Source organism: Myodes glareolus, chromosome 12 (assembly GCF_982192425.1).
Source record: "Myodes glareolus chromosome 12, mMyoGla1.1, whole genome shotgun sequence".
Taxonomy (NCBI): domain Eukaryota; kingdom Metazoa; phylum Chordata; class Mammalia; order Rodentia; family Cricetidae; genus Myodes; species Myodes glareolus.
The window spans coordinates 22759031-22903209 of record NC_142037.1 but is presented as its reverse complement, the minus strand read 5'-3'; the positions used below and the strand labels follow the sequence as shown (position 1 = coordinate 22903209).

Here is a 144179-nt window from a genome sequence, read left to right as displayed (position 1 = left end):
AAACTTTTATAATTTAATAAACTTTGAAAAAAAATAAAAATAAAAAACATAAAAAAAAGATAGAAGAATATTCTGTTGTCAGAAAGAATAGTGGAATAGGAAGGCATATTGCCAAAAATATAAAATAAAAAAAAATGAGCTCAAGACTAGTGAATGAGAAGAAAAATCTCTACACAAACATGGAAGTAAGGAAAACAAATGATCAGCTTTAGCAGCAGTGCAGATGGAGAATATCTGTTACATGTCATAAAGAGCAAATCAGAGCTGACCAGATCAATTCTGGCAGAAAGCACGGAATGAGAAGGTAGGAAAGGCAGACTGGGAAGGGGACGTTAACAGGATGCTACAACAAGAAGCAACAATCTACACTTCCCTAACTAGAAGTGGGAAGCGTTAGCAAACTCCTGTGGAGTCCTTAGGAAACACTGGAAATGGGGCCATGAATGGAAAATGGGAAGATACAAAAAGTAAAATTTCAAGGCCAAGGAAAGTCTTCTAAAGGGTCATATGGGGAAAAGAAGAGAGAGAAAAGATATAAAAACAGCAGAATGAAGCAAATAAACAATGCAGAATATTTTGTTTAAATTATGTACATTTTCTCACAGCCACCTAATTTTTACAGATGGGATGCCTGAGGCTCAAAAGTCAGTTGGATTCTGGTCAACGCCAAGTCTAGATTTAGACCAGGGTCCATATGACTCTGACGTCTAACATGCCTTTCACACTGTAACACAGCTTTCCATGAGAACCATAAAGTCATTATCTAAAAGCACTGACAATTTTCTATTTATGACTTGGGAGATGGCTCTGAAATTATTAAGTTGTTTATATTTTGTCCTATTTTTTGTTTGTTTCCTAGACACACTCACACAAACCTATGCCAAAGGCTGTGCAAACAGACAGGAATGGAAGGACCAGAGCCAGGAACCACGAACAAAAAGGAGCCTTGCTGGTAGATGTAAGATGAAATTTAATCTTTTAAACAGCTGGAATAAAAGTTAGCTTTACTCTCTGCTATGGAAAATATACGGCAGTTTTTATTTTAAGGTGGTAAGTATAGTGACACATCTTCATCAAAGTATCTCTTAATCCCAAAGAGACTGAGACTTTTCAGACCTCACAGCTCAACTGATAATCTCCCCTGAGATCACTTAAGACGGTGTACTTAGCCAGCTAGCCTTCTAGGAGTTCAGGGTCTTTAAATTTAATTTGCCTTTAAGAGAACAATGTAACCAGCCTTACTAGGCGTTGAATTGTTCATGCAATCAGCAACTTTTACAACTTAAGCTAATGCACAGGTTTTAATCTTAGTACTCCTTGATGCTCCTAACCCAGAATTGTGTGTGTGTGTGGTATCACTTGCTGAAAACACCAAAGAGATTTAGAAGCAACCTTATATGACAAATATCCACCATAAATGTTGGAAACAATTTGTGGATATAGCTTGATCATGTGTTTGCAGTTATTGTTTGCCTGAGTCAGTTGAATTCCCCATCCCTTTCTCAATGCCATGTTTTCTGTGCTGACCAATACAGAGAAAAAGTCATTTGTTTGGGACAGACACAAGGACAGGGGCATATTCAGACACATAAAGATCAGACAGGCAACAAGGACAAATCAGACCCATACAACAGGCAGATTATAGGTGGGTCAGTAACCACAGTGTACAGATAGATGAAAGACACAGGAAGAATAATGGAAATAGAAATTTGGGCATACTCTTTGCCAAGCTAATCTAAAGGAAGTGGCTTTGTTTTCATCCCCTATAGCACCATCAATGCATTTTAGTGTTTGCTGAGGTTATCTTCAACGCATTAACAGACACAGTTAAGGCCTAGAGGTAGAGGGAGGATTGCAGCTACTGTGGAAGCATAAGGTGTTCGCAAATACAAAAGGTCCTTATTGGCAGCACTTTTATATCATTTTTATTTAATCAAGTAAAACTTTCTTGGTTATTTAGCAAAATAACTTGCTCAGGCCATATGTTCTAGATGCAAAAATAGAATTTGTTTTAAAGAATTCTGGGGTTCAAACCAAGTTAATTCAAACTGAAGGAGCTTAATGCACAGCCCTGAGAAATGTCTGTGTACAAATGGATTGCCCTTCCTTCTCTTCTGGGTAAGCAGAGGTTCCTTGCATGATACAGGACAACTAACCATGGGTGGAGTGTACTACCCAGAGTGATCTGTGGGTCTATTCCCCAGGGTAAGGAAGAGCCACATGGTTCTGGACACCATTCACGCTGACTGGTCATGAGGCTAATCTATATATAGACTCATAAGCAAATGGTGACTCAAATACTATTTGTGATGTTTAAATACCATCAGAGAGCAAGAAAATTACAAGGAAATGTATGACAATTTAAAGAATATAGGGTTAGGAATACAGCTCAGTGGCAGAGCACCTGCTCAAGGCCTGAGTTTTTCTACAGTACCTCAAAACAAAATAAACCCAAGCTCAGTGAGAGGGAACCACCACCAAAGCATTTAGTAAAATACCAATTTTAAATATAAGTTAACTGGAAAAAGTGAGCAGACAAATCCAGACTTACTTATCATCCCTTTCTAGACATTTGACTAGAATTGGTAAAATCCCAGATTTTATTAGGTCATCAATTGGTGGATTTCTGTCACTGGATAATAGTTTCCTATAAAAAGAAATATAAGATTAATATTTGTTGTAGCTCTCAAACTATGAACATAAATATACTCCACTACCCCACTTCTGCACAGTCAGCTCCAACACCAGAAGGTACGGATCAGCTCTTACCTTGCTGCCTGGACAGCACTCAACTGGACTACAGGGTTATCACTTGTAGCATTCTGCAACAACAAGTGTATATTTCAGACATTTATTTTAAAAACTTACTTAAACCATTTCAGGATGATAGTATTAAATTAATAACTCACCTGCAATATAGCTTCTAGTGTTACGTTTTGCTTAAAAAGAAAGAAAGCTAGTTCAGCAGAGAATATTAACAAAGCTAACAAAACTATTTAGTAGTCTATCTGGTTATGAATTACTATGCCTTGTAATTATCACTATCTGATTTTTGTTAAATTTAAAATAACCTCCCCTGGTCATGACGAAAGTATTTACAGGCACATTATAAAAACAAGGGTAAGACTTACTGCTTTAAAATCAGCATCGACATCTGAGTCTTCTAAGCTTTCTTCCTGGGGAACATTTCTCTTTTTCAGTAAGTGTTCATCTCTTTTGTTCTGAAAGGTAATCGATAAATGTTTAAGAGTTCATGAAGGCTGTTGTTAATAAAATTGTATTTGGTGACGAATTAACAATGAACTTGTTTAATTCCACTTCTTCTGTGTCATCTCAGCTCTTTAAGCACCAAGTGCTCTGACCACTCTAAGGGTACTTGAGGTACAGAACTATGCATCAGTTTTCATATACCTACTGCTAACAGCTGTCTGAAGCAATTTATTAAGAAAATCTTAGGATAAGTACTAATGCCTAGTTGCAAGTTGGGGGTATAAAAAATAGGAATTTGTTAAATGTCATATGAATTAGGCACAGTGCTATGTATGGAAGAGGTCAGAGAAATACTTCTGGGATTCAGTTTTCTCTTCTGCTCTTATGGATACCAGGAATTGAATGAAGATGGTCAGGCCTGTGTTGCAGGTACTTTGACTGACTGACCATCTTGCCAGCCCAGATTAAACCCTTGCTACCTGAATTTTACAAACAAAAGTTCCTCCTACCCTACATTTCATGACACCCAAATTGTTCTGAATGTTAGTTAACTATGCCATTTCAAATATTACTTAACAGCAATAAATTTTTCAACTTAAAATTTGAATAAATTTCTGGTACCCAATATTTGTGGATGTATTTGATTCCAACAGAAAAGTTATTTAAATATTCTTAATATGGCAACATTCAGAATAGAAAATGAAAACGACATACACATGTGCATAAAGCTTAACTTTTGTTCTATGTACAAGTCAGCACATGCAAACACAAGGACGTCTATATGGTCATTCTTTCATTCCCACTTTTATAACATCATTCCTCCTTAGTAACCAACAGTAGTTATCTTTTAAACCACAGTACCTCACAGATGGCAAAGCCCCTGATATTTATGCATCTCAAGTGGCTTCATGCAGGATATATATTAATGTATAGTGAAAATAACGGTGCGCTCTCTGGTTTTTGTTTGTTATGTTTATTTGATGTGAGGCAGTTACTAGGGACAGAACCTGGGGCTTTGTACATGCTGGGCAAGCACTCTACGACTAAGCCATACATGTAGATTTCAGATGATATTTTTGGCCAAGTAAAAAAGCGTGCTACCAACAGTAAAGGACAAGTTAACTCTGTGTGCTTCCTGGTCTGGTGCAGGGAAAAAGAAAAAAACAACAATATCCCCTTGGCATTATTCCTAATCAAACTAAATAACTTTCAAAAAACCAGAAAAACCCTAATCTACCATTTAATAATAACAACAATAAAGCCTGTATGCTTTCAAGATGAAGTCACTAAAGATGAGAAAAACTGGGGACCAGTCCTACAAGAAAACGCAGTACCTGATCTTGGATAGTCTCTTTGACTTACAATTTGCAAATTCTGAGTCGACTCTATTGATTAGAAGATGTAATCTTATGTTAACCTGATAAAAGTACTATTACACAGAAAAGTCTCTTTCTATGGATTCTAAAGATAATAGAAAATCCTGCCATTATTTGTAGCTGGTTCAAAGAAAAAAATGCATGTGTGTCTAATATATAAATAAAAGAAAGCAAACATGGAAAAGTGCTAACAATCCAAGGAAGCTACGTGCCACAAGCATGTACAGTGGTTTCTGTATTTTGTATTTCTTGCAATTTTAAGTTTCAAACTACAAATTTGAAATTGTTTCGCAAAAACTAAAATTAATTCCATTTACAAGTTTAAACAAATTAACTTTCAGCCTAACTATCATCCTGGCTAGCTTTTTTTTTCCTTTTGTCAACTTGACACAAGGTAGATGGACTCTCAGTTAAGAAAACACTCCCATAAGATCTGTCTAGAGGCAAGTGAGAGGCACTGTCTTGAATGATGGTTGATATGGGGGAGTACCCTCGGCTGGTAGTCTGGGTGCTCTAAGAAGGAAGGCAGGAGGAACAAGCACAAGGGGCAAGCCAGTAAGTATCAGCGCTCCTCCATGGCCTCCACTTCAGTTCCTGCCAACTTGCCTACATGACTGACTACAAGCTAGAAGGTGAAATAAACCCTCTTTCCCCCAAGTTGCTTTGTTCATGGTGTTTCCACCAAACTATTCTAACCCTGATTCCTTCTATCTTCATCCTGGTTCACATTAACTTCTCAGCACCTGAAAAGTTAAGCGCCCAAATCTCTCAGGAATCTTACTCCATTTATCACTCCTACTACTCCAGGATATAAATAATCCCTGTCACAGGATAGCACTTTTCATCATAAACAACATGTCTGCTTTCATAGGTGCACCCTTACGTACATAGGGAAAAACTTCCTATACTTTTTGTTTGGATAGACAGTGTCTCGCTAGGTAGTCCTCACTGGCCTGAAATTTGCTATCTCTGTCAAACCAGCCTCTGACTCTGATGTGCCTCCCTCTGCCTTCGGACACTAGGATAAAGGTGTGTGCCACCACACTGGACAAACCACCTTTCTATACCTAAATTGTTATGGTTCTTTTCAATTATGATGTTTAATTCACTAAATCGTGTTCCTTTTGTATCAACCTTTCACCTTTCTCTGCAAATGTGAAATAACCCACTTTTCAATGTGAAACTACCCTTTTAATTCTTGGACTCAGTTTATAAAGATGTCATTTAATTATTCTTCCTCTCCCAAGTGGAAGCAGCTGACAAGCATATTTTCTGGAACTGTCTCATCTAGTGCTCTTGTGGTAGTTTTTGTTTCATAAAAGTGGAAAACTTTCCAATTGCCGATCAACCTCCTCCCCTAAACTTTCTAGAAACAGTCGTTGTGCATCTTTAGCTCTTTAGAAACACCATGGCTGTTCCTGACAACACAGGGAACAAGTGAAACTGTCTGGTTGGACTGAAAGGCTTGCATTGTATATCAATCAGTTCACATAAACAAAGTTCCTAAGCTCTGACTGATGGTGAAAACTGTAACTGTACCTTAGCATTTGTTAATGCTTGTAACTTTTGTGCTTATAAGCCCCGTTTCTGCTCCTGCGTGGTACTGTCAGGAGAACAAGGCTCCTGAATACTTGTCCTGCAGCTCTGATCGATCAGAGATCAGCTTATTTGGTTAATTATTCAAATCTTTGGAACCCATAAGTGTTCCTTCCTCATGGTTCGTAACAGGCTAGGTGTAAAATCTGTACTACCTTGCCAACCCTTAAATTCCTTGGAACACTTCTCCAAGGAATCATGTGATTCTTTTAGGATATCAATAACCAAGAGGTAGTATCTAGTACTCTGGATATTGAGGCAAGTAGATCTCTTGAGTTCCAGGGCAGCCTGGTCTGCACAGTAAGTTCCAGGACACCCAAAGAATTATAGAGACCCTGTCTCAAACACACACACATACATACACACACAGAGAGGAAAGGAAGGAAGGAAAGAAAACAGGCATCTAAAAAAATTAAAAAAAAACAAATCAGAATACAACAAAACAAAATAAAACCAAAGAAATAGCACACAAACACAGCTGCAGGGACGTTCCCATTCACACACACAGACATTCCATTAAAACACAAAATAGGAAATGACAGAATATAAGCAAGAGATCTGGGGGGCACTAGGCAAAGCATTAAGTTAAATACTACCCAAAATACCATTGTGTTTGTTTTGTGTTGGCTATCTGTTGCTAGACATAGGGCCTGCCCTTAAGTTTGATTTGTATACCCAGAGGAACTCTATTGGAGAAAACCAATTTTTCTTTGCAAGCAGTTAACAATTAGAGATGGCTTTCTGGGTTAGGAATGGGAATTTCTGTCCACTTCCACTCTCAGTACTGAGAACCCCGTCTGACTTAAACCTATTCAGGCCCTGTACATGCTGCCATGGTCTCTTGAGTTCATATGTGTGTCAATCCTGCTGTGTCTAGAAGGCCTTGATCCCTTGGTATTTCCCATTCCCACTGATTCTTAAAATCTTTCTGCCTATTCTTCCACCAAGTTTCATGAGACCTGAAGGGAAGTATTTGACAAAGACATCCCATTTAGGACAACATGTTCAAAGTCTCTCACTTTATACACACTGTCCAGTTGTAGATCTCTAAATTTGTCTCCATCAACCGCAAGAGGAAGCTTGGGGATAGTAGAATGTCGTTAGCAGACATTTTATTGCTACATTTCTTTAGCAGACAGTGGTATCTGGTATCCCCCTGGGTCTAGAACCTATCTAGTCTCAGGTTCTTGGGCAGTGTCAGCATGGTCTCCATCTCATGAAACAGGACTTCGATCCATTGGGACAGTGGTTGTTACTTCCACAACTTCTGCGCCACACCACTGCACCAGCACATCCTACAGGCAGGTCACTGCTGTAGACTGAACATTTGCGGCTGGGCTGTGTATCTTTCTCCTCTGGTAATACACGGAGTTACTTCCAGTACCATGAACTCTAGTCCATAGGGGTGAAGGTTCTAGATAGGCACCAGCTCAATTTCTCTGTACAATGAGTTATGTAGTTGCTGCCTTCAGCAATAGGGCCTCACCATCAGTTTGTGGAGAGAAATCAACAGCGTTAGAAATCACATTGGTTGTTTGAGGATTTCCATAGGTTCCCTTTGGCCAAAAACTCAATTAGATGCAACCATTTCCAGCAAAGGTTTCATTTGGTTGCAAGAAATGTCTCGTTGGGGCTTTGTCTCCCCTGTTACGTGGTGACATCATTTAGAGTTCATTCATAAACATGTGTTTAAAAGCTTCTACTGTAGTAGTTTTTCATTCAGCACCTCAAATGGTCCTTAGTGTAGTTGTCCCTCTTCCATCTCCTTCCTTCTTCCTCACTCCTTCCCCACATTTGATTTTCCCATTCCAGTCTTCCCACTTCTTTAATATCTTAAAGTTTTTATTATACAAATCTACCATTTGTTTGGTTAGTTACCCCCACACACAAAAAAAAAAACTTTTGAGGCTATTGTTAAAGATACTGTGTTTCTGATTTATTTCTCAGTCCATCTCTCACTTATTTATTGGAAAACTACTGTTAAAGATGTTCGTTTTTCTTTGCATTTGCTGAAAGTGTTTATCAGCTGTGGAATCTTAGTGTCAAGAGTTTTCAGAATCATTTATGTATATGATCACATCATCTGAATACAAAGATATTTGGACTTCTTCCTTTCCTATTTGAATCTCCTAAATCTTTCAGTTGTCTTCTAATATGAATAGATATGGAGAAAGTGGATGACCTTGACTTTTTCCTGATTTTAGCAGAAAGACTTTGATTTTTTTTCTCCATTTAGGTTGGTGCTGGCAGTGGGCTTGCTATAAATGGCCTTATTATGTTGACATATGTCCTTTATATCCCTAGTCTCCAGGAATTTTATCATGACAGGATATTGGGTTTTGTCAAACCCCTCTGCATCTAATGATACAATCAGATGGTTTTTGTCTTTCTGCACTGAATCCATCTGGCCCTGGGTTGGCTTTGGTTGGGAGACTTAATTACTGCTCCTATTTCACTGGAGTTTGTAGATCTGTTTAAGTTGCTTAACTGATCTTGGTTTAACTTTGGTAGTAGTATGTATCAAAAATTTTATCCATTTCTTAGAGATTTTCTAACTTGATGAAGTAAAGTTATTTTAAGTATGTCATCACAACTCAGTATTTCCTTCATTTTTGTTTGTCCCCTTTTGTTTTCTAATTTTATTAATTTATACTTCCTCTATCTTTTAGTTTATTTGGCTAAGGGTTTATTTAATATTCTTAATTTTCTCAAAGTCAATTCTTCATTTCACTGATTGTTTTAAAATGGTTTTTGTTTCTATTTTATTGATTTCAGCTCTGAGTTTGATTATTTCTTGCCATCTACAAATTTTGGTTTAGGAATGTTATGTTTTTATTTTCACTCAATTCTTAAGTTTCTTTCTGAATTTTTGCTTGAACCAGTTTTTATTCAGATACGACTTGTCCTTGTTTCCATGAATTTTTAAACTTTCTGTTGCTGATATCCAGCTTTAATCCTTGGTTGTCAGAGAGGATGCAGGGCGTTATTTCAATTTTCTCTGACTTGTTGAGACTTACTTTGTGTCCAAGTATGTGGTCAATTTTGGAGAAAGTTCTATGTGCTGCTGCAAAGGTGGTATAGTATTTTGAATTTTGGGTGAAATGTTCTACAAACACCTGGTAGGACCATTTATAGTATCATTTTGCTCTATCATTTCTGTTTGATTTTTGTGTAGATGAGCTGTCTTTTGGCCACTGTGTGAGGGCCAATGTGTGATTTTAGCTGTTGTAATGTTTCATTTACGAACTTAGGTCCCTTCAAGTTTGGTGAGGATTGCAGGATTTCCTCTGATGAGTATCTAGTTGCAATTAGTTTTGGTTTGAAGTTTATTTTGTCAGATATTAAAAATGACTGGCTTGCCTCTTAGATCCACTGGCTTGGAATTACTTTTCTATCCTGAGGTATTGCCTATGCCTGATGATAAATAAAGTGTTTCCTGAATCCAATCACTTAGTTTGTATCTTTTAATTGAGGAGTTGAGATCATTGATGCTGGTCACTATGAATGAGCAGTGTTTGTTATTTTGTTGTGGTGTTATGTGCTTTTTCTCCTTTTTGTTTTGCAAGAATGGGATTATTTATTCCTTGTGTTTTCTTTGGTATGGTTAAGCCTCTTTAGTTTATTTTCATTTTAGTGCTTTTGCAGAGTTGGATTTGTAGATAGATAATGCTTAAAATTGTTTGTATCATAGAATGGTTTTTTGTCTTCATTTATTTTAATTGAAAGCTCTGCTGTGTATAGTACTCTGGGCTGGCATCTGTGGTCTCTTAAGAGTTTGTAAAACATCCTTCTGGGACCTTCTGGCTTTTATTTGTTTTATACATTTAATGTTTTGATTATTGCATGTTAGGCAAAAATTATTTTCTGGTCCAGCCTATTTGGTGTTCTATACTCTTCATATACTTTGACAAGGACCTCCTTTGTGTTAGTGAAGCTTTCTATACAGTTTTGTTGAAAATATTGTATGCATCTTTGATCTAGGTTTCTTTTCCTTCCTCCATTTCTACTATTTGTAGGTTTGGTCTGTTTATGACCAAATTTCCTGGATGCTTTTAGAATTAACACTTTCTTGAACTGAGGTAGGCATTTCATTCATCTTCAGTGCCTGAGATTCTCTTCCATGTTTTATACTCTGTTGGTGGAACTTACCTCTGAAGCTTCTGCTTGACTTGCTAAATTTTTCATTTCCAGTTTAACCTCTGTTTTCTTTATTGTTTCTATTTCTACTTTCAAGTCTTGAATTGCTTTCACTATTTCATTCCATTGTTTGTGCTTTCAGAGTTCATTGAATAATTTTTCATATCCTCTTTAATATTCTTGAATATGTTCCTAAATTATTTTGATGTGCTTATTTTGTGCTTCAGTTGTATTGCATTTCTCGGGGCCTACTGTAATAGAGTTACTGGGTTCTAATGGACACATATTGTCTTGGCCACTAATGTCTGAATTTCTGCACAAAAGTCTAGGCATCTAAATTCTGGATGACTATGATTCCAGGTGTTTATAACTGTTCTTGTCTTTGTTGGGTGGGTATTCCATTATTGGTTTCTTTTCTAGATCTTAGGACAATGTGGTAGCTATGGCTTGCCTGGTAAGGAGTATAGAAGTCCCCGTCAGGCATGGCGACTGGGGGGAGGGGAAGGCTGTGTAGAACTTGCTTCTAGGTATGAGGATCTGAAATGAAGGAATAAAGATGGGATAGGAGGGAGTATGACTAAAAGGGTCCACAGGGAGGAGGAAAGCTGGGTCTACCATGAGGTTTGGTAGAGTACCGTAGGAGTAGGGTCAGAGAGGAAGGAATCATTCTTGCAAGCCATCTACTAAGAGTTGGGGGGTGAGACTAAAAATTATTTTCAATGAACAAGAAGAACAGTGCACATCACCTACCTGATCTACAAGCCAGTACAGCAAACTTTCTCATCAGTGGCCAGCTCACAAACAACCACACAGAGACTTAGTATGAAATTTTGGTTTTAGCTTAAGCTTGTTTTAACTAGCTTGTATAACTTAAATTAACCCATTTATATTAATCTACATTTTGCCATGTGACATTAACCTCTCTTCCATCTTGTACCTCCTGTTTCCTCTCCTTGTCTGGCTGGCAACTCTGTCTTTTTTCTTCCCAGAGTTCTTTTTCTCCCAGTAAGTCTTGCCTATATCTCTTCCTGCCTAGCTATTGTTCACTCAGCTCTTTATTAAACCAACCACAACAATATATATTCACACAGTATACAAATATCCCACAACAGGCCAGCATAACCATCATGTTCCCAGGTAGAAAGAGCTTCTGGATCTTGGTGGCTGACAGAAAGGGACAGTGTGAGAGGGTAAGGTTGACTCTGTTGCTAAGTTCTACAGAGTCCCCAGAGAATGAGGCAAAGGGGAGCATAGGACCCTGCAAGAGGTCTGACAAGACTGCAAATAAGACTGGGGAGTTAGAGAGTGGAGAAAGGAAGGCGAATGAAGAATGTCTACCTGATTCCTAGGCCAGTGTGGCCAGAGATTTCCAGATAAAGAATGCCTAAGGATACTAGAGGCTGACACAAAAGGACAGAGTAATAGAGGGCTGGATATGAATTTCTTAGGAATGCCCATGGAATGGAATAGGAAAAGCTTAGTTTAGCATTTTTTTAGTCTATGTTGATCTATTGGTCTATAGCTTTCTTTTCTTCTTGTGCTTTTACAAGGTTTGGGCACTAGAGTAATACTGGTTTCTGGGGACTTTGGGAGTGCTCCAATAGCTTAGGAAACATTGACTGGAGATATTCTTTACAAGTCTGATAGGAAGTTTGCCACAGTCTTTTAGGGCTTGAAATACATTGATCAAGGCTCTTCTGAATTTCAGAGATTCCACTGAGAAAACCAGTTGTTATTCTGATGGTTTTTTCTTTATGCATGACTTGTGTGCTTTTCTCTTTCAGCTTTCAATATACTTCCTTTGTTCTGCACACTACTTTATCTTCCATTCCTGACATTCTATCTTCTATGAGTACTGGTATTCTTTTTTTTTTTTTTTTGCTTGATTCATTTTACTTTTAAGGCTTTCCTTGAGTTTTCTAGTTGATTCAATTCCATTACCATCTCAGCTTGAGTCTCTTTAAAATTTCTATTTTCTTATTAAATTCCATTCTCCAATCCTGGACTGTTTTTGTCATTTTGACCAGTCTTGTATTTGTGTTTTCTTAAAACCAGATGAAGGTTTTATGGTGATATGCAAGATATTCATCAGTGTGACTATAGGATAAGGCCAGTTCAGGCACCCTCTCCTCTGCTGCCCAAGGAATAAGCTGGGAACAACTGCTTAGACACCTTGGAATCCCTTTAGAGTCAAGTCTCTTGCCAACCCTAAAATGGAATTCTTAAGATATCTACTTCCCTGCTCCCATATCCACCCTTCCTCCATTCCAACCATCCCATTCCCCCAGCTCTCCCCAATTCTCTCCTTCTCCCTTCTCTCTCCTCATCTCCCTTTACCCCTATCCCACCCCAAGGCCCCCTGCTTTCACCTTTTTCCTGGCAATCTTGTCTACTTCCAATATCCAGGAGGATAACTATATGTTTTTCTTTGGGTTCACTTTCTTATTTAGCTTTTCTAGGACCAGGAACTATAGGCTCAATGTCCTTTGTTTATGGCTAGAATCCACCTATGAATGAGTGCATGCCATATTCATCTTCTTGGGTCTAAGTTATCTCATTCAGTAAAGTGTTTTCTATTTCCATCCATTTGCATGCAAAATCCAAGATGTCATTGTTTTTTACTGCTGAATAAAATGTTAAAGTGTATATATTCCACACCTTCTTTATCCATTCTTCTACTGAGGGGCACCTAAGTTGTTCCAGATTACAGCTATTAAAATACTGCTGCTATGAACGTAGTTGAACAAATGCTTTTGTAGTATGATTGGGCATCTCTTGGGTATATTCCCAAGAGTCAAATTGCTGGGTTCTGAGAAACGTTGACTCCCACTTTCCTGAAAAAACGCCACACTGATTTCCAAAGTGGTTGCACAAGTTTGCATTCCCACCAACAATGGATGAGTGTTCCCCTCAATCCACATCCTCTCCAGCTTGGGCTATCATTGGTGTTTTTGATTTTAGCTATTCTGACAGGTGTAATATGGTATCTCAAAGTTATTTTGATTTGCATTTCCCTGATAACTGAGGAGGTTGAGCATGACCTTCAGTATCTTTTTGGCCATTTGAACTTCTGTTGAGAATTCTCTGTTCAGTTTGGTATCCCATTTTTTAATTGGGTTAATTAGAGTTTTAATGTCTAGTTTCTTTTTTAAATTTTTTTTCACTTTATTATTATTGTTATTATTAATTTATAAAAATTTCCACTTCCTCCCCTCCTCCCAATACCCTCCCACTCCTCCCACTCCCTCTCCTCCTCCCTCTCCAGTCCTAAGAGCAGTCTGGGTTTCCTGCCCTCTGGGAAGTTCAAGTTCCTCCCCCTTCCCTTCAGGTCTAGGAAGGTGAGCATCCAAACAGACTAGGATCCCAAAAAGCCAGTACATGTAGACAAAACAAGACCCAGTGCCATTGTCAATGACTTCTCAGTCAGCCCCCATGTCAGCCACATCCAGAGAATCCAGTTTGATCACATGTTCGTTCAGTCCCAGTCCAGCTGGCCTTGGTGAGCTCTCATTAGATCAGTCCCCTTGTATCAGTGGGTGAACACACCCCTCGCAGTCCTGACTTTCTTATTCATGTTCTCCCTCCTTCTGCTCCTCATTTGGACCTTGGGGGCTCAGTTCAGTGCTCCAATGTGGGTCTATGTCTCAATCTCCATCCATCGTCGGATGAAGGTTCCCTCTGGTCCTGACTTCCTTGCTCACGTTCTCCCTCCTGCTTCTCATTTGGACCTAGGGAGTTAAGTCCTGTATTCCAAAGTTGGTCTCTGTCTCTATCTCCATCCATCGCCTGACGAAAGTTCTATGGTGATATGCAAAATTTTCATCAGTATGGTTATGGGACAAGGCCAGTTCAGGCACCCTCTCCTCTGCTACCCAGGGAACAATCTGGGGACCTCCCCTTGGACCTGGGAACCCCTCTAGAATGAAGTCTCTTGCAAATCCTAAAATGTCTCCCTTAGTTGAGATGTATACTTCCCTGCTCCCATATTAATCCTTCCTCCCTCCCCCCCCCATCCCATTGCCCCAAGGTATCCCCAATCATCTCCGACTCCGTTTTCTCTAACCATCTCCCCTCATTTCCATCCCCCACCCCCCATGCACCCAAGTTTTCCTGGCAATCTTGTCTACTTCCAATATCCAGGAGGATAACTACATGATTTTCTTCAGGTTCACCTTCTTATTTAGCTTCTCTAGGATCATGAATTATAGTCTCAAAGACCTTTAATTATGTCTAGAATCCACTTATGAGTGAATACATACCATATTCCTCTTTTTGGGTCTGGGTTACCTCACTCAGTAAAGAGTTTTCTATTTCCATCCATTTACATGCAAAATTCAAGATGTCATTATTTTTTACCATTGAGTAGTACTCTAATACGTATATATTCCGCACCTTTTTTTAACCATTCTTCTATTGAGGGGCACCTAAGTTGTTCCAGGTTCTGGCTATTACAAATAGTGCTGCTATGAACATAGTTGAACAAATGCTTTTGTGGTATGATAGGGCATCTCTTGGGTATATTCCCAAGAGTGGAATTGCTGGGTCCTGAGGGAGATTGACTCCCAGTTTCCTGAGAAACTGCCACACTGATTTTCACAGTGGCTGCACAAGTTTGCATTCCCACCAACAATGGATAAGTGTTCCCCTTCTCCACATCCTCTCCAGCATAGACTTTCATTGGTGTTTTTGAGTTTAGCTATTCTGACAGGTGTAATATGGTATCTCAAAGTTTTTTGATTTGTATTTCCCTGATCGCTAGGGAGGTTGAGCATGACCTTAAGTGTCTTTTGGCCATTCGAAGTTCTTCTGTTGAGAATTCTCTGTTCAGTTCAGTACCCCATTTTTAAATTGGATTAATTAGAATTTTAGTGTCTAGTTTCTTGAGTTCTTTGTATATTTTGGAGTTCAGACCTTTGTCTGATGAGGGGTTGGTGAAGATCTTCTCCCAGTCGGAAGGTAGCCTTTTTGTCTTACTGACAGTGTCCTTTGCTTTACAGAAGCTTCTCAGTTTCAGGAGGTCCCATTTATTCATTGATTCTCTTATTGTCTGTGCTACTGGGGTTCTACCTAGGAAGTGGTCTCCTATACCCATGTCTTGTAGACTACTTCCCACTTTCTCTTCAGTCAGGTTCAATGTGGTCAGATTAATGTTGAGATCTTTAATTCATTTGGACTTGAGTTTTGTGCATGGTGATAGATATGGATCTATTTTCATTCTTCTACAGGTGAACATCCAGTTATGCCAGCACCATTTATTAAAGATGCTTTCCTTCTTCCATTGTATACCTTTAGCTCCCTTGTCGAAAATCATATGTTCATAGGTTTGTGGGTTAATATCTGGGTCTTCTATTCGATTCCATAGGTCGACTTCTCTGTTCTTATGCCAATACCAAGCTGTTTTCAATACTGTAGCTCTGTAATAAAGTTTGACATCAGGGATGGTAATGCCTCCAGAAGTTCCTTTATTGTATAATATTGTTTTGGCTATCCTGGGTTTTTTTTGCATATAATGTTGATTATTGTTCTCTCAAGGTCTGTGAAAAATTTTGATGGGATTTTGATGGAGATTGCATTGTCTAGTTTCTTGAGTTATTTATTTATTTATTCATTAAAATATATTAAAAATTTCCACCTCCTTCCTGCCTCCCTTTTCCCTCCCCCTCACCACATCTCCCTTCCTCTCTAGTCCTAAGAGCAGTCAGGGTTCCCTGCCCCATGGGAAGTCCAGGGTCCTCCCCCCTCCAGGCGGAGCCAGGTTTCTTGTTATCCTTATAATGGCTCCCATTACTTGTACCAGCTGCTAATAAATATACTCAGTGTTGTATTAGAATAAAAATTAATGAGCAAAGCAGAGTCACCTTCATGAATACAAGTGCCAAAATACTAGGAAAATAGTCAAACAATAGAACTTACAGATTCTCACAAATATCTTAGATTAAGTATAACCAAGGAATTGAATGACTTGTACAATGAAAACTCTAAACTTCATGAAAGGAAATAGAAAAAGATACAATAACCTAGAAAGTCCTTCATGTTTGTGGATAGGCAGGAATAATATGGTGGAGACGGCCATTCTAAAAAATTAATCTAGACACTCTATTCAATCCCAACAATTCTTCACAGGATTTAGAAATCAATCTTAAATTTCATATTTTAATACAAAAGACACAGATTAGTCAAAGCAATCATGAACAGCAATATTATTGCCTGAGGTATTACCATCACAGACTTTCAGTTATACTACAAAGGTATAGGAATTTAAAGAGTGTGACATTGTCATTCAAAAATATTCATTCCCTAATGAAATATTAGTAAGAATCAATACATAAATTTGTACTCATATATCTATATGTCATTTAACTAAAAAGAACACAGTACAACTCAGGGAATTGACAGAAATTTTACAAATGATGCAGATCAATTCAAATAGGTGTAATGAGAAGAATGAGTCTCATTTCTTTATGTAGACCCAGTGCAGAAGTCAATTCCATAAGCATCAAGGGCCAGAACCTAAAACCTAATACCATGAATTTGACAGCAGAGAATATAGGGAATAGGCATGACCACTTTGATAAAGGAAAGAAATTTCTGAACAGGATCCCATAGACTTTGAAAACAAAAACTTAATAAATCAGACCTTTTGAAATTAAAGTTTATGTATAGCAAAGAACACCATTACTTGAGTTGAAAGGAAGGTACCAGCATGCATAAAATCTCACCAGCTCCATATCAGAGAAAGAGATAATACCTAGAATGTAAAGGCAATTAAAATATTATCTATATAAAAAAAACAAAAATTAAGGGCTGGATAGATGGCTCAGCCGTTAAGAGCTCTGACTGTTCTTCCACAGGACCGAGGTTCAATGCACAGCACCCACATGACTGCTCACAACTGTCTGTAACTTTACTTTCCAGAACACAACACCCATGGCCAAACACCATTGCACATAAAATTAAAACAGAAAAATAAAACAAAAACCAGAAAGTATGGGGCAAAAAGTTGAGCTGGTGCCTAACTAGAAACTTCAGCAGTACTCACTGTGTTCATGATATGCACAGTATCTGCATGTGCATCAGAAGAGAAAGGTAAACACTAATATCAACAAACTGTAAGTACTGCGACTGAAAATAATGACTTGCCTGTAAGATATTCTGGTACAACAGTGGCACGAATGTTATTGAAGTAACAAACCAATCTGATTGTATTTAAGGAGACTTCATGAAAAGGAACCCATGCCTGACACTGCTAACATAGCCAAGATCCCATGAACAGATAAGTCATGAGCCTAATGGAAGACCCAATACTATTATTCTGCCAAGTAGCAAGCCAATAAAATGGCTGTCATACCCATTGATCTGTGCTTCAGTCAGCCCTCCTTAGAGAAGCATCTTCCTGAAGGAGATGGAAACTAACACAGAGACCCAAAAGTGTAAATGTACAGAGTAAATGTGTGCCCAGATTTAAGTGGGATGACTTCTTCAAAGCCTTCCCCTTAAGCCTGAGTTATCTCCATATTAAAGGAGCACAAGGATTGTAAAGCCAGGGGTGATGCATTACTCCAGTGAAAGAGTGTCTTCAGAAAGGACACTACATATAAGAAATATTTTACAATCAACTTTCCAGGGAAAAAGAAAAGGAAAATAGTACAGAATATGTGAAATAATACTAAGGAACCAATAGGATCTGAGTTAATAATGAATTACCCATTTAGAAATAAAAATTGCAGAGTTAAAAATGTCCAAAATACATTTAAAGTGATCTTGCTTTTTCTAGGCTGAAAAGAATGCATCAAGTGTTGTCTTCACTAGCAATTCTGCAGAAGTATCCCCATCAGAAAGGGGAAAATACTCTAGCCAAAAATAATTCTGCAGCTCCAGAATCTGGAAACAAGAACAGATTGCAGCCAGAGTCATAGGATAGAAATAACAAAAGATGGTAGAGGTCAATATAGCCGCTTTAGAGCAATCAGAACAAGTGTGATATTAGCAATACAGGCAGTACCCTGTGTATTACACAGGGTTTCTCTTTACTCAGAGTTTTCAAAACTCAGTATGCAAGTGTCAATTCAGGTATTTAATTACTGTATTTTCTGCAACTAAATCAGTATGAAATATCAGTCACTTCACAAGACAGATATGATATTTGACTTACACTGACACGAGATGTATGACAGAATCTACTCAGACTTTACTGTGTCAACTGTCCAACTACAGGATGCCCTGTGCACTCACTGGGTTTTGGTGAACAGACTCTAGGTGTAAAGAGAAGTATAAAATGTCATGCATTCCCCAGGAGGTGCAATACAGAGACTTGGAACTTGAGCAAGGAAAATCCACTAAAAGCATACATGTTTCTGTGTGACCACAGTATCCTGAAACTAAACCATTTTTTCTTTTAGAGATTAGGCAGGTAACAGGCTAATACAGCAATATATATGTATATGCATACATATACATGTATGTATATATATATGCATAGTTATACATATTCAGTGTAATCTTCAGTAATATTCAAATGACATTTTCCAGAGATAGATGGCACAACAAAGCTACAGCTACATGCAACATCAAATCTCTCCTGGAAGACAGCACTATGAGAAGGAGACCACATTTGGAGAGACCACAATGAATGGAGTCTGCATATGCTTTAAAGTTGTCAAATAAAACCAGCACAGCACTGTCAGAAGAATCTCTGTCCAAGGAGAGCAAAGGATCCAGATGTGAAATAATGGAGCTAGAAGCCCAGGATCTCAGCAAAGGTAAAAGTTGCATTGTTGAGGTAGTAGCTTGTCACCCTTTGCCCAAAAATCAAAAAGCACTTGAACCCATGTCACCTCTTTGCTCTTCCCTCAGGAAAAGTGTGTTTTCTCAGCCTGCACTGACCCATCCTTATCAATTAATTTGTCCAGTTATTCATCCTCACCTATCCTTTCTCTGTAGCTTCCCACCAGATGTGTGCTTTCTCACCTCTGGCTGTTTGCAGGTACTGCCTCTCTCTGTCTTTCTGGCTTACTTTGTCTTGACTGTTCTCTACCTTAGAGCCTATAGTGCTGGCCCAAGTCTGACACATAAGCCTTCTGTGTGCTCCAGTGGTTCCCTGTACTACATGTGCATAGAATATGACCAGGGTGAACATCATATGGTTGCTGAATAGTGACTCTTGTCATGAGCCTACTGCTTGTCCTAGTACATGGTTGTTGACTAGATAACAAAGGGAAACTATCTGGCATTTAGCTAGATGATAACAAAGTCTGGGTGCAACCATAAGCATATTGCATTCTTCTCGTTTTGTAATGTAGGGGTACATACAGCATTTTATTCTCAACTGTGAGTGGTGCTCTCAATCTATGTTACTGACCTATGCTAACTTAATTCTAAAGCCTTTGAGATTGAGCATATTACTCTTGCTTTTCTGTCTAGGTTCTGCTTGAGTACATCCTTGTTCCTTTTAAGCTCCTCCTTCAGGATCAGTATGCTGACATATACAATCTATGTCAGGAAGAATGAAAAACATAGAAATTTTAAAGAAAAGCATTTTCTGAACGATGACAAAAATTTACTGAAGTGTTTGCATATTTAAGAGTTTTCTATTAAAATGCACTAATTAGAAATCATTCATTTAAAGCTCCTTATGGCATCAGTAGTTTCTTGGTGGATTTTAAAAGTGACAACCAGTCCTTCTGCCCAAGTGCTACCCCCTTAAATATTACTCATATCACTAAATATTTTAGAGAGAAAAAACAGTTGAGTAATGGTTTACCTGCATTTTTCTCCTCTGTAAAACTTTTATGCTGATCCCTCACCTACTCTCCATTAACTTCTCATAGCCAATAAGCAGTGATCCTCCTTGCCCTCCCCCCCCTCTCTCTCTCTCTCTGTGTGTGTGTGTGTGTGTGTGTGTGTGTGTGTGTGTGTGTGTGTGTGTGTGAAAGACAAGGTAGATATGTAGAGGTCAGAGGACACCATCTGAGAGTAGTTGGTTTAATTCTCGTATCACAAATTCCAGGAATGGAATTCAGGTTATCAGGCTTGTATGGAAAATGGTCTTAGGTGCTGAGCCATTTCAATGGCCATTTTCCTATGTTTTTTTCCATTAAAAAATAAAAATAGAAGTGTTTCTTATATTCCTCTCCCTCCCTAAATAAGCAAATGTTTGTACAGTGCTAGCTAGTAAGGAAAACACAGGGCTATGCATGCTGCTTGGGTGTTCTGTGAGCTTGCCTCATACATGTAAGGCTCCAGGTTCCCTCTCTAACAATGAAAAAAGCAACAACATTTTAAAGTAACTAAATATTTTTTCAGTACAGTCAGTAATTGTATAATGCACAAGGACCTGATGATCAAGTCCATGCCTTTCTTATTTCTTTGGGTCCAGAAGAAATCATTATATATCCCCTGCTCTTTGATTTATTCTCATGTGTTGTGTGTAATCATATATAGGTCTATAGGGAATTTTCTTCAGAATTGATAGATTTCTTATAACTCAACACTAGAATGAGAGCCCAGTGACACAGAGGGCAATAAATGGATCTGAAGAGAAATTGTATTAGTATTCAGACACACCCTGTCACAGCACCTCACACCATCTGCATGGCTGCATAGCAAATGGTATCTTGTCCCCTTAAGAGACCCTCTGCTTACTCTCAGTCTCTCTAGTGCTTTCCCTCCCTCTCTCCTTCCCTCCCTTCCTCCCTCCCTCCTTCCCTCCCTTCCTCCCTCCTTTTCCCCTTCACTCTTTTTCCCCCACTGAGGCAAGCAGATCTCAACCTCTTTTCCTCCTCCCTCCTCCCTCTCTGTCTTTCTCTGTCCCTTCCTCCCATCCCTTCCTCCCCACTACACCTCCTCTTTTAATAAAATTTTTGCACTCAATCTCCATCTACATGGCATGGCATATTTGTCTGTCCCTTACCAGCCGCAGTTTGAACCTCACCCACATGCCACGTGACCTGGAAAGATTTCCAAATGTCCCACTGACACACTGGAAGATGTTCAACACCATCAGCCATCAAGTGTTGCAAATCAAATTTCAATGAGAAGATACTTGATGTCATTAAGATGGTGAGAATACAAAAGATAAGTCAATCCTGGTGGCACAGCTCTGCAATCCCAGCACTTGATAGAGGAGAGAGAGTGTGTGTGTGTGTGTGTGTGTGTGTGTGTGTGTGTGTGTGTGTGTATCACATATGAGGTTGAAGCTGGACAGCAAAATAGGGTCTAGCAATTGAAAAGTAGATGTTGCATGCTTTGGCTATAAGTCACAGGTAAAGCACTTGTCTAGCATGCACAGGTTCTGGGGCACATGTTGGGAGTGTAAAGATACCAGAGAACAGGAACCTGCTACATTACTGTTGGAATGTAGATTAAAATGATGAAACCACTAGCACCTGCGCATTTATACAAGAAAAAAGAGAGAAACCCCTATTACCTACTGCTTGATGAGTAGGTAAACAAAGGGTGGTGTGTTAATACAGTGGTCTAGTTTCTAGTCATGGAAAGAAGTAGAGAATTGATACATCGTATAACATGAATAAATATCACAAACATTAAGCTCAGTTGAAAGTAGCCAAAGGACTGAAGAATAGGACACTTCTTTATCAGATTATTTGATTTCTCTTAAATACTCAGAATGAGACACTTGAAACAGGAAAGTTAGATTGGTAACTAATAGGTGGTGGGGGTCTGGAGAAATGAAGAGTAACTACTAATGAATAAAGGGTTTTTTCTCGAATGTCAAAATTATTTTGCAAGTAAATAGAATTATGATTGCATAATTTTAAGAACATAGTTAAAAAACTACTGAGTTATATACTTGAAAAGAGTGAACTTACTACATAAATGTATTACTTCTCAATATCTATAGATCACATTTCATGTCTATGTATGTTTTTGTCTGCATATGTGTGTGTTCACTCTGTGCATGTCTGGTGCCTGCAAAGAGACAAGAGGGTTTTGGATTCTCTAGATATAAATTTACAGGTATCTGTGAGCTTCCTTACATTTGGGTGTGATTGTAGGTTGAAGGGTTTGTGCTGAGCGGTATTGAGGACTATTTTTCTCCTCCTGGAGCGTGCAGAGTACCTTCCAGTACAGTGAACTATGGTTAGTAGGTAAATAATGTAGTTAGACATCAGCTCAACTTCTCCATATTCAGTGACAGAAGTGTTACCTCCAGAAACAAGACCTTAACAGCAGGTTGTGTGAGCAACCAAGAGCCTTGGCAATAGCCTGTGCTATTTGGTAGTTTCCATGGGTCCCTTTGGTTAATGACTCAAGAGGCTGTAACCTGTTCCTGGCACTGGAGGTTTAATTTGGTGGCACATGATATCTAGTCTTCTCTCCCCTGTTGTTTTTTGTCTCCTTGTGGGTTCCTTTCACATATGTACAGGAAGCTTCTAAGGGTAGTCGCTGTCCATATAGTTTTTCAAAGGACCTTCAGTATTTGTTGTCCCTCTCCATTTCTCCTCCTTTACCTTTCTGTCCCATCTCCCTTTCATTAAATTCTAGTTTTTCTTTCATCCAATTCTAGTTTTTCTCTATAGCTACATAACACTATAGACTTTTTCCTTTCCTTGAGAGATACTCTCCTCCCTTCTGGTCCCTTACTAGGTTCCTTACCACTGTGGGTATTCAGAATTGAGATTCCCATATCAGAACCAAAACATCCTTAAAAGAGAAAACATAACAATATTTGTCTACATGTACTGAGCACTGTATGCTTTTGTCACTGGAGTCTGACAGGGGCAGGCATAGAACACACACATGGTGCTCAGCTGCTGAGTACCATTGTGAGCTCACAGCGCATCACTATGCCCATGGAATTGTGTTGCTAAGAATGAACCAAGCTCACACTGAACCAAGGATCTGCCCAAGCAGGACGCTTATTTGGTTCAGTGGGGAGATTTAACAGAGTTAACCATTATTTTGAACATTTGGGTTTGGGAGGGTGTGGGTGGCTAAAGGGGAAGGCAGGGAGGGACAGTAGGGCCAGGAGGGCTGGGAGGGCCGGGAAGGGAGGGAGGGCCAGTTGGGTCGGGAGGGCCAGGAAGGCAGGGAGGGCAGGGAGGGCCGGGAGGGCCGGGAGGGCCTGTGGAGCCTTGAGGCTCAACATGTGGGAGGATTTTGAATATGATGCTCTTACAGTTAGAGCTTCGCCTCGCTGGTACACCCGCCTGTGGCCTGCCTGCTTGGGTCAGAGAAGGCAGAGATTTCCCTTATTTTTAATTGGTTATGATCCAGTGGGGCGATTCCAAAGGGCGGCCAGTGTGGGTGATCTCGCTCTAGTGGAGAGATACATCAATGCCAGTGAACATCATGTCAATGAATGCGACCGCAGGGGCAGGTAATGGGGCCTGGGGAGGGCCGAGGGGCAGGAGGGGCAGAAACTGTTGGGGACGGTCAGGGTCTACCAGGAAGAAACATACCTTCCAGATCTGCAGCCTGAGGGAGGGCAGATGTCATGCTTAAGGCTCTTCTTTCATGGAGACCTCTGGGTTTTATACCTGCTTTAGGCTCCTAGGCACCTGAAACCTGCGCACCTTGGAAGGGCAGCTCCTAGGCTTTCTTCAAGAGAAGCAAAACAAAGAACTTCAGTTAATTTACAAATCCCTTTACATTGTCTCTTTTAGAGCACTTTATTGGGGGCTTTAAAGGAATTTAGCTTAGAAAACCACCTACATCTTTTTATGTGTACACTTACAATTTTTAGGTTTGAGTGTTTTGCCTGCATGTATTTTCAGTGTACTGCACAAGCATAGGAAGAGGGTGTTGGATCTCCAGGAACTGGAACCGTGGACAGTTGTGATCTGCTTTGTGGGTGCTAGGAATCAAACCCAGGTCCTCTACTGGAAAAACTAGCGGTTGTAAATGCCAAGCCATCTCTCCAGCCATTATGTATATGTTTTTAATGCTGTTATATGCAACACAGAAAATTGTATCATAAGATAAATTTTCACATATAAAGCCAACTCAAAGCCAAAGAAACCCACAAAGAATCACCCACAAAGAAATCTTATGTCTGTTTCATGCTTGCTGAGGAATCTCAGAAGGAAAATTTCAACTTGAACTATAACTTTATTCCCCGGCCCCTTATATACATGTTGTATGTGTTTTGGTACATACGTGAAGGCTAGTGGTTGACATTCTCTTTGAAAATTTCTTTTCATCTCATTAAAAAAATCACATGTGTGTGTTCACTTGTGCCTCACACATGCCCACTACGTGTGTGAAGGTCAGAAGAGAACTATTGACAGCTGTGTTCTGCCACCTTGTGGATTCTGGGCATTGAATGTAGGCCATTGGTTCTGCCCGTAGGTGGCCTCACCTGATGAACCACCCTGTGGTTCCTCCACCTCAGCTTTTTAGACAGATTCTCTCACCCAAATCCCCACTGTGTTGGACTGGTTGTCTTGGAGTATACTGATTGACCTAGACTTGCTGGCAAGCACGCTTTGGATATCCTCCTGTATCCACATCTCCAGCACCAGTTTCTCAAGGTGTTTGGGTTTCTGAAGTCGAGGTCTCAGGCTTGTAGAGCGAGTGATTTCCCAGCTGCGTTGTAACAATCACTGCTGCCCTCTTTCCTTGTCCTTGTTTCTTATTTCTCAGTAGATTATAGTCAGGAAACAATGACCCTCAACCGTAGATTCTCCATAAGAAGTTATTTAGTCTATCGTTATTCAGTCTTCCAAATTAGAGCTTCATACAAATAATAGAACAGTAAATTATTGTTTCAAAGTATTTTGGCTTAATAACTGTATTCTTTAAAAACACTGAATTTTCCAGCTGTATTTATCCATTCTGCCAGTCCACTTATTCCCTGCATGTAACTTAGATATCTACTGTACATCACACAAATCTACTAGCTCTCAAGACCCTCTCATTCTAAAAATATTAATTTGTCCAGTCAGCTTTCCTGACGTTCTATAAATTTAAATACGGAAAACAATGAACGATGCTCATTTGAATCCCTAGTATTTTTTGTCTTAAAGCTTTTTGAAAATCAAAGCAAGGGAGCTATGATACCATAGGTTATCTCCTTCTGGATAGATTTGCTCAGTTTTGGTACTAATTCATGAAGGTATAAGGCAAAGCCATTTGCTACCACCTGGTGTCTATATTAACATGGACATTCTGTCTATTGTCTGAAGACTATGCTGTGTCCCTGTTGGCAGCAAATATAGAAACATTAATTCTTGACATTGAGAAATGAAAAACATTAAAGTATTGATGACTGAAAATTTAGATTTTTGTTTGTTGTTATTGCTATTCTAAATATGTTTACATTTCATAGTCTTAAGAGCTGAAATTTTCATAGATACATGTGACCTTTAGAAGTGTCATGGGCCTGTGGATTGTGTCATAATTTCATTGGATGTAAGGCACAGTGGACTGCATGGTGACCTTTTATTTTGTATGGTAGCAAAGTAAAAAACATTGCCAATCATAGTCATAAAATATCATGAATTCTAAGTGTCAGACATCAGCGATGCTAAAGTGTGAAATAAAGAGTAAGGTGGGTGCAGTGGAACTGCCTGCATTCCTACCTACTGGGAGGATTACCAAGTTCAAGGCCTGCTTAGGGAATATAGTGTTAAAATATTGTAAAGTTATTTGAGTAAAGAATTTCACATCTGCAGTAGGTATAATTCTGTTATTTCTCGTCATTGAAATATTGTGTTTGTTACCATTAGTAAGACCAATCATAATTGTATCCAGCAAACACTGAGCTGTCAGGTGCTGGAAGCATTTGTACGTGCTCTTGAAGATGTGAGTTGAAGCATCACAGCAGCACTGTGTAAGAGAGCTGCAGTGTTGAATCCCCATTCTCCAGATGGAGAGATTGATTTGTGGAGATCATAGGAAGTCTTCGTTGTAACTTGTAACACTCAGAGATTAGAGTTGGATTCAAATCCAATCAGAGTTCAATCTATTGGGCATTCTCCTGTTATCCAGAGAGGTTACTCTGAGGAAGGATGAAGCTTGTGATATAGCACTCGCCTTGAATGGTACAGCCATGCACTATATGCCTAGCACAGAAGATGAACACCTGAGTAGAGAAATAAGTAAATAATAAAATTTTAGTTTCTTCTCTTACATCAGAAGGAAATGCACATTGGTGTCTACTATTTACACTTGAGTGTGCCTTTACATAATAATCTGTAATTTCTTAAAATGTCCTCTCAATTTGTAGGAGTCCACTACATTACGCCTCTGCCCATAATCATCCAAACGTGGTAGAGTTGCTATCATCCAACGACTGTACCAATATTAATATGAAGGACGATGAAGGCCGCACTCCATTAATTAAGGTAGCTATCGGGAAACACTTTTGGTATAAAATGGATTAGAAATTATCCTTGTTTGGTTTTTGTTGCTGTGATGAAACACTGGCCCAAACCATCTCAAGACAGGAAAGGTTTATTTGGCTTACAATTCCACATCACAGTCAGTCATGAAGGGAAACCAGGTCAGGAGTTCAATCAGGACCTGAGGCAGGAAATGAAGCAGAGGTCATGGGGGAATGATGCTTTTCCATGGCTTGCTCAGATTTCTTATACTACTCAGGACAACCCTCCCAGTCATGCCACCACCCCTAGGAAGCTGTGCCCGCTCATATCAACCTCAATCAAGAAAATACTATACAGGCTTTCCAGAGTCCAGTCTGGTCAAGGCAGTTCTTCAAGTGAGGTTCCTTCTTTCAAGGTGTCTTCAACCTGTTCCATGGTATCAAAACAAGGAAATGAACAAGCAACCTCCCCCACTACAGCAATGGCCAAACAGTGCTAGTGAAATGCTTTAATATCTAGGTGTGGTGGCACACCTCTGAAACTCTACCACTTGGAAAACTTTGGTGGGGAGGTTATGAATTTAGGAAAGTCTGGGTACTTGAGGACCCTCTCTCAAAAAGAGAGGGATAATATGCATAACCTAAATAATTGGTCTGATCCAAGGGTAACTATTCAATGGAATTGTTGGAATGCTTATTCAAGTTCTTGATTTCAGTATCTCTTTCTTTATACAATACCCACAGGCCACCGAGAGGGACAACATCGAGTGTATCTGTATCCTACTCAGGCACGGTGCTGATCCCCACATTGTCGATGACAATGGACATGCTGCCCTACACCATGCCATTTGCAGGGGCAAAACCACAGTTGTCCGCAAGCTGTTAGAGTATAATGCAGATATTACAGCAAAAACAGGGGTAAGAATCATTCAACTTCATTCCTAATGTACTTCCAGCAATGACACTCAGATCACTTTCCACATTCTGAAGCTCAAGCAGTCTCACTGAATCTGTTCAGAGTAAAGCATTTTTTCCTAATCTGTTTTTCATAGTTTTGTAGGTAACTTAAAGGAACTCAGCACAGCACCTTTTGTTTCAGACTTGGGCTTTACTTTAAAATTGAACAAGTAAAGGACTTGGGCCCACACACAGACAATAGAAAAAAATAATTTTAAGATAAATGTCTGTAGAAAATACAAATCTGTTGCAATTAAGAAGCTACTGATATGACTTGTCCCTCAGAGATGAGGCGAGGCTAGAGTGGGAAGGTCACAGGCACACAGGTAAATGTGGAAATTTGATCATTGAAGAAAACATACTGAGAAGACTTTTTCACTTAACTTTTTCAGATTTTATATGTACATAATGAAGGGGCCAAAATGTGACTCTGTCTTAGACAAGGAGCAACTCCATTGCAATTAATGACCTAAACCTGAATCCAGGAAGTTCCCCAGTCAAGTTTAGCCAATTGGCTAAACAGTTCCAAACCTGGCCTTATAAGGCTGGAAGACCAGAGTTTCAGGATCTGGCTGCTACTGGCCATATGTGACACAAAATTTCCACAGTGGATGAAACTGTTACTAGTTCTGTCCAATCAACATGGCCCCCATGTAACTATTCCCTGACTGCCCAATTATTAAAAAGATACTTAGAATTCCCCATGTCCTCTTTCAAAGCGCCTGCATGTCTTTGTCCCTGGTCCTCATTAACATTTTATATGGGTGATGGACTGTTGCATGCTGGCTATTTCTGAAGAATAAGCACTCTTTGAGTTTACATACCATTTGAGTCTGAGGTCTTCCTCTAGCATTTTTTGGACCACTACAACAGGAAATTATGTTTGGTTTGGGAGAAAATTTTTAGTTTAGGGAAAATAGTTTTGAAATACAGATTGAAAAACTGCTCCAGAGATGCCACTTGAGTTCACTCATTCAACAGATGCACACCAAATCTACCTCCACGTTTTAGGATTGGGGCAATGGAGGCCCATCTCCATGGAACTAAGAAACTTGGAACCAGCAAGCGTTTGTGGGAAGTTCTGGAAATAGTGGTGTTCATGGGCATTGTTGAACAGGGAAAAATGTTTCAAAGGAAAAGGAAGCCCTGTGTGTGTTAATCTGCAGCAAGGGCTGAAGGAAAATCTATCCTTTTGTGACTCATTTTCTTTACAAAATCTGTGATACATTTTTCAGTTGATAAGCATGTCAGTTTATAAAATGAAAATTTTCCTTTGCAGTATGGATTAACACCTTACAAGCTTGCATTATTTGAAAATCAGCCTGAAATGGCGGAGTTCCTGATTCAGAATGGTGCGGATGCAGATGAGGAGCTTCCGCCAAATAGGTACCATTTCTTTTTTACAATCTTAGTGCCATTTTTGAGGGTGTCATTGCTTAAGTAATGAACACTAAAATGGTAGAGGGAATATGGCTTCAACTCATAAGCACCTATTGAGAAAGACTAGCTCACAGGGAGTGTGAGCTGGAAAAGAGACTGTTCCAACATAAACAAAGGAACAGTGTGTACCAGGGCTCAGATTCCCATTTAAAAACAAGTTGTCATTTCTAATCTGATTTGATTGGCAATTTTCTAATTAAGGCAACTTCACATTAGTGTTGTTTACTTTGAAAAGTGTCAACTTTATTTTTAACACTGAAATGTATAATTTTATTACTTCTTATTCTGTTCCTTATATATTTTATTCTTATATATGTTCAATTTAAATATTTTTTTCAAATATTTCTTTGATCACTCATTCTGCTTTAAGTGAATTTTGAATAAGCAAATAGATTCGGTTATCCATCAATTAGATGATATTACCAGATACTATTATTCTTTCCTGTGTCCTGTCTGAAATATCTTGACTCTGTGTTGGTCAGATGTGAATCTGTGCACCCAAACTCTTGAAACAGATAATCTGGATAGGGACATTTGTCCAAAATAAGTACAAAGAACAAAGACTCCATTGAGAAAATACCTCCATACTATCTGGTTGAAAGGCATTTTCTTAATTAGTGATTGATGGATGTGGACCCAACACATCATGGGAAGTGCTGTTCCAGGGCTCATGGTCCTGAGTTGTATAAGAAAGCAGAATGAGCAAGCCAGTAAGCAGCTCCCATCTGTGGCCACTGTAAGCTCCTGCCTCCAGCTTCCTTCCCTGTTTGAGTTCCTGCCCTGACTTCCTTTAATGATGGACTATGATGTGGACATATAAGCCAAATGAATTCTTTGGTCCCAAGTTCATTTTGGTCATGGTGTTTTATCATAGAAATAGCAGCTCTAAATGGGACACTTGGTATTTAAGAAGAGTTCAGCATTAAGAATCAAACGATTACCTTTTTTGTTCATACGTGTAAGTTTAAAGTCAGATGAATTAAAAAGTAAAGCCTGTGTGTTGTGTATTTTTTATTGAAAATACACTTTTGCATACCATATATTCTAAACATGTTTTATCATCCTTCATCTTCATGTACTTGTTTTTGTGTCCCATCCAAAATACAGTACAATACATCACACATCACACTGTGTGATGGCTTTGCCTTCCATCTTATTTGAGGCATGTTTTCTATTTTTATTTGGCACTTGGCCACTTACTCCAGGTGAGCAGGCTGGGAAGCCTCTTTGGTATCTTACTACCTCCACCTCCTTTATACTATAAAAGCGCTGGGATTATAGACACATTACACAGTGTCTGACTTTTTGTTGAATTCCAGGTATTCAAATTCTGGGCTACTGTGACAGTTATGTATACCCACTGAGCCATATATCTGACTCTAGAACACTCAATTTTTAAAAGAAGACTTTGAGCCTAAATTAAAGAAGTGGTTATAAGTGTATTGCTATTAATTATGGAACTAAGTCTTCTGAGTGCAGAGCACTTTCAATTAAACCTCTAATCCAGTTAGAGGGCCTGTGTTTTTCTCTAATAAGAACCATTTGAGGTCATTTCTTCTTCCTTTAATATAAGATAAACAGAAATTTATAAAGCTGGTACTTTTGAAGCAAATGGAAAAAGTATGCTTGTGACTTTGACATGGAATAGCACAGTTTTAGGAATTCATGACTAGGAACATGTCTCAGGAATAAAGTACTTATCATACAAACCCAAGATTTCAGAGTTCAACTCCTCAGAACACAGAAAGGGCCTCATGTGCTTGTGTGCATCTTTAACCTCAGGGAACCTCGAGGGCCATGGGAGATGGAGACAGGAGGCTGTCTGGAAAGTTATACTTTAGTCTTGCTTTTACAGCTGTTAACAACAAGAAACTCTGCCTCAAAACTGAGTTAGAAGGTAAGGACTGGCAGTCAAAGATGTCCTCTGACCTAAAAAACATGCACTAGGATCAACAGACACAAATGCATACACACATGTGAACAGGAACGCATATCAAATATGAAGATGGAAAAGTTAAGTTTAGATTGTTGATCTAATAAGACTGGGGATCATTATCTGCTCAAAAGACATTGAAAATAGTGGTCAAGGTTGAAGGTTTTCCTACAGTTTGCTGGAGATCACTTCAGCAGCGGTGCTATTTTGGACAAGGTTCACACCGCAGGTGAAAAGTCCCATGACAAGCTCCAAGACCGTGATGACAGCCAAAGCATGTAAAAGGAACGGCGAAAGCAGAAACTAGGAAAATAAAGCTGCTGGTCCAGAGTATACTGGCAATAGGCCCCGAAGTCCAGCAGTCTTAGCTGTGACCTGGGAAGAATATAGCTGACAAAAGAATGTTGCTTTCCTTGAGTTTTGAAGCTGGTCGTGAGTTCCAAAGACTCAGGATTACACAAAAAGTCACTAAATAAAGAAACAGCCAGGCGGTGGTTTCAGCTTTCACACATGAGTGAACTGTTAAAACAATTTGAAGGTACCACAACTGTTACAGCTTCTAAGCAGAAGGATGCTTAGAAGCAAAAAAAAAAAAAAAATACTTTTTCATATACTGACCACTGAGAGCATAGTACTCAACAGAATGCCTCCAAAGAGTTCTGACAGAGTTAGGACTGTGGGGCCATGGGGACATGCAGGCAGATGAATGGAACAGGAGCACTGACTCCACGAGCATATAATACAAGGTTACTGGATCATTCAAAACAAATCGTATGGAAAAAGCACTGCTATCATTCTTGTGTGTGTGTGTGTGTGTGTGTGTGTGTGTGTGTGTGTGAGTGTGAGTGTGTGAGTGTGTGTGTGTGTTTTAATCAAGAGCTAAATTTTCACCGTTTCTTCTCCATGAGGAAAGGTGGAAGGACAGCAGTTATTAATCATCACCAACTATTGAAGAATGAATTTAGAGTTATTAGGCCTGGCCTTGTTGCCTATGCTTTTAATCCCAGAACTTGGAAGCAGTAGGCACAGAGATCTCTTTGATTTCAAGACTAACATGATGCATATAGTGAGTTTAAAGTCAGCTGGACGCTTAATGAGATCCTGTTTCAAAAAATTATTTGTAAGTATCTAATGTAAGCTATATTAGGGACTCAAAAATAAAAAATTTAGAAAACATGCTAAGTGTTTTTATATGACTAGTTAAATGATGATCACTTTTAAACATATGTCACAGTGGAGAAACAGCTGCAGCAGAATCTGAAGAAACCAGGAAACAGTGTGCTAACATCAGCAGAGGTAAGAACGACTCCAGCTGCTCCTGCCTCCCCAAAGAAAATAAGGAAGAGTAAAGATTTTAGATTCCCTAAAGGAGTTAAGGAAATCAAGTATAAATGCAGTTCTCTGGTTTTCAAATATTCTGAAAAGTCAGAATTAATTAAGAAACTATTTCAAAGAATTTTCAATTGTGAAAATATATTGTCAAAACACTGCTTATTTTACATTAATGCTGATATCTGTACTGCCTTTGAATAAAGGAGAAATCAACTTCATGCGGCACCTGTCCTACATAGTCACATTGCAGCAAATAGGATAATTAGAAATACATATTCTTCTTTACTTTTATGACAAAAGCCTTGTATGTTGTACTGCATACCAATACACAGGTAAGTGTCACTAGAATGTAATTATGTCACAAACAAACCTCAGTAATCAATAACTTTCATTAAATAATTTGTCTACCTTACAATATAATTAAAATCTTCTGACCTCTTTAATGTCTGTGCAATTTCTCAATTTGGACAGTTTTGTCCTCCTACTGTATAACTGTTTTCTTTAGAAATCTCCCATTTTAGGGTGAAAGCTTTGTTCTGTAGTGAATGTATTGTTTTTATGAAGATTTATCAATTCTAACATGTTTTCCTTTTCGCTTCCTTCCATTGTCTCTTCTTTCTTTCCTTCTTTCCTTCTTTCTTTCTTTCCTTCCTTCCTTCCTTCCTTCTCTTCTTTCCTTTTTAGTTTTTGTTTTCTGAAGTGCTAGACATTGAACACAAGGCTTTGGGAGCATTCTACACAAGCACCCTACCCATTATCTCTGCCTTCAGTACTTTTCTCTTTAGTTTTTCTTAAATAGAACGCGGTAGGTGTGTGTATCATTTCCATGCTTTAAAGCATGATTCAGAAATAAAAATTGGAACAAAAAGCAGAGTGAAGAAAATAACATCATTCTGTATTTCAAAGAATTAGCTGCCTCTCCATTGAGTCTGGAGAACCTTTGTGGCAGTGGAGGGAACACCACGTAGTATTTACTTTCAGCAACTGTCATCACAGTGTCTTTTATACCTAACTTGCCAGTAGCAACCACCCTAGGTAGTGAATTCAAAACCCTCTTCCCACAAGAGTACGATGAAGAGAGTCAATATGATTGTAATGGAGACAGCTTTGTGTCACTTTGTTATGAAGTTAGTTGTTCATGGCATTTGTGGTGGTGAGAACTGACTGAGGCCTCCTGCAAAATAAGCATAGGCTTTCCTACTGAGCCGCAATCCCAGTCCACTAGTTGGTGGCCCTACTGACCTTCCTGAGTCACCATAGTTGGTGAGTGAAAGCTTTGCGGAGTGTAGTAGTCTGGGCTTGCATCCATGGTTTCTTAGTGTCTGCAGCACATCTATCCAGGACCTTCTGGCTTTCATGGTTTCCATTGAGAAGTCAGGCGTAATTCTGATAGGTTTACCTTTATATGTTACTTGACCATTTTCCTTTGCATGTTTCAATATTCTTTCATTATTCTTATGTTTTTGTTTTGATTATTATAGGGCTAGGGGATGTTATTTCTTTGATCCAGTCTATTTGGTGTTCTGCAATCTTCTTGAACTTCATAGAGATATCCTTCTTTAGGTTGGAAAAGTTTCCTTCTATAATTTTGTTGAATATGTTTTTTGTGCCTTTGAGATGAAGTTGTTCTTCTTCTTCTATCCCTATTATTCTTAGTTTTGGCCTTTTCATGGTGGCCCAGATTTCCTGAATGTTTTGTGTTAAGAATTTGTTGGATTTAATGTTTTCTTTGACCAGAGTCTATTTTCTTTATAGTAAGTCCAGTGCCTTAGATTCTTTCTTCTATCTCTTGTATTCTGTTGGTTATATTTGTCTCTGTAGTTCCTGTTCATTTATCCAGATTTTCCATATCCAGAATTCCCTTGGTTTGTGTTTTCTTTATTACCTCTATTTCAGTCTTCAAGTCTTAAACTGTTTCTTTCACTTGTTTGCTTTTTTCATGAGTAGTTTTGGGTTTCTTTGTGGGATTTATTAATTTCTTCCACCTTTGTCTTCTCTTCAATTTCTTTAAGGGAGTTTTTCACTTCCTCTGTAAAGGTATACATCATCTTCATAAAGTTACATTCAGAGTCATTTTATTCTACTTCTGGGTTAGGATGATCAAGTCTACCTTTTCTGTGTCCACTGGATTCTGGTGTTACCATGTTTTTTAGGATGTTGGAGGAATTCTTGCATAGGCACCTACTCATCTCTTTTATCCCCATCTCTTCCTTCAAATGGGGCCAGCAGTGTCTTGGCATGTTGGTACAATCCTTGCTGTGGCTGTCTCTTAGATCTCCTCAGTATTGGATCAAGCTGTGTTTCAGAGTTCCACAGAGCTCGCAGGCTCTTAGGTCCCCTCAGTATTGGAACAAGCTGTGTTTCAGGGTTCCACGGAGCTTGCAGGTGAACAGGCACCACCTTGGATTTTCTTTGTGGTGAAGAGGGTTGATGGAGGTCTCCCACATGCTAAGCCTCATTGCAACCCATTTGTTGGTGGGACCAACACTCTGCTTCAGCCATAGGCAATGCCAAGGAAGTTATATTACAGTTTATATACTGTGCATAAAATAAACAAGAATTTGCTTTATTCCTTTTCAGAGGGCGGGCTTTTAGCATGCAGTGGGAGCTTGATGCCTTGTCTGTGGGAACTCAAATGTTTCCTGGAAGGGACTACTACCATGCAGTTGCTGCTTGGTTCCCACATTTCTTCCATGCTTCTCACCCCAGAGATAGAGTTTAGGGTGCTTAATTACTGCAGGAGGCTTTCCAATAGCTCTTACCACGGTAGGTGATAGGTACTGGTGCTGAACTTCTTTGCACTGCCCATGAGCGAGGGACCAGAAGCTAGAACTGAGGGGCTACTGCAGCTTCCTCAGAAGCACTTGAGGAGAGTGCATACCTTGCTCCCTCTCTGGAGCTTTGCCAACCTATCAGTTTGAAATTTTTTGCAGGGGCCTTTGTCCTTGGTCTGCTTGCTGCTTGTTGATTTTCATTTTGCTATGCTGCAAAGGGCAGTCACCGTAGACTTAGCTTCCTTGTGTCTGGAATTTTCATCTTCAATGGAATAAGTTCAACTCAAACCTTAGAGAAACTCCTTTAACTTCCATACAAGATGAGTGTGCTCACTTACAATTCTCCTAACACCATTAGTCCAGAGACAAAAGCAACAGCAGCAACACTGTGCTACCACTTTAACACTTCAGCTTGTGAAATTGATTCTGGTTAAGATGCCTTATTGTGTTCAAGATCTTAGGTGTTTTGTACACCAATTTATTATAAGTAGTAACTTTTCATAAATTTGTCTGTATTTGAAACATACAAAGAAGTCTCAATTAAGAGTTATCCATATATTTGTTGTCTGTAAGTCAATAGTCACTTTAAATTTTATCCACATTTGGGAACAAAGTATATGTATTAAAAAATATTGGGCTTGGCATTTAATGCTCTTATATTTTACAATTGATAATAACATATTTTGTTTTTCTACTTTATAGCTAGTCGAAGACTTAAAAACCAGATCTCACTCAGGTATGAATGTCTGGATTTCACCATAAACTGAGTATGTAAAGAATATAAAGTTCAGAAGCTACCACCATGTTTTTCTCTGTGTAAGACAATTTCAGCTTCTTGATTAGTTGCTAATCAAAGCTGAATATTTATCTGTGGAGCTTATAGTTTTAAATACCTGATGATTCCTCTGATACAGCATGAAATGCTGTTAAGACCCCTGTCTGTGGAGGTGATTCAGCTGTAAAGTGCTGGCTGTGCATATGGGAGAATGGGAGATGGATGCCCAGGGTCCACATGAGGCCTGATGGTCTTGTGTGCTTCTAGAATCCTGGTGAGCTTTCATGAGATTGCAGGTGAAGACAGAGCACGCCCTGACATTTCTGGATTGCTTGCCTGAGGTTTGCATTCATGAATGAAAGACCCAGTCAGAAAACTAATGCTTAAGGTTAGGTTCAACTCCTGAGTCTATATTCCAATCACCACACCTACACACTGGCATGTATGTACCTTCAATCACACATACATAGAAATACACAGCACATAACATATTTTGCACATGTATGTAAAAGGATCCATTTTCAAGTCATTAATCCTTTTCACTAATTTGTTTGGCTGAGTTATCTGTGGGAAGAGTGTGAGTAATATGGCAAGGTTCAAGACTCTCCAAGGCTTTGCTAAAGATCACCTCAGAATGGCCTTGTAGACATGCTTCTGTCCAGCAGGTTAATAGCTCCCTCAGTGAGCTCCCCAACTGTGGTGAATCCCAAGGTAGATGAAGCTAGAAAAACAAACTGGTTGGTCCAGAGCTTAGCAACCAGAAGCCCTGAAATTTGGAGCTCTTAGCTGTATGGAGTAGAGCTGAGGGTCTGTATTGCTCTGCAGTGCCCTGTAAATACTCAAGCCTTGTGCAGGAAGGAATGGCCATTGAGTATAAAGAGGATCATCATAGATCCTGGTGGTTTGGTGCATGCTTTTAATCCCAGCACTCGGGAAATGTGGATCTGTGAGTTCAAGGCCAGCCTGGTTTACAAGAGCCAGTTCCAGGATAGGCTTCAAAACTACAGAAAAAGTCGGTCTCAAAAAACCAAAACAAGGAAAAAAAAATTTCATCATGTATTTGTGCACAGACTACCAATAAAGCAGCTTCAAATCACCAAAATATGCTGAATTCTGATATGGTTGGCAGCTTGATGTTTAGACATAGAGTTTGTTTCATGTTCTCCCAAAGCAGCTTCTTGGGAAAAAGTGTGTGACTAAATGAAATGCCTAAAAAGTTTCTTGACAGAAAATAGGCCAAGGTGCTTTAGGTTTAGGGAAAGAAATGAAATAGGAGCATTAAGTACTTAGAGCACAAAACAATCAGTTCCTGCAACCATCAGAACAAAGTGTGTGGGAAAACTGCCATTCCCCTGTCTTCTGTGCTTGGAAATGTGTGTGTGTGTGTGTGTGTGTGTGTGTGTGTGTGTGTGTTGTTTTTATCAAGTGCTAAATTTTGTATGTTCTTCTCCATGAGGAAAGGTGGAAGGAGAGCAATCATTAATCATCATCAACTGTTGAAGAATGAATTTAGAATTATTTGGCTGAGCCTCTTTGCCCATGCCTTTCATCCCAGAATGTGGGAGGCAGGAGGCTTAGATCTCTTTGATTTCAAGACATACATGAAACATATAGTGTGTTAAAAGTTAGCTGGAATACATAATGAGATCCTGTTTCAAAAAATGTTTTTGTAAATATCTAATGTAAGATGTATTAGGGACTCAAAAAATAAAGAATTTAGAAAACATGCTAAGTGTTTTGGTATGGATAGTTAAATGATGAACACTTTCAACATATATCACAGTGAAGGAACAATGACAAGAGAGCCAGAGCAGAGAAAGAAAAAACGTGTCACCTTCAAAACAGGTAAGAATGACTCCATCTGCTCCTACCTTCTCTGAAGAAAATAAGGAAGAGTAAAGATTTTAGAACCCAAAAAGGAATTAAGGAAAACAAGTATAAATCAAGCACTTTCAAGTGTGAAGTATTTTTGTCAAAACATTGCTTATTTAATTTTAATGCTGACATCTTTACTGCCTTTGGATAAATGAGAAAACATCTTTACACAGCACATGTCCTCCATAGTCACATTGCAGTAAATAGGGTTGTCAGAAATACAGATTCTCCTTGAGTTTTATGACAAATGCCTGTGTGTTGTACTGCATATCACTACACATCTCACTGCCACTAAAATGTAATTATGTCTCAAAAAAACCTCAATAATCAATTATTTTCATTAACTAATTTCCTACCTTATGATATAATTAAATCATCAGGGTTCTTAAATGTCTGAGAAAGGTCTCAGTTTGTATAGTTTTGGCATACTGTATAATTGTTTTCTTTAGAAATCTCCTATTTTAGGGTGGAACTGTTTTTTCACAGTGAATATATTGATTTTAGGAAGACTTATCAATCCTTATATGTTTTCCTTTTCTTTGTCTTCTTCCTTTTTCTCAGTCCCTGCCTCCCCTTGTTCCCTCCACCCATCCCTAAATCCATCCCTACCTCCCTTCCTCCCTCCCTCCCTCTGTTCTTTCTCTCTCTCTCTCTCTCTCTCTCTCTCTCTCTCTCTCTCTCTCTCTCTCTTCTGAAGGGCTAGAGGTTGAACATAAGGCTTTGGGAGCATTTTAGGCAAGCACCCTACCCATTATCTCTGCCTTCTGTTTTTGTTAAATAGAACAGGGTAACAATGTATATCATTTCCATGCTGCAAAACATGATTCAAGAATAAAAATTGAAACAAAAGGCAAAGTAAAGAAAATGACATCATTCTGTATTTCAAAGAATTAGCTGCCTCTCCATTGAGTCTGGAGAGCCTTTGTGGCAGTGGAGGGAACACCACGTAGTATTTACTTTCAGCAACTGTCATCACAGTGTCTTTTATACCTAGCTTGCCAGTGGCAACCACACTAGGTAGTGACTCCAAAACCCTCTTCCCACAAGAGTAAGATGAAAAGAGTCAGTATGATTGTAATGGAGACAGCTTTGTGTCACTTTGTTATGAAGTTAGTTGTTCATGACATTTGTGGTGGTGAGAACTGACTGAGGCCTCCTGCATGATAAGCATAGGCTTTCCTACTGAGCCGCAATCCCAGTCCACTAGTTGGTGGCTCCAATGGCCGTCCGGAGACACAGGGAATTCTAAAAAGGCACACTAAGTTTCCTTGACTTTAAACAAGACAAAAATGAATGAACATTTCATGTCTTGTTTGGTTTGTTTATGTTTATTTTAGTTTTTTGAGACAGAGTTTTTCTGTGTGTAGATTTGGAGCCTGCCCTTTAATGTATTCTCTACACCAAGCTTGCCTTGAACTCCCATAGAGCGTCCTGCCTCTGTTTCCAAGCACTGGGATTAAAGGTGTGAGCCACCACTGCCTGCCTCCAACGTTTCATTTCTAAAAGCAAACTGCAAGTGTCCAGGGAAGGATTGAGTGCATTTATTGTTTACATATGTAAACATTGCATTGATTCTATGTCAGAAGGTAGCCCATGGAATTTCTGCCCCAGTCTCACAGCTGCTTCTCTGCTGGTCTCTCACCTGAGGTAGAGCTCGGGGTTATTACTACCAAGGGAGGGATCTTTCCAGTAATTCATTTCAGGGGAAGATGATGCCTGCTACCATGAGCATGCTTTAAGCTGCATATAAGTCTGGTAACACAGATGGAACTAAGGATATTCTTCCCTCAAAGGGGATGAGGAGAGGAAGCCTGTTGTCTGCCCTCCCTTGAGCTGTTATGTAAAGATCTTTGTTCCTCTTCTTTCTTTCTGCGAGGTTTCATCCTGATACAAAAGACAGAAGCCATACATATAGTCCCAGTGGTAGGAATTTTCATGATAAAATGAACAATTTTAACTAAAAGGCTCAACAAGGTTCTTCGTTTCCTTGAAGAACAAAAATGTGTATAGGCCCATGAATTTTTTTCCATTTTGAATCTGTTTTTTGTTTGTGAGACACAGTTTTATTGTTACGTAGTTTTGGCTGTCTTGGGAATCACAGGGTGATTGTTTATTTTTAGGTATTATGCTTGACAAGTTTAAGTCTTGTTTGCTTTGAAATAAACAAAATGGATTAATTCTACATGAATAAATTTCCTACAAGAGAGTATTTACTCTAGAATAGTCTAGATTAGTCTCAAAAATGAATACTATGTATCTATTCATTTTATATGTTATATTTCTCTAGCATTGTAATAAATTTATTTTGATTTTTTAGAAGTCCATTATAACACGGATCAGAAGCCTTTTTGCAGGTAAGGTCTAAGAATACAATAATACTAAGGAAATTCAAAGATAACAAGCCAATTATTGGTTGTATTCTCAGATAGATACTGATTTATACACTCAATTTTTGCTTTGTTTTCCAATCCCCATAGTATTATCAATGTTTTTTAGCCTGAAATATTGTTGTTTTTAAATCATGGACATGAGGTGTATACTCAACCATCATTTCCCAAGTACCAATTCTGTGTTTTGGAAAATGAGCTTACTCATGATAACCACACTCACTATGTCCATCTGACACTCCTTGCCTTTTCAAAATTTTTCTGAAATCAGCTAGTGTACTAGACCTTCATCGCACTTATCTTTCTGAGAGCTGACAGAATTTGGGATCTCTCTGTGTTATCACACAGTATTACAAGAGGCCAACAAATTACTTTCTTCCTTTGACACCATCTCCACAGAGGCCCTTTGGTCCTGCGTAGCACCCTTTCATAGGTGGTGGAAGATCCCATGCCTTCCTCCTACCACAGTGCTCCATCCATCACTTGTCCATTTATGTGAGCTGTTTTCTACAGTAATGAAGTCTCTGGATCTCAGTAGATTATCTAAATGTAGAGAGCCAAACCACAGCATGACTATTCTGTCTGTGTCTGTGAAAGTGGGCTCTGTCTTCCCCAGCAGTAGGACATGAACATGGAGTAGAAGGCCCTTTCCTTCAGTGATCTGCTCTCTCAGACACTGATTTGGCAGAAAATTAAAGGTGTTATGTCAAGCTAGTCCTGTGCTCATCTTAATTGATTACTTCCATAATAGAGGACAACTGTGTTATCATTTGTGGGGCCATGTACATTGGATGCACATTAATAAATTGCTTATTTACTCCATGTTAAAAGATCTAAAAGGCATCACAGTTAATGTCCAAAGTGCAGTTTCATAATTTACAGTAGTTACAACTGTTCCAAGAAATACCTTGCTAAAACCATGTTACTTTCTACTTGGAATTCTAAACTGTCTCAAGCTAATAACCTGAAATTATTCACCGAGTTTTATTGCTATTCATGTTTTTATCTCATTAAGTTAATAGCAATGCTCATTTGGCATAGAAATAGGCTGATTGTGGTTTCAAGATTCACTCATGAATGGACTACTAAGGGACAGCTAGAGTGTCTCCTAGGCCATGGTATCTTGTAAGAGTGCTAGCAGAAGCAGGAATCTATTCTATGGTCCACAAACAAACCTTATGGGAGATAACATCACATGCATTGAGAGCCCACAAAGTACCATGACAGAGAGGGGTTCTGTGATGCTTTAAGAGCAAAGGATGATTTGACAAGTGGAGTCAGGGTACTAATTACATTGAGCACAAGAGTGACCATCAGTTATTACAGTATTAAAAAAATGCTGGAGAGAAACTAGGGTCTTTGTTATTCTCTCTCTCTCTCTCTCTCTCTCTCTCTCTCTCTCTCTCTCTCTTTCATGTGTTCCTATGCTTTCGGTGGACTAATTTTTGTGGACTAAATTCTTTCCTTTCTCTCACATGGGAAAAGGTTTAAAAGAAAGTGTCACCAAACTTAATTAACTGATTGAAGGACAAGTTAAGGCTTGACTGTAAATCTCTAATGTATGTTAGGAAATCAAACAAATAAAGCATTTGGTAAATGTTTTTATATGAATATTAAAATATTACTTTTTTTAAAATATGCCACAGCAGCATACGACCACCTGCTGGAGAGCTGAAATCAATACTTAAGAAGTCTATTCAGGAGCTCCAGCCGAACCCAGCAGCGAGGCTTCAATGGCCAGGACCCTGGCGAGGAGAGGCGCGGTGCAAACAATGGGAGCGGCATTGGCGAGGACCGCGGAGTCCCGGGCCTGGCGGGGACCGGAGGCCGCCCCATGAGCTCCGCAGCTGGAAGCCCCGCTGCGCTGCGCGCAGGCCCAGGCGAGAGGCCTCTGCGAGCCCTGGGCCGCGCCCTGGGGCTGATGATGAGCTGCCGAGGCTGAGGGTGATGGTAGATTGCCAGAGCTCTACGCAGGAGATTGGGGAGGAGCTGATCAACGGGATCATCTACTCCATCTCCCTGCGCAAGGTTCAGCTACACCAGGGAGCCACCAAAGGCCAGCGCTGGCTAGGGTGTAAGAATAAGTCGGCCCTGAACCTCTACGAGACCTGCAAGGTGCGCACGGTGAAGGCTGGCACTCTGGAGAAGCTGGTGGAGCACCTGGTGCCTGCCTTCCAGGGCAGTGACCTTTCCTATGTCACCGTCTTTCTGTGCACCTACAGAGCCTTCACCACCACTCAGCAGGTGCTGGACCTGCTGTTTAAGAGGTACGGTAGATGTGACGCCCTCACGGCCTCCTCTAGCTATGGCTGCATCCTCCCGTACTCCAGTGAGGATGGTGGACCGCAGGACCAACTCAAAAATGCCATCTCCGCCCTTCTGGGCACCTGGCTGGACCAATACCCAGAGGATTTCTGTCAACCTCCGGACTTTCCCTGCCTCAAGCAGCTGGTGGCTTATGTGCAGTTCAACATGCCGGGCTCAGACCTGGAGCGCCGTGCTCACCTTCTTCTGGCCCAGCTGGAGGACCTGGAGCCCAGCGAGGCTGAGCCTGAGGCCCTGTCCCCAGCTCCAGTGCTGTCTCTGAAGCCAACTTCACTGCTTGAGCCAGCTCCAACACTGCTTCTGGCATCCAGCCAGGATTTGGCGCCAGAGCCAGCGCCAGAGCCAGAGCCAGTACCAGCTTCTGAGCCAGATCCATCCCTAGGACCAGCACTGGCATCCAGACTGGTGGTGGCACCAGCTTCTGAGCCAGATCCATCCCTAGGACCAGCACTGGCATCCAGACTGGTGGTGGCACCAGCTTCTGAGCCAGATCCATCCCTAGGACCAGCACTGGCATCCAGACTGGTGGTGGCACCAGCTTCTGAGCCAGATCCATCCCTAGGACCAGCACTGGCATCCAGACTGGTGGTGGCACCAGCTTCTGAGCCAGATCCATCCCTAGGACCAGCACTGGCATCCAGACTGGTGGTGGCACCAGCTTCTGAGCCAGATCCATCCCTAGGACCAGCACTGGCATCCAGACTGGTGGTGGCACCAGCTTCTGAGCCAGATCCATCTCTAGGACCAGCACTGGCATCCAGACTGGTGGTGGCACCAGCTTCTGAGCCAGATCCATCCCTAGGACCAGCACTGGCATCCAGACTGGTGGTGGCACCAGCTTCTGAGCCAGATCCATCTCTAGGACCAGCACTGGCATCCAGACTGGTGGTGGCACCAGCTTCTGAGCCAGATCCATCCCTAGGACCAGCACTGGCATCCAGACTGGTGGTGGCACCAGCTTCTGAGCTGGAGCCAGCGGTAGTGCCACCGCTAGAGCCTGAGCTGTCCCTCGCACCTGCTCTGGAGCTGCAGCCGGCTCTCTCACAGGCCCTGGAGCTGGAGCCAGCTGCGGTTCCTGCTCCTGCACTACAGCCTTCCGGGTCTTTGCCTGGAGCCACAGAGAACGGACTAGATGAGAAGCCGCACCTCCTGCTCTTCCCTCCAGATCTGGTGGCCGAGCAGTTTACACTGATGGACGCTGAGCTGTTCAGGAAAGTGGTGCCCTACCACTGCCTGGGCTCCGTCTGGTCACAGCGGGACAAGAAGGGCAAGGAGCACCTCGCACCTACCGTCCGTGCCACTGTCGCCCAATTCAACAACGTGGCCAACTGTGTCATTACTACCTGCCTCGGCGACCAGAGCATGAAGGCCCCAGACAGGGCCCGGGTGGTGGAATACTGGATCGAGGTGGCCAGGGAATGCAGAGTGCTCAAGAACTTCTCCTCCCTCTACGCCATCCTCTCTGCTCTACAGAGCAATGCCATCCACCGCCTAAAGAAGACATGGGAAGAGGTCCCCAGGGACAGTTTTCAAGAGTTCCAGAAGCTGGCAGAGATTTTCTCTGATGAGAACAACTTCTCCCTGAGCAGAGAGCTGCTCATCAAGGAGGGAACCTCCAAGTTTACCACGCTGGAAATGAACCCTAGGAGAGCCATCCGGGGCACTGTCCCCTATCTGGGCACATTCCTCACTGACCTGGTGATGCTGGACACTGCCATGAAGGACTATCTGTATGGGAGACTCATCAACTTTCAAAAGAGAAGGAAGGAGTTCGAAGTGATCGCCCAGATCAAGCTGCTGCAGTCCGCCTGCAACAATTACAGAATTACTCCTGAGGAGCTCTTCGGAGCCTGGTTCCGAGCCATGGAACGGCTCAGTGAGGCTGAGAGCTACAACCTTTCGTGTGAGCTGGAGCCTCCATCCGAGTCAGCCAGCAACACCCTCAGGAACAAGAAAAACACAGCCATTGTCAAGCGCTGGAGCGACCGCCAGGCTCCCAGCACCGAGCTTAGTACCAGTAGCAGTGCCCACTCCAAGTCCTGTGACCAGCTCCGGTGCGGCCCCTACTTCGGCAGCGGGGGCATCACTGATGCCCTCAGCGTGCACTCAGCTGGTTCTTCCAGCTCTGACGTGGAGGAAATCAACATGAGCTTTGTCCCAGAGTCTCCTGATGGCCAGGAAAAGAAGTTCTGGGAGTCAGCCTCCCAGTCGCCCCCAGAGACCTCTGGCATCACCTCAGCCTTCAGCAGCAGCACCTCTTCATCAGCCCCCACCACACCCGTGTCTACCACATGCACCCACAAGCGCTCCGTCTCAGGGGTCTGCAGCAACAGCTCCTCACTGCCACTCTATAACCAGCAGGTGGGCGACTGCTGCATCATCCGGGTCAGCCTGGATGTGGACAACGGCAACATATACAAGAGCATCCTGGTGACCAACCAGGATAAGGCCCCGACTGTCATCCGAAAAGCCATGGACAAACACAACCTGGATGAGCATGAGACAGAAGACTATGAGCTAGTGCAGATCATCTCAGAAGACCACAAGCTGAAGATTCCAGAAAACGCCAACGTGTTCTATGCCATGAACTCTACTGCCAACTATGACTTTATCCTTAAGAAGCGGACCTTCACCAAGGGGGCTAATAAGGTCAAGCATGGAGCCAGCTCCACCCTCCCTCGCATGAAGCAGAAAGGACTCAAGATTGCCAAAGGCATCTTCTAAGGACGTCTCCCAGGGTCTGGCTGGCTGAGGACTAAGCACTTATAGACTAGAGTGGCCCAGGCCACACAAGTACCTCTGCCTACCTGCTAGCTCAGGCTACCCCCAGACTCCAATTTCACCCTAAACGTCTCCTGCTGCCGGGATTGACACCTGCCACTGACAGGCTGACCTGGCCTCCGGGGATCACTTGCCGCCTTAGGTGCCTTCTGCTCTCTAGAACCAGAGGACTAGCTGACTTTTGCTAAGGAGTGCTGCCAACTGGGCATGGTACCTTGCCTGCCCTGGACACTACCCTCCACACTTTCCTGACACCTCCCCAGTTGCAAATCACTGCCACCCATGCCCCCGGATGCCCCAAGGCACCCACACACCCAGCAGGACTGACCACTGCGTTCTCTCCTTGTGCCCACAGGCACTGGCCTGGAACCTTCATGGAAGTCCTGGCCTTTCCTCCCACACTTTAGCCTTCCGCAGGCTGCACCAAAGATTACACCTTCAGGGCCTACAAAGCGAGGGGGTCTCGCCCACAAGCCCCAGCCCTCCCTTGGATCAGAGAGAGAAGCCCTGTCATGGACCACCCAGTTGGTATCGAATCCCATATCACTGAACGTGCCATGTAGCATCACTACAGCCCGGGTCGTAGGAGACTACTGATTGGGGTGCGGCAATATTTATTTGCTGTAAATAGAAAATGCTAGACTTGAATATTATATTAGAATCCCGTTTCTACTATGGCGTGGTCAAAAAAAAAAAAGAAGTCTATTCAGATCAGTGGAGGTAAGAGTAATCATGAATACTTTGCTGCTACTTCCCTAATTTCAATAGCAACTTAATTCATTCAAAACAGGAACAAAGTAAATAAGATATAAACGTAATTTCATTTTAAAATTTGCCTCCTAATGTTCTTCTCGTTCAAAATTATTTAAGAAATGGTTTTCTGAGAAACTTCAGTATCAAACTATATTATCTGAACCATGTTTGTTTATTTAACGTGAGCCTCTGATGCACAAAGTATCTTTGTATAAATAAAAGAACCTCTAACTAGTCCACAGTATGGGCCCGCTAGAGTTATGTGACAGCAATTTTGCTTGTTATAAAATGAATTTTTCTTTCATTTTTGTAATAAATACATTGCGTTTAGGCTACCTATATATCAGTGTCAATCAAACGTGATCATGTAAGAAACAGAAATACAGTATTCAATTACTTTCATTAAGGATTATGAGAACTAAATTTAACTACATTTTTATGAGGTTTGTTCCTTTCTATAATTTTTCTATTTAGACATATTAGACAATTCACATACGGTTTTATGTTTATCTTTAATTATCTGCTATTTACTCTGACTATTTCTTGGCATAAAAAATAATAGGCTTGCTCAACTTTTTAAAAAAATGGACTTTGAGTCCTGTAGGCAGTGCTAGTATTGAACATTGCCATTATAAGCATTCTAGACAAGAGCTCGCCCTGTTGGCTATGCTGCCAGCACCTTTTTCCTTTGGTTTATTAGTGTAGGGTATACTTGGTTTATATGCTGATAGACATAACTTCCAGAACAATTTGCCACAGTAGGAGGAAGGCTGAGAAAAGAGCATCATTCTGCAGTGGACAGCACTGACTGGTCCATTGAGTCTGGATAAGATTCTAAGAGTGGGAGGAACACTACAGAGTCTGGGCTTTCAGCAGCTGCCACCACAGTGTCTTTCACACCTACCTTGTCTATTGAGAGCACAGCATCAAGCGAATAGGAGTACATGGAGTGTAGAGGGTCTGAAAGAGTCAGTATTATTGTAATGTGGATGACTGTCCTTTACATTATTTCCACACTGGATTTCCTTTGTGGTGAAGAGGGTTGTTTGATGGGGGTCTCCCACGTGCTAAGACTCATTGACAGTCCATTTGTTGATGGGACAAATGCTTTGCCTCAGCCATTGGCAATGCCGAGGAGGTTATACTGCAGTTTCCATACTGTGAATGAAATAAGTAAAAATTTGCTTTTTTCCTTTGTAGTGGGCGGGCTGTTAGCATGCAGTGAAAACTACTCACTTGAAGCTGTGTATGTGTAGACAAATGTTTCCTGTTAGGTACTACTCCCATGGAATTGCTGCCCTGTCCCCACATTTCTTCCATGCTTCTCGCCCTAGAGATACAGTTCAGGGTGCATAACTACTGCAGGGGGCTTTCCACTAGCTCTTACCATGGGAGGTGATAGCAGGTGCTGAACTTCTTTGCACTGCCTGTGGGTGAGGGACCAGAAGCTAGAACTGAGGGGCTTCTGCAGCTTCCTCAGAAGCACTTGAGGAGTGTGCACACAGTGCCCTCTCTCTCTCTCTGTAGCCTTGCCACCCTGGCATCTGGAAATTCTTTGCCCTTGGTCTACCTGTGTTTTGTAAGTTTTGCTATGCTGTACTGCAGGGGGCTTTCCACTAGCTCTTACCATGGGAGGTGATAGCAGGTGCTGAACTTCTTTGCACTGCCTGTGGGTGAGGGACCAGAAGCTAGAACTGAGGGGCTTCTGCAGCTTCCTCAGAAGCACTTGAGGAGTGTGCACACAGTGCCCTCTCTCTCTCTCTGTAGCCTTGCCACCCTGGCATCTGGAAATTCTTTGCCCTTGGTCTACCTGTGTTTTGTAAGTTTTGCTATGCTGCAAAGAGCGGTCCTCATAGACTTAGCTTCCTTGTGTCTGGAATTTTTATTTTCAATGAAATAAGTTCAACTTAATCTTAGAGAGACTCTTTTCACGTCCATGCAAGGTGAGTGTGCTCACTTACAATTCTCCTAACACCACTTTTCCAGAGACAAAAGCAACAGCAGCAACACTGTGCTACCATGTTAACACTTCAGCTTGTGATATTCATTCTGGTTAAGATGTCAGTTTCTCTGTTTGATAATGCTAATGCTCATGATCATAGGTGTTTTGTACACCAATTTATTATTAGTGTTGACTTTTGAGAAAATTGTCTCTGTATTTGAACCTTATATGAGGTGTAAATTAAGAGTTATCCTTGTATTTTTTGTCTGTAAATCAGTATTCACTTTAAAGGCTACGAAGATTCAAAGTATATGTAGTAACGAAGTATTAGCCTCAGCATTCAATGCTATTTTTTCTACAGTTGCTTATAACATATTTTGTGTTTCTGCTCTGTAGATAATGGAGGAAATAAAGACCAGCTCTCACTCAGGTAAGAATGTCTGGATTTTAAATACAATGAGTATGTAGAGACTATAAAGTTCAGAAGCTGGCACCATGTTTTCCTCTGTGTAAGACAATTTTAGCTTCTTGATTATTTGCTAATCAAAGCTTAATTATGCCTCAGATACAGCATGAAATGCTGTTAAGACTCCTTGTCTGTGGAGGTGATTCAGTGGGTAAAGTGCTGGCTGTGCATATGGGAGAATGGGAGAAGGAAGCCCAATGTCCACATGAGGCCTGTTGGTCTTGTACGTTTCTAGAATCCTGGGGAGCTTATGGTGAGATTGCAGGCGGTGACAGAGCATCCCTCACATTTTTCTGGATGCCTTACCTGGATTGCTAGCCTGGGGCTTGCATTCATGAATGAGATTCAGTCATATAACTATGGCCGAGGGTGAGGGTCAACACCCAAGTCTGTACTCCAATCACCACACCTACACACTGGCATGCATGTATCTGAAATCACACATACTTACAAATACACTGCACATAACATACCATGTACATGTATGTAAAAATATTAGTTTTCAGGCAATTAATCCTGTTTACTAGTATGTTTAAGGCAAGTTGCTGGGAAGAGTGTGGGCAAAATGGCAAGGTTCAAAACTCTCCCAGACTTTGCTGAGAGGATCATCTCAGAATGGCCTTATAGACATGCTTCTGTTCAGCAGGTTTATTTCCCTCTTAATGAGTTCTACCTCTGTGGTGAATCCCAAGGTAGGTGTAAGTTAGAAAAACAAAGTGTTTGGTCCAGAGTTTGCCAATCAGAAACCCTGAAATCTGGAACTTTTAGCTGTAGTTCAGATGAAGCAGAGCTGAGGGGACAATGTTGTTCTCCAGTGTCCTATAAAATGACTCAGAAATACCCTTGACTATAAAGAGTTTCAACATATGCATGTGGACACACTCTCAAAACATAGCTTCAAGGCACCAAAATATGGTGACATTAGAGATTGATGGCAACTTAATGCTTAGACATAGAGTACTTTTCATGTTTTCCCAAAGCAAGCAACTCCTTGGGAGAGTGAGATGAAATGAAATGCCTAATTTTTTTTTATTACAGAAAACAGGTCATGGTGCTTTAGGTTTAGGGGAACAAATGAAAAGGGAGCATTAAGTGCTCATAACAATCAGTTACTGCAACCATCAGAACAAGTGTGTGCAAAACCCGCCATTACCCCCTCTTATGTGTTCGTGTGTGTGTGTGTGTGTGTTGCATGTGTGTGTGTGCCTGTTGCATGCTTTGCATATTTCTCTGTGCAGACATGAAGGAAAGAGGAGGACATTGGTATCTTGTATCATTCTCTAACTTATACACTTGACATAAGATCTCTGACTGACCCTGGAGCTGGTCTGGCAGCCAACAAGCCCAAATGGTAGCCCATCTCTTCCATCCACAATACTGGGGTTACATGCATGTGTCCATGCCCAGTTTTTTATGTGGATGCTGAGGATTCAAACTCAGGTTGATCTGTGTTGGCACCAAACTTTCTTACTGACTGAGCCATCTCCCAAACCACTGGCTTTTTAAATTTTTATTTTAAAATAGAACTATGAGTGAGTCTTCACTGAATGCTACATAGATTGAGACAAGTTGAAACTGAAAACAAAAACTTTTTAAAACGGGGGTCAATGTTGAATTACATAAATGCAAAAATGTCACTTAGTACACAGATAATAAATCTTTCAACAGAGATGCTCTAAGGACCAAACTCACCCCTCACTGCATGTTTTTATTCTACAGGCTCTCTGGAAAGCCTCAGGTTCCAGAATCTACAACAGAGGACAAGGCCAATACCTCTGATATTAAGGTAAAATTCTTTGTGAAATTTGTTTTCTTATAAATTTTGTTAAAATGCAGCAGTAGTCTACCTATCACAGTTTTATATGGCAATTTGGTCAGAGAAAAGTGTTTGGTATCAGTGAGCCATCCTTTCTATAAATTCCAGTGAGCAGTAAGTCCTTGCAGATAGCAATGACCCAATAAGAGAATAAACTGGAAACACAGAAAGTGGAAAATTGCAAGCAGTTCTCATATAATAGAAGGTGCCTGATGCTTGACCAAGGATGGTTTGCAGAAATAAATACACATTAGACTGATTTTGAAAACAACTGTGGTAATACATCTGAATACATTTTAAAGGGTTCAGTTATTGAAGTGGTCCAGGCATCACCCAGGTAACTTTTCTCTCAGCATAATTGCAGTAGGTTTTCTCTTCCCTTGGATATTCTTATTTCAGGATCACATAGAAGAGCATCTCCTCTGTTTGTCTCTTTGCTTCTGTATTAACACTAGCAAGAAATTGTGAAAATTAAGCTATTTGTAATCTGTTCAACCAAGTTTACATTATAAAGAGATTACAGTGTGTTTTCTATTTGATTCCACTAGGAGGATATTAAAAACTCTTCCTCCAGGTACACAGTAAGTATTTTTCCCCAATTAGCCAGCAGTTGTAGATGTTAAGATTCAATTACCATATAGTAACACTTTGCTTTCTGGATATTTGCTCTGTATTTGACAATAATATACACTCTGATTCTTTGTATCATGTTCACACATTTAAAATATTTTAGGGTTATAATTAGACGTCAATGTGTTCATAGTAACACATCAGTTCACCTCATCACCGTGAGCTGCTGGAGATTAGGGATCCTGTTTGTAACCTGGAGCCTTAGAGTTGTGTGAATCAGAAGTTGATATTAATGACTTTTGAATGGGACTCAGCAGAAAAAATGGGTTTCTATAAAGCAGTTTCACAGATACTATGGTATGGAGGACACTAGTAAGTGAGAGTTTGTTTATAAGTGGAAAACAATATGCATTTTGCCTCCCAAACATAGAAGAGAAGTACTGATGAAAGGGGGCTATTAAAATTAATAATCATCTTATATAAGATTCACAACTTTTAAAACATAGTGAGTTCAGTTTAGTCTCAGTCACAGGGAAAGGCCAAATTTCTCAGTTCATGATTTTTTCAATCTAGCTTGCAAAAATATTTTTTAATTAAGATGATATCTTAGTAATTTGTAAATAGCTAAGCATAGTAGAAGATATTTCACTTTTAAGTAATATTTTCTACTTTTCATGTTTCAACACCCTGTCCTGATAAGGAACAAAATAGTTTTGAAATTGTGCACCCCAAATCAAGAGTTCATTTCCCAATCAAACCAGGAAAGTTGATCTTCTGTCTTTTTATTGCAAATGATACAGAAACAAATGTTGTATTCCAAGAAGATCGCCGCAAGGAAAAAGAGGGAGCAAGAAGAGCTAAGTATATCAGTGATGGACTTAAGTTCTTCAGGAGAAGCACTGCCTGAGTTCTCTCAAAGAAATTCATGCTTTATGGTAATTCCTGTTGATTTGAAAAGTAACATATTTGCTTGTGAGGAGAATGATGACTTTGTGTTTCCAAGTTGCAAATCATGTCAGAGAAGACAAACAAATCCTTGAACATATCTTTCACCTCCTTCAACTCTCATTCCTGGGAATACCCATGCTAGCCTGTCACCTTCTAAGGCAGTAGTTCTCAATATTTCTAATGCTGTGACCATTTGACACAGTTCTTCATGCATTGATCCTGACCGTAATACAATTTTCGCTGCTCTTTCATAACTGTAATTTTTCTAATGTGACAAATCGTAATGTCGGTATCTGTGTTTTCAGAAGGCCTTAGATGACCTCTGTAAAAAGGTCCTGTGATCCCCAAATGGGTTCACAGGTTGAGAATCCCTGTTCTAAGGGGTAAGTGATAACAAATTAGACCATGGAAACAAAAATCAGAAAGTGAGTAACTTTTATCACAGTTGTGGAGGACTCATAGAATACAGAGAATAAATAATAAAGACTCCTGGAGCCATAACTGTTAACATAAGTGAACCTAACATACATACGATGTTTTAAACTGATTTATTTTATGTGCATAAATATTTTGCATGCATTCTCTCCGTTCACCTTGTGTGTGTGTGTTGCCCACAGACACCCAAGACAACATTCAATCCCCTGGAATTGGTGTTCCAATGTGTGGGTGCTGTAATCAAGTCCAGGTCTCTGCAAGAGGAACAAGTGTCATAAACTACTGAGCCATCTTTCCTGTCCCCAGAATGAATATGTTTATACACAAATAGTTAAGAGTATATCATAAGTGGAAATGAGTGTCAGTCTCAGGATGTTTGCTAACTTCCAGCCCTAGGCCTCATCAGTCTGCCAGTTTGACACATTGAAATCCGGAGAACACAGAGGCAGGACAAACAGCAATAGGAGGCTGGGCATGTTGGTGCACACCTTTAATACCTGCACTCATGAAGCAGAGTCTGACTGTTTTCTGTCAGTTCAGGGACACCCTGGTCTCTCTTTATTTGAAGGATGGGGGTTGGGGGTAGAGGAATATGTGGGGAGTGTGTCCTTCTGGGAGCCTGAGGTCTTTGGCAGAGACTGAGGTTTTGCCATCCTCACAGTTTCTAGGGGATGCCAGTGCTGAAGCCAGGGAGCCACACTTTGAACAGCACAGCTCTTGGCCACTGTGCTCTACTTGGTGCAGCATTGGAACCCCCTGTGGAGTTTATAAAGCCATCCTGAAATTGGGTCTCCTCCCTGGAAGTACTGATCCTGTGCTCTGGCATTCTGTGTAGCAATAAGAACCTAGGAAGGAGAATCCATGTTCTGAACTCAGGAGAAATGCCATTATAGGTTCTGGCAGGCCCAGATATGTGGCACAGATTCATGGAAAATTCTTAGAGAGCTAATCTAAAGCTCCAAGCCTGCTGAGGGTGCTCATGTAGCCCTGGATAATTCCCTTTGGACACCTTCCCTCTTCTGGCCTGGGGACAGGATAGTAAGTTAAATAAGATTGCGTTGCAAGAGATCTGCGAGGAGGTGAAGAGGCTCTTGAAGGAGGCCCCAGTGTATAGGTGCCAGGCTGTGGCATCCACTGAGCAGGGGTAGTCCAGGGCACAGCCTGATTTCTTACGATTCTTGAGTTCTGTGTTCATGGGGTTCTTTTCTCCCAGGGCCATGCCCTACCACAGGATGAATTCTCTTGAGATGCGGGAAAAGGAGCATAAGCAGGTGATGTTGGACCTGCAGAAATGGCCCATGGAGATCAGCGATGCCTTGAAGAAGTGCAAGCAGCTAAGAAAGGAGAACAAAACCTACAGGTAAGGACCTGATATAGCTTTGGAGAGACTGATTCTGCCCTCTTTGTCTTTGACCCAAAGGGAGGGTTCTGGTTCTAGCCCGACTGCCTCTTACCAAGAAACCTGACTTGGAGCACTTGAACTTGTGCCTCTGGGACTCAGTTTTGCTGAGTGTGAAAGACAGTGAGCCTCTCCCAGTGATGTCCTAGATAGGAGCCCCCCTGGATAGGAAAATGATTTGCACCATGAAGGGGGTGTCATGAAGCCCCGGGTCTCTGGGGTTCTGGAAGTGGTTTCGCAGATCTGGTTTCCATGGGACCTGTAGACAGAATGTTGGGACTTCCGTCCTCCTTCAGAGAGTGTTTGCTCTCTACCTGCTGATGCTTTCCCCATACCATGAAGAGTTAAGAAAAGGTGTGGGCTGCACCCTGCTCTCAGGCACACAGTAACAGTTTTGGTGTTAGGGTTTCCAGAAAGTTTGAATCTTTCTGGAATTTGTTTTTTCTCTGGATTTGGCCTGCCTCTGAGTGATCTTAGGTCCTGTGAGCTCTAGTCTTGGGTTGTCTGGGGTGTGCAACATTTCTGGGCTGGTGGTGCTTGGAGGTTGGGATGGCAAATGGAGGATGGATGGGGCTCATCATTTTTGGGTGGTGGTTCAGTTGCCTTCACAGTCAGATGGCACAAGAATTGCCTGAGCTGAAGAACAGCACACATGTATTGAGAGCTGAGAAGAGAAAGCTGCGGGAGGAGCAGATTGCACTGCAAGAGACCTGCGAGGAGGTGAAGAGGCTCTTGAAGGAGGTCCGTGAGACGGTCTGTGACCCCTGTGCTGAGCAGCAGCGGGTAGGCTGAGGCAGCGGAGTCACACTGTCCACTAGTCCAACCATAAACAGCCAGCCAGTCATGTAGCCATCCACCCACCCATCCAGACGACCACCTACTACCACCCAATTGTTGATTTCTGTGATCATTCACAAGTCTCTCTGGAGAGTTATTCTCTTGCAAGACACTGGAGATTGGAAGGCAAACCTCCTGCTTTGCTGGATGCTGGAGTCCACTGAGGGAGATGGATCAGTTACATATCACACACCTACATGTCATTATGGTCAGAGGGAGTTAATTGGAATAGAACAGAGCTTTCATTGATGAGTTCAGCAGCCAGTGGCTCATTTCCTTTGCAGGGGTCACATGAGATCACAGGTAGAATACAGCTTGCAAGGACTAGAGCCCAGTGCCAATGCAAGTGGGTGGTTCTCATTGTCATGTTTTTTTGGGGGGGGGGCATGAATGTGATATTCTCTTTTCTTCTGTATCCCAATGTCTTCTCTTCCCTTTGCTCAACTCTTGGTTCACACAGACAGAAGCCTGAGTAGCAGCTTGTCAACCCTGTTATCTGTGGGGGGTGTGGAACAGTTCCCCTGCGCTGGAGCTTCCAGTCTGGAGCTGACGGGATGACCATAGATGCAGGAGGACGTTTAGAGGCTGAGGACTGGGGTGACAGAGGGGAGGCTGCAAGAGAACTTTCTCTAACCACCTCAGCACAGTTTAAGCAAGCTGTGTGTGCCCCTAGGGATTTTTAATCCCCAAGGAATGGACAGCAGTGCTGTGGGTCTCAGTAGAGAAGCCTGGTGTGCATGGTCTAAATTCAACTGTTCATTCAGTGTGATATCTTCATTTTTTCCTGTTCACTCATGTTTTATGTGGCCCTTTTGTGATGTATACATGCATGTGTAGATGTGTAGAATGGTGGGTGTTGTACATATAATAACATATACATATAACATGTACATATAACAGATTATACTGTTGTTGTCCTCTGCTGTTCTTTCCCTTATTCCCTTGAGCCCAGACCTCTCAGGGATCATGAAAATTTCTGTTTTACTTACTTAATCTGGCTGGCCAGTACTCTTGGGATCTCTTCTACTCTCCAAGGTGGATCTTCTGTCTTGTTTTGTGTCCTCTAATTGTTACAACATTCCTATACTCCACAGCCTGGGAAACTTCCTAAGCACAGTTGGCTAAGGAGCCAGGACTCCAGAGCTCCACCTGTCTGTGAATTAGATTGACAGGGTGGACATTTCAATGACTGAGCTGCCTATCTCTCATGCCCATGTGTTTCTCTCATTCAGCAAAGGTTAACCTTCTTCTCAACAGTAACCCTGGTGATTTTCTTTATATTATCACTAACTGGTAAATCAAACACATTACTGTATTACAGTGTGCTTCTATGTGTACATACATGTATTTCTTTGTGTTCATGAATTCATGTACGTACATGAGTGAGCAGCCCTCCTATGAGAATTCAATCTCCTAATGAACAGGAGCAAAAAAGCCTGGATGAAGGACTGAAGAACCTGCTGAAGCAGAAGGAGCTGGTGACCCAGCAAAGGGAAAAGCTGCAGCATCAAATCAGTGTCCCCAAGATGAGGTAGGAGCCCAGCTGGGAGGAGCAGTTAGAACCATGTAGGTCTCCTGTACCTAGATCTCTGTCCTTTTTGGGATTCTCACTTTCTGGATGTCTCTCAGCCTCAGTCAAGGAAAGAACACCTTAGGGTATTGTGCTGGTCCAGTCAACAAGAACTTCACCAGGAAACACTGTTTTTTTTAGTTTTTCTGGGCACTGTTTACGCCTTATTCCCTTCCGAGCTCTCTGGTATCTTCTCAGTATCTGTTTGTTTCTCCCCATAATTCTCCCTTTGGTAGTTCTAAACCTAGCAGGAGGAGGGTTAGTGGTGGAGGATAGGGTGTGCTCCTGTCACTTTACTTTCCTTCCAGAACATAACCTTTAGAGGGTCTACACTGAGTTTACCCGGTTGCTCAACTCACCTGGTATCTAACCAAGGCCATGCATATGTCTTGAACCGTTACGCTGACATTGCTACACTGTTATTTTTTTCCAAAATCTATACCACTGGAGAAATGTGCTGTATTTTCTTGCTCAGCACAGTGTAGTTCTCAGTTCATCTTCTAGAAGATTCTTAAAACTGAGAAAAAATCCAGGCCCAGGTGTACTCTGACCCTTCTCCCTTGGGAAATGCAGGGAATGTCCTCAGCTGAAAAGTCATGTTGGATTGTCCAGCTGAATAGAACGGATTCAGATCACTAGATGACAGAGCAGGTCCTCACCAGGTTTTCCCCCTAACCGCCTTCCTCCTCTAGGTCAGAAAATCTCCAGTCTGAGTCGGAACAGGTCACAGCCCAGAATGAGAGCCTGCTGCAGACAGAGCTGCCACAGCAGGTCTAAGTCTCACAGGCAAGTGAGCCACCATTCCATCCCATCCCCAGCAAAGTTGGCATTGGGGGGACTGGGAGTTCTCGACCTTGGCTTCCAGTATGAATGGATCCTGATTGTTTTCTAGCTGGTGGCCCAGCCAGGCTGCTTATTGGTCTGATTTCTTTTTCTTCTCACATAGCAGATCTTGAGAAATCTGAGGAGGCCCAAGAAGTCTAAGATGCCTTGAACCTATGACATTCTACACCCACGGATCAAGGCCTCCTCCTCAAAAGACACCCCCTTATATCTGTGAACTTACCAATGAGGCAAATACCAGCTGACCTCCACGTGATCCATCTCCAAGTATATCCATCAAAAACTGCCCAAAAGGGCCACAAAGAATGCTCTTGAAACAGGTCTCAAACTTACTGATGGTGAGGCCTTGACTCACAAATCTTCAAGGAAACCTGGCTATTCTAGCTTTGAAAATGCTTTTTACAATTGGTGACAGCCTTCTTACCATGTTTCCAAACATGTCCAGTGACAATGTAGGTCTGTGTGGCTAAATCTGCAGAAAGAGAAGGCTGCTTGTTTAAATTTTTCTTTCGTTTTTGGTTGAATTTTGTTTGCTTTGCTTTTGTTGATTTTCTTTGTTACGGTTTGAGGTTCTGATATTTGTTTGTTCTTTGGATTTTTTGTGCTTTGGTATTTTTAAAGGATATTCACTATTTATATTGACTGCTTCATTTAAGTCCTTATTGAATAAAATGATTGTTTTTATTAATACAAAAGTGATTTCCAACTCTTCTCTCTTCAAACCAATTTCTTTGTTCGGGTGTGGTGTCTCACTCCAGTGGCCCCAGAACCTCCTGCAAGACCATAACTCTTGAGTGCCCAACTTGGGCTGCATAGTGAATTCACAGTCAGCCAGGGCTACACCGGGATGTGAATGTGGATGGTGCATTGCATGATGGAAAAAGTATTCATGCTGTATCCTTATAGTCATATAAAATATAACATTTTATATATAAAATATAACATTCTGTTTACACATTTCATGAAATAATCATGTATGCCAAATTAATGAGAAACACAATAGTATTTCTGTAAAGCCTCTCTGGAAATGAAAACATTTACTAAGGGAATATTAAAGAAATTCATGGCCCGCTTGCCACCAGGGACCATGATAATGTCCTTGCTTGGGCTGCTACCAAGGGCCATATCCAGTCCATGGCTCTGACACAGATGTGGGGGTTTGTTTTGGTATCGGTGATTCCTCTTACCAGCGAGGTCCTTGCAATCACCTGAAGACTGGGCCACCACCTGTGGCCATGTTGGTGTTAAAGGGATGTGCTCACATTGGGGGCATGTGTGTCTTAGAGTGTTGTGCTGATATTCAGGCCCAGAGTGACATCTGGGCAGAAACTGATACTGAGGGCCTTGGCTGGCATAAACGGTGGCCGCTCTTTCATTCCTGGCTGTCCAGACCCGAACAATCACACAGAAACTATATTGATTGCAACATTGTTCAGCCAATAGCTCAGGCACATTTCTCTTAGCTCTTTTCTATTGATCTGTATATTGCCGTGAGTCTGTGGCTTACCAAGGTTCGGTCCACTTCGGCAGCTATATGGTTTCTCCTTGACTCTGCCTACTCTCTCTATATATCTCTGTTTGGATTTCCAACTTGGCTTTATTCTGCCCTGCCATAGGCCAAAGCAGATTCTTTATTAGTCAATGGTAATAAAACATATTCACAGCATGCAGAGGGGAATCTCACATCCGTCTGGGTCCATGTCTCTGCTTCAGTCAGAGTCTGCGTTGATGTCTCATGCTCCGGTTGTCATCAAATCAGGGCAGATTTCTGGAGTAGGACCACATCCTGGGGACATGGTGCTCCTGGGTCCATACCAATCTGATTGACCTGCACTGTCAACCAGGGCCCTGGTGACATCCAGGCCTAGACTGCTGCCAAAAGCTATGTCTGGATCCAGTGTGCTGCCACAGCCTTGGCCATGTTGATATCAATGTCTCCTGTTACCACTGAAAGAGGAGAAGTTAACAAAGAGTTACCGGGAGCTGCCCCTCACCGACTGTGGCCCTCAGGAGAGTGGGTCCTGCACCTGAACTGAGTAGCACAATAGAGTATTGTAGAGTGGTGGTGAAGGTGAGCTGGCCCCGAGGGGGTGAGAGCAGAAGAACTGAGTCCACCCTACTTCGTCCACCTTGTGTCGGCAAAGGTGAGGGAAAGATGTCTGCCTGACCTGAGCATATGCACCTGTAGCTGTGGGAGAGTTGGCCTCTGGGCCATGGGAAAAGAGATCTCACCCATGGCAGAAATTGGGGTTGTAATTCCAGTACCTCCCCAGGACAAAACATTAGAGCTCTCCCCTTGTGGTCTGAGTGAAGGTAAGTGAGATGTGAGGGCATGGGAGAAGGAGAATTGACTTTTCTCCACTCTGCCTGCTGCATTGGAAGAACTAGCTGGGGCAGTGCTGGAGAGCTGGCCTGGGTGGTGAGATGAGAAAAGGTGGTGAGCTAGCCAATCTGCTACCACCTAAGCACAGACCAGGGCTATGAGTTATCCCACCTTATCATCCTCTTCATCTAAGAACTGTCGGAGCATGTGAAGGACCCAGATCTGCAGATCTAAAGCTGAGGATATCAATGACACAAGACATGAACAGGATATTCAAGAAGGGTATAAATGAACGTCCATTATCTATAGTGTAGAGAAACCAGGGGCATAGAAGTCTTATCAGACCACATGTATGGACTAAATGGTATACTGTGTGATTACAGGGCCACACAACAGCTTCCTTGACAAGAATTTTGTTTGCTTGCTTTTAATTTTGTGTAATGGATATTCTACTGAAAACAATCTGAAGATTTAATAATGTCAATATTAAAATCCCAGTACTTTATATAATTTACAGGGATATAAAAGCATTAAAAATATATGAAATTGCAAAATACTCAGAATAGTCAAAGCTGAGTAGAAATAGTAAGGTAGGAGATATCACAATTTCTAATATCTATTTGTAGGACAGCATCATGGGAGCAAAACAACATTTTACATTAATGAAAGAGACACACAGACCAATGGAATTACTCTTGAGGACGCATAAAGCAATATAGCTACAGCAATGCAATGGTGAAAGACACCTTCAGTTGCTGTGATCCAGCTGCCCTCACTCCCCCTGACCGGCAGGGGAACTGCCTTGTGGTTTGTAATTGACAAGGATGTTTGTGTTCTTTCTGGCGGGTGGGGCTCCACAGAAGGGGTAGAGGTGTAAAAAGTTGCTGAGCAAAATAAAGGTCACTGTTCTTCCACCTGAAAAGAAGCCTCTGTGTCTCAATCCCCACCCCACCCCCCGCCCCTGCCAGTCTCGGCTATCCAGGCTGCGCTGGCTGCAGCATTCAGTAAATGGTGCTGGGAAAAATAAGTAGTAGAATAAGTTATCTCTTTGCTACCCTAAAGAATATTAGTTAAAATTGATCAAATAGCTCAATGAAAGACCTTAAGAACTAATACTGTTGGAGTAGGAAAGGGAAACCAGATTACCAGGACTTCTTATTGTGATTGCATCATATCTACACACTGCTTTTGGTAGAATAGCCATTTTTACAACATTAATTCATGTGACCCATGAATAAAATGCAAAGACTTTTTCACATACATAGAAAGAAAAGCAACCCACTTAAATGATCTCTTTTATAAGTCATCTTGGTCATGATGTCTCTTTACAGCAATAGAAAAATAACTGAGGCCAGAAGTTAGGTTGAGCCATTTGTAACATGGACCAAAGAAAGGAAGAAACTAAATATCTTGTGGACTGAGAGTGAAACAGATGTTTAAAGACTGGAGTCTATATTTGTCATGTGGACATGAATTTGAGGAGTAATAGCAGAAGACTGCTGGGGAACATCAATCACTAAATTTTGTAAGATATCTTGGTAGAGATAAATCCTGTCAGAATTTTCCTGGAGATGCTTTCTGTGAGAGGTCCTCCACCTAGGGAGAGAGCAGCATTGTTGTTCTGTTCAAATCCCGGGTTGTCTCTGGCAATGACTTCCATCCTATCCTGTCAGAGTATCCACAAATTCCAACTTTTCTAGGACTTGGATCTGAAATTTGTTGCTGTATTTTAGGAGGCTGAGTAAACCCCACTTAGGGAAGGCACACAGCTCTCCCTCACAGGGCCACTCCCGTCAGCCCTCCTGCACCCTTGGTTTGTGTGCAGCTTCCCCTGCAGTCTCCCTCCCTGTGTCACTCAGAGCACAGAAGTACAGGGCAGAGTCCCACAGCTGCACTGAGGACCTCTGCCTGGGGAAGGCACTGTTGCTCTTCTGGAGAGTGGTGTGGAAAACCTGGTGCTCTGTCCTCTTGTTATCTGTGGAGCTCCTCAGCAGTAGCTGAGGGGCTTTGATATATTGCACATACCAGAAAAGGAAAAGGGCTGAATCAGTAGTCTGATAGGTACAGTTCAGCTTCACAGACAGCCCCTCTGTGACAGTAACCAGGCCTTCTTGCTGGAACTCTGTCTGCCCTGATCCTTGCAAGTCTTATCTGTGCTCTCAACCTCTGTGAGTTCATGTGTGCAGCTGCCCTGGTGTGTCCAGAAAACACTATCTCCTTGTAGTCATCCCCATATATGTCTCTGACATTCTTTTCACCCCTCCTTCCTCGGTCACCTCTGTCCTTGGGAGGAAAGTGTGTAATGTAGATGTCCCATCTGTGGGTGAATGTGTTACAATCTGTTTTTCTCTGCAGCACAGTGTATTCTGGTTCTCTGTGACAATCACCATGTGCTGAAACCACAGAAAGGGGATGATAAAATTGTATTTCAATTTCTAAAAACAGAATATGATGGAGGAGGGTTATCTGTCTATTGTGTTATTTTCATTGGTCAATAAAGAGACTGCTTTGGCCCCTTGATAGGACAGAAAATTAGGTAGGCGGAGAAAACAGAACAGAATGCTGGGAAGAGGGCTATGAAGCAGACGCCATGGAGCCAGCCACCAGGTCAAACATGCTGAATCTTTCCCGGTAAGCCACCACCTCGTGGTGCTATACAGATTATTAGAAATGGGTTAATCAAGATGTGAGAGTTAGCCAGTAACTAACTCTCTAGAGATAATGGGCCAGGCAGTATTTAAATGAATACAACTTATGTGTTATTATTTCTGGGGCTAAGCTAGCCGTGCGGGAGCTGGGCAGGATGAAAAGCAGGCCTGCCCACAGCCCCTCACTACAAGAATAAATCATCCTAAATTGTATTGAGTGACTTGAAGCTAACTTTATTATTTTGCGTTTTTAATGTCTACACTATAGTTGGCACTAACCAACCAACAACTGGCATATGTTGTACCGGAACATGTGATTCAGGATGTTAATGGGGCTCCAGGCCCTGTGACAGGTTTGAGGAGAGGCTGTAGGTGCCTGGGGAGCAGGGTGCCCTTGCAACATAGAAGTAGAAAACTCTCCAGCCTTGGTGTCTGTGATGTGCATGGCGAAGTGGTTGGCTTTTGTATCTGTAGCATGAGGGCCAGCTTGTTGGGGTTTCTGTCCCTCCCAGTACCCCAACAGCCAGCAAGCAACAAAGAAAATCACACACAGGACTCCATAAGGTTATAAACTGATTGGCCCATTGGGTCAGGCTTCTTATTAGTCCTTGTAACTTATATTAATCCATTATCATTATCTATGTTAGCCATAATGGCTCAGTACCTTTTCCAGCGGGGGCAGCTTACATGTTGCTTCTTCAGTGATCTGCGCAGGAGTGCCGAGGGAGTTTCTTCCTCCCTAGCCTTATCCTATTCTCATTGCCCCGCCTCTACTTCCTGTCTGGTTGACCCACCTATACTTCCTGCCTGGCCAAACAGCGTTTTATTAAAATACATGATTGACAGAATACAGACAATTCTCCGACACCATTTCCCTCTTTTTTTTTTTAACAAAGGAAAATACCCATAGTCCATTTGTTGGGAATGTGGGCGTAGTATTTCAGGCTTCTTCCTGCTGGTTGGGGGGCGCTGATAATCTTATGGGGACCTAAAGAAAATTTAGGGTTATAATCAAGTCCTGTCTGGAGCATCCTGTGAGTCTCGATCATCTCAGGCGACAGTCTTGAATCTGTTATCGATGTAGAACTCAGACATCTGGGCCATTTATTTCTGTCGGAGATTTTTCAGGTGGCCTCCCTTGTTCAAACTGGATTTTTCTTAACTCTGAATAAATCCAGAGCCTCTCATTTTCTGTGGAAACAAAAGCAGAATCTCTTCTCCAAAGTAGCATACCTTTTGACTTCAATTTTGAAGCCAAGGTATTTTTAAAATACCTATCTTGGGTTAGTTCAGCAGCATTTATAAACAACAGTCCTTTAGCAGCTGTTGCTCCTTCCTCAGCATTCAAACAATTCAAAGAGAGCATAATAGCATACAGTATCAAGATTCTCTGTTTATTTTCCATCTTTATTTTAACCTCTATTTCTTTTATTTTTACTTTTACTTTTTGAGACAGGTTCTCTGTATATCTTTGTCCTGGAATAACTCTGTAGACCAGGCTGTCCTTGAACTCACAGAGATCTGCCTATCTCTACCTCCCCAGTGCTAGGATTAAAGGTGTTTGCTACCACACCTTGAACTCACAGAGATCTGTCTGTCTCTGCCTCCCAGGTATTGGGATTAAAGGCGTGTGCTACCACATCTTGAAGTCACAGAGGTCAATCTCTACCTCTGTCCCTTGAAGTCACAGAGGTCAATATGCCTCTGCCTCCCAGGCATTGGGATTAAAGGTGTGTACCACCACACCCTATATCTCCCTTTCTTTCTTTTTTATTTTTAATGACTTTAACCTTTAGCCTGCATATATTTTTAACACACTGTAAACTATTTAGAGGTTTTCTTCATCTTTGAATCTCTCTTTACTGTATATCTCTCTTTTTTGACCACATGAGCCTTTAATTTACAAAGCAATACGGAAAGCCGTGGCTTTGAAGGCTAGATCCTTAACTTTTCAGCCTCTACGGAGGTACTGGCTGTAGCCATTTTTGTTGCCACAACTCTATGGCGTTTCAAGGTCCTCGTTAGCAAGTAAGCTGGAGCATTCTGCTCACAGACCACACTTAGTAGGACTGCCTGTCTGAAAGAGTCAGAGATTGCCCTGACAGGACAGCCCAGAAAGCCGGCATTTTAAAACAGCGCAGCTTTTTTCCTGCTACTGCTGAAAACCCGAAAAGCATGCGTTCAGCTTTTCATCAACACCATTTAAGTGCTTCGCGGCAGGACCTCTTAAAAGCTGCAAGGTTTTGCAGCTAAAGCTGAGTCAGGAAGCCTCTCTTAGATGAGGGCACTTGGCAGACCCGAGAAATTGCTGCTACCAAGAAACCATGCATAATGCTGTTATTTTGTTCTAGAATTACTTCCCAAGCTGTCTTAGGCTTTATGTGGATACAGTTGTCCACACGTTGGCGCCATTTGTAGCATGAGGGCCAGCTTGTTGGGGTTTCTGTCCCTCCCAGTACCCCAACAGCCGACAAGCAACAAAGAAAATCACACACAGGACTCCATAAGGTTATAAACTGATTGGCCCATTGGGTCAGGCTTCTTATTAGTCCTTGTAACTTATATTAATCCATTATCATTATCTATGTTAGCCATAATGGCTCAGTACCTTTTCCAGCGGGGGCAGCTTACATGTTGCTTCTTCAGTGATCTGCGCAGGAGTGCCTAGGGAGTTTCTTCCTCCCTAGCCTTATCCTATTCTCATTGCCCCGCCTCTACTTCCTGTCTGGTTGACCCACCTATACTTCCTGCCTGGCCAATCAGCGTTTTATTAAAATACATGATTGACAGAATACAGACAATTCTCCCACACCATGTATCCAATAAAATTATCAGTTTTTCATCCTGCTTTATTTCCATATTTGAAAGACCCCAAAAGAATAGATGGAAAGAAGTAAACTGAGGGCTTAAATCACTGAACTAGAAACAACAAAAATAATTACAAAAAAATCAACAATAAACAGAGATGGTTCTTGAAACCTGAAGAAAATAAGATTGAAGAATTACAAAGCCTTTTCAAAATCATCTAAGACAAAGACAGAAAATTTGGGATAACTCTAACCAAGAAAGTGAAAGACTTGTATAATAAAAACTAGCAATTATGGGCAAAATTAAAGAGGAAATCAGAGGATGCAATAATCTCCCATGTTCATTGATCAGTAGGATTAATGTTGCAAAATGGCTACTCTACCAATAGCAATTATTAATAAAAAGAACAAATCAATAATGTATATATTCTGATTTTTTGTGTTTTCATACAAAGTTGGAGATTTTTATTTCAATTTCGTATTAGAATTTTGATGGCGATTGTGTTGAATATATAGTATACACTGGAGAAAAGACAGCATCTTCAACAAATGGTGCCAGTACAACTGGATGACTGCATAGATCAAGGACATAAATACAAGATCTGATATCCTAAATCTGACAGAAGAGAAAGTGGAGAAATAGTCTTGAACTCATTGGCACAGAGGAAGACTTTCTGAACAGAACACTGATAGCAGAGGCGTTAAGACCAATGATTAATAAATGGAACCTCATGAAGCTGAGAAACTTCTATATGGTAAAGGACATTATCATTTGGGCAAAGCAGGAGCCTATAGAGTGGGGGAAATCTTTCTATCAATTAGTCATCTGATGGATGATTAATATCTAAAATATATACATTAAAATCTGAACATCAAGAAAACAAAAAACTCAATTCAATCTTGGGATAGAGAACTAAGCACAGAACCCTCAAGAAAACGAAACAAAAATGGCTGAGAAGCCTTTAAAGACATGTTCAACATCTTTAGCCACCAGGGAAATGCAAATTAAAAGTACTTTGAGATTTCATCTTATACCAGCCAGAATGGCCAATATCAATAAAATAAAGCAAGGGCTGTCAATGATGTAGAGAAGGGTGACACTTCTTTATTGCTGGTGGGAGTAAACCTTCTCTAGGCACTATGGTTTCCAAGGAAGCTAGAAACCAATCTACTTCAAGATCTAGCTAAGCCATTCTTGTTTATATATCCCAAATATGAAAATACTTGCTGAGTTATGTTCACTGCTGCTCTATTCATCATAGCTAGAAACAGGTAACAGCCTAGATGTCCACCAACTGATGAATGGATAATGAAAATGTGATGCATTTAGGCAATGGAATATTATTCAGCTATTAAAAATCATAAAATTCTCAGGTAAATGAATAGAGCTAGAAAGCATCATCTCAACCGAGGTAACATAGATCCTAAAAGACATTGTATGCTTTCTCTCATATGTAGATGTTAGCTTTTACGCTTTCTATATATGTGTTATTTTCCAGATTACCACAGAAGTTGGATACCCAGTAAGGGAGTGGGGGAAGGAGAGACTCCCCGAAGGAATAAATGATAGAATATGTTGTTGTGGAAAGACAAGGATACTAGGAGAATTAAAATGGTGCTGCAGCCAGCGCAGCCTGGATAGCCAAGACTGGCTGGGGGTGCCGGGATTGAGACACAGAGGCTTCTTTTCAGGTGGAAGAACAGCAACCTTTACTTGCCCAGCAACCTTTTATACCTCTACCCCTTCTGTGGAGCCCCACCCGCCAGAAAGAACACAAACATCCTTGTCAATTACAGACCACAAGGAAGTTCCCCTGCCGGTCAGGGGGAGTGAGGGCAGCTGGATCACAGCAAAATGGGAGGAGATGAGTGAAGAGGGTAAAGGAGGGCTGTGGGGAGGGCAACTGATTCTACAGGACGTCTGAGAAACCAATGTGGAAACCGACTACTGTAGAAGATTCCTAAAACACACATATGTTTAAAAGGGATCTAAATGGAGTTACCAAATAACAGTGGAGACAACTAGACATTTTATGCCACCAAGTAAAACCTCCAGTGCCAGGAATGGGTGATACCTTACTGAGCTTTTGGCCAAGGAGGCCCCATGGAAACCCCCAAATATATTAGGTTATTTCCAATGCCAGTGATTACTTTCCATAAACTGATAGTAAGGCTCTATTGCTGAAAATAACATTCACTTCTATCATTAAATATGGAATAGCTGAGTTAGTGCCTAATTAGAAATTTTGCCATTATTGATTAGCCCTCATGGTAGTGGAAGCTAATCTGCTTGATACCAAAAGATCAAGGTAATCAGCAATATTACCAAACTACAAACCTGTGACTTACAACAGTAAGACATTCTAGTTTAATAGAGGCACAAATGTTATGGGAGCAACCAGCCACTTTGTGATTCCATGAGATAAAGCTCAGACCTACACTGACAAGGTGGCTTAGAACCCCAAACTGGTAGGTCGCAGTCTTTGGGATGCCTACTACTATTATTCTGATAAAGGAACATAGCAATAAAACATCTCTTGATGGCAGCTGGCTATACCCATAGATCAGCACTTTGCCTAATCCACACCAGAGAAGCTTCTTCTAGTAGATGGGAAACCCCCAAGTGCACAACGTGTAGAAAGTGACAGACATTGGAGCATTCTGTCCTAAATGGGATGTTTTGATTGAATCCCTCCCCACAAGGCTCAGGGAGGTATGAGGAGAGGAGGCAGAAAACCTCTAAGAGCCAGAGGTGATGCATGACTCCAAGGAAACAGTGACTTCTGGGCACGAGAGGACTGATGTACATATGAACTCATGTAGACTGTGGCAGCAAACAGAAGATTTGCACAGGTTCAATCCTGTAGTCCCAGCACTGAGAGGAGAAAGTGTTTATATAATTCTTTGAAACTTTCATATATGCATATAACATATGCATATTCTGGACATATTCACCCACGCCACCCTTCTCAACTTTTTTTTAAAAAAAATATATATTATAATTCAGTGGGTTCAATTTGTGTTGCCAGTATAGGGACTGGAGTTGGGCCTCCACTGAGACATGGTTGACCAAAGGGGTTCCAATTCTTAAACTGACTCTCTTTCCCCAGAAGAGATCAACTGTCAACAGCTCCTCAGAAGCCCCGCCCCCCTGAAGGGGAGTTTGCTGGCTGGGGCGCAGCTGTCTACTCAAGGTCCACGGGCTGCGCATGCGCGGGTGGGCGAGGCTGCTGCAGGGGGGTGAAGTAGGCCCCTGTTAAGCTTCTGAGCTCCACCAGTGCTAGAGTCCCCTCTTCTCCCCAGCCGCCGCCAAGGAGCTGCCGCCTATCGTCCTTCGCCACCTAGGCGCGAAGGTGCTCAGACTTGGCCGCGGGTGAGCCCTTGGAGCCGACCGGTGAGGGCTCAACTTAGTTGAGGGAAGTCTGGGCATGAGGAGCGGTTGCGCGCGTCGGCCTCTCAGCCTCGGTTGCCCTCGGCCATGCGCGAGATGCAAGACCCGGGTCAGGCGAGAGCATCCGTAGCCAGGGTTTGGCGTGGCCACCTATCCCAGCCTCCGTGGATCCGCGGTCTCCTGCTTCAGTGACTCCTGCTGGGACTTTCCTCTGAAGGACAGGTTCTCGGCAGGGACATCGCAGGAAAGAGCACTCTGGTACAGTGGATCAGTCAGGTAAGCACTGCATGCCCTGGCAGTCTTAAGGCATTTTCCCACGCTTTCTCTGGGGATGTGGTGTGGCCAATGCTCAGAAAACTGCATTCAGGTCCTCAGCTGGGGCCCTAGTGCATACCCAACTCGAGGGATGTACGAGACAATGTAGAAAACCCTGTTTTCTTCTAGTTGAGAAACTGTCTACCCCCATTCCCACCCCATCTTGCCTCTGAAAGATTGGGTCACATTAAGTTTCTAGACTCTACTGTGAATTCAGGAATTCACAATGAAAATTGGATTTTAGTGTTCGGTCTTTGCTTTTCTACTCCGTACTGAAGCTATTTTGAGAGTTCATTGCCAAAGTGATGTTTTTTTTTTTTTTTTTTTTTTTTTTTGCTTACTACCGTCACTCCTTTATCACCCCCATTTATTTCCAGAAGTCGCTCATTCATGTTTTTAAACTATTCCGTTTTCCGGATCTGGAGAAGTGCTCCAGCTTTTGAAAGGTCATTGTCTGTAGAGGCGTTCCCATGAGCTGAGATGACCTGAGATAAATCGGTGTCATTTTGTACACTTTCATTTCTTGGGGATTTACAGACTGCATTAAACACGTGCCTTCTAAAGTTTTGAGTGCATTCAATTCCCCTGCATTTCGTAGACTGGAGTTATGATGTGATGATGATTCTGTTTTAATTCCCGAAGTGGATCTAGCTTAAGTATCCTCTCATTCATATTGGAACACAATGTTCATGTCATTTCATGTTAATTTCAGTTGCATCTCTTTGGCATCTGTTAAAGTTTTCTTTGAAAAATACTGCAAATGATATTTTGATTTCTTTTTTTATTTTTCCATTCAAAAATTTCTATTTCCTCCCTTCTTCCTATTTCCCTCCCACTCCCCCACTCATCCTCCTCCCTCCCCATCCAGTCTTAAGAGAGGGCAGGGAACCCTGCCCTGTGGGAAGTCCAAGACCCTCCCCCCTCCATCCAGGCCCACGAAAGTGTGCATCCAAATAGACTAGAATCCCAAAAAGCCAGTACATGCAGTAGAAACAAGTCCCAGTGCCTTTATCAATGGCTTCTCAGTCAGCCCCCACTGTCAGCCTCATTCATAGAGTCCGGTTTGATCACATGCTCCTTCAGACCCGGTCCAGCTGGATTTGGTGAGCTCCCATTAGAACAGGCACACTGCCTCAGTTGGTGGACCAACCCCTCGCGGTCCTGACTTCCTTGCTCGTCTTCTACCTCCTGCCTTTCAACTGGACCTTGGGAGCTCAGTCCGTTGCTCTGATGAAGGTCTCTGTACCTCCCTCTGTGGCAGGACAAAGATTCTATGGTGATATTCGAGATAATCATCAGTGTAATAGTAGGGCAAGGCCAGTTCAGGCAACCCTCTCCTCTGTTGTTCAAGGACCTAGCTGGGGACATCCATCTGTGGACACCTGGGATCTCCTCTAGAGCCAAGTCTCTTGCCAACCCTAAAATGGATCCCTTAATGTAGGTATCTTCTTCCCTGCTCCTATATCCGCCCTTCCTCCATCTCCTCCCTCCCACTCCCCCAAGCTCTTGCCAGTCCTTCCCTTCTCCCATCCCTCTCCCCCTCCTCCCTTCCCACAACCTCAACCCCATCCCTTCCCTCACCACCATGCTCACAACTTTTGCCCTGCAATCTTGTTTGCTTCCAATTTCCGGGAGGATCTATATATGTTTTTCGTTGGGTTCACCTTGTTATTTGGCTTCTCTGGGCTTGTGAACTAGAGGTTTAATGACCTTGGTTTATGGCTAGAGTCCACAAATGAGTGAGTACATACCATATTGATCTTTTTGGGTCTGGTTTATCTTACTCAGAAGAGTGTTTTCTATTTCCACCCATTAGCATGCAAAATTCAAGATGTCATTGTTTTTTTTTTTTTACTGCTGAGTAGTACTCTAATACACATACTTAATATATACATATTTTCCTTTATATATTTATATATATATATTTATATAAATATACACTTACTTTATCCATTCTTCCATTGAGGGGCATTGTTTCCAGGTTCTGGCTATTACAAATAATGCTGCTATGAACATAGTTGAACAAGTGCTTTTGTAGTATGATTGGGTATCTCTTGGGTATATTCCCAAGAGTGGTATTGCTGGATCCTGAGGTAGGTTGATTCCGAACTTCCTGAGAAGCCGTCACACTGATTTCCAAAGTGGTTGCACAAGTTTGCATTCCCACCAACAATGGATGAGTGTCCTCCTAACTCCGCATCCTCTCCAGCATAGGCTATCATTAGTGTTTTTGATTTTAGACATTCTGACGGGTGTAAGATGGTATCTCAGAATTGTTTTGATTTGCATTTTCTGATAGATAAGGAAGTTGAACATGACCTTAAGTGTCTCTTGGCCATTTGAACTTCTTCTGTTGAGAATTCTCTGTTCAGTTCAGTACTCGATTTTTTAATTGGGTTAATTAGAAATTTAAAGTTAATCAAATTTTATTGATTTTTTTCCATTTATTTATTTTTTATTTATTAAAATGTCTACCTCCTCCCCACCTCCCATTTTCCTACCTCTCCCCCCACTCCCCATCCCCCTCCCTCTCCAGTCCTAAGAGAGGGCAGGGTTCCCTACCCTGTGGGAAGTCCAAGGTTCTCCCCCATCCAAACAGGTCTAGGAAGGTGAGCTTCCAAACAAACCAGGCTACCACAAAGCCAGTCCATGCAGTAGAATCAAAACCCAGTGCTATTGTCCTTGGCTTCTCAGTCAGCCTTCATTGCCAGCCACATTCAGAGGGTCCAGTTTGATCACATGCTCCATCACTCCCATTCCAGCTAGCCTTGGTGAGCTCCCATTAGATCAGTCCCACCGTCTCAGTGGGTGGATGTACCCCTCACGGTCCTGACTTCCTTGCTCATGTTCTCCCTCCTTCTGCTCATCATTTGGACCTTGGGAGCTAAGTCCAGTGCTCCAACGTGGGTCTCTGTCTCTAGCTCCATCCATCGCCAGATGAAAAGGTTCTATGGTGATATGCAAGATATTCATCAGTGTGGTTATGGGACAAGGCCAGTTCAGGCACCCTCTCATCTGCTGCCCAAGGAACAAGCTGGGGACATGTCCTTGGACACCTTGGAACCCCTCTAGAGTCAAGTCTCTTGCCCACCCTAAAATGGCTCCCTTAATTAAGATATCTACTTCTCTACTGCCATATACACTCTTCTTCCATCCTAACCATCCCTTTCCCCCAAGCTCTCCCAAATCCTCCCCTTCTCCCTTCTCCCTCCAATCTCCTCTTACACCCACCGCACCCCCGTGCACCCAACTTTTACCTGGTATCTTGTCTACTTCCAATATCCAGGAGGATAACTATATGATTTTCTCTGGGTTCACCTTCTTATTTAGCTTCTCTAGGATCACGAATTACAGGTTCAATGTCCTTTAATTATGGCTGGAATCCACTTATGAGTGAGTACATACCATATTCCTCTTTTTGGGTCTGGGTCATCTCACTCAGTAAAGCGTTTTCTATTTCCATCCATTTGCATGCAAAATTCAAGATGTCATTGTTTTTTACCACTGAGTAAAACTCCAATATGTATATGTTCCACACCTTCTTTAACCATTTTTCTATTGAGGGGCACCAAGGTTGTTTCCAGGTTCTGGCTATTACAGATAGTGCTGCTTTGAACATAGTTGAACAAATGCTTTTGTAGTATGATAGGGTATCTCTTGGGTTTATTCCCAAGAATGGAATTGCTGGGTCCTGAGTTAGGTTGACTCCCAGTTTCCCGAGAAACTGCCACACTGATTTCCAAAGTGGTTGCACAAGTTTGCATTCCCACCAACAGTGGATGAGTGTTCCCCTCTCTCCACATCCTCTCCAGCATAGGCTATCATTGGTGTTTTTGATTTTAGCTATTCTGACAGGTGTAAGATGGTATCTCAAAGTTGTCTTGATTTGCATTTCCCTGATTGCTAAGGAGGTTGAGCATGACCTCAAGTGTCTTTTGGCCATTTGAAGTTCTGTTGAGAATTTTCTGTTCTGTTCAGTACCCTATGTTTTAATTGGGTTAATTAGAGTTTTAATGTCTAGTTTCTTGAGTTCTTTGTATGTTTTGGAGATCAGATCTTTGTCTGATGAGGGGTTGTTGAAGATCTTCTCCCAATCAGTAGGTTGCCTTTTTGTCTTAATGACAGTGTCCTTTGCTTTACAGAAGCTTCTCAGTTTCAGTAGGTCCCATTTATTCATTGTTGCTCTTATTGCCTGTGCTAATAGGCTTCTACCTAGGAAGTGGTCTCCTGTGTCCATGTCTTGTAGACTACTTCCCACTTTCTCTTCTATCAGGTTCAATGTGGTCAGATTAATATTGAGGTCTTTAATCCATTTGGACTTGAGTTTTGTGCATGGTGTGATAGATATGGATCTATTTTCATTCTTCTACAGGTTGACATCCAGTTATGCCAGCACCATTTGTTAAAGATGCTTTCTTTCTTCCATTTCATACTTTTAGCTCCCTTGTCGAAAATCAGGTGTTCATAAGTTTGTGGGTTAATATCTGGGTCTTCTATTCGATTCCATAGGTCGACTTCTCTGTTTTTATGCCAATACCAAGCTGTTTTCAATATGTAGCTCTGTAATAGAGTTTGAAGTCAGGGATGGTAATGCCTCCAGAAGTTCCTTTATTGTATAAGATTGTTTTGGCTATCCTGGGTGGTTTTTTTGCCATATAAACTTGATTATTGTTCTCTGAAGGTCTGTGAAGAATTTTGATGGTATTTTGATGGGGATTACATTGAATCTATAGATTGCTTTGGGTAGAATTGCCATTTTTACTATGTTGATCCTCCCGATCCAAGAGCAAGGGAGATCCTTCCATTTTCTGGTATCCTCTTCAATTTCTTTCTTCAAAGACTTAAAGTTCTTGTCAAATAGGTCTTTCACTTTCTTGGTTATAGTTACCCCAAGATATTTTATGCTATTTGTGGCCATCGTGAAAGGTGATGCTTCTCTGATTTCCCTCTCTGCTTCTTTATCCTTTGTCTATAGGAGGGCAACTGATTTTTTGGAGTTGATCTTGTATCCTGCCACAGTACTAAAAGTGTTTATCAGCTTTAGGAGTTCTCTCGTAGAGTTTTTGGGGTCGTTTATGTACACTATCATATCATCTGCAAATAATGAAAGTTTAACTTCTTCCTTTCCAATTCGAATCTCCTTGATCCCCTTATGTTGTCTTATTGCTATTGCTAGAACTTCAAGCACTATATTGAAGAGGTATGGAGAGAGTGGACAGCCTTGTCGTGTTCCTGATTTTAGTGGAATGGCTTTGATTTTCTCTCCATTTAATTTGATGTTAGCTGTCGGCTTTCTGTTAATAACTTTTATCATAAAGGGGTGTTGAATTTTTTCAAATGTTTTTTCAGCATCTAATGAAATAATCATATGTTTTTTTTCTTTCAGTTTATTTATATGATGGATTACATTGATAGATTTTCGTATGTTGAACCAGCCCTGCATCTCTGGGATGAAGCCTACTTGATCATAATGGATAATTTTTCTAATGTGTTCTTGGATTCGGTTTGCAAGTATTTTATTGAGAATTTTTGCATCGATATTCATGAGTGAGATTGGCCTGTAATTCTCCTTCTTGGTTGTGTCTTTGTGTGGTTTTGGTATCAGGGTAACTGTAGCTTCATAAAAAGAATTTGACAATGACTCTTCTGTTTCTATATTGTGAAATACCTTAAGGAGCATAGGTATTAGCTCTTCCTGGAAGTTCTGGTAGAATTCTGCATTGAAACCATCTGGTCCTGGGCTTTTTTTGATAGGGAGGTTTTTGATAACACCTTCTAATTCTTCGCGTCTAACAGGTCTATTTAAAGTGTTCACCTGATCTTGGTTCAACTTTGGTATATGGTACTTATCTAAATATATGTTCATTTCTTTTACATTTTCCAATTTTGTGGCATACAGGCTTTTGAGTAAGATCTAATGATTCTCTGAATTTCCTCTGTGTCTGTGGTTATGTCCCCCTTTTCATTTCTGATCTTATTAATTTGCGTATTCTCTCTCTGCCTTTTGATTAGTTTGGAGAGGGGTTTGTCAATCTTGTTGATTTTTCTCCAGGAACCCGCTTTTTGTTTCATTGATTCTTTGGATTGTTTTTTGTGTTTCTATTTTGTTGATTTCAGCCCTCAGTTTGATTATTTCCAGTCTTATACTCCTCCTGGGTGAGTCTGCTTCTTTTTTTTCTAGAGCTTTCAGGTGTGCTGTTACGTCTCCAATGTGTGCTTTCTACGTTTTCTTTAATTGTGCACTTAGTGCTATGAACTTTCCTCTTAGCACTGCTTTCATAGTGTCCCAGAGGTTTGAGTATGTTGTGTCTTTATTTTCATTAAATTCAAGGAAGACTTTAATTTCTTTCTTTATTTCTTCCTTGACCCAGGGGTGATTTAGTAGTTGACTGTTCAACTTCCATGAGTTTGTAGGCTTTCTGGGGGTAGCATTGTTGTTGAATTCTAACTTTAATCCATGGTTATCCGACAAGACACAGGTGGTTTCTAATATTTTTTTGTACCTGTGGAAGTTTGCTTTGTTACCGAGTACATGGTCAATTTTTGAGAAGGTTCCATGAGCTGCAGAGAAGAAGGTATATTCTTTCCTATTTCGGTGGAATGTTCTATAGATGTCTGTTAAGTCCATTTGATTCATTACCTCCATTAATTCTCTTCTTTCTCTGTTAGATTTCTGTCTGATTGACTTGTCCATTGGTGAGAGAGGTGTGTTGAAGTCTCCTACTATTAGTGTGTGTGGTTTGATGACTACCTTGAGTTCTAGAAGTGTTTCTTTTACATAAGTGTGTGCTTTTATATTAGAGTCATAGGTATTCAGGATTGAGACTTCCTCTTGATGAGTTGTTCCTGTTATGAGTATAAAATGTCCATCTCCATCTCTTCTGATTGATTTTAGTTTGAAGTCAATTTTGTTAGAAATTAGAATTGGCCACATCCGCTTGTTTCTTAGGTCCATTTGATTGAAAAACCTTTTCCCAACCCTTTACTCTGAGTAGATGTCTGCCTTTGTGGTTGATGTGTGTTTCTTGTAAACAGCACAATGTTGGATCCTGTTTTCGTATCCATTCTCTTAACCTGTGCCTTTTTATAGATGAATTGAGTCCATTGATAGTAAGTGATATTAATGACCAGTGGTTGTTGACTCCGTTTTTTTTTTTATTTTTATTTTTTTTTGGGGGTAGTAGAGTTTGTGTGTTTCCCTTCTTTGTGTTGTGCTTGTGAATGGTCGCTAGATGTCTAAGTTATTTTAGACAGTGTTGGCAATGTTGGATTCATTGGGTTGTGATTTTCCTTCTATTACTTTCTGTAAAGCTGGATTTGTGGCCACATATTGTTTAAATTTGTTTTTATCCTGGAATATTTTATTTTCTCCATTGATAGTGAATGATAGCTTGGCTGGGTATAGTAGTCTGGGCTTGCATCCATGGTCTCTTAGTTTCTGCAGTACCTCTCTCTATCCAGGACCTTCTGGCTTTCATAGTTTCCATAGAGAAGTCCGGTGTAATTCTGATAGGTTTACCTCTATAATTTACTTGACCTTTTTCCTTTGCAGCTCTTAATATTCTTTCTTTAATCTGTATGTTTTGTGTTTTGATTATTGTTTGGCGAGGGGATGTTTTTTTTGATCCAGTCTATTCGGTGTTCTGTATGCTTCTTGAACCTCCATAGGAATATCGTTCTTTAGGTTGGGAAGTTTTCTTCTATAATTTTGTTGACTATATTTTCTGGGCCTTTGATCTGCAATTCTTCATCTTCTTCTACCCCAATTATTCTTAGGTTTGGTCTTTTTATTGTGTCCCAGATTTTCTTAATGTTCTGTGGTGAGAATTTGTTCGATTTGCTGTTTTCTTTGATCAGAGCGTTTATTTTCTCTATGGTGTCTTCAGAATCTGAGATTCATTCTTTTATCTCTTGTATTCTATTGGTTATGCTTGTTTCTGTAGTCTCTGTTCATTTACCTAGATTTTCCATATCCAGCCGGCCCTCGGTTTGTGTTTTCTTCATTGCCTCCATTTCAGCTTTCAATTCTTGAACTGTTTCCATTACCTGTTTGATTGTTTTTTCTTGGCTTCACAGTGTTTCATATATGGATTTACTCATTTCTTCAACCTTTTTGTTATACTTCTCTTCCATTTCCTTAAGGGATTTATTCATATCCTGTTTAAGGGCCTCTATCACTTTCATAATGACACTGTTTTCCACTTCTTCCGGAATAGGGTGTTCAAGTCCTTGTGTTGTAAGATCACTGGGTTCTGGTGTTTTCATGTTGTTTTTCAGATTGTTGGAGGAATTCTTGCCTTGTCACCTGCCCATCTCTTCTTTCAAATGCTCTCCAATGGATCTTCTGTTACAGGGTCAGATTCCTTTATTGGCCAGGGACCTCACTCACAAAAGGCCTACCTTGCTGCCTGCAGTCTATTGAAATAAAGGATCTCCTGCCTGCCCCATTGCACTCACCACCCTGTCCCAGCGCCCAAACAGGTTGAGCTGGGGGATTTTATGGCCCAGAGGAAGGGAGGAAGAAGGGAAGGGGTTCCTGGGTGAAAGCTGGGATGGGATAGGAGGAGAGAAGGCATGTCAGGTTGGAGCAGCCCCTGCAGAATGCCTAGGGAGTTAAGGGGGTCGGGGAATGTCTGTGCTCCATTGCCGGGCTTCTGTTGTGGGTCAGGAGCACACTCACCCCTCCGATGGTTCTTCTGCTACAGCCTGTATGCTTCTTGTACCTTCATAGGAATATCCTTCTTTAGGTTGGGAAAGTTTCCTTCTATAATTTTTAAAAAAATATTTTCTGGGCCTTTGAGTTGTTATTCTTCTCTTTCTTCTACCCCTATTATGCTTAGGTTTGGTCTTTTCATGGTGTTTCAGATTTCCTGGATGTTTTGTGTTAAGAATTTGTTGAATTTGCTGTTTCCTTTGATCAATGAATTTATTTTCTCTATAGTATCTTCATCAACTGAGATTCTTTCTTCTATCTCTTGTATTCTGTTGGTTATACTTGTCTCTGTAGTTCCTTTCGCTTACCCAGATTTTCCAAATCCAGCCATCCCCGGTTTGTGTTTTCTTCCTTGCCTCCATTTCAGTTTTCAAGTCTTGAACTCTTTCCATTACCTATTTGATTGCTTTTTCTTGGTTTTCTTGGGTATCTTTGAGGGATTTATTCATTTCTTCTAATTTTTTATTATTCTTCTTATCCATTTCTTTAAAGGAGTTTTTCACATCCTGTTTAATGGTTTTCTAACACTTTCATAATGTTACATTTAAAGTCTGTTTTTTCTACTTCTCCAGGATTAGGGTGTTCAATCTTCCTGTGCTTCCTTCCCGGGGCATCCGACCAGCCAATCGGACATACTCTCACCCCTCTGGATGGATCTTTTGGTACAGGATTAGGGCCACTTGCTGGCCAGGGACCTTGCAGACCAAAGGGCGGGCTTGCTAGGTGCAGGCTCAGTGGGATAAAGAAACTCCTGCAGCAGTAGCCCTCACCACTGTCTCCAGACCCTCGGCCCCGCAGCAGGCTGAGTTGGGGGATCCTAGGACCCTGCAGATGGTAAGGGGTGCTTGGGAGTAAACTGGGATGGGATAAATAGAGAAAGCCAGTAGCCAAGGAGAAGCCCTGCTGAATGGATGCTGAATGAATGCTGAATGAATCCTCCTTCTCCTGTTCCTCCTCCTTCTCTTCCTCTTCCTCCTCCTCCGTGGGGCTCCAGGTGGTGTAGTAGGAAAATTCTACCCAGCTGTGTGTTTTGGGAAATGACAAGAGATAATTGTTTTCTTTTTTTTAAAAAGATTTTATTTATTATGTATACAATACAGTGTTCTGCTTCTATGTATTACTGCATGCCAGAAGAGGGCACCAGATCTCATTGTAGGTGGTTGTAAGCCACCATGAGGTTGCTGGGAATTGAATTCAGGACCTCTGGAAGAACAGTCAGCATCCTTAACCTCTGAGCTATCTCTCCAGCCCCGAGATAATTGTTTTCAATACTAGCAATAGTGTGTCCATCTTAGTGTTCTGTTGCTGTGAAGAGACATCCTAACCATGGCTACTCTTAAAAGGAAAAGCATTTGATTGAAGATTGCTTACAGTGCAAAGTTTTAGGTTTGTCATCATGTTGGGAAGCATGGCAGCATGCAGGTAGACATGGTGCTGGAGAAGTAGCTGAGAGTTCTACATCTGGATCCACAAGCAACAGGAAAAGGGAGACTCTGGGTCTGGCTTTGGCTTCTCACTCCCAGTTACATACTTCCTCCAGGAAGATAGGAAATTAAACTAAAACTGGGCTAGAAACTTCTGCTGGCAAGCTTTCACATTGTCAGGAGGAGCTATGCATGCTACTGGGGGCTAAAATGCATCCGTCAATGGTCTATGAGCCCTACAAGCTACAGTACCAACTCACAAGGCAATACATGCCCACAGGTATTAATGGCACAAATAGTACGGTGGTAACCATTTGCTTCTGCTGAATCTGAGGCCTGCTTCACAAGGGGGACCTTATTCCTGATACTATGAACACAATCAAAATGGCTACAAGTTCCTAGAATACTTAACCACAGTTGTTTACATAAGTTGTTATGGCATCAAACTGCCTTTAAAATATTTTTATTTATGCCCATAGACAAATACTACACTCAGCCTTAAACAGAGATGCTTCTCTTTGCAAAGGACTGTACAAATAAGTGAGGACCCAACATTAAGGCTTCAACAGTGGTGTGGGATTCTCCCTCTGTATTCTGTGATTGCCATTAATGAATAAAGAAACTGCTTTGGACATATAGCAGGGCAGAACTTAGCTAGGCAGGGAAAACTAAACTGAATGCTAGGAGAAAGGAGGTGGAGTCAAGGAGAAGCCATGGAGCTGCTGCCAGAGACAGAAGCACTGAAACTTTGCTGGTAGACCACAACCTTGTGGTGATTCACAGATTAATGGAAATGGGTTAAATTAAGATGTAAGAATTAGCAAATCTAGAACTAATTTACCAAGCAGTGATTTAAATAATATGGTTTCTGTGTGATTATTATGGGAGTCTGGGTGGCCAGGAAACGAACAAGCATCTATCTCCTACAACAAACAGAACATTTATGCCACCATCTCCATGTCTCAGAAAATAAGAAGTTTCAGAAAGAATATAAGAAGGGTTGCAAAATGCTGTCTTCTGTGCATGACACTGCTATTATAGATAGATCCCACAAAGGCAGAGGTTAAGCCGGGTGGTGATGGCACACAGTCTTAACCCAGGCACTCAGAGACAGAGGCAGGTGGATCTCTGAGTTGGAGACCCGCCTGGTCTACACAGTGAGTTCAGAATAACCAGTACTACACAGAGAAATCATGTCTCAATAATAATAATAATAATAATAACACAGAAATTAAAAAACAGCAGAAGTTATCTGTGCTAAGTCTGTACAAGACTGAGCCTGTCATCAGTCATGGGTGGAGAAGGTTCACACAGCTGAGTTTTTGGCTGTTAGTAAGTTTTGGGGAAGGGCATTATCTTCAATTATGGGCCCACAGGTGAGCCTACCAGGGTAAAATGGATAATTTAAAACTTCTGGTCACCCAGATGGCCCTGGATAAACGCTGTGTAGCAAGACCAAAAAGAAAAAAGAACTGAATGTGAGAAGGGCAGGTTTTTAAGGAAAGGGATTGATGGGAGTGGAAGGGCACTAGTGGGAATGGGAGTCACCATAGCAGGCACGTATGAAACTGGAAAAGATCAAGTTTTTCAGAATAAAGAAATCTCAGGACTGGAGAGATGACTTAGCAGTGGAGAGCACTAGCTGCTCCCCAGAGGATCCGGGTTCAGTTTCCAGCACCCACATACAGCTCACAACTGTCTGGAACTCCAGTCCCAGAGAATCCAACATGTTTACACAGACATACATGCAGGCAAAACACCAGTGCACCTAAAATTTTAAAAAAAAAAAAATTTTCTTAAAAAAAATCGGAGGGGGGTGGCTAGAGACATGGCTCAGAGGGTAAGAGCACTGGCTGCACTTCCAAAGTCCTGAGTTCAATTCCCAGCAACCACGTGGTGGCTCACAGCCATCTGTAATGAAATATGCTGCCTACTTCTGGCCTGCAGGGACATACGCAGGCAGACCACTGTATACTTAATAAATAAATAAACCTTAAAAAAAAATCTGGGTGGTAAATAACAACTGTGCCTCTATCGTACACAAAACAGCAGCTCAGTGTGCTGCTACGCATTAGAGTGAGCAAAACCGTCACTCCCAGTCTAGGTGGGCTACTTAAAAGCGAGGCAGAAAGAATTCGGTTGTTATAATAGCACATCCTTAGAAAACCACACAATAATGCATCTTTCTCCTCTTAGTAATATCATGGCTGACTGAATGTTGGCTCTATTGATCATTGAAACCATCTAGTAGGTTTGAGATTTTATCGGAATAGTTATGAATATGAAGTAAAGCAAGATAAAAGACTAACACAATAAAACTGGCATTGGCAAGTCAATCCCAATTCTATAAAATAACCATAAATGTACAATACACACTAACTGCACTTGTGAGCCTTCAAAGTTTTCTTTTAAAATTTGACTACTGACAAAAGTCCTTTTCCCCCCTCTGCTTAAATTTTGTCATAGCAAACAAATCTATTCAGGACATTCTACTCAACTTAAATTTGATATAACCAGGGAAGTAATGCATGCTAGTTAGGAAATGGGCAACATTTAGCCCAGGACTTAGAGAATGGCTAGTTCTAGTCCTTTCCTTTGTTAGCCTCTAGACTCTAGCTTATATCTTCATCTTAGATGAACCCTTACTGCAATGCATCTTCTCTCACAGGAGCTGCTATGGGAACGTGTTGGAGACTGAAGTCGGTGCCATATGGGCTGTGCCGTCAGTTACCTACTGTGTTAATCTGGGCAAGCTGGCTGACCTTAACAGTCCTGCATCCCTTTCTTTATAAAGCAGGGATGATTAAAAGAAAAAACTGGTTCCAACTGGGTATTTTGAGAATTAGAGCAAACATGCTTATAAAGATGCTCCCAACCTGCCTTGTACATCTTGCTCACTTAATTATCCACTTCATTGCTGCTGACATTTTCTGCTACACAATTATCCCCTTGGTTCATTTGCATTCTGACTCCTAGTGTTTTTCTGAAATTAGTAGATGCTCAATTAAGTGTTGAGCTCAGAGAAGGTAAAGCTATGATAAAGGGAATATTGGTAGTAAGATGTGAGCTGGGAGCAACCTCTGTATACGTCATAAAAGAAATAAAGGGCACTGTTGACTGCTGATAGCAAAGTTCTTAGTCTCAGTGAGAGAGGCAGTGGAGAGGATACACAGAGGATCGATGCTGATAATGGGAATTGGAAGCCTTTGGGCTAGGAGAAGGGGTTTGTAACGGAAGTAACGAATTCAGAAAGCTACCATACCAAATTAAATTGTAAGGGTGTTGGTAGAGGGTATTGAAGAGTTTCAACCATCTGCTGGTGGAGAGAGTCATGGTTGAAGGTCACATTTGGAAGTTATTTGTGGGCATGACCTACAGTTCTATGCATACTTCAAGTTCAGAAACAAACTAGTAAAAAGATTCTTGTTACCTTTATCTATTATTGTTCATTAGAAAGTAATTTAGCCAAAATGTAAGTGGATGCAAGCAATCCAGCCAGCTATCCAGCTCCATAAAATGGCACTTCCTAAAGGGTTGGCTCTTCAGAAATGTGACTACATTTGAGTGAAAGGGTCCTGGAGACAATGATTGTGTAGCTCTTGATGCTCTTCATAAAGACACATGGAAAATGATAACTGTGCTTTAGAGTACTTGAGGCTCTTCATAGAGACACATGGAAAATGATAACCGTACTTTGGAGTGCTTGATGCTCTTCTTAGGGACATGGAAAATGGTAACCATGGTTTGGAGCACTTGATGATCTTCATAGAGACTCATGGGAAATGATAACCATGCTTTGGAGTGCTTGATGCTCTTCATAGAGACGCATGGAAAATGGTAACCATGCATGCTTTGGAGCACTTGATGTTCTTGGAGAGGCCTGGAGTTGGATTCCAGTATCCATATCAAGCATCTCGCAGTTGCCCGTGTCTTGAGGGGATCTGACACCATCTTCTGGCCTCTGTAAACACCCACACATGTGGCATATGCACACAATCACATTGTTTTTAAGTAAGTATTTTAATAAAAAAAAATGATAACCACGAGATAGAGAAACTTTTAGAACTAAACCTAGAGAAAATACGATATCTTTTACACAACTTGCTATGAGCGAGCAGCCGGTTTGTTTATTCACTTCCTACATATTAATTAAGACCAGGAAAAGTAAGATGGCTACAAGGAAGAGGACAGCCTGAAAACCAGATGTAAACTGCCCCTCTGTTAGGAGACCAGTAGACAGAGAGCTGAATAAAGTAGTGGACTATATAATTGGTTGAGGTGTGAAAAGAATTTAAACAAAAAGAAATATCAAAAAAAGGAAATTTTAACAACTTTGATACAGAAATTAGAAAAGCACCAATAGTGTCTCAGGGTTTGAGAGTGTACTTTCTCTGACGTGATTATTAGTTTTGCTATTTTCTTAATAGACTATAAGTTAATGTTAGTTATGTGCCTTTAAAAATCCTTCTATGTAGTCACAACACAGTCTCATGTTTAGCCTCTTTCTGTTCTAATCCCTAGGATTTGCAAATGCAGGTAGGTTCCTGGTTTTGCTACAGCCCACTCTCCCGTTCCTGGCCATACACATAAATTCACTGTCAAAGCACATAGAACTTCCTCAGAAAATAATGTTTGTCTGGCTTACCACTGCTTTTTCTCTGATAAGCAAAATGATGTGTGTATATTGCCATGTATAAATGCTGGTGTCTTGCTCTGTGTGTGTGTGTGTGTGTGTGTGTTTTATATATAATATTCACAAAATATTACCATGATTCCATTTTCTGGTTGCTAGGAGGAGTATGATGCATGTAATTAAAACTTGCCCCTGAACTGGAGTTATAGGTCAGGGTAGTGCTTGTCCCAGCTTGTGCAAGGTACTGCATTCCCTCCTCACCTTTTGAGTTCTTTTATAGTAACAGTGTATGGACAAAGAACAGAAAGCATACAGACTGTAGCATTGATGTCCATTGTTTATGTTGTAGGTGCTGTCGGCACTAAATAGAATGCAGAAGGCGCAAAACTGGATGTTTAGCAAGCCTGTTGTCTACTTCAGGGAAGAGAATTGGTTAGGGATTCACATCAGCCAAAAGAAGCCTCTGGTGGCCTTGAATGTGAAGAGATTTAAGCAGCCAGAATTCATTTTTTTTTTTCCATTTTGGTTTGTGTAACAGGAAGAGCGGCTGCTTGTGTCGTCCCGGCCGCCTGGCTATCTTACACCCGAAAGAATCACACAGAAACTGTATTCATTTAAACATTGCCTGGCCCATTAGCTCTAGTTTCTTATTGGCTAATTCTTACGTCTTAATTTAACCCATATCTATTAATCTGTGTATTGCCACATGACTGTGGCTTACTGGCAAGATTCTAACCAGCGTCCGTCTCAGGCAGGAGATCCATGGCATCTCTCTGTCTGCCCTTCTTCCCAGCGCTCAGTTCTGTCTACTCCGCTTACCTAAATTTTGTCCTATCAACTAGGCCAAGGCAGTTTCTTTATTCATTATCCAGTGAAAGCAACACAGAAACAGAAGGAATTCCTGCACCAGGTTTGAGTCAGCAGTCACTGTCTATCGCCTGTGTGTCAGGATAAATCCCAGCATTGGTGCTGGATATGAAAAGTAGGTGGTGTGTCCTGGAGGATGCATAGCCCAGTGAAAAGGATACCATAGGAAAGCAGTGTGGGGTGAAAGCAGCACAATATCATGTGAAGGCTCCACATGGGCGCCAGTGTTGTCAACTGCGTGTCGCAGTCTGCCCAGCACAAGGCCCATCCGTGTGTAGGAAGATAACATGGCAACTCGAGGCTGAATGCCTTGAGTGGAGCAGCAAGCGTAGGATGTTTCAGCACTGCCCTCCCGCTGTTGGGAAGGCTCAGCCCTAAGACCTGAGAGATGCCAGCACCAGCAGCGTGTGGCTGTGCATGTCCTTTCTGCACGGTGCTAGTCACAGTTGTGTGAGCAAAGCAGAGCAGAACATCTGTCTTCTCCACTCTCTTCCTCGCCATGGTGACAGTGGCCTTCTACTCCTGCAGAGAACAGTGCTCACTGGCTCCTCCTGTGGCCTCTGTCAGTGTTGTCTAAGAGACCTGCCTGCCGCCATTTGTGCTCTGTGTCACTTCCTGCCATGGCAGTGACTTTACACATTGGTGAATGTCATGTTCCCATTGAAAGCAACTTCCCTCCAATTAATTTTTTTAACTGCTTCTTTTTTTTAATTTTATTTATTTATTATGTATACAACATTCTGCCTCCATACATGGCTTAGAAGAGGGTGCCAGACCTCATTACAGATGGTTGTGAGCCACCATGTGGTTGCTGGGAATTGAACTCAGGACCTTTGGAAGAGCAGGCAATGCTCTTAACCACTAAGCCATCTCTCCAGCCCTCCAATTAGTCTTAATTGGTATTTTAACTCAGTGCCTAAAAACGTAGGGACTTAGTTGATATTTGTTAAATGAGTAATATAAACTTTGGGGGCTGTGAGATCTCATTTACTCTTTAAAGGTAATTCTAGAGGTAGCTGAGTTTGGCAATGATACTGAAAAACTTTTTTAATTATTATTTCTTTTTCTTTTAGAAAAATGACGTGGGATTAGTAGAGAAACTTTCTCTGCATAAACAGCGGTTCATGCTGTTTTCCTCCCTGGAGCATGGGGGAGAGTATTACATGACGCCCCGGGACTTCCTCTTCTCAGTCATGTTTGAGCACGTGGGGCGTGAGTGACTTCTTTTTTTTTTTTTTTGTAAACTTAAACATGAGTATTGGAAACCCTGTTTTCAAGATTAGTGACAGCTTTTTTGAATTTGAATTATCACCATTCTGTTTTGTGTATGTTATTGTTATGATATGACAGTTGTAAACTTTCATGTGTATCTATCTTAGAAGTAGTTGTTTTGTATGGGTTTTTTAAATGAAAAAAAAAGTGTGTTTTTAAGCTGCCACTAAAAAGATTATTTAATAATTTGGATATTATTAGTTTTTGGTGGAACTGAGGTTTTAAATTGAGAGGAAAAAAACTAGACTAATTATTAAGGAAAGCCATATATCAGTTATTATGTTATTATGCTGTAAGTAGAAAAATTCTGAAAAAAACATAACCGAAAATTAAAATAACAAAGGACAATGACTTTATAAACGGTAAGCTCACAATTATCCCAAGATGGCAGAAACCCCAGGTGTACCCGGTCCCTGGCTCACCCCAACAGACTGTGTGCGCCACAGTGCTGTGAACCTTCTCATGCTGACACAATGTAACAAAATACTGGCTTCTCAGTAAGTAAGCTAATGGACAGGAGAAGTGTGAGGACAGCGGTGCGGGGCAGTCAGCAGGGTGGAGTGCACAGGGAAGGGCTGAGCAGGGCAAAAGCAGGTGAACACCATCAGGAATCCTGGGCACAGGAAGTCCCCCAGTCACTGGAGACGGAGAGCTTGGGCATTTCTTGGAGATCACATTGAAGAATAAATAAGGGCTAAATTGTACAAAAGATCTCAGCGACAGCTCACCCACTCAAGGAATGTTTACTTGGCAGGGCTATGTGGACTTCATCTTGAGGAAACAATGAAGGTTTGGAGATTAGAAAATAAAGTAATAAAAGTGTGCTTAGGTTATTTTAATAAAGCTCCATGGAAGGAAATTTAGCAGTATGTGTCAAAACTTTTAAAATGTTGACCTACATTGATATAGTAAGATACTAAGCAAAGATTTAACAGATAGTTTGGGTCACATGTGGTGGCACACGTCTTTAATCCCAGCTCTCAGGAGGCAGAGGCAAGCGAATCTCCATGAGTTCAAGGCCAGGCTGGTCTACAGAGTGAGTTCCAGGACAGCTAGGACTACATAGTTGAGACCCTATCTCAACCAAACAAGTAAATAAATAATAATTTAACCTCTGACATGAACAGAACTTGGACATTATCACTCCTGTCCTCACAGCAGAAAAAAAAAGGTTAAAAACTATAAAAGCAGCGACCCAAGTCCATCAAGGGTCCCAGACTTAAGGTCCCTGGGTACTCTGACCTAAAACTAGAGACAGGTAGATCCACGGGGTCAGTCAGGGTTTGCTCAGATAAGAAGTCACCTGGAATCTGCCAGGACTTTATGTCAAATAGTTTAAGAATAATTAGCCGCTAGAATCTGAGTATAGACCTACTTGAGGGATTAAAACTCCTGAAGAGGAGCAGTTCATGTGGCTTGAATGGTAAGAGCGCTCAGTTCTTCAGTCCTTCAAAGCCATGTGGAGTAGAAGGAAAAACACCAACTCCACAGAGTTGTCCCTTTAGCCCCACTTGTATGCCATGGCATTTGCTGGCGCACACATACACTAATAATAATAATAGTTTTAAGGTTTATTTTTAATTAGGTATGGGTTTGTGCTCCTGAGTGCAGATTCCCCAAAGACTGGAAGTCTGGGGTTCCTGGAGCAAGAGTCATACTGTTTTCAGCTGCCCGGCCTAGGTGTAGGGACATGAACTTGAGGAAATGGCTCAGCAGCTAAAAGCTTTTGTTGTGCTTTTAGAAGACCCAGGTTCAATTTCTCAGCATCCACATGGTGATTCACAACTCTCTGTAATTCCTATTTCAGAGGATCCAGTACCCTCTTCTGACCTCCACAGGCACCAAGTACACACGTGATATACATTGTAGGCAGAACACTCACACACACACACACACACACACACACACACACACACACCCCCCTTTAAAAAAAAACAAAAAACTACCCCTCACTGACAATTCTAGTTCTATGAAATAGAAACTCATTCTAGACTGTTATAGCCAAACAGAGTTTGCTCTCATAAAAGATGAAAATCTTATGAGAATCAATAGATGTCGCTGAGGGTGCTGTTCTGCTCAGCTGCACCCTGCTGAGCCGTCTGTCAATTACTAATAGGTGTATTTGAGTCTCCGGTGGTTCACGTGTACATCATTTCTCCTTTTGGCAGTGTGTGTATCTGTGTGTGTCTCCCTGAGATAAACATTTCTTAAATAAGACAAAGTGCTAACCAAAAGAACAAGATTCACCCTTATTAAAATAGAACTTTATTCATCAAAAGTTGCCTTAAAGAAATTGAAACAACAAACCCAAAACTGGCAGGATTTATTTATAACACACAGAATGAACAAGAGTTAACATGTACATATGAAGCTACAATTTTAAAAAAGTATGCACACGGAAGAGTGAAGGTCAGGTCATCTCAGAGTATGCCAGGTGACATGGTAATTACTTTAGAGTGACATCACTGAAGAAGCTGTCACTACAGAAAGGGCCATTTGGCCTGTCTTTCCCTACATGCAACAAGCCATAAAGATTCTTTTGAGAGGGACATCCTTCACAAAGCAAAGCCAGAAAAACAGCCTTGATCACCAGACTGGTGACTGCGGTAATTCATCACAGCCCCAATTAACAAGTTCTTTGAAGTAACCTTTAGCTTCCATTAGGTTCTACCGCCACCCCGCCCCATATCTCTTAACGACATCCCTAGGATATAGCTTAGTGGAGAGATCCATTTGTCCTGTCTGTCCTTCCTAAATTGATTGTTGTCTAAATATCAAAGCATCTTGGCTTTGGTTGTTTCTTCAAGCTCCACTTTCTTGTGAGGCTTTCCTCATACATGTCAACTTAATAAAACAGATTTCTTTATCGACTCATTAGATCCCACCGAAGAGCCCTCCTAAGGGCTAAAGGAACTTACTTACCTGGGATGTGTGAGGCCCTAGCTCCCATCCCTAGAACTGCTCAAGACGACTAAGCAGGGAAGAGTGCTCTCCTCTCTTGATCTTTTTCTCACCCCCTCCTCTGTACAGCTATTAAAAAGTGGAAGAAATAGATATTCACAGAAGAGAAAACAAGAAAATGAACATAAATTCTTCCCTTGTTTGTAACTGTGGTGGGATAAAATTCTACACCTCTTATATTGGCAGGTATAACAACAAAGTTGGAGGAGGCTGTAAATCAGAGGTGGAGAGCTCCAAGAACTTTTATACACTCTTGGTTGGAAATGGAAAGCTCCATCTGCTTTGGAAAACAACTTGTAACTGCCTTGCAAAATTAAACATTATAGAATTTTCTACCAACATTCACATTCCTAGGTGTATATACTCTATAGCCAGTAGGAACACTTGCTGGTGTGTCCTAGGTATCCAAAAGAGTGTCTATAGCAGCAGCCTTGGGTTAGCAGGAAAGCTAGAAACCATCCACATGTCCACCGGTGAGAGAGTGGATAAAGCAGGGTGTGCTCACAATGGGGAATTCTGTTCATAAGAGTGAGTAAACTTAGTATCTGTTATAGCAGCATAAAGAACACATAAATCCACTGCTCACTGAAACTGATAGAAAAATGAGGAATCACAGTTACAGTCTCTGGAAATGTGTCTGAGGTGTTATAGGAAATTTAGAAATGCCTATTCAAGTTAAGCTGCTAAGATTGATGAGAAAGTGTTCAAGTCTAGAGTGCTTTAACTAAGACTGGCATTCTCCCTGCCTGTTGCAACTCAATGAGACGGAAACTGGTTCTAGCCTACGACGCAGGAACACAGCCCTGAGGGCTATTGGGAGGAGCGGTGCTCTAGGCTTTACTTTAGAACTTTGCTCCTGCCCTGCCCCTGGAGCCGGAATGCTGTGGGGCGGCTGAAGGGTGGGAGCACCCTCTCCCACCCAGTCAGTCCTTAGTTGCTTATTTGTAGAGTGGACTGGAGTCTCTGCCTTTCATTCTCTTCCACCAGGAACACTGGAGATCTGGCTGCTCTTGTTATGGCTTGAAAGGCAGAGGGGATTCAGAAGAGATGAAGACCCAGGGTTCACTTGCTGGAGAAAGAGCAGCACCCTTGTCCTTCTGTCTGGCTCCAGAACTCTGGCCTGAGTGATAGCAATAGGTTAAGTAAAAAACTTCTGGTCTCCTCATTTTTAACATAAAATGGAGATTTTCAGGCACTCTCAGAAACAGGCACAGGTGGGTCAGCTAGACACACTAGACTAGACATGCCTGTAATTGGAACACACTGGAAGTTGAGGCTGGAAGATTGCTAGTGTGAGGCCAGCTAAGATCCACAGGAAGCAAAATCCTGTTTCCAAAAAAACAATAAACAAGTTGGTGTAGGTTGTGGTAAGAGGTAGTTGAGCTGTCAGAGATAGATTCAGGCCAACCTACATGCTGACTGCTCTGCCTAACAACACTTGGGAAGGAGACAAAACTGGGGTGGGGGAGCTTTCCAGAGGTCATAACAAATATTAACCACCCACAGTGGGGATTATTCCTTCATGGGAACCTAAATTCAAAAGATGATCTCTAGAGCAGTGTGTGTCTAGGGTTCTCATCAAGTCAGCAGGGCCAGATTGTCTGGATTCCGCACCCTAGTGAGCTGCTCCGGAGGAACTCAACAACTCCCAAACCGTCCCATGCCTCACTGGGGCGTTCCCTCAGGTTTAGCACTGTTAGAGGGCAGGGTGAGACATAGTCTTTACTAAAGACTGTCTGACCAGACACTATGCACATTCACAAGCAGTAAGTGAGCCATGGAGAAGGAGCCAGATTCCCACATGTGTCATCTGAATTGTCCCAGTCCCAACAGCAGAAGCTGAAATACAAAGAAACAAGACCTGTGACTGAACAGAAGTGGGCAAGAGAAATTGCTTGTGGAGCAATCAGATAACAGATTTAACAGAAAAAGACATCAAAATAGCCCCTAAAATATGTTCAAAGAACTACAGTAAACTATGATTAAAGACTGTGACATTTCTACTTTTATTATTCTTTGGAATGCGGTTAAACCATCAGAAGGCACTGAGCCAAATCAAGACTTCAGTAATTTTGCAAGCCAAATAATACATCCTTTATGCATATGATGTTTCATCTTCATTTTTCATCGTGGATAAGATAATCTTGGTTACATTCCTACAGATCACGATGAACAGCAAAACAAAGATAAACTGAGCCAAACCACTGACCCGTGGTCTCTGGGTAAATGAAATGCTGCAAAGCAATCTAAGATTTATTAGATTTTAAACTCATTTACCTGGTATTATATTTTTGGCCTTTTGTTACTGGTGTGCTTAATTAATACAATTGATGAGGCTTATGTAAGCATTCTGCATAGCTCCCCAGATAGACACTGGCAGCTCCTTTCCTGAGCCCTGCAGACTTGGGTCTCTGCTGTGTGCTCTGCTTGCAGCACAGGCTCTCTGGCCAGAACACCATCTCCCCTTTTAAATTCTGTCTTGCTGCACTCCCTTCCAGGGACATTTTTTACACCGTTCACAGCCCATGCTACTAATTGTCCTAATTTTACAGTCAAATTTCAAAATTTGCATCTTTAGCAACAACTAATTAATTATCCTCAACTTCCCTGCTACCCAGGGTGTCTATTCTCTGCCCTCATAAAAATGTCTCGCATCCACTGTTCTGTCATTCCAAGGCCCCTTTCTCCTCTGTCCTGCAGCCACAGGGTTTGCGACTTTTTCACTCTGATAACTACTTGATAATATCCCTTTTATTGAAACTGCTGGGAAGTCACACACAGATTGGAGCCACTAAATTCAACCTCACCTAGATCCTCCAAGTCATTTGTGTCGTATGCCAGTTCACTTTCTCTAGCTTTCTTCATCAGCTTGCCCAAATTCCTCAATTTCTCAGCCTCACTGTTGATCACATCCACAGATTTCACCTGTTTCTAAGTGAGCAAGTGGAGGCTGAAAGTCAAGGAACCATTTAGAGTGCTCTCGGGCCGCGTTAGCTAGAGCCGCTTACCTCTCCCCACCTTGCCTACCTCCCTCCCTGTTTGCAGGAGGGGTGCTTCTCCCCTTCAGCTAGTAGAAATGTGACCAACACAAGAGTTTGGGGGGGGGGGTTGTTTATTTAGTTTTGTTTTTCAAAACAGGGTTTCTCGATATAATAGCTCTGGCTGTCCTGGAGCTCACTCTGTAGACCAGGCTGGCCTCGAACTCACAGAGAGCTGTCTGCTTCTGCCTCCTGAGCATTGGGATTAAAGGTGTGCGCCACCACACCTGTTGAGAAGAGTTTTACCATTGGACTGAGAGGATGGTTGAGGCACAGTGGGATAGAGGAGAGGGTTCTTCTAGGACCAAGGCCCTGAGAGGACAAGGGTGAGGAGCATGGTGGAAGCTGGAATTAACCAGCCCTTGGAAAGGCCCTCACAGCATCAGGAAAGGTAGTTATCATCCCTGTTTCTGCTCTCATGAGTGAGAAAGCAGTTTCAAGTTGTAAGAAAGGGAAGAATGTCAGAGGCTTGCAGAGGTAGCCTTAGTAGTAAGAGATAATGGATTAAAAAGACAGTGTGATTGCCAGTAGCCTTATTAAAGTTTCGTGTGGGGCCAGCTATCAGTTGCTCAAGAAATCTGGGCAAGAGGCACAGAAGTGACACATCACTCCCTTGTCTCTGTTCCAGTCTCTCTGTGCTCGTGCGTTTTTAATCAAGCACCCTTGAGGTGCTTCCTCCCATCGGTTAAGTGAGAAGTATTGAACATATGTGAGGTGACTTACTACAGAATGTGTCACTGTGCTAGGCCACAGGGTAGTACATGGAGTCGCGTGGATGGAAGCGGTCTCACTGTTGCTGGGTTAGCGCCAAAGCCTCCTGACTTGTTTCTAGATCCACAGAGTAGTAGTATCTGCTTCAGAGTGTTGTGGGGTTGGTGAATTAGAGAGCGTGAGAAAAAAGTCTGTCCATTTTAAAAACGGAAACTGTTCAATCTGTAGAGTAGAAAATGCAGTCAGCCAGAATCAGATGCCTGCCACCTAGTAGTTACCAGCATTATTAGCACACGTCTTTTTTGGCCTGTAAATTTTTTTACAGAGACAGGATTCACATGCCGTAAGGTTTACCCTTTAAAATACACCCTTTTCCTTACAGATGTAAGACCTTGCGTTGTCTGCTGTGTACGTCATAACCAGCCTCTTCTGTTTAATGCCAGAGCAGTTTCCCTCTGTCATTGCTGCTTGAAAAAATGTTGACTGTTCCATTAGTATGCTATAATTTAATTATATGGGAGCATTTAAATTTCCTACAGTTATTTTACTAATATGAATATTTTTGTAGTGAGTATAGTTTTTTATGTCTTTGCTTAACTGATTCTAAAATAATTTTCTGAACTTGTAATCATGAAATACAAACACTAAGACTTCTTAAGAGTATTATTAATTTGTCTGCTAAGACAAAGAATCTGATAATTTCTGTTTCCTGCCTAACTGGGAATTTTCTCATCAACTTTCAATAATTGTTTTATTTCATTACATTTATCAAGAAGTACTATGTTGTAATATGTTTTTCTCTTTTGGCTTTGGGGGGCCCACCACCCAGCTCCCAAATAAATCCCACCTGGAGGCTCATTCTTAGTTATGAATGCCTGGCTCTAGCGTGGCTTGTTTTTTGTCAGCTTTTTCTTAAATTATCTTTTGCCTCTAGGCTTTCACCTTTCTCTACTTTCTCTACGGCTTGTTGCATAGCTGGGCAGGTGGGCCCTGATGTCCTCCTCTCCTTGTTCTCTTTCTGTTGTTCCATCTTCTCTCGTTGCTCCTTTTATACTCTCTGCCTGCTGCCCCGCCTATCCTTGCTTCTGCCTCGCTATTGGCCCGTCATCCCCTTATTAGGACCATCAGGTGTTTTAGACAGGCAAAGAATCACAGCTTCACAGTTAATCAAATGCAGCATAAACAAAAGTAACACACCTGAAAATAATATTCTACAACTCACTATTTTTTTAGATTTCAAGAGCAAAATTTTACCCTAGAGTAATAAAAATGGACAGAGAACATCACACCCTTTCTGAGTAACATGTTTAGTGCACGGAGCAGTGAGTCACAGATGGCATGTCCATGTCTGCCTGTTAAGAAGCTTGATCATGTTCGCCTCCCTTTCTTTGCTCTTCTTCCCCATGCCATCCTCTTCCTTTCTTTTATGTCTTTTTATTAAGATTCTGCTTGTGAAAGAAAATGTGTTTGTCTTCTGAGCCTGCTCTAATTCATCTAATATGATGATCTCCAGGTGCTCCCGTTTTCCTGCAAGTGACACAACTTCTTTACGGCTGAGTAAAGTGTCATTGTATATCTGGAGCATGCTTCCTTTTCCTTTTAGCTAGTGTGGACACCTAAGCTGCTTCTGTACCGAATGCAGTGTTGAACATGGAAATTCCAGTTCTCAAAGCACAGGAGGATGCTAAAGCCACTGTTCAAAAATGTACTCAGCTGTGAAGCCAGCGCTCTATGGAGTCTTGTACCCCTTACTCCAGCCAAACAGAAATCAGAATTCTCAGGGCACTTGAGGATGGTACAAGAGTAGCCAGTTTCATCATCGCTCGGTAGATGACATTTTCACTCTGGCTTTTTTGAAAACACACAAGCACATGCGCACACCCTTGAGATGGTGCCCAACAAGGATATTCTTGGTTGTCACCCTGTAAGGTGACAAATAACTCAAAACTTCCTTATCCCCTGATGCATCACCATTCCATCCCCAACTGAGGATTGGCTGCATGGCCTGCTTTAAAAACAGGCGTCCTTTGTAATCTTTGGGGCAGACTGCACCTCCCCCGAAATGCGGGAATATTCCCACCCTGTTCTCCTAAGTTCTGCAGACATTTCTCCTGCTCGCATTGTGCTTTGTTGTTGCACCCCCTGATGCCTCTCAGGCTGCAGAAAAAGCCATCAGACACACGTGATGTCTGTTTTACTTTCGTGTTTATGTCAGTGGGAAACTGCAAGGAAAGCTCATTTCTCAGTATCAGTGTTTACTGTTTTGGAATATGACAGTAAAGAGGTGTTAACCCAGAAGACTTCCTTAGTGCCCACAGCATTCCAGCCCCTTCTCTTTGACAGTTGAAGCATTTCATTCAGTTCCCACGTTAATTCTATCGTGTTTATAAAGCAGAGGCTGGTACCAGATCTTGCCTCTGTGCTCCGTGCTCCTGTGACTGCTGAGTGATGTGGTAGACATAGACCCCTTCCTGGCACATCAGGCCACAGATGAGCCTAGTGCTTATAACACCCACTCCTCTGTTCCACGACCATCCTATATACAGATGAACAGATTTTGTAATTACCATGAAATGACCAATGTTTCTATTTTAATTTTTATTCACAACAACCAAATGCCTTTATAATCATATGCTACTGATGAATCAGTTCTGTGAAGACGAGTCCATAGTTCCGTTACTGTCTTCACTTGGGTCAGGTTGTCCAGTATCTGACTGAGATACTGGCAGTATTATGAGCTAAATCATCTTGTTTGTTTATATGTATGTTGAGGATAGTACTACATTCAAAAGCCTAGGACCTGGGAGTGGGAGTGGAATTCTCTGAAAATTAATTTCACACCTTCATGCAAAGCACTCACCTACACAGTTAAGCAGATATGAGGTCTCCCTTCTTCGGGAGTTTCTATAGTTTACTTCTTGTCCTAATTCTGGTAGTATATTATCATTCATGACTTTACTGTTGCACTGTTCAGTGCTATTTCTCTGACACCGAATGTTACTGGGTTGGCCATTTGACAGTCTGACGTCCAGCTCTAAGCTAACAGACATTACCTAACTCATTAAGTTTCAAATAGATTTTTTTAAAGCACATAACTTTTTTTAAAGTTCAAAAGATGCATCTAACTATCACATATTAGAAGCCACCTCAGATCCTCGATTCCCTCAGCTTCCCACTGCCAGTTATTGCCACCTCACAGGCTTCCGAACAGAGTGCAATCTTTTTTCAAACTGGGAGAACTAAAAATAAATATACAAGGTAATGAAATTTGTAGTATAAACCTTAAGAAAAAATGTTAGGAGACCAAGCATGGTGTCACACACCAAGGCAGGAGGGTCACCAGTCTGAGGCCAGTCATGATGGTGCACACCAAGGCAGGAAGGTCACCAGTCTGAGGCCAGTCATGATGGCGCACACCAAGGCAGGAGGGTCACCCGTCTGAGGCCGGCAATGGTGTCACACACCAAGGCATGAGGGTCACCAGTCTGAGGCCAGCCATGATGGTACACACCAAGGCAAGAGGGTCACCAGTCTGAGGCCGGCTATGATGGCACACACCAAGGCAGGGAGGTCACCAGTCTGAGACCAGCCTAGTGACCCTTCAAGAAATAAAGACTACCCTTCAAGAAATAAAAAGAAAAACATTATGATAAATTTGAATTATGATCAATTTCTTTTAAGTTAATATTTTGAATTTTAATTAAAAGTGATAAAACTGCCTCCATAATTATATGCATAATTAAGCTGTTAGATTAGGAATTAAAATAGTCCTGGGTATGTTGCCACACAAACTCATGAAATAAGACAAAAGGATGGCTTATCTCAGGTGTGCCTGTACTACAAAGCAAGTTCCAGGACAGTGAAGACTATATAACATAACTTGTGTCAAAAGCAAACAAAAAGTTAAAATATATGTATTGCACCATTTTCTAGAGAAAGTAATCATCATTATATTAGTAATTTTATACACACTTTACAGACACTTAGAGTTGCAGGTTATATAGTAACTTACATGCTATGATGGACTTTCACTCACAGGCACATAATGCTCAGCGAAAAACCAGGATAGTAACATGAAACCTCACAGGTAAGATTGTAGATGTTTCTATGCCTGCATAGTAATGTTCATCACTAGGTTTGAGACAGACAACGTTTTTTATTTCAATGAATTTGGAGAGCCCACGTAAGGAGCCAGATATAGCGCAGTGGCATACATCTGTAATCCCAGCACTTCTGCAGTGAGATTTGAGGTGGAGACCAAGAGCCACCCAAAAGAAACCCACAGGCCAGCTAGGCTAGAGTGCACACCAGAGCAGAAACATGTGAGACCTGCCTACTAAGCAAGGTGATGGGAAGGGGCTCTTGAAAGTTGTCCTCTGATCACCCTGCATATACTGTAACATGCACACACCAACACTCACAAAATAATGAAATAATAAGAATAGTAAAGTTTTTAAGAAGTTTGAAAACCTGAAAGAGCTTCAGGTTTCTGTTATGTAATAAGACACTGTGAAGAGTGACTGGGACAGTCTTGGTCGCCCCTCTAACTGGGCTGGACAGTGGTATACTTAAGAGATGGCTCTAGGATCGGAACAGGGCAGCTTTCCAAAACTACTCTATTGAAGTGACATCTTTGAATCAGTGAAACTAAAACACTGACTTTAAAAAACAAAGGACCCATGTGGCACAGATCAATGCACAGTGCCCTCGGAATAAAGACTGTAAGATTTCACGTGCGTGAGAGAGACTGAGAATGAGCCTTGCAGGAAACTACAGTATCATTGTGTTCACATTCAGAATTCTTTGGCTCCTGATTTTACATTAGAGATACTGACTAAAGTCGCCAGCTTTATTTCTTACCTAGATTGAGTTGTTCGTTTTAGAAATGATTTTCTTCCCTACTGCAGTCTGAGTTTAGAGAAATGTGAGCGCTAAGTCATGGTTCTCCTTTGTTGTAGGTAAAACACTAGTCAAGAAGCTGGCGAGGAAGGTAAGACGTGCTGGGGCTTTGTGTGTGTGTTTGGGGGACCTGGAAAATGAACTTGTATACCTGAAACTGAAAAAATTTCACTTGTGTGTTTGTCCTAAGGATATCGAGGATGTACTATCAGGAATCAAAACAGCACGCTGTGGATCAACTTTTTTTAGAGACCTGGGTGTTAAAGGTAATTTTCAATCATTGTTAAATTTCTATGTATATATTTAACTAAGTAGTGTTAGATAATTAAACTGGGATATTTGTGCCATGTGATTTTTTTGTTGGAATAAATTTATTTCATCTGTCTGTAAACAAGGTGTTTAATAGTTATGGCATTTTTTAAATGCATATTAAATCAGATGAGTTAGACTATCCCAGATGTAACAAAATGCAGAGAAAGAAATGGACAAATCAGCAACAAGGTTTGTTTTTAAATCTGTACATTATCCACAATGCCCAAACAATAGAAGCAAATGCTAGAATGTCCCTAAAGTAGTGCCATTCGAAAGAAAACCCATCTCGCAATAGCAACAGCTTATTTTAACAATAGTATGTAACAACAGGATACATATGAAAAAAAAATATATCACAAGACAGCCAAGTCCACAATGATGCAACTTGGTATAAAAACCTAATTGCAAATAAAAATTGGTCCTATGAAAAATAAACTGAACACACTCTAGATGACTGTGTTGGGAACCTAAAATCCATAAGGGCAGCCTTTTACAATTTTACTCAAGAAGAGAGCTGGTGTGCAAAGACAAGAAGTCTGAACTACTGCAATGACAGAATGTCCCTAGGAATCTGATCGGTATGGTTATTGTAGTAAGGTCATGGGAGGAAATGCCTTTGCTCTTGACAGTTACACTTTTCATATCCTATAGACACTACAGAGTCTGTGTCAAGTGCAATCATAGTATTAAAAGCAAATCACCGCAGCTCTCGATAGCTCATCGACAAAGGAAGTTAAATAAACCAGGCACTACACAAGAGAATGGAAAAACCAAATACCTCATGTTTGAAGGGAGGGGATGAGAAAAGACTGATGTAAAGACATATGCACGTTTTCCTCCCAACCATGCGCTACAAAAGGAAGACTAAATGAGCCAAGTAAATGCTCAAAGTGCTGAAAAGACATTGATCAAATTAGAGATTGTACAACCAGTACCTTGCTTAATATTAACTTATTTTAGTAATCAGTATCCCATTAATTAATTCCTAAGACAAAGTGATGTCCAATTTGGCATGCCCCCTTTCCCTAATTTCAAGATATCATGCAAATCATTATTGTGCTGCAATGCCAGGTAAAGGTTGGTTACACACAGTGGTTAACATCCAAAGACCCTGTGGGAATCATGACATTAGAAAATAGATAAAGAAAAACTAGCTACCATCTGCAGGCTGGTAGCGCTGTTATTGTAATTGGGGTGGTGATGAAGACATTTGGTAGGTAGAAGGGAGAGGCTGCTTACACATCAGACCTCCTAAGGTATAAAGAGAGTTCATACACTTTGTTGTTAAGTGAGGCTCCATGGACACCTTCCTTTCCCATGACTATAACCAGTGCTCTACCAGCTCTGCCAACAGCAACACTGAATGTTGGCTCCCCACCTTGACTCTTTGTCCGGATATTCACTGTGCAGTCACCATCAACGTATAGGCTATCTCTGATCACTGAACACTTCTTTGCACCAAGAGTCAAGCTGTTGGTAAAGAAACCTTCCCGGCCTTTTCCTACAGTCATATCTATTTCTACTGGTGTGATACTCTGGAAGACGCCCCCAGCCGTGGCCGTCCAGACATATTTGGCGTCGCAGTAGCCGACAATGGCGGCCTCCTGGAAGCAGCCGTCGCCCATCAGGTTATCCATGTAGCTCTGCCAGCCAGCCATCTTCGAGCCCTTTGCACTGCCCTTTGCACTGCAGCAGGGACGGCAGGAACAGAGCGTGCCATGTGATTTAACCAGTGTTTCATGGCATAATAAATGGTTGAGAAATAACTTTCTCAAGTTTTTTTAAGCAATAAAAGATAAATTATTTAACATCAGTGAGTAAGTCCTAGAGAAGGATTGAGGAAAAGTAGAGAGATAGGAGATGAGGCCTGTGTGGAAATTAAGGAGTCCCGTACAAAGAAACAAAAAGGGCAGGCAAAATAAGCAGAGGAAAACCATGAGAATGCTTCCAGGGACTGAGAGTACATGGTAAAGAGGAGAGGTAGGCCAGGCGTGCAGATGCACACTGAAGTCCTAGCCTTTGGAAGGCTATATCCTGATGCCAGACTTTGTCAAAAGATTTTCCCACACTGACTGAAATGATGTAACTTCAGTCCCTGAGTCTTCAACACATCTCTTGATTTATACACATTGAACATCCTTGCCTCCCTGGATACAACCAACATGGCCATAATGTTTATGCTCCTATTGCATTCTTAAATTTAGTTTACAAATTATTGTGACTTTTTGTGTCTGTTTACCAGGAAAATCAGTCTGCAGTCTTCTGTTGCTGCTGTGCACTTATGTGGTGTTGATATCAGAGCTAATACCAGCTTCTCACAATGAGTTTTTGCAGTTTTCCTATCTTTCTGCTTCATGGAGTAGTTTGAAGAGTGTTGGTGTTGCCTATTCCTGGTGTGTTTGGTACAATGAGGAAAGAATCTGGTCTTGGTGTGCTGATGTAAGACCCTTACTGCCTCTGTCTCATTGCTTACTATAGATCTGTCCAAATTAATTATATCTTCTTGATTTAACTTTGATAGGGTACCTGTGACTGTGAATTCATGTCTTCTAGTGTTTTTAGAATGTAGATTTTTCCAGGTAGTCCTTCAAATGATCCTTTGGATTTTGTTGGTATCTGTTGTAATGTGCTGGTTTCATGTTTAATTTGATTGATCCTCCCCTCCCTCTCTTTTAATTTTTTGACCAATAGTTTTTCATCTTGTTTATTTTCTAAAAACCTACTTTGTTTCATTAAGTCTTTGTTTTTTTCTTTTAGTGTTCATCTCATTTCTATCCTCGTATTTCTTACTATCTACTGCTTTGGGCTTTGTCTAGTTCTTGTTTTTCTAATATTTTTAGATGCACCTGTAAGTTACTCAAATTTTTCTGTGAAGTTGCACAGGGAGACCTGAAGGTAACCTCTGGTACCCTCCTCAAGAATACTGTCCACTTCTGTGAGACAGGATTTCTCATTGGCCTAGAGCTCACCAATTAGTCCAGACAGCCAGCCAACCCAGGAGGCCTCTTGTTACCACCTCCTCAGTGCTGTGTTTACAGCATTGTTGGGGGCGGCGGGACGGGCATTCGTTCGTTCCTGGCTGCTCAGACCCAAAATAATCACACAGAAACTGTATTAATTACAACACTGCTTGGTCAATTAGCTCAGGCTTCTTATTAACTAACTCTTACATCTTAAATTAGCGTATAATTCTTGTCTTTGGTAGCCACGTGGCTTGGTACCTTTTGTTATTGAGGCATTTTCATCTTGCTTCCCCTGCATCTGGGTGACAACTGCAGACTGAGCCTTTCCTCGTCTCAGAATTCTTCTATTCTGGTCATTCCACCTATACTTCCTGCCTGGCTACTGACCAATCAGTGTTTTACTAAACCAATACAAGTGACAAATCTTGGGATTTTATGTGGTTGCTGGTGATCAAACCCAGGTCCTCATACTTGCAAAGGAGGTGCATTATTGACTTGAGCCATTCCCAGCCCTACTGTGGTTTCCTAACATAGCAGTCATAGTTAGAAACTCTACAGATGTCTTACCTGTGCCCCAAAGGTTCTGATGAGTTGTGCTTCCACTTTTAAGAAAGTCGTCATTTTCTTTCCTTGTTTCTTCAGTGACCCCAGTGACTTGTTACCTAAGAGTACATCGTACAGTACAGAAATGCTTGTATAGTTTCTATAGGTTCTTTTGCTGTTGATTTCTACTCTTATTGCACTTTGATCTGAAGAGATACAATGAATTCTTTCACTTCTTTCTTATTTGTTCAGACTTGCTTTATGGCCTCTGATGTGACCTACTTCAGAGAAGTACTTAGAAGAATGTTGGCTAGAGTACTGCGTAACTGTCTTATTTGACCTATGATGCTTGAAATTCAATAAAGAATCTTCGTAGTTAATTTGTTCTTGCAGATAATCAGGGTTCAGTTCCTAGCACCTATCCATAGCTCCAGTTCCAGGGGATCCAGTACCCTTTGCTGACTTCTGAGGGCCTCAGGAATGCAAGTTGTACACATACATTCATACACATAAATACACATAGACAAAACACTCATACACATAAAATTTTTAAAATACTGGAAAAAGACAAAATAATAATAAAAAGAAAAATATAAAGGGAAGGAAAATGGCAATAACAAAAGATAAAGCGTCAGAGACGCTCTTTCTGAGTACTATAGGACTGGCGTCTGCAGTGGGTGTGTCAGGGGCACTGTCATGTGATCTTGTAGATTTGTGTCTAGCTATGATTCATGCTGGTATGAGCCTGATCTAGACAAGGGTTAGAAGTCAGCCAGGGCAGTCTTCACTTGGGTCGCTTCCTTTGAAGTATAGGGGCCCTCTGCTGGCCACAGTTAGCTCTGCAGAGGTTTTCCCATCCTCCTGAAACTTCATTGTTATCCTGAAGAGCCTCATACTGGAGGGCACCTCCCAGGTGTGTTGGGCATAAGGGAAGAAAACACGACCTGAAATCTTTACAGACAGACCTGTCTTCTTCACCTTCAAACCCACTACATATTGAACACCCTGCTGGAGGGCTACAGCTGTGGACAGGTAGTTCCCTAGAGCTTCAGAATCCATAGTCTTTATAACAGAATCCTTGAGGTTGACCTACCCACTGATGTCAAGCTTAGGGCTGTCAGACTCCAGCGTTATTCTCAGTTAATGAGATCTGCCCCTAGCCACCAAGAGCAGGACTTCCTCCTTTATTCTTCACTGGCCAGCCCCAGCCTACAGCTACAGAGTCCTTGGTTTGTAATTATCCTTGTGTTCAGGCCCCAAGGTTCCTGGTCAAGATGGTGGTGAGGAGTGCCACCATGGAACTGCTCCCACTGTGGAGCACGCCTTCTCACCAGAGCTTGAACTGGGTTGAAGTTTCTGAGAACTGTGGGCTTATGCTGTGAGCAGTATTGCAGTCCCTTCACCATGACCACCAGCATTTCCTTCTGGATGGGCTCCTGCTCCCCACCCCGCGCCCTGGGGCTAGACTGCCTGAGCTTGCGGCTGAGTCGCCTGTGGTTTCCCCAAGTCATCCTCCCACTCCTTTGTGGTTTCTAGTGCTGGTCCCCTCTCCCTCTGGAATCCAGTCTGCTCTGTTTGATCCTGGCTCTTCTCTACCGTTCACATAAACCAGCTGCTAGCCCACCATTTTTGTCCTGAGTACTTGATGCTTAGAGTGATATAGGTCAGTGAGGGGTGCGATATGAAGCCATTTTCGAGAAATGGTTGTCATTGTGAAAATTAAATGAAACCTAGTTGATAGGCCTGGGCATGAGCAGAGGAGTTAGGAGGAGGAAGCTGGGGGGGGGGGGGGACAGATAGTTGAGGGCATGTTAGTTATGATGGAGAGATGTGAGCATATTTCTTATTGGTGAGAGAAAAGGGAGCAGAGTTTAAGCACAGCAAATCCTAGAACATAGGAGAAGAGGGATTGTTTGAAAGCCAGAGGGAAAGGCCATCTTGCCACTGGCTGCTGGCTTTTCTGTTGTGTCAGGAGGGAAGAGTGATGGATGGTGCCCATCTATATACTGTGTGGGTAGCAGGGCCTGAGGAGCAGCCTGGACAAAGCAGAATAGTGGAGAAAGGAGTAGGGGGAGCGTCCATGATAAGAAAATGAAATGAACTGATGGAGAAGCAAAGTAACTGTGAGAAACTTCAAGCAGAGATGTGGTTCATGAAGAATAGAGCCGCTGGTCAGCTGTGTGCTCACCCTGCATTCACGTGGAGCAGCAGAATGATACAGTTGAATTAAGTTAGGGTTATGTTGGGCAAGTAGAGGATAGTCCTGGAGAAAGCCATTAATATTGACAACTGAAGAAGTTTGGCTAATTGTACATGGACCCTAAGTAGGATGGTAAAAAAGGAAGTCAAGTAGGAAGGGAGGTGAAGAGAAGAACGTTTAAAAGTCAAGAGAAAGCTGTCAATGAAGTTAGAAAGCATACATGGTGGGGAAAGAGTGGGTGGTTTGAAAAATAAACATTTAGGAATCTTCAAATTAGCTCTAGGGGTATGGCTCACTGGTGGAGCTCCTGGCTAATGTGTGAGGCACTGTGTTTGATCCCCAGGGCCACAAAATAAATACATGTATACACATTACTGTACTCTAGTAAATATTAATCAGTAGCTGCTTGTGTCAAGTTCTGTTCATCCCTCAGAGTGTCAGTGTATAGTAGGCAGCAGAGATTCCATTACGTTGCTAATACTAAATTACCCAGTGATCTTTACCCTGTAGTGTCCCTATTGCAGCAGTTCTCAATCCGTAGGTTGTGCAAAGGTCACATATCAGATATTTACATTATGATTCATAAATAGAAAAATTACAGTTAGGAAGTAGAAACAGAATAACTTTATGGTTGGGGTCACCACAGCATGAGAAAGGTTGAGAACCTCTTCCCTATTGTATCCCTCTCCAGTCATAGCACCAGAATAAACCCATGTGTTTTAGAGGTAACAATCTCCTACAGTTTTCATATTGGGAGTTTGTAGGAATGTGTGTGTTTTGAGTCAGCAGACTTGGTTTTCCTGTGCTTGTGACCAGAGGATGCAGGGCAAGATAAACTCATGCTATCTTCATTTTCAGTTATCTCCACAGGGATCCCAGAGTCAGGTGCCTCAACTAATAACAAAGTCTAGTCATCACAGACAAAAAAAAACTGAGGAAGAATTTAGCAGGGATTTTGCTTGCTTGTTTTTATTTTCTGTTGAAATCTGTATTTCCAAGAAAGAAGGAAAGACTCACCTGTACTTCACTGCCAATGTTAATAAAACTGTGTAAAGAACAATTTAACATACTCCATATAAGATCTGTCAGAATTTATAACATAGCCAACAAAAGGTAAAATATTCTTGAGATAAAATTTACTATGTTTTAGAAAGAAAAATAAATTATGAGTTATGCTTATTCTGAATTTTTAAACTGAGCTAGATTCTCAATATCACACTTGCCTTCAAGACTATAAATTACAAGACACATTACTGTAAGATATAAATATCCCCATGGAAGAGCGATAGCCCAGGCTCCTTGGGAAATAGAGTTCTCAGAATGCTGTTACTGAACATACTGTGTTTGAGTGTGGATCCAACTTTAAAATATTTCTGGAAGTGTAGAAACTGTTCACTCATTGCTCCTAGTGGCCCCTAAAGATCCTTTATCAAACTTTAAAGGTAAGTTTTTATGAATCTCTCTCTCTCTCTCTCTCTCTCTCTCTCTCTCTCTCTCTCTCTCTCTCTCTCCCCCTTCTCTGTTTCTGTCTCTTTTTTTTGTTTTGTTTTTCGAGACAGAGTTTCTCTGTGTAACAGTCTTGGAACTCACTTTGTAGACCAGGCTGGCCTCGAACTCACTGAGATCCACCTGCTTCTACTTCCCGAGTGCTGGGATTAAAGGTATGTGCCACCACTACCCAGCCTTTAAAGGTAAATTTTTAAAAACATTCCCCTGTTTGTGCTGGGCATAGCTTAGTGATTGAGAACACCGACTACTCTTACAGAGGACTCAAGTTCGATTGCCAGCACCATGCGGAGGCTCACAACTGTCTGAACTCATCTTTATGGTGCGCAGACATATGCAGGCAGAACACCAATACATATAAAAATAAATTAATTAATACTTTTCTCTGTGTATCATGCAGCTTTGAGACTGCCACTTAGCAGCATTCAGTTTCCCATCAAAGTAACAGGCGCTAAGCTGTTCTCCAGTGGGTGCCCTTAGACGTGGGGCTCTCTTGAAGCACTTTCTGAGGCCGCTAGGAGGCGCTGCAGGGCTCTCTGTTGTCTGTAATGCATCTGGAGCACAAGCAGCAGTTTTTACACTTCTCAACTGTGTTTACTTAAGTCAGTGTTTCAGAGAAGACTCTGGAATTTTCCTTTTCAAAAACTGTCTATGATTAAAGGACATTTACCTGTGTTTAAAGACAAGAAAGGTCTCCTTTGGCACCGAGCCCAGGACAGTCTAGAAGTTGCTACCCCAGCCCCCACTCTATTCCTTTGAAATACAGAAAAACACTATTTTTCCCTTTTTTTAAGGCCGCCAAGGGATGAAATGCTTTGATCCTCAGACTAACATTAGAGCACTTCTGCCAAGAACAGAACATGACAAACACAGAATTTATTTTCCCTTCATGTAAACACTGAAGAGTCTTCAGAAAGAGGTATCCATAGACGGACTACATGTCCACACTCTGAGAAAACACAGCTACTCCAAAATCAAGGAAATAGAGAGCTGGTGAGGACAGGAAGTCAGCACCCAGCCTTTGAATATTTTTACCTGGGAGGCTTTGAAGTGATATGATATGTAAGATTTGTATCTGTGATTATAGATAAAATTTATAATAATATATAACTAAGAGTCTGTGTGATTTTATCTGTTGTTGAGTTCTTCATGATAAAGTGTGTTCAGTTGTAAGTTGTGCATTTTGCTAGTATACCAAGCTTCTGACCAAAAGACAAATGGTTAACTCCTCCAACAGCCATTCTTGTTAAAGTCAGACCTTCATTTACTGTTGCTCCTCATTGCACCAACCTAAAACCCGTCACTACGCTAACAAGAAAGTTTATTTAATGACCAGATACGGAACTAGCCCTAAAGCTACCTGGATTTGGAGCTCAGACCAGTACCCATTTTTCAAGCCTTCCAGTTAAATATGGGCTCTCAGGCTCTGGACGCTGTCTTGTCTCAATTTCATTCCCTTTGCCCATGTCCTCATAGTCCTAATTAGAACCCTCCCATCATCGAGTCCACACAAAAGAAGTCAGTGATCCATCATTCTTCGTAGAGCCGCTCATAGTGGCCTAGCTTCCGTCATGAATTACCCTGAACCAGTCCCTAGAGCAGCCTGTTCCCCAGCTTGGGCCCAAAGCCACCTGCCATCTTGGCTGGCCACTGTTTCGTCAGCTTGACCCAGGGTAGTGTCATTCAGGAAGAGGTGATCTTTATTGAGAAAATGCCTCTCTAGGCAAGTCTGTAGGGTGTTTTCTTTATTGGTGATTTATATGGGAAGACCCAGATCACTGTGGGTGGTACCACCCTGAGTGGTGTAAGAAAACAGGCTGAGCAAACCAGCAAGCAGCACTTGTTCATGGCTTCTCTGTTGGTTCCTGCCTCCAGGTTCCTGTCTCTACTTCCTGCATTGACTTCCTTGTATGTGCACTGTTTAATAGGACTATAGACAGAAGTCAGCCCTTTCCTCCCCAAGTTGCTTTTGGTCATGGTGTTTTATCACAGCAACAGATACCATGCCTCCTTCAGTATCATGGAAATGGGAGGAAAAGCAAGGCATCCCACCCAAACTGCATATTTAAGAATGAAAAAGAATGGTTTTTCAAAGGGAAATGAAGTTACTGCAACAAAGATTGGATTGTTAACATTTTAAGTAATACAGTTTGGCTTTCTCTATAACCAAAACTGAGCTACTATAGTTGTAAATTTCCATCAATCAAGTAAAGTATTACAAATAGGAAAAACTAAGTCTAAATTACATAACCTACAGATGAGATGCTAGTGAATTCCTGTTACTTGCTAAGCAGCAGCTGTCAGTATTGTTCGGTGAAGCCAAACTCATAAGGAGACTTGCAGGTTTGTGTGACCTCTGTAAGCCAGAGACCCAAGAGCCAGGAGTGGGATTCAGTCTCAGCCCAAAGTCTTGAAAACCAGGAGAGCCAGGAGTGGAAGAAGAGGGGTAGAGGATGCAGCGAGATGTGCTAGCAGGTAAGGAAGGGGAAGGCAGGCCTGAATTCTTTCCTCGGCATCTTGCTGACAGACTAGATGATGCCCACATGTTGAGAGGTCAGTCTCCTCTACTGAGTCTACCAGTCCATAGACTGATTTCAGCTGGAGAACCCTCATAGATAGACCCAGAAAAATGGCCACTCCTTGCCCAATCTAACTGGCACATAAGGTTCGCTATCATGACCTCCTTGCTGGAAGTAAAACTTGATGAAGAATGGTGTCTTTCTTTTTTAAAATGTGGCTGTATTTCAACTCTTATTATACAGTGGTTTCCACTATACCAAAAATGTAGGATAAAATGTCAAATTTTACAGAGGTGAAGTTTCAATATTAGTTATTTCCATGGTTCTCATCTAAAATTTATCTCCTGATTTATTCTTACGTTTTCTCTTTCAGGGCTAATTTCGTATACCGAGTATCTTTTCTTACTTACAATCCTCACGAGTAAGTATACTGCTTCTCTGTACAACAGTTATGTGGAGTTCTCATTCTTAACAAGCAGGACTTGAAATTTGGTGTGTGTGTGTTTATCACTAAAAGCATTGGGAATAGAGCTGGTGAGATGTCTCCGTGGGTTAAAGTGCTTACTGTACAGACATGACAACCTGAGTTCGGACCCCAGCATTCAGAAAAACAGGCATGAGGGGATTCACTTGTAGTTCCAGTGCTGGGGGTGGGGCTCACTGGCTCCCCAGTCTAGTAGACTAGCAGCAAAAGTTCCAGATTCCGTGAGAGCTATAAGGTGGAGAGCAATAACCCAAATCTCCATCAGCCTCTGGCTTCCACAGGTACGTGCACAGGTGGACTCACGCACGCGCGCACGCGCACACACACACACAAATCTTAATCTCTGCAACTGCAAAATAATGTTATCTTAGAGTGGGCTCTTCTACCCCACACTATGGCACCTTTGTTTCTGAGACAGAGCATTTGCTGAACAGAAAAACAGGAAAATTGTGGTTAGTATTTTCTGAGGGAGAAGAAAAATCATAGTGTTGTTCAAGAGAAGGAAAAAAATCATGATAAGTATTCTCTGAGAAAGAAAGAGAAAAATCATGGTTAGCCTTCTGAGAGAGGGAGGTGGGAAGGAGAGAGGGAAGAAGGGAGGGAGGGAGGGAGGAAGGAAGGGGAAGGAGTTAGTTCTGTAGTTCTGTGGAGAGTCTCACAATGTGACCCAGACTGACCTGAAACTCTCTTAAATTCACAGAGACCCTTCTGCCTCTGCCTCCAAGATTAAAGGCATGGACCACCATGTTTGGCCTCTTAGGGATATTTTTTTTAAAAAAAACTGAACAAGATTCTTGCCCTTCAAAGTATTCCAGTAGTGGAAACAGAAAAGATTAAGGAATTCTCATATGTGGATGAGACTAAGCAGACATGGCAACTAAATGCAAAATACCTTACATTGATTCTAAAGCAAACACAGCATGAATGAAAATTACAAACTCTGCTTTTCGTGGTTCATATGCTGTAGCAATGTTAATATCTTAGTCTTGATAAGTGTGCTTTGGAATTGGGAAATGTTAACACTAGAGGAAGGGTATGCGGGCATACGTTTTATAGTTGTCAAGAATGGCAAAGTAAAAGGTTTTTAAAAACTAAAAAAGTAAAAAAGAATAGCAATAATATGAAAATAGCAGGAGTGCTTGAGAATACCAGAAGGCCAGTGGTAGGGTTAAGTTCTCACAGTAATTTGTTGTGCAGGGTGTGCAGCCCAGCTCCATGGGCGATGTTGAGAGGCCAGAGCTTCAACATCAAGTACTGTTTGAAAGAGAACTTTCCTAGCTGGGTAGTGGTAGGGCACGCTTTAATCCCAGCACTTGAAGGCAGAGTCAGGTGGATCTCTGAGTTCAAGACAAGCCTGGTCTACAGAGTGAGTTCCAGCACAGCCAAGGCTACACAGACAAACCTTGTCTCAAAAAAGAAAGAGAAAGTAAGGAATAAAAAAGAAAAAGTAATGAGAAAAAAAGAAAATATGAACAAGATCCTTTCCTCTGGCTTTTGCTTACATACTTTTTGGTCATTTATTTCAAATTGGAAGGTTTTTGTAGCTACAAATACTTAGCATTTTGCCAACAACTAAATAATTGTTCATTATTCACGTCTTTGCAGAACCTCACACTGGATTCCATGTCGCTTTTAAAATGCTAGATGCAGATGGCAATGAGATGATCGAAAGGAAGGAGTTCGTTAAGGTGAGTGCATGCTTGGATCGGGGTTATCAGAACACATGGTGCTTGTGCGGTGATTGACACTTCCTTAAACATCAAAGCGGTGCTCCTTGTTAGCCTTTGAAGGGTCACAGCATTTGCACGTTCAGACCTAGCTCCTAATGGCAGAGAACCTGGGTTCCAGTTCCCTCTTCTGACCTCTGCAGGCACCAGACACATACATAGAGCACAAACTTACATGCAAGCAAAGCACTCATATATATCAATTAAAAACAAACTTGAAAACTTTCTGAAATACAATCTTGGAGAAAATGACAAGTGCCTAGAGCATAAGATTCTAGAAGAGATGCGCTTTTAACATCTGCATCATACAGTAAAAAGGACCGTATAGATCATATATGCTTTAAAGAATGCATGTTAAAGATGTGTTTTAAATCATTCTCATATCAAAAACAAGTAATAGAAAGGTAAGCCATTGTGAAGAATAATATGCCAAAAAATGTAAATTAGTGCAAATGTTTTAGGAACTAGGTACAGCTAATATTCGAAAAACTGTAAATACAGCTGAGTATTTAATAATATTGTTTTTTTGAGGACATAGCTCTAAACCTCCAAACAGTGAATTCCAGTCTGTTTTCTAAAAGCTGGTGCTGATATGAAATAAACACCTCAGAGCAAACTGTTGGTTGCACTCTGTAGTTTATGCAGAGGAGGAAATGGTTACAAACTTAGTAAATTGTGCACATCATTGTCAACCAGTGAGGGTATGTGAATGACAAATTGTGTGTGTGCATAAATGACTGATTTGTGCCATTTTGGTTGGTTGGTTGGTTGGTTGGTTGGGTTTTGGGGGTTTGGGTTTTGTTTTCCAAAAACAGGGTGTCTCTATGTGACTCTAACTGTCCTGAACTCTACTGGTATTCAAGGTGTGGGCCACTATGCCCGGCTATGGAGGTGTGAAACAATAGCAGTCTCTTTATTATATGTGTATATTGCTCATAGAAATTAGATGATGCTTGGGTTGAAAAGCAAAACTGCCATCTGCTTTCAAAGTTAAATACATGCTTAGTGTATGACTTGAGAATTTTATTCCTAGATTTACAGTCAAAGAAAAGAAATATAAGTGGGTGAGGCGGCTCAACCTTGTAATCCCAATATTTGCGAAATTTAAAAGGCTTGCCATGAGTTCTAGGCCAACCAAGGCCAGGGAGTGAATTCTAAGCTAGCCTGGGCTACAGAGAGAGAGACTCTGTCTCAAAAACACAGAATAGCTGGCAAGTGAATCTCTGTAAGTTGAAGGCCAGTCTTGTCTATGAACGAAGTTCCAGGCCAGGAGGCTACATAGTGAGACCCTGTCTCAATAAATAAATAAATAAAGATGGAAGACATATGTTCACCCAGGACCTAAATATAAATATGCATAGCAGCTTTACTCAACCCCAGTCTGAGAGCAACCAAAATGCTTGTGGAAAGTGACTAGATAAATAAATGTTATTTATGCCTTAGATTTCTACTGCGCAACAAAAAGGAACAAAGTGTTAAGTAAGCAGCGGGAGGGATGAGTGAAATGAAGGGAAAAGTATGGACTGTAGGATCCTGTGTATGTACAGTTCTTCATGTCCGTACTCAAGTATGGACTGTAGGATCCTGTGTATGTACAGTTCTTCATGTCCGTACTCAAGTATGGACTGTAGGATCCTGTGTATGTACAGTTCTTCATGTCCATACTCAAGGACAGCAGACTCTCGGTTGTCTGTAACCAGGAAGGGGTAAAGGGAGAGAGAAGAGGTCTGAAATGCTGAATACTTCTTCAAGTCTTGATCACTGGTGGTTACATGGCCATGTAAGGTGTATTTTATTCTACATAAATTATACTTAGTAAAATTTTTGACCCAGCTCCATACCGTAACTTTGAATTTTTTTTTGTGCAAGAAACTCTTGCAAAGCCTTAGAACAGAGGAAGAGCAGAAAAAGACCTCAGTAGAGAATGAACTGTAAAGCAGTGCAGCCCCACAAAAACTAGACTCCCCAGTGCTTAACGTTATCAGGAATGGTCCAGAGTAGATGTGTCCATCTAGCCATGTGAGGAAGTAAGGGTGGATGATATGAAATCTGAGTAGACTGTCGCGTGGCAGGCAGACCCTCGGGGCTAAAGTGCAGAGACTGTCTTACCTAAAATGACCAGGAGTGGTAGCTCTGTTTAAGAGTCAATTTTTAGAAATGAAGACAGTAGGCCAGGGAGATGGTTCGGTGGCTCGGAGTACTTTCTGCACAGCAGGAGGGCCTGGATTCAGAGCACCAGCACCCACATGTGGCCATGCACATCTATAACCCATTTCCAATCAAATGGACCTAAGAAACAAGGTGATATAGCTATCCTACTATCTAACAAAGTAGACTTCAAACTAAAATCAATCAAAAGAGACAAAGAAGGACATTTCATTTTTGTCACATGAAAAATCCATCAAGAGGAAATCTCAAAGCTGAATATCTGTGACCCAAATACGTATGTAAAAGAAACACATCTAAAGCTTAAATCATACCTTAAATCCCACACACTAATAGACTTTAACACCCCACTCTCATCACTGGACAGGTCTAACAGACAGACACTTAACAGAGAAATAGGGGAACTAACAAATGTAGTGACTCAAATGGACTTAACAGACATCTATAGAATATTCTATCCAAACATAAAAGAATATACCTTCTCAGCACTTCATGAAACCTTTTCAAAAATTGACCACATATTAGGTAGCAAAGCAAACCTTAACAGATACATATTTTTTAAAAAATGGAATAACCCCATGTATCTTATCAGATCACCATGACTTAAAATTAGATTTCAACAGCAACAGTAATTTCAGAAAGTCCATAAACACATGAATCACCAATGTGTCAAGGAAGAAATAAAAGAAGACCTTAAAAACTTCCTAAAATTCAATGAAAATGACCACACAACATACCCAAATTTATTGGACATAATGAAAGCAGTGTTTAGAGGAAAGTTCATGGCAGTAATTGCCTACATAAAGAAACTAGAAAAATCCCACACTGGTGAGTTAACAGAACACCTGTGTAAGCGAAGGCTGCTCATTCATTTCACAGCCACCCATACCTGAATCAATCACACAGATACTATATTTATTGCAACGCTGTTTGGCCAATGGCTCATGCATATTTCTAACTAGCTCTTATATCTTAAATTAACCCATTTCTGTTCATCTATGTATTGCTACAAGATTCGGGCTTACTGGTAAAGTTCTCTTTACGCTGGCATCTTTCTCCTTTTGCAGCTACATGGCACCTCCTTGACTAAGCCTACTTTCTATATATATCTCGTCCAGACTGGCAATATTCTGCCCTGGCATAGGCCAAAGCAGCTTTATTCTTTAATCAATAAAAGCAATACTTATACAGAAGAACATCCCACATCATCTCCCCTTTTCTGTCTAATTAAAAAGGAAAGTTTTTTTAACTTTAACATAGTAAAATTACATATACAAAACAGCTATCAAGCAAGAATTATAGTTATAATATTTAGTCCACTTATATTTGACAAATTAAGGAAAATACTTTATCATCTATCCTATCTTTGTGAGTCTAAAATTTATATCTAATTTATCTTTTATCATAACTAAGGAAAATTATAACTATCTGTCTTCAGCTCTTCAAAGACCTCAGAAGTGTATACTGTTACCTAAGTAAACAGGAAGTGCATTGTAAGCAGCTTCCAAAACACTAGAATTGACAGAGACATCTTAATGCCTGGACAGTCAACCAGAGTTCTTCTGTACCATTGGGGCATCCTCGTTCAGCCTACAGGCCCATAGTATCCAGCAGACTTTTCCATGAAGCAGGAAATTTGGGGATCTATTCTGCCCATATTGCCAGTTTGTTAGTCATGTTCTTCTGTTTCCTGCAGAATATCTGGTCATTATTTCATGAAGCAGGAACCCTAAAGAACTATCTCACCTTTAGGCAAGTTCAGCAACTATTTTTCTGTGTGCCCTGCATGTTCAGTTCATACAGCATACCATCAAGCAGTCCAGGCAAAAGCAGTTTCTTGCCCAAATGACTAGTTTTGTCACATTGAAGGCAAATTCTATAACGAATTTCTTCAATGCCTATCAACCTCTCTGAAGTAATTGGTGCTGCCAGAAGCAGACATGTCTCACTGTTGAGCAAAGTCTTAAGTTGTTAAAACATTTTAGATGCCATATTCTGTAGGCCTTGAAAGGTTTGAAGAATATCTATCTAACTGAAATATTTCTCTGTATATCTAGAAAACCTAACTAACATGACTGCAAGTTTGACTCTTATAAATGACTCTTCTGTATTATATTTTTAAATGAGATGTATAAACATAATACCTTAAACAAGAGCAGAAATATATATATATGTATGTATATACGTATGTATGTATGTATATAACAAAATTGACCTTAAATTTGTATCAATAGATCAAAGACCATACCAATGTAAATTATTCATTTCTATATCAAATCCAACCTTAAATGAAAACAAACATTTATAAATAATTATTTTGGAAAATTGGGTATAATTTTCTCCAAACTGCTTCCTGCTGTTTGATAGACGAAATATTTTTAGGCTTCATGGAGACCTTTCAGGGGGTCTTGTTCCATCAAACCACATTAGCTTATAAAGAATCCACAGGTTCTCATCTTCTGTGGTAATGAAAGCAGAACATCTTTTCCAAAGCATCATATCCTTAGATCCAAATTTTGAAGTCAAGATACTTTTAAAATATATATGGTAGTTTAGCTTAGCATACTGAACAATGAAATTAATGTATCTTTGTAGTTGGCTCATTCACAGGCAAAAATTCAAAGAAAACACAATAGCATACATAATCTAGACTGTGTATTTTCTGTCTTTATGTGACTTATTTTTCTGTACTCCTTTAATCCATGATTGTACTCTTTTATATTATTTTTACTATCTTTTTAAAAATTGGCTTTATTTTTAAAACTATTTACTTCTCTTTATAATGTCTGTACTCTTTTTCCTGTTTCTCCCAAGCCTACATAAATTTTTTAAACACACTGTGACCCATTCAGAGGTTTATTTTTGTCTGAATCTGTCTTTATTGTGTATCTCTAATCATTTTCTGACCAGGAGTGCCATTTTTTTCCCTAAATGTTAAGCAGGTATGGCTAGGACCAACTCTGTGGCCCTGCTTGTTGGCTCTTCCTCATCCAACATGCTCCAGAGGCTGAGGCAAGAGGCTCTCAAATCCAAGGCCAGCCTGGACTACATGATGAGAAAATAAATGGACATGGTAGAAATTGGTATAGAATATATATAATGCAGCTTATAGCTTAGTAATTTTTGTTTTGTTTTTTGAGACTATTTCTCTGGTTGTCATGGAACTCTCTCTCTCTCTCTCTGTAGACCAGACTGACCTCAAACTTAGAAATCCTCCTGCCTCTGCCTCTCAAATTCTGGGATTAAAGACGTGTGCCACACTGCCTGGTGTATAATTTTTTTAATGGTAAGAGTATAATAGTCATTTTATAAGAAAAGAGTACATGAGTGAGTGAGAAGCATGTGGAATAGTATTCCTTTCGTTAAGGAAATGTAAGTCACGGTGTCATGAGAGAATGACATTAAAGAGGCCTGTGACAGTAAATGCTGGGGAGGTATAAAAACTTCAATTCTTTGACCCAGCCTGGTGGCGCACACCTTTAATCCCAGTCCTCAGGAGGCAGAGGCAGGCAGATCTCTGAGTTTGAGGCCAGCCTGGTCTACAAAGTGTTCCAGAATCACCAGAGCTGTTACACAGAGAAACCCTGTCTTGGGGGGAAGGGGGAAGGAGAAGAAAAAGAAAGGTCCAGGACAAAGAAGAAGAGGATGATGAATTCTACTAATGCATGCAGGTCTTTAGTCCCACACATGTGTGGCAGAGGCAAGTGGACCTCTGTGAGTCCTCTGAACCTGTTCCACGGAGTAAGTTCCAGGACAGCCAAGCCTTTGCTTCACTTTGGAAATGTTTGACAGGTTTTGTTTTAAATAAAGTTAAACAGGGCAGTTTCCCTGCTGCATATCTAGCCAAGGAAAAGTTAAACCAGTGTCCATAAAATTGAGCTCTACAAAAATGGTCATTAGTGACTGACAATGAGGACTGTCTGAGAAGCCAATGATAATGGCACTGGGTTTTGATTCTACTGCATGTACTGGCTTTTTGGGAGCCTAGTCTGTTTGGGTGCACACCTCTAGACCTGGATGGAGGGGGGAGGGCCTTGGACTTCTCGCAGGGCAGGGCACCTTGACTTCTCTTAGGACTGGAGGTGGGGAGAGAAATGGGAGGAGAGGAGAAGGTGGAAATTTTTAATAAGTAAATAAATAACAAAACAAAAATGGTCATGACAGTTTGATTCATACCCAAAACTGCAGCCATGGATCACCAGACAAGTAACTGAAGGTTTCTCGTCCTGCCCGTCCCACAGCCACTTTTAAAATAACCACTCTGAGGCTTAATATTAATTACAAACTGTTTGGCCTATTAGTTCAGGCTTATTATTAACTAGCTCTTACAAGTTAAATTAACCCATTTCTATTCTATATTTTATCACAATGACTTGTTACCTCACATCTTGCTTCTCCAGTGGCTACTGGCATCTGACTCTGACTTCCTTTTCCCCTTATATTTGAATTTCCCACCTGACTCTATTCTACCTGGCTGTTGGTCAAATCAGCTTCTTCATTAACCAATGGTAATAAAACATTCACAACATACAAAAGGGCATCCCTCATCACAGGCAGACGAATAAGTTGAAAAGTGTTGGAGTCAGTGTGACACAGCTCAGCAGTGAATACAAACAGGCCACAGGCATGAATCTTGAGATAACCATGCTGAAAGAAAAAAAAGGTACATGCAGAACAATATGCAGCATTCAGTTACACTTAAAAACAAGGTGAAATTAATTTAGAGGAAAAAAAAAGAGAATTGCCTCCATGGACATTCAGGAAGGACAGGCTGACTACAGAGAGAAAAAAATTTCAAGTGTTCAAGGCTAGGATCTGGGTTTGTTTGTTTGATTGGTATTTGGTTGGTTGGATATTTTGTTTGTTTGTTTTTTGTTTGTTTGTTTGGGGGTTTTTTTGGTTTTTTGAGACAGGGTTTCTCTGTAGATTTGGAGCCTGTCCTGGAACTAGTTCTTGTAGACCAAGCTGGCCTCGAACTCACAGAGATCCACCTGCCTCTGCCTCCCAAGTGCTGGGATTAAAGATGTGTACCACCACTGCCTGGCCAGGATCTGGATTTAAATGTATGTAATTTTTTTCTGAAGCACTGTCCAGAGTAACCAAGCAGGGAGCACCAAAGAGTGCTGCTCCTCCCAGAGACTGAGTGCTCCTTACATGGTAGTCTGTTGCTCTTATCTTTGTTGGATTATATTCATTTCTGAATGAAAGAAGTGCAGGTGTTGGTCAAAGGAGGGATACAGAGTGTGAGGATTGGCCCTGGCGCTGTACCGTGGGGTTTTCAATGGCAGACATGAAAGGTGAAACTGATGTCAAGCTTTCAGTTTCTTCCCTGAAGCCAGGAGTGCATGGAGCACGGGAGGGAGGACTCTAGAGCACCCAGCATAAGCCATTTGTCCAACTAAACATAGAAGGGCACCAAGTGTAGATTGTTAGCAGTTTATAAGTTACTAACAAGTCATTCTTTAAAAGAAAGTCCTGATGATTTGTTTCCTGATTGATTTAAACCATAGTTTGAGATTGTGTGTACATCTCACTTCTTTTTAATTCTTTCTTTTAATTTGCTTCCCATATGAAGACTGGTACAAATGACTCTGGAACGTAGGTAGGTTACTTAACATACTCAGTTTTAAGAAACTGTTAACAGTTTTATGGTTAACAAAAATTTAAGTATTTCAACATGTTACAAATAAATAAAAGGGCCAGCATTTGTAGAAGAGTGGCCTTGTTTGTGATGTGCATCTGAAATGTGGCTGTAAAGTGTCAGCGGTGTCAGAAGCACGCCCAAGCGGAAACCATCCGAAAGGAGTGAAAGGCAGACCGTAGCTTGTCTGCTGGAGGAGCTGCTGCTAAGCAGAGAACTGTGGCCCTGGCGGCCTTTCTGCCTGCTTAATCCTGCAGTCTTGCATGGCCTACAGCCAGCCACAGACAGCTAGATGCCCTGTAACAGCTAAGCATCTTTCTTCAGGTTACTTCAGCTCTCCATTAGACAGCCTTGTAAGTGTGTGTCTCTAATCTTTTCAGTTGCAGAAGATCATAAGTAAGCAAGATGACTTCAAGACAGTGAAGACGAATGAGACCGAATCCCAGGTATGTAAGGAAATGCTTCCAAACACATGGTGTTGGTAAAACCTGAACTTTGGTCCTCACACTGTGTGGTAAGTGCTCTACACACTAAGCTGTCTCCATAGCTCATTATCTCATCTCATTGTGGCTTCAGGGTACATTGTTGTATGGCTACAATATTTATGCTGTCGTTCCTCTTCTTGGGAAGTATTTAACATATCTGTCTTTCATAGTTCATAAGGCTGCAAGGAACAATCCTAGGATTATGCTATTTTATAGGCATGTGACTATATCTTAAGGATGACTGACCACAAATTGAGTTGCTGGATCAGAGCGTGTGACTGTTGAGTAGGTTAACAGGCTGACCAGTATTAACCAGTATTCATGTGGGTCACTATTTCCATTCCCACCAGGGGTGTATACCAACAGTGGTGTGTACCAGCGGTGGTGTGTACCAGCGGTGGTGTGTACCAGCGGTGGTGTGTACCAGCGGTGGTGTGTACCAGCGGTGGTGTGTACCAGCGGTGGTGTGCACCAGTACATTTCAGCTGACTGTCATCTGGTGATTCTAAGTCCATCTTGCAAGATTTTCTTAAACTTCTGAATCACTCTACTTTAGAACATATCTATTTCAAAATGTGTAAGTTTTTAAAAATCGCAGCCTCTGCCAGAGCACATCTGTATCCCAGCACTCGGAAGGCAGAGGCAGACAGATCTCTGTGAGTTCAAGGGCAGCCCGAGCTACACAAAGATACCCTCTCAAAAACCAAATACAACCTTCCCTCCACTGACATCACAGCAGGGGAGGATACCTGATGCCCAGTTGTCATTTTAGGAAGAAAATTATTTTTATTTAGTCCAGGCTAGAGAACTGCCCAGTTGGTAAAGCATTTGCATTGAAAGCCCAAGGACATAAACTCAATCCCCAGAGCCCACGTAAAAGCTAGATTTGGTAGTGTATGTTTGTAATTCCAATGCTGGGAAAGTTGGCAAGAGTATCCTTGGTGTTCCCTGACAAGCTACCTAACCTAACCTAACCTAGTCGGTAAGCTCTGGGCCAGTGAGAGACCTGATTCCCAAAAAAGTGTTCATATTCCTGAGGGTGACACCTAGGGTTGTCTTCTGGCCTACACACATACAAACACTGTTAAAAACAACAATGAGGGTGACACCTAGGGTTGTCTTCTGGCCTACACACACACAAACATTGTTGAAAACAACAGTAATTAAGAGCTGGAGAAATGGCTCAGTGTCTAAAGCATTGCGTGGAAGCAGGAGAGCTCAACTCACATACACTCTGTGTGGGTGGAAGGGCCACAGTGACGGCAACCTTGCAGATACAGGGCTCTGGCAGGGCAGGGTAGGGCCAGTTAGAGACCCTGCCTCACTGCAAGGGCGAGCAATCCAAAGGAACTGCATCAGCCTTGAGCCTTCACATGTGTGCACCAGCAAAGACACCTGTGCCCACATGTGAATGAACGATACACATGCACACCACACATACACAATGGCAGGTGTGTATTAATACATGAATGAGACATTCCCTGAAACAAAAATGAAAACTTAGAAATATTTGTTTGCTTAGAGCAAAGTATGTTTAAATTGTTAAAACAGTGCTGTACTCCTTAAACCTCAGAATCTGGGGCTCTGAGGTAGAATTACAGCTTCAAGGCCAAGTTGGGCTATGGCAAGATCTTTACCTCAAGAAAAAGCAAGAGGAGGGCTCAGTAGTTAAGAGTATTGACTGAGGGGGCTGGAGAGATGGCTCAGTGGTTAAGAGAACTGACTGTTCTTCCAGAGGATCCAGGTTCAATTCCCAGTATCCTCATGATAGCTAATAACTGTCTGTAACTCCAAGATCTGATACCCACACACAGAGATACATGTAGGCAAAACAGCAATGGACATAAAATGAGAATAAATTATTTTTTAAAAAAGTATTGACTGAGCTTCCAGAGATCCTGAGTTCAATTTCTAGCACCCACATGGCAGCTCACAGCTATCTATAAATCTAGGCCTACGGGATCCAGTGCCTCTTCTGGTGCACAGACATCCATGTAGACAGAACAACCACATACATAAATAGATCTTTCAAGAGGGGAACTGGGCAGGGAGACTGACAGTGCTCTCAGTGGTGGTGTTTACAGGGCATCCTCAGCGTCCTGGGTTCTGTCAGGCAGATATGCAGCCCCATCCAGGAGAGCACGGTCCTCCTTGCTACTGCAAACCTGTCTCAAAAGAATAAACGTTACAGTGGACTTCTAAAGGGAAACCAGAGTCTCCTAACCAGGGACTTTAAAGCAGATGTGGTGTGAAACCTAACTTCATTTAATTCTATGCTCAGAGCAAGACTTCAATCTAAATCTAATTAGAAAAACAAAATTACCAAATCAAAATTAAGGGGAAAAGTTGGTAAATATAATCAAAATACATTGTATGAAATTCTCAAAGAATTAGTAAAAATGTTTTAGCTACCATGAATTTTACTAAAGCTTTGACATTTGGTCTGATGTTTGGTAAATGTCAAACGTAGAAGCTATCCCTCTTCTGAGCTTAAATTTTGGGTCATTTGGCTATGCAGCTGATTTGTCCCCTCGTTCTGTAATCCTGAGGCAGACACCCTATGCTTCACTAGACATGTAGAACCTTAGGACTGTGGAAATCTGAATCTAAAAATAAAAACTTCTAGTCATAGCCAACTGAGTGGAATAGACACAGATAATGGTGTCTGTGGGCCCGGGGCAGATGAGGCCTTTGCCAAGAGTGCCCGGGAGCTGCAGGCCTCCAGTTGTTTGAGTTACGCAGCCCCTGTTTTAGACAGAAGGTTCTGGAGAAAAGTAAGTCTGTGCTGCTGGCTGTAGTTCAGCAGTGGCCCGGTCTGGACTGCCACTCTGTGCAGGGAGAAGTTGGCAGTGAGGACAGCAGAGTAGGGTGGAGCTGGAAGGATCACTGGGCACTGGACTCCAGGCCAGTGTGGTGCGGGCTGCAGAGAGCCTCTGGGAGGCAGTGTCAGAGCGCTTCAAGGAGCGCTAGGAGGAACTTGGCCCACTAGTGCAGCGTGGCAGCACGCACCTGTAACCCAGCTGTACTGAATGTGAGGAGTCCCACCCTGGACCCTCTAGACTTTCAACTTCCCCAGTTTCAACTGTAGGTTTGTCCTCTTAGGGAGTGTCCCTTCTGTTCTTAGTTTCTGTAGAGTTTCATCACAGAGGAGGTTAGTGGAAGTTGGGGGGAGTCCTGTTAGCCAAGGTCGTAGGCAGGAGTGACTGCCCTCATTGCCTTCACGACCTACAGGGCACACTCGCGGACATTTCCCCAAGCTCCCACTCACAGGTTTCTTTCTGTGCTTCTTTATAGGAACCAGCAGTGAAAGAGCCTGGGATTAACACAACCCTTCAAGTGCGTTTCTTTGGGAAAAAGGGAGAAAAAAAGCTTCATTATAAAGAATTTCAAAGGTAAACATAAAATTTGGGGAAATGTTATATGTAAGAAATGAAGAAACTGTCCAGGCGATGATGAGACACATCTTTAATCCCAGCACTCAGGAGGCATAGGCAGGCAGATCTCTGTGAGTTCGAGACCAGCCTCATCTACAAAATGAATTCCAGGATAGTCAGGGCTACACAGAGAAACCGTGTCTCAAAAAGCCGAGAAAAGAAAAGAGAGAGGGGAAGAAGGGAAGAAACTGAATATCCTCATTTCCTAGAACTGTACGGCGGCAGTTGTCAGCTTCTGACCCCTTTGGCAAACCTCTTATCTCCAGAATACTTACATTGTGATTCATAGCAGTAGCAAAATCACAGTTATGAAGTAGCAATGAAGTAATGTTATGGTTGGGGTCACCACAACATACAACATGAAGGTATTAAGGGTCACTGCGTTAGGAAAGCTGAGAACCACTGCTCTAGACCTAATACTCTCTATGGTTCTTTAAGGTATTTATCACTGAAAATTTAACCTATAAAACATAAAGTTACTATTCTTAAATATTCTAGCCTGTTTTTAAAAAATAATGTCTGGCTATAAAATGTAATAGTTATTTTTGGTTACTTGATACTGGCAAATAAGAGACATGCCCCAAGCATCACTTTGAGTTTTTTGTTTTGGTTTTTTGAGACAAGGTTTCTTTGTGTGCTTCTGGCTGTCACTCTGTAGACCAGGATGACCTCGAATTCACAGAGATCACCTGACTCTGCCTCCTGGGCGCTGGGATTAAAGGTGTGCGCCACCACCACCCAGCAATTTTGTTCTTAACACTAAACAAGCAGCCCAGTTTAACACAAAACAAGGCCATGCACTGTGTCCCTGAGTGCAGCTCTGCTGGGACCAGTACTGACTCATCTCAGCCAGACTTACTGTGCACTGATCCTGTCCTGAGATGTGAAGACTCAGCTCTGGTCTATACAGGCCTCTTCTGCAGAGGTCCAGCATAAATCCGCACGACCGACAGCTGTATTGTGAAAGCAGTGCGGTAGGAAGCAGACGGTTCCATGTCTCAGATAAAGCGTCATGAACATACTTCCCTGAACTTGTTTCTTCGTAAAATTAGAGTATCTGGTTACTGTAGTCCTTGCTTACCTCCTCCCTGGGCCTCCCTGGAGAACTCTCTGGAACACGGTTTCTAAATAGGTACTAGAAAGTAGCAGATCAGAACACCAGAAAAAAAAATCCTGATATGGAAAGCAGGGGGCCTGCAACTTCCTCAGCTCCCTGCATTTCTGCTAAGATTTGCTAAGTCTGTATACACATATACACCATGTGCTGTTGTGTCTCAAACACTAAGCGTAATCCTTTTTACAAGCTATGTGGGAAACATGAACGCCATTCAGATGCATTGCACTGAACGCTTCTGTCCATGAAGAGATTTTACCCCACGTGGGAAGTTAGGATTAGATAAAAGAGAGACCCGGGGAAAGGCGTGTAGCCCATGAAGATAGATGGGTTTGCATTGCAAAGAAGCTGCCGTGTGAAAAGAGAGGTGTGTTCTTCCCTTTCATGGCTGGTAGCCAGCGCTGTTCAGAATGAGGCGTCACCTCTGCTTTTCTCTCACTTCTGTGAATCCCCTCGTGCCCTCTTGGTCCCCGGTCCTCCAGTGCTGCGGCAGTCCAGCACACTTCTTTGCCCCTTGCTCCGTCTCCCTGGTCAGCCCCCCAGTCTCTTACCCTCTTCCCGCCTGTCTCAGAAGGTGAAAAGAACAACGCAGCTGTTGTGCTCGCCTCTTCGCTCCCTACAGACTCATCTACAAGTAAAGCATTCTCTAATAACCCTGATGCAAATCAGTCAAGGGGCGGTGAGCACTCAGCCAGGTAAGTGCTTGTTCTATAAACACGAGGACCTGAGTTTGTTTGCCAGCAACTCTATGAAAAACAGACATGGCGGCACATGCCTGGAACACCAGTGCTATGGAGGCGGAAGCAGAAGGATCCCTGGAGCTCACTGGTCAGACAGATCCACTGGATCGGCAATGGCAGACCCTGTCTCACAAAATAAGGTGGAAAAGTGATAGAGGAAGATAACAGGCTTTAATCTGTAGCCTTCGCAAGCATTGAAACACACATACACCAGCATACACACATGCACCCATACACGCACACTAACACCTACACACACCTACATATGCCCCCATACACACATAGCCATGCATACATCCATATACATGCACTAACACACACACTAAAACACATGAACACGCTAACACAAAAAAAATCATTGAATATTATCATAGTACACAATACAATAAAATTGAGTAAAATAAAATGCAAAATATATCAGTAAAATATCTCTGTCGATTAGTTCAACCCACAACCCAAAATGCATTCAGTTTTAGACAAAATTCTGCTTTGACCCAGAAAGAAACATAGCATCAAAAATCTGTGCATCCGGTACATTCAGCAAATGTTGAGGGTGACAGGCGCTCATCGCAGAGATAGACACCTATGCCCATTCTCCCCTCTACACTTGGGAGTTTATGGGAGAAATGCAGACCCTAAAGCAAGCTATTAACAATGGTGGTTTTCTCCCACTAGCCTGACTGTATATTTCTTTATCCCGTGTATATATCTTTTTCATCCAATGTATATATTCTACCGGTTTTAAACTGTATTATGGCACACAAAAGGTAAAATTTATTTAAAGGAGATTGCAACACATGAACGCATAGGATGCTCATAATGGCTTTGACATTACTCAAGTAATAAACCCTAGTGCAATTTTTCTAGTTTCTTGTTCAAGAAAGTAAAAGTTTATTCTGACAGCTATCAATGTGACTTTGCTCAAAGTAAGATGCTGGTTTTATTTTTTTTTAAAAAAAAAAAAAAAAAAGTGTGTTGTGTCACATAGATTCACACTGTTGCCCCAAAAGCTGCAGATAATTTCATGTAGACCTAAGTCGTTGTTTCTATGTTGGTGTCCATTAATTATTAAGCTAAAAGGAATGTCCTCCCCTGCACTTTAATTTTTCTGGCTACTGATGTTTCTGCATCGGGAAAATGCCGTCCACGAGATGCTCTTTTCTGTGGATCTGTTAAAGCAGCAGTGGGCATAGCTTTTCCGCCTTCACACCGATGGCAGCTTTGGGTGCCAGGTGGAGTCTGCACAGACCTGCTGGACTATTGGACTTGACCAGCCTCTGGCTGCTCTCTGCACGCCCTGACACAGCCCTGACTTCCTTCTGCTCACCCACCAGAGGCCAGCAGTTGGGAGGAGGGGCTGCCTCGCAGCCCCACTTCCAGTATTAAGGGGGACGCCACTCGCTGCTTATACCACTTTCGCACTTTACTCTTTAGATTTATGGAAAATTTACAAACGGAAGTTCAAGAAATGGAATTCCTTCAGTTTTCTAAGGGTCTGAACTTCATGAGGAAGGAGGATTTTGCAGAGTGGCTCCTTTTCTTCACTAACACTGAAAAATAAAGACATCTACTGGAAAAACGTGAGAGAAAAGCTGTCGGTGGGAGAGGTCGGTATGCCTTTTCTTTACACATTTGAGAGACATGAAACAGACTGGAAATTTCATAGGACCTAGTGACTTGTAAATGAACTGATGCAACTAGGGCAAGGACACTTCCCTAGTAGTAGCTCGCTGTCTTGAGCTGCCTCCAACACAGCACAGCCCCTGTGAGGTGCAGCTCCACCGTGGGACAAGGCTCTACCCAGTGCTGACGGCTGCTCTGGAGAGCTTAGCCAGAGGAAATAAGCAAAGCTGTTTGGGAAGAAGACCATGGTTGTCTCTGTTTACATAGGATTTGACTGTGTACTTAGCGAGCCCAACAGAGCCCACTTGAAAACCATCAGGAAAAAATTGAATTCAATGAAATGCTGCTGTGTCATTAACATATTAGAAGTAACTGTCCCATGTACACATTTTCACAGGAAATGAGATTTGTGTGTGAGCTTCAAAGTGATGGCCACCAGACTCACCGTCTGAGTGACTTTCTGTTGCCGTAATGCCATGACTAAGGCAATTCCAGAGGGAAACATTTACCTTGGGTTTACAGGTGCAGGCTTAGACATCATGGCAACAGAGCAAAGGCAAGGTGGCAGGGACAGCTGAGCGCTCACATCCACAAGTTGGAGGCAGAGAGGTGGGCGGGGGGAGAAACAGACTGACTGGGAATGAATGACTCAAGTCTTTTGAAACTTCAAAGTGTCACATACTTCCTCCAACAAGGCCACACCTCCTAACTCTGCTCACACAGTTCTGCCAACGGGGAACCAGGTGGGCGAGCATGAGCTGGAGCCGTGGGTGCCCTTCTCATTCAACCGTCTGTCCTGTAGTGAGATTTCAAGGGATTGTTTGGTTTTCTTAATTTTTTATTATTATTTATTTACATGTACATGTGTATATGTCTGTATATGTGTATATCTGAGGTTGGGGCCATCCCCTGGAGCTGGAGTTACAAGCAGTGTAAGCTGCCTGATGTGGGTGCTAGGAATTGAACTCAGGTCCTCTGCAAGAGCAAAACATGCTTCCACCCACTGAGCCATCTCTTCAGTCCGTTTGCCAGGCTGGCCTCGAATTCACAGAGATCTGCCTGCCTCTGCCTCCCAAGTGTTGGGATTAAAGGCGTGAGCCACCATCGCCCAGATTCTCTCTTTTTTTCTAATGTGTATCCATGTTAGTGCGTGTGTTTGTATGTGTGAATCACATGTGTGCAAATGCTCACAGAGGCCAGGTGTCAGATCCCCTGGAACTGGAGTTACAGGAGATTGCAACCCACTCTGTGTAAGTGTTGGGAATGAAATTCCGGTCCTATGCAAGAGCAGCTGATATTAACTGTTAGGCCATCTCCCCAACCTTTAAAAGTGATTTCTAGCAAAAGGGAAAAGAGAAAATATGAGTGATCCAGCCAGGCATGGCGGCGCACACCTTTAATCCCAGCACTCAAGAGGCAGAGGCGGGCAGAGCTCTCTGAGATCCAGACCAGCCTGGGCTACAAACTGAGTTCCAGGACAGCCAGAGCTACATAGAAAAACTGTGTCATTAAAGAAAGAAAAAACAATGAATATATGAGTGATCCTTTTCCTCCTCTCATAACATTGTCCAGTAGGCCTTGAATTTGTAATTCCCCTTCCTCAGTGTGCCAGCATGGCCAGAGAGGCAATACAATTGATAATTGAAATGGAAATACATAATTACAAGTGAATTTCATCTTTAAAATGAAGAAATGTTTATAATGATGGTGCATGCCTTTAGTCCCAGGAATCCAGAGGCCAAGGAAGATAGATCTTGAGTTTAAGGCCAACCTGGTTTATAAGGGAATTCCAGGACAGCCAGGGTTACGAAGAGAAACCCTGTCTCAAAAAACCAAAAAATTGGAAAACTTTTTTAAACAGAAGGAAATGTTTACAACCCTGATTAGATACAAAGGAAACATCTAATTTTAGAGCTGGCCCTAGTTTTGACTAGGAAATTAAAATGTTTACATATAATGTCCTCCTGGGCTGGTCAGTTTGGCAGGTGAAGCTAATGAGCACATGGTGGAATCTTCTCAAACACTAGGAGGATCTGAGGATTTAAAGAGCAGGCTGTCAGCTAGTACAGAGTACCTGAATGCTTACGTTTCTACACTACCCTGCACAACGGAGTGGGTGCTCACAGAAGATTCAAGATTATTGAGTCAGATACAAAAAAAAAAACAATGTTACTCATAGCAAAAGCGTGAACATCCTGTTTGTGCTGGTTTCCCCTTGCCACCCAAGGCCAGTAACAGTGATTCTGAGAGTCCCTGAGGGAGCTGCTGTGTGAGAGACCATACACAGCCAAACAAATCAGTCCTTCCCACCAGGCAGGAAGCAGTTTCCTGACCTTTGCTGCAGGAGGAGGCCTTGTTTTCATTATACTGGCAGCAGCAAAGTAGTCCTCTGTCTGAGGAAAACTGTGTATTCAGGTTGCCCGTGTGGGTAGGGCCACTCCTGGGCTGTGGTCCTGGGTTCTATAAAAAAGCAGGCTGAACAAGCCATAAGGAGCAAGCCAGTTAGCAGCACCCCTCCATGGCCTCTGCATCAGCTTCTTCCTCCAGGTTCCTGCCCTGCTTGAGTTCCTGTCCTGACCTCCTCTGATGGTGAACAGTGTGGAAGTGTCAGCCAAGTAGACCTTTCCTCCCCAAGCTGCTTTGGTCACGGTGTTTCATCACAGCAATGATAACCCTCACCAGGACAGGACATACAGTCACAAGAAGAGAAATCACAAATGAACAGTGTGAAACCTCATTTTGAAGATGCACAAGTTCAGGTGGTAATGAGATGCCATTTCCACCTGTAGAAAAACCTAGCATGCACAAGGTCCTGAGTTGACACCGCAGCCTGCTGAAAAGAGAAGAGAAGTGGGCATTGGAATGGCGGCACTCCATGCCTGTTTTAAGATCATGATACGATATACAGAGAAATGATACTTGATCCACAACTGCGCGGACAAATTCACTGTGGGGAAAAAGAAAGCAGAGTGCAGAAATACGTGGAGAGGGTGTTCCGAGTCAGGCAGTTTGTGGTGTGTGGGCGCACAGCCGCTTTTATATGAGCTGTGTATTTCTGGAAGCATACAGGTGCTGTCCATGCCTTTGCAGTGAGGTCAGAAGAGGGATGGGAGGAGGAAGGAAGGCTTGTTACCCTTCACACTGCTGGCATTTTTTCACCTTGGTCATATATTCTTTATAGTTCTTTTGTTGGGACTGGAGGGATGGCTCACGTTAAGAACACTGCTGCTCTTGCAGAAGACCCAGTTTGATTACAGCACCCACATGGTGGCTCCCAACTGTCTGGAACTTCATCCAGGGGACCTAATGCCTGTCCTGCCTGCCATGGGCACAGGCATGCACGTGGCACACAGACAACACCCATACACAGAAGAAAAATAATTTTTTTAATTTGTTACAATTTTACAACTTTGATTGCCCCACAAAGGCTGAAAGTAGTGGGATCTGAGCAGACCACATCTGGACAGAGGGCAGGTCCTGAGAGGCTCTGCAGAAATAAGAATTTTCTGTCAGAACTTCCACTGCTTCAGCTGGCATGTACCTGTAACCCAGCTACTCTGGAGATCAAGGCAATAGGTATACTAAGTTTCAGATCAATTCAGGCAGCATCAGTTGAAGGAAGAGAATTTTCCAATTTCTTTTTTTTTAATTTAAGACTTATTAATTTTATGTGAGTACTCTACCTGTATATATGACTTTATGCCAGAAGAGGGCATCAGATCCCACTATAGAAGGCTGTGAGTCACCATGTGGTTGCTGGGAATTGAACTCAGGACCTCTAGAAGAGCAGCCAGTGCTCTTAACTGCTGAGCTATCTCCAGCTCCCTCTCCAAATTCTTTTTACTGGTAAAGGTAGCTTTTAAACTTAGGTTTTGTTTGTTCTTAAGTACGTAGATATTGAAATCAGATAGACCAAGGTTCAAATCTCAGTTCTACTCCATAGACCTTGGCTGGCCTCAACCTCACAGAGATTCACCTGCCTCTACCTCCGTATTTTACTCTGTTCTGTGTCTTTAACATTTTATCAACTTGCTTAGAAAGATCTACGCTCATAAGCTTTAGGATAGAAGACTTAACATCAATAAGATTTCAATGTATAGCGTGGCGGTGGTGGCGCACGCCTTTAAAGGCAGATCTCTGTGCGTTTGAGGTCTACAAGAGCTAGTTCCAGGACAGCTAGGGCTGTTACACAGAAACCCTGTCTCGAAAAACTAAAAAAGAAAGAAAAAAATATTTCAATGTATATGTAAAATTAAAAAAACCTTTTATTTTATTAGAGCATTACTTTGGATGAGTTCAAGTCATTTTGCCATTTTACAACGCATTTGGAAGACTTTGCTATCGCCATGCAAATGTTTAGCTTAGCTCATCGCCCCGTGAGGCTGGGTAAGATACGGATCATTTCATTTTCATTGTCTGTACGTAGTCTCACTGTCGAGTGGATGATACCCATAAGGGGGTGACTAGCAGTAAGATAATGATCTTGTTATTCTCCCTGCGTAGCCCTGCAGGCTTACTCAAGAGTCACTTTATCTGCTTTTACTTTCTTATTCTCAAGAAGGGGAAGGACATGGAATTGAATATGTTACTGGGAACCTTGATTAACTTGAAATGCCCTGCTTTACCCTCATGACATTTCTCAACCAAATGCATGATTTGAATACTCTCGTGATTTGAGCACACTCGTGATTTGAATACTCTTCTCAAATAATGGGAAACTGTGGATTAAATCCACTTAGACTAATTTACCTGGTTGATCGCGGTTTCTTGCTTTGCTTTGTAGCGGAGTTTAAGAGAGCTGTGAAGGTGGCAACTGGACAGGAGCTCTCAAACAATGTCCTGGACACCGTCTTCAAGATCTTCGACCTGGACGGCGATGAGTGCCTCAGCCATGGGGAGTTTCTTGGAGTACTGAAAAACAGGATGCATCGAGGTTTATGGGTAACAGATTTTTAGTTTGTTTATTTTTTGTTTTTTTTTAATCTGTGTTTTTACATGTTGGTAACAATGGTTTTAAACCTAAAATTTGGAGCAGTTGAAATATGTTAAATGGAATCTTTATCATTTACACAGAAACTAAACTACAACCAAACCCTGAACTGTCTTTTACAAGAATGATATTTACCATTTTTCTTGCTTTAAGAATAACCTGAGTCTGGGGAAATGGTTCCATTAATAAGACCCTGAGTTTGGTCCCCAGAACCAGGTAAATGCCAGGCACAGTGAGATGTGCTTAGAATCTCACTTCTGGAGAGCAGAGATAGGTGGGTCTGTGGGTTTTGCCAGCTAGCCAGACTACCCTCCTTTCTGAGCTTCAGGCCAGTGATTGACACCCAAGGCTGTCCTCAGACCTCTGTCATTGTACATACTTATGCACACGCATGCACACATACTTGGACATACATGCACACTTGTATATTGAATGTGCACATACATCTGAATCTAATTTCAGAAATCACAGCCTAGTATCTAACCTTGAGTCTGACTTTAGATCTGACCTTGGACTCATTAGATTCGAATTCTGCCCTGTCATGTATTAACTGATGAATCTTTTTCGTTTTTGTTTTTTTAAGACAGGGTTTCTCTGTGTAGCTTGAAGACTGACCTGGAACTCGCTCTTGTAGACCAGGCTGCCCTCGACCTCACAGATCCACCTGCCTCTGCCTCCTGAGTGCTGGGATTAAAGGCGTGCACCACAGCCACCCAGCTAACTGATGAATCTTGAAGAACCACTTAGTTTGTTCCTCAGATACCTGATCTGTATAATGAAGAAAATGATCAATTTATCGACATTACCTATATAGGGAGCTAACTATGAAGCACGCAGAACCCTCAGTACATGTCGTGGCTGCAGCTAGTCACATGCACTCTGACTAGGGGACAGAGAAAGCCCAGAGTTTTGTCTGCATTAGGATCTACTAGAAGTACTCTCATGAAATAAATTCGCATCAGAATAACTTGACTTTAAGCGTCTGCACAGACATTAAGTAGATAGTTAGGAAGAGAGCCAGATAAAAGGGATGCTCGAGAACTGATGCTTGTGTTCCTAACATAAGATTATTCATTTACAATTAGAAAGGAGATCCCAATTCCCACAGCACATATTATCTGGGGAAAATTAACAAATATGGGTTTCATTACATGCATTTGGCAACATAACCCACCCTCAGCTTTCTTTAGAGAGTATGGGAAGGCAATGAGCAGGGCCACGAGACATGATTCCAGTGCCTGACCTCTCTCTCGGTGACAGGTGTCGCAGCAGCAGAGTGTGCAGGAGTACTGGAAGTGCGTCAAGAAGGAGAGCATTAAGGGAGTCAAGGAAGCCTGGAAACAAGCATTTTAAGGAAAAGATGCATAGCAATTACATTGCTTGAAGTGCCAGAATTTGTGACATTTTTTTTCAAAGAATTAACTTTCTCTAAATCGTCATTGAGTTGCTTTGTAATGTAAAATGCCATGTACTCATTTTCTGGTTCAGGGATTGGGGGGGGGGGGGGGTAAATTTGTGCCACAGTGCGCATGTGGAAGCCAGTTCTGTCCTACCGTGGGAGTCCCAGAGATTGAACTTGGGTCATGAGCTTTGGCATCAAGTGCCTTTACCTAATAAGCCATCTAGCCAGCTCTGACTCAGTAATTTCTTGGTAAATTTTCATTAAAGAATATAATAAAATGAAGAGAAAGTGTTCCTTTACAAAAATACACACTACATTGTCAGAGGCCTGTATGCAGAGTGATGCTGTGGTAAACTGGAGGCCAAGGCTGTCGCTGAGCCCTTGGACATGAGAACGCGAAGTGCTTTCTAAAAGACTAAGCAAGTGCCACCAGGGACAGGGGCTTAATTCGCAAGACAGGTATGGACGCCAGAAGCTGTCTGGTTTGCTATCGAAGAAATGCAGTTAAAGTCTCACTCCAGGCTTCTCTCGCCATATCCTGTCCCATGTGACTGTTCCCTCTCTGTATCTTGTCCTGTGTGACTGTTCCCTCTCTGTATCCTGTCCCGTGTGACTGTTCCCTCTCTGTATCCTGTCCCGTGTGACTGTTCCCTCACTGTGTCCTGTCCCGTGTGCCTGTTCCCTCTCTGTATCCTGTCCTGTGTGACTGTTCCCTCTCTGTGTGACTGTTCCCTCTCTGTGTCCTGTCCTGTGTGACTGTTCCCTCGCTGTGTCCTGTCCCGTGTGGCTGTTCCCTCGCTGTGTCCTGTCCCGTGTGACTGTTCCCTCTCTGTGTCCTGTCCCGTGTGACTGTTCCCTCTCTGTGTCCTGTCCCGTGTGACTGTTCCCTCGCTGTGTCCTGTCCTGTGTGACTGTTCCCTCTCTGTGTCCTGTCCCGTGTGACTGTTCCCTTGCTGTGTCCTGTCCTGTGTGACTGTTCCCTCGCTGTGTGTTCTCTGCCTTGAAAATAACCTGAGAGTGACAGTGGCTTGTCTGGAAGCAGGATAAAGTATTGACATTGATACAGGAAAAATAGGCTTTCTTCTTCTAAATTTTCCATACTTTTGAGATAGAAATACAGTACCCTCTCCCTAACACAGGTTTGGGGGCTCAGTCTGCACAGGACACAGCTGAGTACCACACTTTCCTAATAACACACACACATAATGATCATAAGATCAAGGTCTCATAATGGAAGATATATTGGGCTGTGGGAAACATGCAAGATAGCACTATAAAGTAGTTGGCTGTAAAATAAATATGAAATAATGTTATGGGGAGATGTATGTACATGTTTATGTATGTGTGTACAGGTGAGCATGTATATGTATGTGGAAGCCCCTACTCCTATAAGTAGCCCCTCACCCATTTTCCTGAAGTAACCCCAATAAACTCATTAGTTCACCAAGCTAGACTTGGATGATACTATTACTTTGGTCTGTTTTTTTTTTCTTAAGATTGTCTTATTCTGTGTGTATAAGCATTGTACTTAAACTGTGTGTACCTTGTGTGTCCCTATGGATGTTGTAAGCCACAATGTGGGTGTTGGGAACCAAAACCCAGGTCCTTTGCAAGAGCACAAGTGCTTTAATCTTTTGGTCATCTCTCCAGCACCCTGTCCTTTATCTGGTGTTACCACAACACGAAAATCATAAAATGTTAGGAGGTTTGTGTGGGCTTGTTGTAGTTTGGCACTTGGATTGTTTTGAGACAGTCTTGCTATGTTACCCTGCCTGTCTTAGATCTTGATATGCAGTCCAGGATGTTCCTAAATTCAGAGACTCACCTGCCTCTGCCTCCTGCATTGTGGGACTAAAGGACATGATGACAATGATGTGTCGCAGTACAGAAGATTGTACACGCCTGCAAGACCAATGGACTACAGTAGACACGTCTCACAGACATGATACAGTAGACGCGTCTCACAGACATGATACAGTAGACGCGTCTCACAGACATGATACAGTAGACGCGTCTCACAGACATGATACAGTAGACGCGTCTCACAGACATGATACAGTAGACGCGTCTCACAGACATGATACAGTAGACGCGTCTCACAGACATGATACAGTAGACGCGTCTCACAGACATACAGTAGACGCGTCCCACAGACATGATACAGTAGACGCGTCCCACAGACATGATACAGTAGACGCGTCTCACAGACATGATACAGTAGACGCGTCTCACAGACATGATACAGTAGACGCGTCTCACAGACATGATACAGTAGACGCGTCTCCCAGACATGATACAGTAGACGCGTCTCCCAGACATGATACAGTAGACGCGTCCCACAGACATGATACTGTAGACACGTCCCACAGACATACAGTAGACACGTCTCACAGACATGATACAGTAGACACGGCCCACAGACATGATGAGGTGCTTTTCAGCAAGGCACCGAGAACATTAAGTTAAAGAAGGGGTTTGTTTTTCAACAGTGTGCTAGGAGAATCCCATGTCCACACACACCTGTCATCTTCCAAGCTCATGGCAGCTCAGTGAGCTGTGAGCGCTGAATTGTTTTCCAGCCCAAATGCCGAATTCCTTTCACAGTCCTCCTGAAAACAACGTGGTCAGGTCTACAGAGCAACCCACCATGATCCTGGTACCAATTTTTGTTCTAGTTTGTTTTCTGTTGCTATGACAAACAGCATGACTGAGATCAACTTGGGGAGGAAAGCATTTCTTTTAGCTCACCTCTCCTACAGTCCATCATGAGGGAGATCAGGGCAGGGACCTGGAGGCAGGAACTGATCCAGTGGCCATGGAGGAGTGCTGCCTACTCGACTGCCCCTCCTGACTTCCTCAGTCTGCTTTCTTATCCCACCTGCCCAAGGGTGGCACTACTCCCAATGGGCTGGGCCTTCCCACACTGATAATCAGAAAATGCCCCTACAGAATTGCCTATTGACCAATCTTATGATAGCATTTTCTCAATTTAAAAAAAGAAAAAGCACTCCTAGGAATTCAAATAAACATTTACCTCTGATAATCATTGTATCATTAAACATTTAGGCAATATATGGAAACACTCTAGTGTCCATCAAAAGATAAGTAGAAACACAAATGTATGTTATGCATAGAGTACAACATCACTCCACTGTAGTAAGGAGGCCACTTGTTTAGTCCCAGCTACTCAGCCCAGAAATAATCACACAGAAACTATATTAATTAAAACACTGTTTGGCTCTAGTTTCGTATTGGCTAGCTCTTCCATATTAATTTAACCTATTTCCATTAATCTGTGTATAGCCACAAGGCTGTCATTCACCAGGTAAAGTTCTGGCATCTGTCTTTGACGGGAGTACATGGCTTCTCCCGACTCTGCCTGCCTTCTCCCAGCATTCAGTTTAGTTTTCCCTGCCTACCTAAGTTGTGCCCTATCAACAGGCCAAGGCAGTTTCTTTATTTGCCAATGGTATTCACAGCATACAGAGAGGAATCCACATCACTCTACTCTACCATATATAGGTTCTGATACATGGTACACCATGGATGGATCTTGAAAAGATACACAAAATGAAAGCCAGCAGAAAGGACTCATGTACAGTGGTCGTGTATCCAGAACTAAGAGTGAAGTGGGCAGTTAGTGGTCACTTGTAGTTAAAGAATGTTAGAGTTTATGAAAAATTTTGTGAACACCTATTAGTAATGGGTGCACAACAGTAAGACTGATATCGCTGAGTCACACATTTGTAAATGATGAAAGTTTCCATTTTGTGTTATATATTTTATCACAATTTTTAGATTTGCAGATAGCAAAACCCACTAAATGTGTACTTGAAATGAGTGAACTGTCAAGCGTGTGCATTATATCTTAATACAGCTGTTCTTTTTTATATAAACAAGATTAATCAATAGATTCAGTATTTGGAAATAGCAAGGAAAAACAAAGGATTGGAATTGGAATTCTCATCTTTATCTTCCTAATTTTTTCAGATTTTCAAATTTCAAAAAAATACATTAATTGGGAGAGGTGGCACACACACATGTGACGTGGGATGCATGTGGAGGTCAGAAGATAACTTGAAGACTGTCTTCCACCATGTGGGTCCTACGGATAAAACTCACATCTTCAGTCTTGTCAGCAATTGCCTTTCATCCTGAGCCATCTTGCTGGCTCCCACCGCCATCTTTAATAGATATTTATAATGTCAACTTATTACTCAGATACTTAACCTCAGTAATAAATACCTGAAGTAATCATTTTGTAAAAAGAGAAAGGTCTTTTGGCTCATGGGTTTAGAATTTCCAGTCCTTGATCAGGTATGGACCCAATGCTTACAGGCTTCTGCTGGGGTCCAAGGTGGCAGTGATGGGAAGTACATGGTAGGAGAAAGACACTCTTGGCCAGAAAGAGGAAGCAAGCAACAAAGGTCTCATTCCCCTAAAGGACATATTCCCGATAACCCAAAACCTCCTTCTCTAGGCCCTTCTAAAGGCTTCACTGCATCCCACAGCACCAAGATGATGAGCAAACCTTTGAAAATGTGGATCTGTGGAATTAAAGCTTGCACCACAAATTAATCTTTCAGGATAAAGCTCTCACACACATGAATTGTAAAAATAAAATAACATGTAACCAGGAATTCATGCACAGCTATCTTGGAAGAGTGCCCCCAAATAAATTCAGATTTCTGGAACACCATTGAGTCAATGCCCTCTAGAATACCTAACAACTCAGCAGAGAAACAAGGGAAAAAACTGGGCATGGTTGGTTGTGCTGTAATCCCAACTATCTGGGAGTCCAAGGATAGGATCACCTGAGTTCAGGTTTTGAGGCAAACCTGGGCAAGAGTGAGATATGTCAGAAAGGAGAGAGAGGGAGGGGTGCTGTGGGATAATGAATGCTCTTATACACTATAAGATTTGTCATTCATATTGATTTAATAAAATGCTGATTGACCAGTAGCCAGGCAGGAAGTATAGGGAGGGCAACAAGACTGGGAGAATTCTGGGAAGAGGAAAGAGAGAGAGTCAGTCGCTACCCAGATACAGAGGAAACAAAATGACAATACCTTACTGAGAAAAGGTACCAAGCCACATGGCTAAACACAGATTAAAAGTTATGGGCTAATTTAAGTTGTAAGAGCTAGTTAGTAATAAGCCTGAGCAATAGGCCAATCAGTTTATAATTAATATAAGCCTGTGTGTGTTTATTTGGGACTGGATGTCTATGAAACCTGGAGGGACAGAAACTTCCTTCTATAGAGCAGGAGAGAACAGTTGGAGGAGCAGGAATAAAGGGGATAGAAATGGGGGGGAGAGGATAAAAGAGGGGAGGGAGAAAAGAGAGGAGAAGAAAGTTAACAGCAGCCAATACCTCTGTTCACTGCGAAAGGTGAGAGCACACAGATTGATCTGAGTCCCTAAGAGAACTCTGTGCTCATTAGTTAGCAGAGCACAAATTAAGACAAGATACTAATCCATACTTATCAGATTGACAAAATACAGAAATGTGACCCTGCAAAGGTTATCGTGAACTCAGGAAACAAGATCCCTATGTCTGCTGGCTGTAGGCAGTCTTAAGGAAACCTAGAAGGAGCCTACCTCCTGGACAGATGCTCCAAGAGACGTATGCTAATGTATGTGCAGGAGGGTGGCTCCAAGGGCCTTCCTGCCAAGACTGCCTACGCCAGTGTCCACCACTAAGGAAATGCAGAAATCAAATGAGCCACAGAAAACGAGCATAGTTAGAACTGTGGCCTGAAACAGCAGGGATATGTGTCCCATATAATAAGCTTAAGTCATGGAAAGCGAGACATATATATGTAGCAACCACAATTTATAAGTTAGAAATAGAGCCATTGGGATGATTCAATAAGTAATGGTGCTTATCACCAAGCCTGGCAATCCGAGTTTGATCCCTGGGACCCACCTAGCTGGAGGACAGAGCAGATGCCATAAGTTGTCCTCTAACCTCCACATACATGCTCACTATGACATGTGGGTGCCACACATATAGACATGCAAAAGAGTGGATGAATGTGGGGGAGACAAAGATTGCTCAGCTCAGTCTCCGGCCCTGCTTCATCACCTGGAAGTGTGAAAATGTGATGATACTGTTTGTCCAATCAGAATGTAATTCCACAACACAACAGCAGGTTCATGTTTACGCTCACTGTGTTTCTAAAACATCCAACAGCTGGCACATAGTGAGGGCTCTGTAAAGTGCAACTAACACACAGCTGGGCAGAGAGGGCAGCACAGGACAGATGAAGCACTGACTTCAGGAGTTGAATGTGCCCAGAGCTGCAAAAGAAAATAAATTATAACTTTAAAAATTCAGGGGTGTCAGGTTTGGTGGCACATACCTTTATTCCCAGTATTGAGGAAGCAGAGGCAGGATGATCCCTGTGAGTTCTTGTCTACATAGAGAGCTCCAGGACAGCCAGGACTACATAAAGAGACCCTTTCTCAAAAATAAATGCATATTCAGGGTCCTATGAGATGGCTCAGTGGCTAAAGGCACTTGCTGCCAAGGCTGATGTCCTGAGTTCAATCCTCAGTGGAAAGAAAGAACTTGACTCCCAAAAGTTACCTTGTAACCTCCAGATGGCTCTCCCACCCACCCACACAACATAAAACATTTTTAATTAAATTTTTTAAATTTAGACACATTAAGGATCATCGTAAGAAAGAATGTATATTCTAGCCAGGCAGTGGTGGCGTATAAACAGAGACTGCTCTTTCGTTACTGGCTGCCCAGACCTGAATAATCACACAGAACCTATATTGATTACAGCACTGCCTGGCCAATACCTTAGGCATATTCCTTACTAATTCATATCTTAAATTAACCCATTTCTATTCATCTGTGTATCACCACAAGGCTGTGGCCTACCTGTAAGGTTCCAGTGTTCTGGCATCCTTCTTCTTTGGCAGCTACATGATATCTCCTTGACTCTGCCCCCCCCCCCATCTATCTATCTATATCTTCCATCCTGGCTGTATTCTGCCCTGCCATCAGCCGAAGCAATTTCTTTATGAACCAATGGTAATAAAACATATTCACAGCATACAGAGGGAAATCTCACATCAGTGAGGCATGTCTTTAATCCCAGCACTCAGGAGGCAGAGACAGACTGGTCTACAGAATGAGTTCCAGTTTAGGCTCCAAAGCTATACAGAGAAATTCTGTCTTGAAAAAAAAAAACAAACAAACAAAAATAAAAAGAAGTTTTTAAAAAAAAAATACAGAAAAAATGCATATTCTAAAAATGTGGAGTACAAATTCACATAGTACAACCACTTCAGTGCCGCAGAGTCAATGAAACTAAAAGAGGAAAAAGAAGCGATGACGTTTGGAATATCACTGCAGTTGCTTTCAAATAAAAAGAATTCAACACAAAAGTTCCACAAGATGGCACCCTTGCGTTCCAAAACCACGTCCAGGCTCTAGCACACAGGAATGTGAGGCAGGGAGGCCCCCTGGAAAAGGATGCCACTGCCACGGCTTGGGGAGTGTTTGCCTGCTCCCCACATCGGGCTGTATTGAAGAGGAAGGGAATGACCCTCGTGGTAAAGTTCCTTCAGCGTCACCACCACCACACCTTGCTGAAACTGTCCCGTGTGCCTGCTAGGGGCTCACCTTTTCTTTGGTGGGAATCAACCCTCTTTCCAGCAGAGTGAAAACGGAACACGTTGGCTTGTAACACTCGGGTTTGCACAGTATCTGTGGGAGCTATTTGGTGCTGAAAGAAACACCAAGTAAGGCCCAGGAAAATAGGAGATATGAATATTTTCACCTCAAATATATGAGTCATAGCTGTATGAAGTGGCCCCAACTACAAAAGTTTATGATCCAAAGAAAAGGAAAAGATTGCAGCATTATTTCAGATAATAAAATTTAAAAATCACATGACTACCCAGCACTGTGAAAATGGATGTGTGGATTGAATGATTGAATTCTACGCAGCCACTTAAAGTGTGAGTGGATAAATGAAGCTTCAGGGTTCTGCTGACGGCAAAGCTATTGTGGCTCATTGTTCCAGCATCCTTTTCCCAAGCACTGTGATGCTAGGCAGCGATGGGGGATGCTGGTTCCCTTTACCTGCTGCCAACACCCTGGGCTCTGCCGGCAGTGAGCAGTACCAGGGAGGCCGCAAGCCTGGAGTCCGAAGACAAGCCCTTTGATGTATCCAGTCTCGGCTTTCATCCCTGCAGCCTTTGGTACCAGTCTCTGGGCGCTTTTTGTTTTGTTTTGGCATGCCTGAAACCAGCTTCATTGTGTGTCCACTCCCCACCCCCAGAGGCTCCAGCCCTCGCCTATAGGCATTCTCTCCCTCTTCCCCTCCCCCCACTTCCCAGAGCATGCAGAACTGTTCCTTCAAGCTTCTAGATTGCAGTAAACTCCTGCTTCTTCCCTTTGTGTCCAGGCCCAGAACATGATAGCTGCTTCCAACAGGGATTTCTCTGTGTTACTCAGTGCCCTTTGGTTAAAATTCCCTAATACCTATGTTAAACCCTTCTTTTGCAAAATCAAATTTTCGGTTTTAATATTTAATGTGGACTTGACTGATAAAATGACCATGTGCAGTTGGGTAGTGATGGCGCACACCTTTAATCCCAGCACTCTGGAGGCAGAGGCAGGTGGATCTCTGTGAGTTCCAGGATAGCCAGGGCAGCAAAGAAAAATCCTCTCTTGAAAACCCAAACAGCCATGAGTTTATTTCGCAGACAGCACATGTACTAAATACAGTCAAAAGGCAGAGCAAAGAGCAGTACTGTCAGCTGACCCCCTCTGCGCTGTCTTTGGGAGGAAGCTCAAGCAAGTACACTTATCTCATTCAGCTAAACAGTTTCTAATCTCTAATGAGGAGTGCCTCCGGCTGGCATACCCTAGTCCAAATCTTAGTAGAAAATGTGCTCTTTCATCTGGGCAAAATGTTCTTTCTATGGGCTAACACAGATGTTACTCCCAGCCCTCAAGGTTACTGGAAAAAGCAGAGCAGGCAAGCTTGAACTCAAATGCCTTCTTTAAGTCAGAAATGACTCCAGATGGAAACTGAGTCACACGTGGGCTCCCACACAACCTAAAAGGATGCAATACATCTTTGCATCATTAAACAAATGTTCCACAGCACAAACAAATGTAATGCACCTTAAAATAATATTCCACAGCACAGGTCAGCCAGGGCTACATAGTGAGACCCTGTTCCTCACCCTACCCACCCCACCCCACCCCAATCCAAAACAAACGAACGAACAGAAAAGTGCTGTTAGGTATTTTGTAGAAAGTCCCTCAATTTGGGTTCATCTGATGATGATTTCTCATGACTACACTGTTGTGAATTTGTTTTTCTTTTTTAAAGATTTATTTTATTGTTACATGTGTGGGGGTGCTTATGTGAGTTTTTGTGTGCACCATGAGAGTGTAGGTGCCCACAGAAGCCAGTTCCCCTGGTCCATCCTATGTTTCTGTCTTTCTTTCTCTTAATCTGCCATTTCCTATAACCTTGCGTCCCCTCCCAGTTACCCACAGCTGATTCCTCAGCGTAGGCTCTGACAATGTTGCATTTGTTTAACTCTGTGGCACTGTGATTCTTTGCCTGTCTAAAACACCTGATGGTCTAATAAAGAGCTGGGCAGCCAATAGCGAGGCAGGAGAACGGATAGGTGGGACTGGCAGGTAGAGAGAATAAATGGAGAAATCTGGAAAAGAGGGAGGAGGGTCTTAGGGGCCACCCACCCAGCTACACAGCAAGCCATGGAGAAAGAAGAAAAGAAAAGTATACAGAAATAGAGAAAGATAAAAGCCCAGAGGCAAAAGATAAAAGCAATTGTGATGCAATACCTGCTCTGCATGCTACACTACAGGTTCATGAGCTGGGCAAGGGGCTGGAGATTTGAAACACAGACACAGATACAGATACAGAGACACAGGTCATCCTTGAAACAAGAACGCCAAGAATGCCAACTTTGTTGTGTTCCAGGGCAGCTTATATAGGGTCTCCTTGACTAATGGCCACGCCCTAACTCTCAACTGCAAGCCCACCAGCAACCACTTCCCTGGCTTGTGCTCAGAGCAGCTGCAAGCACAGGAAACCAAGTTGTTTACAGGAATTTCAGGGTCTGGGGGTCCCTGGTCCCCAACATGCAATAATTTAAGATAAGAAAGATGGGCTAAAAGCAAGCAAGGGACGGGCATTTATAAGAAGGAATAAGGCTATATCTGTGATTTATTTGGGAGCTGGGCACCCCCCTGCCGCCCCGCCAAAGAATAAAAAGAGTTAAAAGCAGCCAACTGCAGACCTGGAACTTTGCATGTAGACCAGGCCAACTTTGAATTCCCAGAGTCCACACGACTCTGCCTCCATGCCCTCTGCTTGCTTCCTTCCTTCCTTTTCTTCTTTCTTTCTTTCTTTCTTTCTTTCTTTCTTTCTTTCTTTCTTTTCTTCTTTCTTTCTTTCTTTCTTTCTTCCTTTCTTTCTTTCTTTCTTTTCTTTCCAGGACTTGCCCTCAAATTCTACAATAGCTCAATCCTTTCAAAAGTGGAAGTTTTATTTTATTTTTTTAAAACTAAAGGAGTATTGCGTTTGAGGGACTTTCTAAGTCTTTTATAGTAAATGGGAGAAGGGAGCCTCCAGGATGGTGTCTCAGGAAAAGGTACCTGCCTTGAGAGGCTTGCAACTTGAGTTCATCCCTGGAACCCACTTAAAGGTTGAAGGAGAAAACTGATGCCACCAAATTGTCTTTTGGTTACATACACAGTAATATTAAATTAAATATAGCAAATGGGCCAAAATAAATTTTATACATATATTGAGGTATGAGTGATACACATATATGTATGTATATATACATACACACACACACACACAAAAACCAAAATGGTTAAATCAAATTAATGCATCTGTCACCTCAAATACTATTTTTGTAGTTAGAGCATTTGCAACTGAACCTCGACAATCTGAAACGTGCAAAATACCACCATGATCACCACACTGTGCCACCAAGGACTAAAATACATCCCTTCCGTCCACTGAAGCATTGCACAAACATTCTTACACACACACACACCCCTCTGGTAAACATCTCTCTCCTCTCTGCTTCTGTGAATCTGATTGTTCCAAATTCACAGACAAGTGAGAATACGGTACTGTCTCTCTGGGCCTCTTGGTCGGTACTTTTCCAAAGTGTTTTTCATGCAAAACAAAGACTGGGAAACCACAGCTGGACTAGAGCTGACTAAAAGGCCCAATGTCTACACACATATGAGAAATCCTGGGACAGAAAACAGGCCTTGGTGGGGATTGAGATATCCCAGTGAAGCCGATTAGATAATATTGTTGAACCCTTCCTAACTTCTGAGTTTGTATAAATATTGGCCCTCTACTCCTCCAACAGTCATGTCTGCCCTGGCAACACATTTGAGATTTCCACGTCCCTGAGCTTGGCTTAGGTGCACTAACCAAAATAATTAATATTTATACAAACTTAAATAACCGAAGAAGGTATAGATCAAAATTAATTGCCATGTTGTATCTGAAATAGTTACTATGTTCTGTCAAAACAAATGTTACTCTGACCCTCATCCAACATTGATGTAACTGTGTTTTTTGCCTTTAAAAATGCTACACCCCTGAGCTTTGGCACCAAAAGACACAGCCCACTCTTGGTCACTGGCCAAAAATTAAAGGACTCATGCTTTTAATTGACTCAATCAGTGTGGTTATCTGTATCTTTCTTATAGAGTTGTTGCCCATGGGCTGGGGATGAAGTGGGACAGGACTAGATCACATCTTTCCTTGAGGCCTACATGAAATCCCAGCACACACACAGAAACCCAGAAAGCACCAGACCCCTGCACACCATCGGGGGTTCTAGCTCTGGATGTTTAGAACCTGGTCCCTCAGGGACCATCAGTGAATTGCCTCTAATTCTACATTTTCATACCCATGTGCCTCAACTTGCCTTTTTTTTTTTTTGGTTGACAGAATCTACTGAGTCATTTGTTCCTAAAGCAAGACACAGCCCACCTGCAGTTCTTAGAAAGATTTTTATGTGGGTAGTGCATTGAGAACTGAGTGCTCATCCATTGTGAATTCTATCACTGAGGCACCAAAGGTGAGCAACAGAAAACCATCCAGGTATATTTACTATGTGTTTTATGTGATGTGGAACCTTTAAGTATGAATATTCAACAGGAAACCCATCCATCCTTAGGAATGGTGGAGCGGGAATGTGATTGGAGGAGAAAGGTGTGACGTAATGGTAATAAACAGGAGCTCAGCAAGGCCTGTTGGTTCCTCCAAAGCCTCCATGCATTCTGAGCTAATGACTTGGTACTCACTTAGAAATCAGAGACTATTTGATTGACTGAAACATTAGACAGAAACCTTCAAACATTCATTTTACAGTTGCCAAATATTTCTTACCCATATGGCGCTGATTCACAATAAATACTTTCTCCCTTCAAGAACCTTCCAAAGTAATAGGCAAGATGATTCATTTCACTTAGATTCAAAATTATGTTCTCTACTGAGTTGTGTGTCCCCAAAGACAAGCTGAGGTGCTCACCTCGCAGGAAGTGGGAATGTGGCCCTTCTTGGAAGTAAGTCATTACTCATGTACTAGTTGGGACAAGGTTCCTGGAGCAGGGCTCAGCCTTCATCCAATCTGAGACGCTGAGAGAACGGCGGGAAAGCAAAACGCCAGGTGACAACGGAGGTGGATCTTGGAGGACCCAGTAATCAAGTAATGGCAAGGATTCAGGCCATAGCCACAAGATGGAAGGAGCAAAGAAGAATTCTTCCTACATTAGGTTAGGTGTGGTGGAGGACATCTTCAATTCAAGCACCGGGTTGCTGAGGTAGGAGGACTGTCAGTTTGAGGACAGCCTGAACTATATACTTGAGAGGGATTAGGAGGTGTGGCCTTGGAGTAAGTGTGGCCTTGTTGGAAGAAGTGTGCCATTGGCAGAGGACTTTGAGGTTTCAAGGGCCCAATCCAGACCGAGTGGCTTTTTCTCTTCTTGCTACTTGCTGACCCAGATGTGTCTCTCAGCTCTTTCTCCAGTACCATGTCTGCCTTTGTGCGTCTGTGCTCCTCATCATGATGATACTGGACTAAACCTCTGAAACTGTGAGCAAGCCCCAATTAAACGCTTCCTTTTATAAGATTTGTCGTGGTCATAGCGTCTCTACGCAAATAGAACATTGACTAAGACCTAGGGTGCTGAGTCTTCGCTATCAGAGGGCCAACACCACCCAATCTCTGCTCTTCTATATAGCGGTCCTTTATTCCCTTGATACCCCATGTGGTGGAGACTTTCACAAACTCATAGGGAATGGTACTATTAGGAGATGTGGTTTTGTTGGAGCAGGTGTGGTCTTGTTGGAAGAAGTGTATCACTGTGGAGGTGGGCTTTGAGGTCTCATACATGTTCAAGGCACACCCAGTGTTGCCTATGGGTCAGGATGTAAGAATTCTCAGCTCGTTCCCCAGCACCATGTGTGCCGACATTGCCGCCTTGCTTCCCACCATGTCGATAATGGACTGAACCTCTGGATT

The 144179-nt window shown here is 41.9% G+C and overlaps 4 protein-coding genes and 1 pseudogene across 6 annotated transcripts in view; 3 read left to right on the top strand and 2 right to left on the bottom strand.

Moving 5' to 3' along the window:
• LOC148120215 (importin subunit alpha-4-like) overlaps positions 1-10803 on the bottom strand; it is a 55174-nt gene extending 44371 nt beyond the window's left edge. Inside the window, exons 1-5 of the mRNA XM_087911855.1 lie at positions 10771-10803; positions 3132-3221; positions 2910-2939; positions 2770-2822; positions 2552-2647 (exon numbers count right to left, since the gene is read on the bottom strand). Of these exons, the coding sequence (XP_087767981.1) occupies positions 2552-2647; positions 2770-2822; positions 2910-2939; positions 3132-3221; positions 10771-10803 (302 nt within the window). The remainder of the gene's footprint in view (positions 1-2551; positions 2648-2769; positions 2823-2909; positions 2940-3131; positions 3222-10770) is intronic.
• Positions 10804-23418: 12615 nt separating this feature from the next.
• Positions 23419-50741, top strand: LOC148120214 (ral guanine nucleotide dissociation stimulator-like). 2 transcript variants are annotated; one of them, XM_087912131.1, is made up of 12 exons: positions 23419-23658; positions 26509-26626; positions 27349-27522; positions 28841-28947; positions 32169-32230; positions 35743-35776; positions 37599-37660; positions 40008-40044; positions 41727-45903; positions 48275-48308; positions 50064-50130; positions 50709-50741. In XM_087912131.1, exons 1-9 carry the CDS (start codon positions 23426-23428, stop codon positions 45124-45126), a joined length of 4227 nt encoding a protein of 1408 aa, XP_087768257.1. In that variant the 5' UTR covers positions 23419-23425; the 3' UTR covers positions 45127-45903; positions 48275-48308; positions 50064-50130; positions 50709-50741. The 2 variants fall into 2 exon arrangements, with proteins under 2 accessions (XP_087768257.1, XP_087768256.1); XM_087912130.1 differs by having other exon boundaries at positions 41724-45903.
• An 809-nt stretch (positions 50742-51550) lies between these two features.
• On the top strand, positions 51551-57412 carry LOC148120213 (disks large homolog 5-like). Of its 2 annotated transcripts, XM_087912133.1 has the most exons (5): positions 51551-51665; positions 53327-53473; positions 54112-54295; positions 55774-55880; positions 56612-57412. In XM_087912133.1, the coding sequence occupies exons 2-5, from the start codon at positions 53331-53333 to the stop codon at positions 56694-56696; spliced, it is 519 nt and encodes a 172-aa protein (XP_087768259.1). In that variant the 5' UTR covers positions 51551-51665; positions 53327-53330; the 3' UTR covers positions 56697-57412. The 2 variants fall into 2 exon arrangements, with proteins under 2 accessions (XP_087768259.1, XP_087768258.1); XM_087912132.1 differs by lacking the exon at positions 51551-51665 and having other exon boundaries at positions 53307-53473.
• Positions 57413-58975: 1563 nt separating this feature from the next.
• Positions 58976-130706, top strand: LOC148120211 (calcium uptake protein 2, mitochondrial-like). Its single transcript, XM_087911854.1, is given in 15 exon segments — positions 58976-59075; positions 67819-67934; positions 68124-68207; positions 84957-85095; positions 96824-96855; positions 96955-97030; positions 107181-107228; positions 108897-108979; positions 117206-117271; positions 120605-120702; positions 124033-124153; positions 124155-124205; positions 128499-128607; positions 129005-129162; positions 130472-130706. Coding segments are annotated over 15 exon segments (1374 nt in total). The 3' UTR covers positions 130565-130706.
• LOC148120212 (profilin-2 pseudogene) lies at positions 98298-98734 on the bottom strand (annotated as a pseudogene).
• Positions 130707-144179: the final 13473 nt, after the last annotated feature.

Coding starts and splice junctions, on each gene's coding strand:
- LOC148120213 (XM_087912132.1), top strand. CDS start 53,307: ATGGGGTTCTTTTCTCCCAGGGCCATGCCCTACCACAGGATGAATTCT. Junction 53,474..54,111: donor AAGGAGAACAAAACCTACAG/GTAAGGACCTGA, acceptor GTGGTGGTTCAG/TTGCCTTCACAGTCAGATGG. Junction 55,881..56,611: donor ATCAGTGTCCCCAAGATGAG/GTAGGAGCCCAG, acceptor TTCCTCCTCTAG/GTCAGAAAATCTCCAGTCTG.
- LOC148120214 (XM_087912130.1), top strand. CDS start 23,426: ATGTGGGAGGATTTTGAATATGATGCTCTTACAGTTAGAGCTTCGCCT. Junction 26,627..27,348: donor GCCGCACTCCATTAATTAAG/GTAGCTATCGGG, acceptor CAATACCCACAG/GCCACCGAGAGGGACAACAT. Junction 35,777..37,598: donor AAAAACCAGATCTCACTCAG/GTATGAATGTCT, acceptor CATATATCACAG/TGAAGGAACAATGACAAGAG.